This window comes from Cupressus sempervirens, chromosome 1 (assembly GCF_028749045.1).
Source record: "Cupressus sempervirens isolate cs-2001-9-10 chromosome 1, ASM2874904v1, whole genome shotgun sequence".
Taxonomy (NCBI): domain Eukaryota; kingdom Viridiplantae; phylum Streptophyta; class Pinopsida; order Cupressales; family Cupressaceae; genus Cupressus; species Cupressus sempervirens.
The window spans coordinates 71,960,140-72,104,318 of record NC_143118.1 but is presented as its reverse complement, the minus strand read 5'-3'; the positions used below and the strand labels follow the sequence as shown (position 1 = coordinate 72,104,318).

Here is a 144,179-nt window from a genome sequence, read left to right as displayed (position 1 = left end):
AGAATGATTAGTATGGACCATGCCTCTACTCTTACCAAGTGCATGACGATGCAGTGTATTGTAGTGGATGTTGAGTATCAGAAGGTCACCGAGTCAGTTTGTGGAACCCGAGTTTTTTACCACCTGGCCGACCCAGTAATGCTTGTTCACATGTGTTTGGCCGACCTTGCCAATGTAAATATTGGAATGGTATATATCATTTGAAATGATGAGATGTTGAATATTGTTGGTTGTGTTGTGTTGCAATAATTTGAGAAGAGGGAAAGAAAATCACTACCAGAATAGAGGAATACAACAAGGTCAACATTGATACAGAAAAGATATATCCATCACATCAAGTGATTAGAGCACAAAGGATCTTATTAGTAATCAGTTGTAACTAGATCCACTGCTTCATCCTAACAAGTGAATCAGTTTGCTAAAACCTTTAACAAGGTAGACTTGACAGTCTTTTGTAAATCTCCTAACAGAGTGCATACTTCATTGTATGTTTGTAAATCCTTTAACAAGGTGGATCTAGCAATCCTATTTGCTCCTAACAGGGCAGATCATTAGAAGTGATCATTGTAAGCCTTAACCGGCCAACTTTATACTACAGTATTGAAGTTTTGTGGGTATCATCCCCACCCCAGTTTTACTTTCTAATTGGAAGGTTTCTGGGTCACCAAATCTATGTGTTCATGTGTTACAAATGTTTATCTTTTCATGCATACAGTAGATTAGATGGATGAATGGTAAATATGTTATTATGCAGAATTGGATTAAAGTTTTAGGGTTACTAATTCACCCCTCCCCTCTTAGTAACCTTGTTAGTCTTGATTATTTCCAACACTAAGACACATCAAAGATGTAAGGTTTAACTAAGTCATTTGTAAAGCTTAACTAAGTTCATTGAAGAGAGTCGAGCAAGCTAGTTAGAGCCAAGTAGATTCTCAGTTGAAGCTAAGCAAGTTCAACTTTAGTGTGTGTTGAGCAATCCTTCAAGTGCCAAGCATCAAAAAAAGGTAATGGATGTCGAGTAAGTCTTCAAGTGTTGAGAAAATCAAAAATGCTATAGGTGTCGAGCATCAAGAAAAGGTAATGGATGACAAGTAAGTCTTCAAGTGCTAAGCAAAGAAAAAAGCTATAGGAGTCAAGCGCCAGTAAAATAACAATAGAAGTTGAGTAACACAAAAGGAGCCAAGCATCAGTAAACCAATGATGCCAAGTTGTTGCATTATTTGTTAAGTCAAAGATTCACCAAATCAATAATGATAAGTTTGTTACATCAAATTTTGTGAATTAGTTGGATGATAAGGATGATGAGTAGATGTCACAAAATTTTATGTAAACCATGCAAACCAATTCAAGGTGAATGCTAATGGATTTATCATGAAGTTTCTAGAAGAAGCAATTTGGAGGGAAAACAATATCATTTTCTCAGATCAAATTAAGATTTAAGTGGGAAGTGAAGAATAGGACTTCTATATAAGGAGTTACAGGTTAGATATCAATAGAGGAGAGATCAGTGTGTGTGTGAGAGGGAGTGTGCAAGAGAAGCCAAGAGAAGGCTAGTGTGAAGTGTCAAGAAGGAGGACACAGTGAGGAGTAAGGACAGAGCATCAAGACTCTGAGTTGATCAAGTGATCATAGAGTGCATTGTCATAATGAGTGGAAGAACTCAAGGAGATAGATCTTGAAGGGTGAACAAGCTATTAGCACTACAAGGGAGGAAAGCCAAGCAAATAAAAGGACTAAAGAGTGATCTAAAATCTGCAAGGTTGAATTTGCAATCTGTATCAGGTCAAAACCTTTCTAATACTCTCTTACCATTGTATTAGATATTGAAATCCTACATTGCTAGGTTAGCTTAATAGCTAGGTGGATAAGCCTTAGGAAAAGGATAAAGAGATCCCTAGGTGAAGGATAAAGAGATCCTCAGGAGAAGGATAAAGAGATCCTTAGGAGGAGGATATGAGATCCTTAGAGAGGGATGAAAGATTATTTTTAGAAGGTGACTATAAATCCCATGGATTTGGGTGAGCCTAATAGCTCTATGTAAATCCTTTAATAGGGTGGCATTCCAAGTTGAATGTTCTTAAGTCCTCTAACAAGGCACACTCCTAACAAGGTATAGAAATACTTTAACAAGGTCACATCTAACAGTGTGTAAAGCCTTTAACATGGCAGGTCTTTAATAGAGCAAACCATCTAAAGTGGTTGAAATAAATTGTGCAGTTATTTTGTGGGTATCATCACCACCCTAGTTTTACCTTCTTATTCTTGGAGGGTTTCTGGGTCACCAAAATCCTTAGTGTTATGGTGTGATGCATGTTTACTTTTCATGGTTGTTTAATGTTTAATTGCATGCATGATAATTTCAGTTATATGTCATCAAAGATTAGAAGAAAAAGTTGGATTGGACATTATTGGACCTTGAATAACTAATTCACCCCCCTCTCAGTTATTCTAAAGAATTCTAATAGAATCATAGTTTCAGTGATCTCCATGTGTAACTAGTTTTAAATGGTTGAGTCACCCAACTCATTTAACACTTTTATGAGTTTGACTTGCATTCTTTGGATATTTCTTTATCCATTGCTGCCTTATTTGACTTCTAATATTGTTAGCTTTTTCTTTCTTCTCATCTTCAACTATAGCTCTATTAATATAGTTCTTGGCTAGATGACCAAGTTCTTTGCATACAAAACATCTCGTTGTAGGGTCTCTCTTCCTCATGTGATTTTTTATGCAATTTTCCCCAATGTACCCATACTCACCATACAAGTAACATCTACACCATGTGTCATAATCCTAATGAAACATAGCCTTCACAATTTTTTTTGCTTGGGTTCCACTTCTTGGTCTTTCATTCTAAGGATGTGTGCCCTTGTTTGTTTCAATTGAAATACTTTCCTTAAAATTTAGTTTTCTCTATGCCTTCACTTTCTCTATGTCCATGCATGTTACAATTGTAACACTTTCTACTAAATTTTGATTTTCCATTACTACAAAACTTATTTGATATATGCCCTGTCATTCCATAATGATTAAATGTAGGCCTTTTATTCTTTTGAGTTCGTTGCTATGATAACTTACATTCATCTGTATAGCCTAATCTAGCTTTACCTTTGTGTCTGAATTGAGTTTTCTTGTCCAATTAATTCTTTCTTACTTGAGATTTCATCATCCTTTAATTGGTTTTCTTTTCTATGCTAAGATGATTCTACAATCTTTCATTCTATATCCTTAAGTTGTTAAGCTCTTGATTTGCACAACTAAGTTTATTTATCAAGTCTGCTTACTAAAGAGATAGGTATTGAATTGCATTATCTTTTTCTTCTACCCTTTTAGTTATCAATATTTTCTCTTCCTCTGTCATGTTCTTTTGTTCCATGGTTTCACACATTCTAACTAACTAAATTTCTCCTTTTTAGTTTTTTAACTTCTTCATGTAGAGTGAGATTCTTTCCAAGTAGATCTTTGATTATTACATCAACCTCATCTAAACTTTTGTCTTGATGGATGTCTTTAATTCTTTCTTCTATGTAGAGATTTTCATTTAGTTGTGTTGCTAGTTCCTTCCTTCTTTGTAAGTATTGAGAGAGTTTCTCCTTCATTTTCTTAAATTCTCCCATGGCTAATTGCAAATCCAACTTTTCATTTTCAATAGCTTTGTCTAGACTGTATACTTCCATTGTCTCTAATATTTTCTCAAGTTGCTAAACTTCTAATGTGAGAACTAATGCTTTGATACCAATTTTTGAAAATATATGGTGGCATAGGTGTTTGAAAGGGGGGGTGAATCAAGAACCAATAAAACATTAACTTTTAATCACCAATTAATCCTTTGTAAGCTAATATGATTTAATTATATGCATGAAAGACTAAAAGTAATAAAACATTCATAACACTTGACACAATATTTGGTAACCCAAAAACCTTCCAAATAGAAAGTAAAACTAGGGTGGGGATGATACCCACAAGCTTTGTTACTACATTATAATATTGACATGTTAAGACTTACAATTGATCACTTCTGATGATCTGCCCCGTTAGGAGCAATAAGGACTATCAGGTCCACCTTGTGAAAGGAATTATAAAATATATAATGAAGTATGCACTTGGTTAGGAGATTTTGCATAAGACTATTAAGTCCACCTTCTTAGAGGGTTTGACTAATGCACCTATTAGGATGAACTGGTAGTTGATCTTTTCTCTACAACTTGGTTTGTTGTATGAGATTCCTTTGATGTAGAAAGATCACCTTAAGTTGATGGATGAGACTCTAATTTTCCTTATATTTCTTGTAACCTTTTGTCTTCTAATTGAAATTCATTATGCTTATTTTTTGTTAAAAACTTCTACTTTGGATATGATGAGATATATTACATATATACCAATCCAAATAATTACCTTCTAGATTTAGTTACAATACCATATTCAACAATCTCAACCAAGTTGGCTCACTATTGACACTTGAGTTCTAAAGACAACTCAGGTGATTTCTAATACTAAAAAAGATAGTGAACTTAGAAAGCTCTAGCACTCAATTGACACTAGTGCTCAATCTACATTGATCACTTGGGAGTAGATGTGAAATTAGTTAGCATTAATTACTCAATGAATACTAAAGAACTTGGTTGACACTACAGCTCATTTAACACTACCTTCCTTCTACTTGGTTAACATTTCTAGCTCAATAGACTCTATAAAGCTTGGATTACACTACTTTCTACTTGGTTTACATTGTGAAGCCTATTAGACTCTTTGAAGCTTGGCTTACACTACTTTCTGCTTGGTTTACACTAGGAAGCTCAGTAGAAATGTAACCAACCAAATGATTAAGTGTTTAGTTACTAATTGATAAATGATTTGACCATAAGGTCAACACACTCCTGAATTTGATGTCCTTGTTTCTTGCAATAAAAATATTAACCAATAAACTTAGGTTTAGAATTTTGCATACCATGTTTGCTTCAATAGATATTTGCAGTATGAAAAAATTTTCCAAAGTGATAGCATGTTGGTTTGTCTTTTGGCTTAGCATTTCTCATTTCTCAATTCTTGGATGATTCTCCTTTCTCAGTACAAGAATGTCTTGGCCCATTATAACAAATTGATTATTTCATAAGTTCTTCAAAGTGTTCGAGATATATGTGATAGGCTAAGTTATTGAGAGGGGAGGGGTGAATCAGTAACCAATAAAACTTAATCCTTAATTATCAATTAATCCTTCATATGTATTCTAATCTAATTACATGCATGAAAAATTGAAAACATTAAAGCATTCATAACACTTTTGACATGCAATTTGGTGACCCAAAAACCTTCCAAATAGAAAGTAAAACTAGGGTGGGGATGATTCCCACAAGCTTTAGTATTGCAGTATAAAGTTGTCCTATTAAGGCTTACAATGATCATTTATGATGATCTACCCTATTAGGAGCAATAAGGACTATTGGGTCCACCTTGCAAAAGGATTTACAAGCACACAATGAAGTATGCACTAGGTAAAGAGTTTTACATTAGACTATTAAGTCTACCTTGTGAAAGGATTTGACTAATCCACCTATTAAGATGAAGTAGTAGCTAATCTCTAATCTACAACTTGGTTCATTGAATGAGATTCCTCTAAATGTAGTAATCACCTTGTTGTGATAGATAAATCTGTTTTGCTCCTTATACTAATGTAGCCTTTGAAATTCACTCTTCTATTCTTCTCAAGTTGTTACATTACTTCCCTATATTCTTTGGATGTGATACAATACATTACATGTATACCAATCCAATTTACAAATTACAAAGTTTTCTACAATATAAGTTTACACAAAATACACAAAGTTGGGCTAGCTATAGAAACTTAGGTTTTGAAGACTAGCTCGGTGAGGTTTTGATGCTATCAATGTTGGACATTGTCATGCACTCAGTAGATGTAGAAGTTCAATCCATAATGATCACTTCCAAGTAGTCTTGAACTTTGTCTACACTGGTGACTCAGCGAATACCTATGAAACTTGCCATATAAATAGAATCACTGGATTCACATTACATAGCTTGGTCAATGCTATCACTACGATCTTGGTATAAACTAAATCACTTGGTTAACACTAAGTGGATCAGTTAACACTAGATTCACATCATAGTAACTATGAACTCGATAAGCACTACACAACTTAGTTTGCACTAAGAAACTTAGCATATATAGAGATGCTCAGTTTATACTATTGATCAACAACTTTGTGGAAACTCCCTAGCACAAACTGAATATTGTCCCTTGGACTCAGTACAAACTGTAGAACTTGGTAAAGTTTAAAATGCTTCGATAACACTATTAAATGTACAATATTCTTGTTAGATACTTACAATCTAAATAAATATATGCCACTAATAACAAACATGAATGTAATGTCAACAATCTCCCACTTTGGCATTAGTGACAAAAACACTTATCAATCAAAACTGAATTCACAATGTTCAAGAAAACTTTTTATTTATCACCTTGTGTCTCCAACTTGATAGAGTATATTGGTTTTGAGATTTTCCAAAATTGGTTTGTAAGAGATGTATTTCTAAGCATCTATACAAGTATAATATTATAATGCTCCCCCATACATAATATACAATATACTTTACATCTTTTCACATTTGATATATACATTTTCTCCTCCTTTATGTATACTTCACCTTATATTATATATTCTCCCCTTTACACAATATACATCTACTCCCCCTTTTTGACATTAATGCCAAAGATCTATGCTATATATACTATACAAAAATGCCAAAATGTGTCATAAAATTTGAATGTACCTTTAAAATTAGTGTCGTTGTCATGTCTCAATTCTCTTACAACACCTTGCATGTGTGCAATGCAATATGCATTTCTGCTAATAGTTCTATCATGTGATCTGTAATTGAGAATTTGTTATCATGGATGAGCATTTTAGCATGTGCAATGTGTTTCTACAATACATCCATGTTTGGGAGAATCGTATCTTGTATATTTATCAATGTAGCTCTTGTTCTGGCTACTTCTCTTAGCAATTCTGCTTGCATATCAGTTAAAAATCTGATCTTTGTGTAGTGGCTAGAGTTGTAACTCAGGTCAAATTGCAACTGTTGTGCACTTGCCTTTAGATCTTCATCAATTTTTGACAATTTGACTCTTATTTCCTTGGTGAAAATTGAAATATCTCAAAGTTTACTGAATAGTGAAGACACATTGTTCCAAGAGGTCTCTAATGAGCCTAGAATAGTAGATGATTCTACTTGATGAATAAAAATCTATTGAGCAATAAGTTCCAAAACTTTATTCTTAAATTTTTTCTTAGCTCTCTACAACAATTTCTCTTGTCCATTCAAATATTCATTTAATTTCTAGACTACCTCTACTAACTGATTCAAAATTGGTTGAGAAGTATCAACATTTTTGTTTAGTACCTCTACTAGGATATTCTTTGCATCTTCAATTATTTGAAATTCCTTATTTCTTTCATCTCTAAGCCTCTATTGCTTAACTTTCTTCTAAAGAAGTTCTCCAAATATGTGCATCTGATTAGGATTAAGATTGGAGATATCCTAATTTGGAATAATAATCTCCTCATCAAGATCAATTTCTTCCTCCTTCCCTTTGCCTTTACCCAAAAAAATTTTACTCATTTGAGACTTGGTCTCAACTATCCTTGCACTTATTAATTACATGCTAGGAATGAAAACAATTGTAGAAATAGTAGGACTAGCTGAAACAGAAGATACTACACTCATTGGTGAAATAGCAATAGTAGAAATACCTAGTGCAACCAAAATTGATGTAGAGGGAAGTGTTGGTTACTTAGTAGATGAAGTGCTTGTCACTTCTATCAATGAAATATTGAGCTAGATAGGTACAAAAATTGATTGAGTGCTTGTGCTTGTAATGTTTGACACAATTAATCTTGTTGTAGCTTTCTTTGTGCTTGATGTTTTCAATATTTGGCTCAAAGAATGAGGAAGTGAGGCTATGACTGTTGTAGAAATTTTATTTCGGTCAGTCTCCTTAATGTTTTGAACATCTAGTAAATCTTCCTTTGTAGCTTCCTATCCCCATTCCTCTTCCTCATCATCTACATTGTCATAATGAGTTACTTCTTCATCATTAATTTCATCATCTTTTTCATACTCTTCATCATCCTTGTCACTGACATTGAAAACAAAATCACTCACCTTGTGAAGAAGATAAGTATTCTTCCATGTGTTTGTAGCATTCTTCACTACATGTTCAATGTCATTGAATAATATAAAACAAGTGTTGAATCTCAAGGTAAGTTTTTCTTCCTTCTTATTTAAAGATTCTGTCACTTCCTTATCACTTAAACTTGGCATGAGTTGCCTCAAGTTCTACTCATATGTCTTTTGTAGTTTTCATGGCATTCTCCCATATTTGCTTGACCTTTTCCATTGGTTCACTCAAAATTCATTGAGCAAGCAGGTCTTGGGAATACTTCCATTTACCCATTTTAGACATTATTACATCTTTTATCTACTTTTTCTCCTCTGTAGTCCTAGTTTTATACTTTAGTGCTTTGAATTTTGATTTGCTTGTTACTAATTCTATATCTTTTAGCCTTTCCTGGAAGGTGGGTGGAGGCTTTTTAAATATTACATCTCCTCCTTCTTTGTCCAGTTTCTTCTTAGATGATCTCCTTGTAATCATAGTAGTAGATGGTTTGGTAGGCTTGGTAATAATTATCTTACCTTTCTTCTTTAATGGTTCTTCTTCGTCTAATTTCTCTTCATCTTCTACTTCTTCTTCCTTGATATCATCTCTTTTTCCTTTAGTCAACAGAATAGTGAAACTAGTTTTCAGTTTAGCAATTCTCTTCTTCCCTTTGTTGATTTCCTGAGGGAGTTTGATTTCCAATTCAATTCTTGCCTCAGCTTCATCATAAGTAACAAAGTATGTAGTTTTAGGGTCAACAAGCTCATTAATTAGTGCCTCAACAATATCCTTTGTTTCATCTATGTTTACCTCATAACCAAGAGGTTTAACCCATACTATTCTCAGTCTAACTACTTGTATATATATACTTTGTCACTATCAACCATGAAACAAACATCCTCTTTGTAATCACAAATGAGTTTCTTTAGAATCCTAAATCTATTATTCATCTTATCCTTGAATGCATCAAAGTAATTTTTCATAATACTCACATAGTTTTTTCCCATTTCAGTTATATATTCATTAATTTGATAAAGAATAAGTACATCCTTCCTCCATACTACTATACCTTTAGATGGGAAAAACTTTTGCACATTGAAAAATAGACAAGTTAAAAGTGAACTAAACTTACAAGGATTGTTCTTGGAAGTTCTTATACTTTTCATATTCTTGTCAAACTAGTTCAACATCAACTTAGCAAGGTCAAGTGACATGTTATTCTTGACCACTTCGAATGTGAGATCCACTACTTTGCATGACATGTTGTTAAGTCTGCTCGAGCTATAAATTTTGTGAGAAATGGCATGTATCCCAAACTTAAGCTCTATGATCCTAGTGGATATTTTTAGTGAAAATTGAAGTGTCTTATTTTTCTCTAGAATTTGCACCATTAGAAAGATCTCGACATCCTGATTCCAATGCAACTTGAATGGACAAAAATAGAGTTCGTATGCAAAAGTTATGTTTGTTCAAAGTTTGGTCAAATAGGTGAAACAAAGGGATAGATAAGGGGAAAAATTAGACCATCTCAAAAGTGGTCAACAATGGATTTTAAAATGAAGAACTCGTCACAAGCTTTACAACAACATTCATTTCATCAAAAATGGAGCTCATATGAAGAAGTTATGGCCATTTGAATTTTTAAGGAAAAATGTAATAGTGATGATGTCATCATGATATCAGCAGCTCAAGTGATGACACATGTCAAAAATGTGTGTAAAAAAAATAATGCCACATGGCTTCTTCATGCGAATTTGGTTGTTTAAAAAATTGGTTGAGGAGGTTTAAACCTCAAACCACTCATTCCCTACTTTCCCTCCTTGCCACTAGACCACGTGGAACATTTAACAACTTTGTAACAGATTTCTTATTTAACCTATGGATGCCACCAAAGCACTTGATGAGGTTTGAACCCATGACCTTGCGAGTATGGAAAAATTATAATTACCACTGTGCCACGCATTGGACTTGAATAGCATGTGGCAGAGTTTTTATTTAACTTTTGAAACAAACAAACTGCCCACTTCTCAAATAGGATTTATTTGTTATTCTATTAATAACTAACCCCGAATATGAATGTAATGCCAAAATATAAAAATGGAAAAGGGGTTATTCGAAGGTGTCTTATGGATAAAATGCCTAATTATGGATTAATTGGTTTTGGGCCAAATTAGGAAAATTTTATGTATAAAAAGAGGGGGGTAGGTTCATTTTGAAAGGGAGGTAGACTTGGAGAGAAATTTCTCTTGGTGAAGTTTTGAAGGATTATGGAGATTTTTTTAGGAGATTTTTTGGGGCCATTTTCGTACTTCGGAGTATTGCTATGCTATCAAAATGCTAGAAGAAATGGTCTTCTTGGTGCATAATTGTAATTGATTTTTGGAGATTAATCAGATTGGTCGTACTGTATTGGAGCCGACCCGGAGACGTAGTCATGTTTGTGGTGAACTCCAAAATCAAACTTTGTTTGCACTTTATATCTATTTCTCTCTCTCAATTCTGTTTATTTCTCAAGTTTTTTTTTGAGTTTTGATGCTTAATTTCATTTATGTATAAATATATTAAGACTTCCAATGAGTTGTGTTTTTAATTAAGCATTCAATACTGCAATTAGTCTAGATCCATTTAAAGATCACTCTATATATGTGACACAACTAATCTCCATTCCCCTTCCATCTCACTCGGCAGGGGTTTTCTTTTCAAGGTTGACTTGACTTAGGGTTTTGGTTTTTCTTGCTTTTGCCAACATAGGAAGACCAGTGATCCTATGGATCATCTTCTTGGTTATCAAGATCGGTTGTTCCAAGAATAATTGACCATTATGCACATGACTAAGAATAAATTTTATCCATTTGATTTGAAAATCTTGTGGCATATGTAGAATGTGGGTTAAACCCTTAGCTTCAAGATGTTGATGCTTCAGTTTCAACACGCCATTCATACATAATGCTCTCAATGATTCTTCCATTTCCAAAGTTCCAATATCTTGAATAGCACACTTAAAATGTGAATGAATTTTATTGATTAATAATACCTTTATGGAATTTTTGATTAAGCTCTACTCAAATATAAGAGTCAACTTAAAATTTTGTGTCTTCGACTCCATGCCTCAAACTAACATATCTGAGCCTTTCTTAGATTTTCTATTGGTGGATGCCATCTTTTCTTAGTAGGGTTTGAGAGAGCATGAAAATCTTCAATAACTTGCTTAAATCACTTGAATGCTCTATAAATTTCTCTACATGAATAGCTCTTGAAAATTTGTAGTGAGAAATGACATCAATTTTTCCCTTTTCATCAAATTTTGCCTTTCGATCACCATGATTGTCTACTCAAATGAAAGACTGTCATCCACTTCACTTGTATTGAATTCTTAGTATATTCATCCATGACTTGGTAACCACACATAGCTTAGTTACTCCCGACCTTGCTCAGTAGGGTCTTGCAACCAAACCTCACTCGGTAAGTTCTACAACCTAACCTAATTTGGTAATGATTGGCATCATTTACTTAGTGATCCCTTTGCATCTTGAATGTTGATATGGATCTTTCATTTTGATAACTAGAACTGATGTGATATGTCTTCTTCAGAATCCTAGTTCCAGTTCTCTTTGAAAGAGATCAAGCAGAAATACTTGAGTCACCCAATTCCTGAGTGACATGTTCATTATTTCTTGGACTTGTATTTTTAGTAGATTTTGGAATCCATTCCTATCTCATCTTCTTTTTGATGTTATCATCCTTGGCTTTCTTTTCATCTTCAATTCTTCTAGTGTTCATACAGTTCTTGGCAAGATGACCAAGTTCTGTAAAAATGAAACATCTTCTGGTAGTGTCTCTTGTCCTCATGTGATGTTTTACACAATTTATTCCAATGTGTCCAAATTCTCCATAGTAATGACATCTACACCAAGTGTTATAGTCCCTATTAGCTCCTAATTAAATAGATTTAAAATAATAATAACTAAGAAGCCAGACCAATACATCTAAGGCTAGTGAATTCTTATCATGGATGAACTTGATTGCTAATCTTGGTCCAACTATAAGTCATAACTCCTTCTTCACTTCAAGCTCTACAAAACCTAGGTGGGTCAACCTTTTTTCTAATATATGGTACTAGTGCAATTAAAAATATAATTTGAACCTAATAATAGTAGATGAAACCCTTATATCTTCTGATACTCATGCAATAACATAGGAATGAAATAACTACAAGCAATAACCTATGAACCCCTAAGCTAAGTGAGGATTAATTCCTTTTAGGCCACTAAAAAACATGAAAAATTGAATTGGTTTGATTAAAATGATTTGTGCAAATAACCTTCATCTTAGTTTGCATCTGATTTAGTGATCGATGCCTTATCCATTGCAACATAGAGTCACTAATAGTAGGATGACCTAACTTGATTGCCTTACAATTAAGTTTATCAAATGAAATCACCAAACTCCATTCTTACTATAATCCCCTCCATACACACAAAAACCTTATCAAATCATTGAAGCATTTACTTAACTCCTTGAATTAAAAGCAACAACAGATATGATACACAACTCATCCAAGCTATCTTAAATTGAATTAAAAGCAACAACAGATATGATACACAATTCATTCAATCAAAAAGTTAATAGCATATAAAGAATTAGGAGATAGAATAAGAGAAAACTAATAATTCATTATAAATTCCCTTTTTTATTCATCCTTGGAAAGACTGAATACATCAACTAGTAGCACTGAATGAAATTCAAGATATGTCACATGATCTATCATCAATTTTCATTATCTCAGAGAAACAATACATGAAATGAAATGAAACTTCCGCAAGAGTGGATGTGTCACCTTCATAGCTAGAGCTCTACTCAAAAGATAAGAAGTAAAACCAACAACAACTTGGTCTCACAGTAAAAACTGGAACCCTACCGATTTCACAGAGAAAACTGCCAACCCTTACAATGTATGAGAAAGAATGATATAGAAGGAATGAATTCTTAAATCTACTATGCAATTGCCATGTTTCCACTTGAATTTCCATCCTTTGCTATTGTAGAACATCTCTCATCTTTCTACGTCCCATGAAATCTAATTTTGTTTTCATCGTTGTTTTGTAACAACATGAAATATCTCTTCCTTAATGATAAAAAAAACATTTTGTTACTAAAAAATCTGGACTACATCATGAAATGTTGATAGTGATTTGATTTAACTAACTAGGAGGTCACAAAACGCACCCATAACTACATTAATGTTGTCTTTTGTATTCATTTAGTTTATTATTTCCCTAGAAATTAGATCTGAACTACCCAAACTAAATGAAACTACAAATTAGGTACCTGAGACAAATCCCTACATAACTTGAACCTATGACCACCTGTGCAAAAAAAACTCCAAAATTAGAAAACTCATCTCCTCTCGGTTCCAATGGTATATTAGAGTTCATATTTTGGTTCAATCTTTCCCCTCTAACAACTATTTGAAAAATTGGCCCAAGACTATAAAATGGACAGTTTAAAATGAATGGAATTGAAAAAATTTAAACATTTCTATAGTCTAAACTATAGAAAATCATCATTTAAAACCAAATTTTCCAACTTGCTCAAAACTAGAAAAAAGATATTCATTATTTTAAAATATCCCCTTATACCTCTCTCAAGCACTCAAATAGTGCCATGTGTCAAAAAGTGAGTGGCCATCTTGATCACAACTGGGTCTCACAACCTTTGTCAGATTTTAAGGTTTTTCGGGAGGTTGCCATGTCTCCACCAGCAAAACCTCCTATTTTTCAATGGTGACATGGTGACCACCAAAATCTAGAACTTTTTGGGCAAGTCTTCTCCTTCAACACACTTGGTCAAAACTTTGGTTGTCATGCCCCTAGCTGGCCGTCTATGGTAGGGCCTCTTCACATAAGTTGCTACCTTCCAAAAGGCATTGTCTTACAGACAACTTACAATGGGAGTGTTGTTATATTTAAACACTATAAAATGCCCCAGGGATATCAATGTGGGATTAAAAGGTGAACCAATTTTTCTTTGTTCCTTCTCTATGCATGCTTCTCCATTAGCCTTCGTGTGCCTCTGCATCTCCTACACCTACCTCCAACCATGGAGATCCCCTACTATGAATGTTGCCTCTACATGGTCATTATTATGTGATCTATCCTCCTCCTATGATTGTGTACACCTTAAGAAAGGTTTATTTGTCTTTGACCTATGACAACTCCAAGTCTGCTACTTAAATTTTGAAACTTTTAGCTCCCTTCAACCATGGAGCTCCTTCCTAATGTGCTTGTTGATGGTCTTCCCCTTGGCATGGGGTGTACCTCCTTTTACATGTAGATACAAGAAGTAACTAATGCCTCCCCTTTCTAGATTGTGGCTCACAACTCTAGGAAGATACACACAAGTACACTCAAAAATTTAATTTGTTGCCTCTTTCAAATCTGAATCTCCTCACAAGTCACATATCATAATGAAAACACTGCAAATTTGATGAGGCTATGGTGATAAGGTGCTAAGGGAAACATAAAAACACATCTATGTGCAATACCTTCAAACAAAAGGAATCATCATAACAAAGCACATGTGTTGCTCCATGTGCAAACACATTTTAACTAATAGCTTGCAGATTCAAGTATCCTGAGAACCATTGTTCCTTTTTTCACTAGGTTATTTTTAGATTCTGGTTGCTTCATATTTAGCTTTTACATGCTTCTCAAACTTGAAATCACATTTCAGCTTAAGTTTTTTGTTTATATTGGTAACATATTGAATAGGCCAAGTAGATTGATACTAAATCAAGCTCTTTGTTCTTTCTCAACTTTGGTATTATGATTGGCCATGATAGGGTACATCAATGAATCCAAGGAATACTCCCACTACCTTTAAAATTTAGATGCAGTTATTTATCCATTTTATATAGTATTCCATCCTTCTAATGCCCATGCGTTCAAAGTTTATTTCTTCTGCAATTTTGAAACACCCCCTGCAACAATTCAATAAAAATATCATATTATATATTTGGGTAACACTTGAGAAGATAATCTAGTTAATCTATTGTAAGTTGGGCATGCCTTTCATGTGATTCAATGGGCAAACCAAACACATAAATTCTTGCATTGTAAGTGGACTCCTTTTCTCATAGCTATCATGTCCAACCAAGACAATTGAAATTTGCAAGTATTACTTCGTACTCTAATGAAATCAGTTGGGCCCCAGAGTAGGTCCAACTAAAAAAAAATTTGAATTCAAAAACCTAACAATTAAAACTAGCTTATTTAACCCATCACACTAATTGGAATCAAGTTTGACCACTGAACACTTTTAAACTTATTTTAACTCTTTTTTTGCCACTTGCCAACTTCATGCCAAGGGGTCTTTTGACTGGCCCTCAAAACTAACCAAAACATATAACCATGCTTTGAAATTAGACACACTAATTATCTATTTCACGTTATTGCACCCTACCAAATCTCATCTCATGATGAATTCTCAGTCAAAATATACTGACTATCAAAGTTGCCCTCTTAAAATTACCTATATGAGAACATGTCAGAAAATAACAAATTGCATTCTATTTTAGCTTCGAAAACTAGGTAAACTGATGCTTGGGGAAATGGAAAATGGGGCATTGGTTCACTATCATGAGGAAAATATAAATATGTGATTATGGTTCATGATGAATAATTGGGTACATTTGGCGAGCGGTCAATTTAGGCTATTCAAATTTGCAAGACAGGAAACACTGGCAAAAAAATAGTTTTTGCAAACGGAATGGACCTGGAAAAGTGTGCAGACAGATTTGTCAAGATTTGAAAATTGGCATACTTAAAGTATTTTTAGAGTAGAACAGAAAAATATAATCTATTTGATCTCACCTAGCATAGATTTAGAGATATGACATCATGAATAGGGGTACTAACAATTCTGCATTTCTTGACACTAGTAAAACATCATAAATTGCTTGGAATTGCATTCAAAAACTAATCAAGTGGATTCATTACAAGCTCAAATCATACATGTAGCAAGACTCTGACTTCTAGAATGAAATGTAAAAGGAATTTTATCATTTTGGTCAACTAGATCAAAATTATAACAAGTCAAATTGGGCCTCCCAGAATTCTGAACAATTTGCATCAGCATCACAATAATAAATGACCAACTTTGAGGGATTTAAAACCTAGTCAAAACATATCAAAATGACTCAAAATATGAAACATAGATTTTTTCATATGGAAACTAAGCACTCCCAAAGTGGGGAATCATGAAACATTACTAGGTGCAAGATATTTAATTGCAAACACGGCCTCCTATTGCTATTTGAAACAGGCAAAAATGTAGATTTGGACATTGGTCAAAATGGGACTTCACAAAATGGCTCAAAATGGAAATTTATCTATATTGAACACATAGACATACTGAATGCAAGGTGTTAGAAATATTAAACACCTATTAGGCCTCAAAAGGATAGTCAAGTAGACTTGCATTAAAAAGTGCTTATAGGACTTGTTTTTTCAATGGTACTCAAAATTAGGGCTTCAATTTTGAGTCCCAATAGTCCCAACCAAATATAGGTTTTACAATCTATTCTAGTGGGTTCAATATCTTAGTTTTGCATTCTAAATATTTTTGCCCATGCTTCTTACATTTGTGACATTTGCCTTCAAATTTTTGTTTCTCTTTGCATTCATTAGCTCTATGTCCATGTTGATTATAGTTGTAGCATTTTCCATTGAATTTTGCTTTCCCATTGCGGCAACAATTGTTTGATGTATGTCTAATCTTACCATAGTGGCTACAAGTAAGCTTTTGATTCTTTTGAGCTCCTTGCTTAGATGATTCACCTTCTTTTGTACATCCAATTCCTACTTTTCATTTTGTCTATAATGGCTTTGCTCATTCAATTGATTCATGTCTACTTGTGATTTTATCATCCTCTAATTGATTTTCCTTTTAGTGTTTAGATCATTCTGCAATCTTTCATTATCTGATCTTAGATTCATGATTTCTTCATTTGCATGGTCAGCTGGTCAATGAAGTCTATCTACTGAAGGGATAGATGTTGAATTTCATTGTTCTTTTCTTCTATCTCTTCTTTTATCTTATTTTTCTCTTCCATGACTTCACATAATCTAACTAACTAAATTTCTTTCTCTCTTCTTAGTTTTCTTACTTCTTCTTGAAGATTAATATTATTTTCCAATAGTTCTCTGATTGCCTCATTAGCTTCATCTAAATTACTTGAATGGATGTCTTTAATTCTTTCTTCAATGTAGAGTTGGTCATTCATCTAGATTGCAAGATCTTTTCTTCTTTTAAAAGATTGAGAGAGTTGCTCCTTTTCTTTCTTGAGTTTTCTAATGGCCAATTCCAAATCTAACCTCTCATTGTCAATAGCCTTATCAAGTCTAAATACCTCCATAGCCTTTGATCTTTGCTCAAGTTCTTAAATTTTTCTCTAAGAACCACAAAGCTCTAATACCAATTTTTGGAAATATATGTGATAGGCTAAGTTACTAAGAGGGGAGGGGTGAATTAGTAACCAATAAAACTTAATCCTTAATTAGCAATTAATCCTTCATGTGCATTCTGATCTAATTACATGCATGAGAAACTGAAAACATTAAAGCATTCATAACACTTTTGACACACAATTTGGTGACCCAAAAACCTTCCAAATAGAAAGTAAAACTAGGGTGGGGATGATACCCACAAGCTTTAGTACTATAGCATAAAGGTGGCCTGCTAAGGTTTACAATGATCACTTCTGATGATCTACCCTTTTAGGAGCAATAAGGACTGCTAGGTCCAAATTGTAAAAGGATTTACAAACATACAATGAAGTATTCACTCGGTAAAGAGATTTACATAAGACTGTTAAGTCTACCTTGTGAAAGGATTTGACTGATCCACCTGTTAGGATGAAGTAGTAGTTGATCTCTTATCTATAACTTGGTTTGATGAATGAGATTTCTCTAAATATTAATCACCTATCTGTGATAGATAAATATTTTCTACTCCTTATACTACTATAGCCTTTGCAATTCGCTCTTCTCTACTTGTTACATTACTTCCCTATATTCTTTGTATGTGATATAATACATTACATATATACTAATATAATTTACAAATTATAAAGTCATGTACAATACAAGTTTACAAAAAATTGGCCCAATTGTAGAAACTCAGGTTCTAAAGACTAGCTCGATGAAGTTCTAATACTCAACATCCACTGTTTATGCTTGGCATCATCATACACTCAATAGACATAGAAGCTTAGTCCATACTAATCACTTCCAAGTAGTCTTGAACTCGGTTTGCACTAGTGACTCAATGAATATTGTGAAACTTGGCATATAAATAGAATCATTGGATTCACACTTCATAGCTCAGTAAATGCTATCACTACGAGGTTGGTATAAACTGAATCACTTGGTTAACACTAAGTGGTTTAGTTAACACTAGATTCACATCATAGTAACTACAAACTTGGTAAGCACTGTACAACTTGGCATACACTGAGATGCTTGGTTTATTTTTGATCAACAACTTGGTTGAAATTGCTTGGCACAAACTAAATACTATCCCTTGGACTTGGTAGCAACTATAGAACTCAATAGAGTTTGAAATTCTTAGATAACACTATTAACTATACAATATGCTTAGTAGATACCTACAATTTGAATAAGTGTATGTCACTAATAACAAACGTGACTGTAATGGAAACGCAAAGTACCTCATTGCTTCCTTTTGTTTGTTGAATTTCTCCATATGTTCCTTCTCATTCTTTAGTTCATTCTTTATTATGTCATTTTGTGAATTGAGATTTTGTAATTTCCACATCTTTATGATCCAATTTTTTATTTGAAAGCATTAATTGATTAATCATATATATTTGGGTATCTATGAGTTTTTGCACATTTGATATCATTTCTTTAAGTATGGTAGCCATTACCTTTTTGTCTTCTTTTGCCATAGTCTTGTCTTCTTCATCTTTCTTTCTCTATTTAGTCACTTCACCTAGTCTCACTAATGAGATTTCATGTTCTCTTTTAGTGCCCTTATCTCTTCATTGAGTAGTTTGTTCCTTTCAATTAATTAAAAAGATTCTTTGTCATTAGGATTAAGTGGTTCAAATAGTCCTTTAGTCTCAACTTCTTCATTAGAGTATTCCTTTATCTGGATAGCAATTTCTTTTCTTCTTTTTATAGAATCCTTCAGATCTTGTTTAGCCTTTTCAATTTTCTACTATGTGAGTTGGATGTTGATCACCTGATTATCAATAGTCTTCTCCAATTTGAAAGTCTCCATCTTCCAAGATCTAATCTCCAATCCTTTAAGCTTCTTTCAAAGAACCAAATGTTCTTATACCAATTGTTGACTTATGGAGGTGTAGACTAGATACTAAGAGTTGGGGAGGCTGGGGTTGTTGTGAATCAAAATCTATAACACTTTTTACCTTTCTTAGATTCATCCACATATAATAATAACTTGTGCATGTAAAAATATTAATGTAAACTTGTTTTAACATGTAAATCAATTCAAGCACATGCATGAAAGTAACACAATATTTGTTACCCAGAAATGCTCCAAGGTGAAAGTAAACTCAGGTGGGGATAACACCCACAAATATTTACAACTATAGTAATAAATTTAAGTAGTTAAGGTTACAATGTTTGACCATATCATATGATCTACCCTATGAGGATTCTATCATGTTAAAGACTTAAGAAATATTAGGATTCACCTCGTTAAAGGATTTGACACTTACAACTAAGTAAGGACTCTATTAGGATTTTTACAAAGATTTGATAACAACACTTTGTTAAGAGAGTTACCCTGATTCAAGTCTATTAAAATTAAATTGGTACCTAACTCTCAGTTCTCTCTACAAGCTGACTTCAAGCCTCTTCCTTAGTAACTAATCCTCTCTTCTTATCTGATAACACTTGTCTTTCCCTTCCATTTTCACTACTTATGAATAGGTCACTTGCTCTATTAGATGATAATAGAACCCCTAAATGACTTCTTATCTCCTCAATCCTTCATAGTATAATGCTTCTTGATCACACATATACTTGTAAGAATTTGGTATAGCTCTGATACCATGTAAGAATTCAGGAAAAATCACCCAAGATCAAGGAGTTCAACAACTAGCACAAAATAGACCAATAGAGTATGATCAGAATAACAATATGAAATTCAATTGATGTCATGGATTTTATACATACACACTAGAAGTGCCTATATAGGAGTTGGTGAAATGATAAGCCTCACAACTAAGCACATGTCCACCAAGAGTGAATTATCCTCCATTGAGCACAGAAGTTAGTGTGATGATGAGAGGATAAGCTTACATAGGTGTGTCACATAAAATTATGTTGTGGACACCATGTGCTTAATTAGAGTGCAAATAGTTGTATTGTCTACATCACAACTCAATTGATTATGCAAACTCCAGTTTTGTGGACACCATGTGTAAAAATAGAGTTGCTAACTCTTGTGTTGTCAACATGACAACTCATATGAGTAAACATACTCCTATGTGTCTAACCTAATAAATAATAAAATAATGATTTATCCTAAGTAAACTTAAGTAAAGTGTAAATAATAATTATTTACACTAACACCCCCTCTTAAGTGCAACTTAGGGGAATGCACTTAAGCTCACCAAAGCTATGATAAAATGCATAATGGGTCTTGACTACTAAGCCATGTTAGGTACCCATGTACAAATGAAATGCTAGACATAAAATACTCTGTAATGCAATTCAATCTCTCTAAAAAAGGAGAAAGAGGGAAAACCTCATGGAAAAAACCCTCCCCCAAAAAGAGAGATAAGTACAATAAAGAAAAATGCATGTATGGATGGAGTAATTGAGACCCCCCCCCACCCCATTATGACATATAGCATGCATATACAAGAGAGAATCCCTCCATGAAATCCTTCCTTAGTGAAGGATCTCCTAATGATGAGCACTTGTAGGAAGAAATGGTGTCATATATGTAGTAGAGAATGCTCCCCAATTGGTAGGAAGAATCCTTAGAAGATATGATGTCTGAGGAAAGTGGAATACAATCTCCAAAGATTGATATGTCTCCTCTAAAGTGAAAGAGTCCTTTTCCAACTACTATAAAGAAATTCCCACAAGTATTTCAATCTCGAAAGAAGGCTCAAGTTGTTGAGGGTTAGAGTGTGCCCTCACAATAAGTGAAGAAGTCTCCTCAACAAAGAGGAAATGATGTCTCCCACATCTTCAATGTGAGACTCCACAAATAGCCCTACAATGACTAGAAGGAAGTCATCCCATGAAGTTGAAGTAGGAAGACATGGTAATTTGTGTTGTACTAAATCAGGAGCATCTATGGCTAAAACTAGATTAGTAGAAGCAACAGGAGCATCAGGAGGTAGGATCTCATCTAGAGTTGAAGGTACTATAACTAGAGTGACTGGAGGTAGAATGTCCTCTAGAAATAGAGGAACTATTGAATCTCCATATGCTTTTTAAAATTTCATCCAAGTTTCATAAGGTTTAATTATTATTTGAATGACATCAAGGAAATTAGAACAAACAATGAAAAAAATGACATCTAGAATTATTTTAATAAGTATCGGATCATCAAAGGGCATTTCTTTGGAACATAGATAAGGAAATACTTCTTTATGCTCTCTTTTTAGATGATCAATTATCAAGGCACTCCATTTCTAATAATTCCTCTTTGTCAACCTCGGTCTAACACCAAACTAACATGTGAAATAAAACTCCATGAGATCAATAAATGTATGCACCCCCAAAAGTGTAAAAATAATCGATCAACCCCCCTAATGTATGATTTGGCACTTTATAGGTCATGCATTTGCAATAGGCCACTTGCCAATTTAGGGCATAAGTAGACTTCTAATTTTGACAATTACAACAAAAAATATGAAGCTATATCAAACTCAACAAGATAAGACACAAGACCTCTCAAGGATCTAATTAATTACAAGTGCCAACAAGCCAAAATGAGACCAGATTTTGAAAGTACTATGTCTACTTAGAATTACTCCAAACTTATACTAGATCTGGATAGTAGACAAAAAAATCATTCACTCTCAAAAAAATAGCACCTGAATATGTGTCCAGATGAGCCCAAACTAAGCCTTTGAAGTTGCAAAAAAATTTAGGAACAAAAATCTCAAACAACCTACACCAATGTGTAGATCACAAAATTCTACCCCAAAATGTTAAAAATTGCTTGAAAAAAGGAGTTTGTATGAGGAAGAAATCACCTATGTAATTATTTTTCTTGAATCAGCATTGTTGTGCCTCCAAAAATCAATTAACTTTAGATTTCACCTCAAATGTCCGATTTTGATGAAACAAAAGTTAATTTCGGGGTATTTTGACCTTCTAGATATGATGTCAATATCTAATTGAAGATCTGAAAATCAATTGCATAGATCTGAAGAGATCATACCAATTTTGCCAATCAGGCCTTCGAGTTCCAGTTTGTTAAAAAAAATTCCTCAATTTTGACTATGGCCTAGGGTAGGCAAATTTATAGTCAAAATTCATCAAATCAATGCTCCAGATGCAATGGTGAGGTTTGTTTTGGCTCTAGATGATCCCAATAGCTACAGATACTCTAGATCTAAATCAAGGTCCTCGGAGAGGTGAAGTAAGAATGGTCTCCAATGGCTATGAAATGATACTCCTATGGCTCTAATACCATGTAAGAATTTGGTATAGATATAATACCATGTACGAATTTTCCTTAGGGCAAAATCACCCAAGACAAAGAAGCTCAACAACTAGCACAAAATAGACCAATAGAGTATGATCGGAATAACAATATGAAATTCAATTGATGTCACTGATGTTGTACATACACACTAGAAGTGCTTGTATATAAAGCACTTTAGAATGAGTAGGAGTTAGTGAAATGATAAGCCTCACAACTAAGCACATGTCCACCAAGAGTGGATTATCCTCCATTGAGCATAGAAGTTAGTGCAATGATGAGAGGATATGCTTACATAGGTGTGTCACATAAAATTATGTTGTAGACACCATGTGCTTAAATAGATTACAAACAACTATGTTGAAACTCAATTGATTATGCAAACTCTAGTGTTGTAGACACCATGTGCTAAAATAAAGTTGCTAACTCTTGTGTTGTCAACATGACAACTCATATGAGTATGCATACTCCTAGGTGTCTAACCTAATAAATAATAAAATAATACATTTATCCTAAGTAAACTTAAGTAAATTGTAAATAATAATTATTTACACTAACAATACTCTTCTCTTCTTTTTCCTCTCTAATCTAGGTTAAGATTATCACTATTTAATGATTTCCATAAACATATTTCTATATGGTTTCATATTTTTCCTCTTTATCCTTATTATTGAACATACACATAGGGATATGTGATCCATGTCATGTAAATATTCTGTAAAAACCTCTTCAAGTATTAAATATTATGTAACAAACTCTTCAAAACTTAAATAAACTTTCCAAGTCAACTAGATAATTGCTTTGCCTCAAACTCTGTTCCATTCTTGACTTTGATATAAACTCTACATTGCTAAACATTTACTATTTCTAATGCTTGGGATTGTTTTTGCTCGACCTTTGTTAAGCTTTTTATGCTAACCAAATATTTTTCTTGGCACATACTATATCACTCGATTCCTTCATACTTGGAATTCACTTAGTCGTTGATAATTTTCTCAGTAGTTGATGAGCTTAGTACACATATAAAATTACTCTATGAACATACACTTACTCGACTTCTATATAACTTCTTGGTACATACTATCTTGTATACATGACTTGGCCTATGTAGAGAAGCTTGGTCACAATGATGACTATTTGGCTCTGCCTTATAAATGACTAAGTGGTTAACACTAATAGACAACAACAACTAGAGATACCAACATAGACTTCTTCATTTCTTGAACATGGATTGATGTCTACATGTATGTTCTTAGTTTAAACTAGATATAGGGGTAAGACCCCTAACATATCTCTTAGATACTCAAGTGTATCCTTCTAAAGAGGCTTTGTAAAGATATCATCTAGTTTCTCCTTGGTTGGTACATATTCCAACCTAACCTCTTTCTCTTCCACTTTTTCTCTCAGAAAATGGTACTTAATGTACATATGCTTTGTATTTGAGTGCATCATTGGTTTTTTGGATATATATTAATTGCACAAGTACTATCGAAGTTGATAACTATGGTTCTTCTATTTTCTCTTGAAGTCCTTCAAGTATTTATTTTATCCAAACAACCTAATTGAAATTTATTTATGCAATGACATATTCCATTTTAGTTGTTGATGGCAATATGTAGTCTTGCTTCTTACTAGTCCATGTAGCTAGCCTTCCTCCAAGAAAGAATGCACCACTAGTTCTCTTTCTATCATCTACATTCCTTTCTCAAAAACCATCACTGAAAACACTAATCTCAAAGTTACCCTTGTTTCGATACCATACTCCTTAGATACATGAAAAACCATCTACACATCTACCAAGTGTGACTCTTTTGGGTTGGCATAAAATTTGGCTAATATTCCAACCACTTTTCTTATGTTAGTTCTATTATGCATGACGTATTGACATTTATTAATCATGGATCGATAAAGTACATCATTTACTTTAGGACTTTAACCCTCCTTTAAGATCTTGAGACTAGTCACCATTAGAATGCCTACTAGTTCTGCTTCCTCCATACCAAATGTCTTCAATATTTCCTTTACATGTTTTTCTATCCAATGAATATTCCTCCCTTTAATTTGGACACTTGAAGTCTAATGAAGAAATTTATTTCTATGATCATAGAAATTTTGAATTATCTCTTCATGGATTCAACAAAAACTCAACACTTAGCTTATCATCTCCTCCAAAGATCATATCATCTACAAAGATTTATGTAATCAATAAATTTATTGATATTTCCTACATCATGTATAGATAGAAATTATCACTAGTTCTTATGAACTTAATCTTTATCAAGTATGATTTTTGTCTTTGATACAATGATCTTGGTGCTTGTTTTAGTCCATACAAGGTTTTTCTTAGTCTACATACTTGGTTCTGGGCTTATTCATTCTCAAACCCCTCCATTTTCTTGATATACACATTTTCTTCTAGAACACCATTTTGGAATGAAGACTTCGCGTTCATGTGATAAACTTTGAATTTCTTGTAGACTATAAATTCTAGGAGTATTCTAACTCCTTCCAATCTAACCATTGGTGCAAAGGTTTCCTCTATAATCTATACCTTTCTCTTGTGCATGGCCTTTGAAGATAAGTATGGCCTTGTTGTTTATTACTTCTCCATCTTCATTCATCTTATTTCATAACACCCATTTTGTACCAATGATATTTTTATCATATAGTCTAATGACGAAGGTCTATGTGTCTTTCTTCACTATCTGATCAATTTCCTCCTCCTTAGTCTTTCTCTAATATTCATCTTTTAGACCTTCCCTTGTAATATTGGGCTCCATGCATGAGAGTAGGCATACTATCTCTCTTGCTTTTCTCTTTGTTACCACTCTAGCATCTTTTTCTCCAATGATCTATTCTTTTGAGTGGTGTCTCCTTACATATTTGTCTAGCACTAGTTCCCCTTTGGGCGCTTCTTCTCTTTTTTCTTCATGTTGAGTTTCTTCTTCTTGAGTTAATAAAACTTCTTGTATGGGTTATACCTCTATCGATACTCTCTCTAATGTATCACTTAGTAGGATGTACTCAAACTGCTTGTAATCTTCCAGTTCTTTCTTATTGTCTTCCTCATTCTTCTCTAATAATTCATCCACCCTTACATTGGCAGATCCCATAGTCTTGTTTGTTCAATGGTTTAGAGACTGATATGCTCTTCTCTTGGTAGAGTATCCCAAAAAGATACCTTCATGAATTTAGGCTTAAGCTTTCCTTGGTATTCATCCCTTTGATATAGCATTTTCTTTTGAATACTTTGAATTAAATGACAGATGACATGTGACCAAACCATAGTTTGCAAGGAGTCTTCTTTGTCCCTTTCTTCACGTGTACCCTATATAAGGTGTACATGGTTTTTCTTACAACCTTTGTCCAATAGATCTAAGTAACATTATATTGGATCATTAATGTTCTAGCACAATCTATGATGGTTTTGTTTCTTCTTTCTGCAACACTATTCTATTGGTCCAAGGAGCTAACATTTTTCTTTTGATTCTATGCTCCTCATATTAGCTTTCAAATTCTTATGAGGTGAACTCACCTCCCTAGTCTAATCTAAAGCACTTCAATGCCCTATCAGTGTCTCTTTCCACTTTTTCTTTGTAAACTTTGAGCATGTGTAAGGCTTTTGACTTTTCTTTCAAATAGACAGTCCACATCATTCTGCAAAAATTATCTCTAAAAAGCATAAAGTATATCTCACCAAATACACTCTTCATCTTAATAGGACCACACAAGTCAATATGAACTAGATCTAATACATGTTTAAAAGTAAGTGACATACTAGACAAACTTGAACTCCCTAGCTTTCCTAGTTGACAATCTTTACACATAACATTATCAGGTTTAGTAATAGGGGTAAACCCCTTACCCAATTCTTCCTTCCTACTTTGGAAATAATTTAAAAATTTATATGACATGGCTTTCTATTCTATAACCATATATTATCATTTTTATCTACCATTTAAGAATTACTACAAATATTGAGGTAGAAAATATTACCTCGACTTTGTTCTCCTATAGCTAGAAATTTACATGTCTTGTCAAATATTTTGAAAGACCCTTTGTTAAACTCAAACTTATGACCTTTGTCCATCAATTGGGCCACAACCAATAGGTTATATTTTAAGGGTTATATTTTAATTCTCTCACTAGATATACATATTCGTAAGTGTTGGATTCATTTAGGGCTATAGTACCCTTACTTATCATTATGCATGGTGAATTTTTGTTGAACTTGAGCATCCCTCCATCGTATTCCTAAACCTCATAAAACTTGCTACTATCTTTAGACATGTGGTGTGAGTAACTACAATCTATTATCTAGTTCTTGTGGATATTGGTAGTCATTATCAGGGATGTCTCCACCCTTTCTTTTGTGATAGCAACAAAAGACACTTCATCATCATTGGTTGACTCTTCATCAATCACACCTTCTTTACCAATGCAATATTGAATCTTCTCCTTTGCTTTGGAGTTGGACCATCTCTTTTTGGTTTCATTCCTATTATTTTTTTCCTTCCTCATAGGTTATGGATATCTAAAAACATAGTGTCTTACCTTTTTGCAGTTAAAAGGCTTGAAAGAAAGCTTACCTTTGTATTTCCTTTTCATTTGACCATTATTTTTGAAAACAAGGCCTCCAACTCTTCTTGTTAAACTTATTCAACATATAGTCTCTCCAATTCTCTTAGGGAAATGTATATTCTTGCCTCTCCTCTTTCAATTTGTGTTGAAGTTGGTACAACAAAGGCTTTGAATGCAGTTTTGACCTTGGGTGATTGATTGTGTTGAAGTTGCTAAGATCAAATGTAGTGAGCTTACCTATCAAGGCATCAAGTGATACTTCCATATTTCTTATTGTTCTCAAAACTTGAATGGATGACACCCTTATGGCATATTTGGATAGCAGGGTTTGCAATACCTTTCTCACTCATTTTCTATTACTCCTTCAAATTCTCTAATGGCTATCATGGCAGCATTCACTTGCTTTCCATAGGTTCAATCTCTTCACCTTCTTGCATCCTTGTGTCATAAAAATTTCATCTTAGGAGTTCATCTTTATCTCTAATGACATTCTTATCACCGCCATAGATGACTTTCATGTTCTCCCATGTCTCATATGTTATCTCTAGTTCCTCCACATCTTTGTACTCATTGTAGGATAGGGAGCTCACTAGAGCATCCATTTTGGTTGTGTTTATCTCCTCATTCAAATTTTTTAGGTTGAGTTAACTAGTTGGCTCAACATTTATGACCTTTGCATGGGTCCAATAAGAATCTCCAAGAGACTTCAAATGTAGATGCATACTCCTACACCATGAGATATAATTTTCCCTAGAAAATGTTTTTGCATTTCTCTTAAACATCTTGATCTTTTACTCAAGGTGTTAAACTCTTATCTATTGAGGACCTTGACTCTGATAATAATAGTTGGTCCTACCATAGGTCAATAAATTAAGAGAGGGGGGGAAATCAATACACTCACTAGTTTCAACTTGTTTCACACTTATTTATGATTTTTTGTTGGCTATAACTTAATTGATCAAGATTAAGAAAAAAAAAGAGAACATGAAAATAGTAGCACATAACACAATATTTATCTTATGGAGACTTGGATAGGATAAAAACCATAGTCTATGAGTCAATCCTCAAAAATCTTGCACTCTTCTAAAGTATGCCTAGTTAAGAGATTATCCCTATTACAATATTATAAAGATATTGTTAGCTTCCACATAGTTAATAGATTTTGATAAGATCTATTAAAGTATTTCCCCTTAAGGAGAATCTTGGTTAAAGGAATTTAGAACACAAGTTAATGTGTCAACCTATTAGGGGATTTATACAAAAATCTGTTAGGATCCACCCTTGATAGGATTTAGAGTTGTAAAGGTTAGTAAACAATAGGAAATGATGTAACAAATAGCTAATAGAATTAGCTTGAAATAGGTTCTTCTTTATCTCTCTTGATCCATCTAGAACTATGCTTTGCTTTCTCTTGGCTCTGCAACTTCATACCTCAATCATGTATGCACTTGGATCTCCTTTCTCTTGCACATAATAACCTTGTGTTTTTTGGGCTTACTCATTTCTCCTCAACACAATAACTCTTTGAAGATGACTTCTCTCTTGTCACTCTCCTTCACACCTTGAGATTCAACTTAGCTCATCTCTTCTAGATCTTTGGCTAATACTTGGAAATATAACCTTTTCTCTTTCAACCTTGTCTCCTTTTAAAGTTTTTGCAGCTTCTCTTGGAAGCCCTAATCTACAAATTAAAATTTTGAATTCTCACCACTATTACTAACTCAACTTCTCATTGCAATAGTGCATCACTCTTGTTAGATGTAGCATGTTCGTATAGGAGTCATAAGTTTCATGTATCCTCAATGACTTATTCAAGTTGGAAATAATTCAAATTTGAATTATTTCAATTATTCCTTAATGTATACCCCATCACCATTTAATGTAATATGGAGTGCATGCCTACCCTCTACATGACTAGGAAATCTTGGGTATCTTGCTCCATGCTCACCTTGTTGACTTGGCTAAACCACCTTACTATTCTATCTATATTCCCTCCTTCTTGACATCCTTCTACTCACATTAGCTTCACTGAGCATAATTTGTCTTAAGTAAATCACCTTTATCATCACCTCTATTGGGCCTACACTTATTCTCTTCTCTGATCACCTTTGTGAACTAGATTCATGCATCAATGTGTTTTTTTAATTTCTCCTTTATACTAGCCTTGTTTCCTTTGTGTGCCTCAAAATCAATGACAACATTTTTGATAACTGAGTCTACCAGTCTATCTATTAGCTAGTTATGCAAACACCATAGTAATAGCATGTTGGATTCCTAGGTTTTGAAATGGCATATGCATTTATTTCTTTTTCTTTCTTTGATGATTATCCTTTCTCAATTTTTAGAGTTCTTGATAAAGCCTAGTCACCTAGTATATCTTGGTTGTCTCTTATTTCTCAACTATTCATCCAATTTTCTTGTGATTTCCTCTTATCTCTTCATCCTTCATTTGTTTCATTCTCATTTTCTATATCATTCTTCACTTGTTCATTTATGATTTTAACACAAAAATATTTTTTACCTTGCTTGAAATCTCATGATTAACACTAAGTAAGAAATTTTCCATATCATAATGATTTTGTGTCAACCTATGTATTGTTAGCATAAATAATTATTATTTACACTTTACTTAAGTTTACTTAGGATAAATGCATTATTTTTTTATTTCTTAGGTTAGACACCTAGGAGTTTGTGTACTCATTTGAGTTGTCATGTTGACAACACATGAGTATGTAACTCTATTTTAGCACATGTTGTCTACAACACTAGAGTAAGCAACTCTAATTTAGCACATGGTGTCTACAACGTAATTGTACTTGACACACCTTTGTAGGCTTATCCTCTCATCATCACACTAACTCTTGTGCTTAATGGAGGATAATCCATTCCTAGTGGACATGTGCTTAGTTATGGAGCTTATCATATTGGTAACTCCTAGACATTCTAGATGCATTTTAGAGGCCTTTATATATAGGCACCTCTAATGTACTTGTACATAAATCAATTATAATGAATTGAATATCATATTGTTATTTTGATCATACTCTATTGGTCTTTTGTGCTAGTTATTGTGCTTCCTGGTCATGGGTGAATTTTTCCCTAAGGCAAATTCTTACATGGTATCAAAGCTATACCAAATTGTTACATGGTATCAAAGCCATAGAGGTGTTATTTCATAGTCATTGGAGACTGATCTTACTTCACCTCTAGAAGGACACCTCGACATAGATGTAGAGTATTTGTAGCTATTGGGAACATCTAGAGCCAAAGCGGACCTCACCATTATGTCCAGAGGATTGATTCAATCAAATTTTAGTATAAATTTGACTATATTGGGCCACAGTTAAATTGAGCCAAAAAAATTTTGGAAACTAACACCTAAAGGCCCAATCTATAGAATTGGTATGATCATTTTAGATCTTTGAATTTAATTTTCAAATCTCTATATTTTATTATTTTAGTCTCTAAAATTTCTCTACATTATTTTTCGGATCTGCATTATCTTCTAGGAAAAAATTGGCCATTAGGCCAGTAGGAGAGATTTTTTGCAGGTGAAGATTGGAGTTTTTTGGTGCTGATCAGATATTGGCATCATATTTAGAAGGCCAAAAAACTCCCAAATTAACTTTTGTTTCACCGAAATCAAACTTCTAAGGTGAAAATTAGATTCATTATATTTTTGGAGGTGTGACGGTGATGATTCAAGAAATATAATTACAAAAGTGATTTTCAAACATTGATATCTACCTCATATGGAATCCTTTTATTGAGCAATTTTTTTCTTTGGGGTAGAATTTTTTAATCTATACATTGATGTAGGATGTTTGAGCTCTCTATTCCTAAATTTTTCTACAAATCACAAATCCTAATTTTTGCGACTTCAAAGGCTTAGTTCGAGCTCATCTGTACATATAATTAGGTTCCATTTTTTTGAAAGTGAATAATTTTTTGTCTACTTTCCAGATCTACAATTAGATTATAGGCTTGTGTGATAGAAATACCACTTTTATAAATAGGCCCTTTCTTTGCATTGTATTGCTTCAAAAAAATTGTACATTGTAAAGTTCTAGATTTGAACTCTAAAAGGAGGTTGTAAATAGCAAAATCAAAAGTTCGCTAAGGTCAAAATTGACAAAGTGACCCATTGTAATCGCACTACCTATAAAGTGCCAAATCATATATTAGGGGGATTTGATTGATTATTTTTGGGGGGTGCATACATTCATTGATCTCATGGAGGAGTTTTGTTCACCATGTTGGGATGGTCTTAGACCAAGGTTGACAAAGAGGAACTATCAAAAATGGAGTCCCTTAATCATTGATCACCTAAGGAGAGAACATAAGGAAATATTTCCTTATTCATGTTCCAATGAATTGATCTCTTCCATAATGAGCCATCTGTTGCAAGACTTTTGGAACTCATCTATTTCAATGTCACTCATTCTTGGCATAAAGTCATTGACAAGTTCATGTATCCTTTTGACATTTGGATAGGTCTTTGGGAAGCATATGGAGATCCAAATATTTCTCCCTTTCCAAAGGACATTCTATCTTTAGTCACTTCAGTAATGGTTCCTCCAACTCCAAATGAGATCACACATCTTAATACTCCTATTGATACTACTAATCTAGTTCTAGCCTCAGATGCTCCTAATTTAGTGCAGCAGGTATTACCATGTCTTCCTACTTTGGCTTTGTGGGATGACTTCCTTCGTGACATTGCAAGGTTGTTTGTGGAGTCTCAAATTGAAGATGTGGGAGACATCATTGATGACATCAATCTTCTCTTTGTTGAGGAGACTTATTCACTTGTTGCAAGGGCACACTTTGAACCTCAACCACTTGATTTTTCTGACATGATTGAGGCTTCTTTATAGTAGATGGAGAAGGAATCTTTCACTTATGAGGAGACATATTAGTCTGTGGAGATTGTATACCAGTTTCCTTAGACATCATTTTTTTGAGGATTCTTCCTATCATTTGGGAAGCATTCTCTACAACACCTATGGCACCATTTCTTCCCAGAAGGAGGAACATTATTCAACATTCATGGTGTAGCTTCTTTAGTCATCAAGAAGCTTCTAGCATGGGTATGCCTACATCATTGAAGGGAGGTGAAATTTCTTCTCTTCCTCCATATTCCTGTAAGGATGCTTCATCATCTTTGAAGGTTGATTTAGCTTCGTACATGGACATGTTACCTTGCTTGCCACCTTATTTTGGGCATCCACTAGATTGGTTCATGGCATCTTCATTCATCAAGGACTTGTCAACATATGAGTAGACTTTGGAGGCAACATCCACCACATACTACATTTGGATCCCTCTTCCATCTTCCTATCCCTAGTGGGAAGCATATTTGCACCTATACTTGGTGTTTCTTCTTCCTAAAGGGAGAAATGTTGTTTGTCAGCATTGGATTTTATTTTGTCTTTAGACACTTATCATTATGAGATCCTTCACTAAGGGGGTGATTTCATCGATGGATTCTCTATTGTATATGCATGATGTATGTCATAATTGGGGGATCTTGATTACTCCATCCATACATGCATCTTTCTTTATTGTGCATATATCTCTTTTTGGGGGAGGGTTTTTTCCCATGAGGTTTTCCCTCTTTCTCCATTTGCAGAGAGATTTCATTGCATTATTTGTTTAGCATTGAATTTGTATATGGGCACCTAACATGGCCTCATAGCTAGGACCCATTATGCATTTCATCATAGCTTTTGTGAGCTTAAGTGCATTCCTCTAAGTTGCACTTAAGGGGGGTGTTAGTGTAAATAATTATTATTTACACTTTACTTAAGTTTACTTAGGATAAATGCATTATTTTATTATTTCTTAGGTTAGACACCTAGGAGTTTGTATACTCATTTTAGTTATCATGTTGATAATATAGGAGTATGCAACTCTATTTTAGCACATGGTGTCTACAACACTAGAGTAAGCAACTCTAATTTAGCACATGCAACACTAGAGTTAACTAGGTTGTCATGTAGATAACACATTTGTTTGCACTCCTAATTAAGCACATGGTGTCTACAACATAATTGTATGTGACACACCTTTGTAGCCTTATCCTCTCATCATTGTACTAAATCCTATGCTTAATGGAGGATAATCCATTCCTGGTGGACATGTGCTTAGTTGTGGAGCTTGTTGTATTACTAATTCCTTGACATTCTAGATGCATTTAAGAGGCCTTTATATAGGAACCTCTAGTGTACTTGTACATGAATCAATTACAATGAATTAAATATCATATTATTCTTCTGATCATACTCTATTAGTCATTTGTGCTAGTTATTGTGCTTCTTGGTCTTGGGTGAATTTCTCCCTAATGCAAATTCTTTCATGGTATCAAAGCTATACCAAATACTTACATGCATTTCCACATATTTATCACATATTCTTGCACTCATTTTCCTTTTATCATCTTCTATCATTCTCTTTTCATCTTCAACCTTTCCTTTTTGTTCTAGGACTTCACACATTCTTATAAATTGAGCTTCTTGTTCCTTATAAATAGCATTTTATATGCTTGGTTAGGGTTTGGTTATATTCTTGTAATGCCTTGCTTGGGAACCCAAAAGAAATAAATCTAATATGTTACAACATTTACTAAACTATTTTTTTAAGTTTAAACAACATAATATAACAATGTGGAAGAAATATACACATACATATCAACTACACATAAGCAACTACAAATATAGTTCACATTCCTCAAGGGTTCCTTCATGTTGAGTCACTTTAAGAAGTTTATATTAATTAGTTAAGGTCTCAAGTAAAATTTCATAATCATAAGGAAATAACATATACATCATCTCATAAGAAAAAACATAAATACATCTAATGGATAACATCCATTGCACATCATACATGGTATACGAGAATAGATACAAGTACATCCAAATACAAGATACATGTTAACATATATACATCAACTGAATAAAAGTCTCCAAGATATGAATAAGAATGATAAAGGGTACAACTGTACCAACAATAAAATCCAACATTTGCAAATCTAAGGGGGACCAAAATGGTAAGAAGACACTACCTCTCAACCATGTGGTCACCTAGTCAAGCTTCCACTCCCACCATGCAACGAAGATAATGAACGATCCAAAAATGAATAATCAATCATAAAACATTCCTAGGAAATGAATCCTAATAGCCAAAACTACCTCAAGGGTAACGCAAACTACTCAAGAAGAAGAGATCATCAAAATTGAAAGGACACTCATTCTAATACTAATATCACAGACCAAGTCAACATCAAAATACCAAATATAATAAAGTATCAAAATCAAGGTAAAGTCAATGAAATATATCCATCTTATGTCAAAGGCCACATGTCCAAGAACAATGATCAACAGATAACAACTATCATCAATAAAAGTAAAGCACCAATAATAAGAACATTCAAAAATAAGTACACCACCAATAAATAGCTGACACTCGTCAATAAAAATTAGTTGTCAATAATAAATGGAATCCAATCAATAAGGAACAACTCACAATAAATAAACCATCAAAATTAATATCCAAAAAGTACACCACTACAAAAAAATATTTAAAAACATGAAAGAGACTTGGGCTACATACTAGGGATTGTCATCACATGGTCAAACTACTTGAGTTATCCTAGATTGGTCTCTCATTAGACCCCGAACCCTCAAGCATTGAGTTGAGCTGGACTGGTCACTCTAGACTCCGGACCCTCAACATGACACATGTAAAACCATAATACCCTCTCATAAAGATGAAGAAAACTAGTCATGCCTCTCACTAGGTATCATCCCATTCCCTTCCTTGGCCTATACAAGAACTCAAGGCATGGGCGAGACAATATCTCTAACTTATCTTTTTAATGTGTGTCTAAATATTTTAAATTACTATGTTATCACTTGTTACACAACTTACAATGAGTTACCCTAGTAGCCTCTTTGGGCCCTGACCCCCATTGCAAGTCACTCTCATAGACATGCACATAGACTACCTTCCTAAAACTCACAAACCACAATTATGTCCCATAGCACAAAAGTAATACTAGTCAAATTTGGTTCCTTAATAGTCAGCCCGAAAATAACATTAGTTCTCAAAACCCAAGTTCCCATAAATGCCTATCAAAATAAATCTCTTAAAATAATTCTCAATTCAAATCATAAAATACATCATGACATCCAATCAAATAATCATAAAAGAAATCTCAAAAATGCCTCTAGTATACATCCTAACTTGGTCAACTAAACAACCCACCAAGAAAACCATCACAAAAATAAGCATCAGAAGATATAAATAGAACATAAGAAAACACATAGCTTTTAGCCACATTATTTAACTCCATCATTTTTTCTTGTTTTAGTTTGGGTCATAAGGATATTTTTAGAAATAAAGTAAGAATATACATGTTAATATTAATTATTATGCTAATATACTTATGTAAATCAATAAGTATTTAAATGTCAAATCTTTGTGCATATCAAATATCATGCAATATTATCATGTTATTAATTTAAATAATCTTAAATCATAAATTATTATATTAATAACATAAATGTATATCATAGTATCAATCCAAAATAATAGATCTCACACTCTTGCTCATTATGGGGACTAGGAGAGTTCTGAAAGGTGGGAACCTAGTTAGTAGAAACTTAGTGGTAGGAATTCACCCTGGTGGTACAGGGACTCTAGAAGTAGGGTGTTCAAAAGGGGGTTTAGGGAAGTTAGACTCAAGTTTTAGTGGGTCTCTAGAGAAGGAAGAAGACAATGTCTTGTTGGGCTTCTATTCTAGGAGATCTAGGGTTTCTATATATAATCATTCTGATCCTCTAACTGAGAGCTCAATTAAAATAAGGGATCCACTGAAGGAAGGGAATATTTTGGTGGATGAGAGAAAGAATGTTGAAGGATTACATACTAAGGAGAATAAGGAGGATTTTGAAATGGGTCAAAGAAATTGGTCTTCATTTTTTGGGAAAAGGCTAGGAGGAAAGTCATCTTTTCCACCAGTTACTTCAAAATCTTACTAGGAAAAAGGTGAGTTTCGGACTTTTATCCCAAATTCAATAGTTTATTATTCTATTTCAACTATGGATTTTAGCCTAGTTGGCAAATTTCTGGAGGCCCATCTAAATATTGAAGCCCTTAGAAAAATGATTAAAAGGAAATGGGCTATTCATGGCCAAGTAGATATTGTACTAATGATGAAAAGGTTTTTCTCCTTCATTTTTACATGCAAAGAAGACTTAAAATTGGTTTTATGTGGTGGTTCTTGGTCCTTTGGTAATAGCACCTTAACGATTAAAAAGTGGGAACCTAATATGGATCTCTCTGATGCTTTCTTCCTTACTATTCTAGTGTGGGTTAGACTCCTAGGGCTTTTGCTTGAGTTTCAACATAAGCACATTTGTAAAGGGGTAGTTGGTTCTTTTGGAGAACTTACAGTTATTGATAATATGACTACATCTAGATCTAAACTTCAATGTGCTAGAATCTATGTAAAACTTTCTCATCTAAAGGACCTTCCTTAGAAGGTGGAAATTAATTCAAAATTAGGAAAGTGGTCAAAAGAGATTGCATTTGAAGATCTTCCTAATGTTTTTTTTTCTATGCAAAAATAGGGGCACTGGGCAAAAAAATGTCCATTGAAAATTAAAAATAAACAAAAGGAGGTGAATGTGGAAAATAGAGTTCAAAAAAGGGTATGGAAACCTAAAGTTCTCCCTAATAAAATGATAGTGCATGAATTGAATGATAATCAAGCTAATCAAAAAAATAAGTTGAAGGAGGGAGAGGAGAAAATCTAGAAATTTATGGATATTAACATCAAGGAGAATAGGGATTTGGATATCCCAATGAACTAGATGGTCATATATCAAAATAAAGATAGCAAGATGGAAGAGATTGAAGATTTAGAGGAGGCTGGGGAAGGAAAAATTCTTGAGGAAAGGAGTGGTCAACTATATGAGATTAAAATTTTAGAGGAATTATAGGATGAAGATACCATCTCTCTATTGAATCCTCCTGATCAAGATTTTCCTCTTATTGAAAGTGTGTTAGATTCTAAGTGTTTGGATCTGATAACTAAGAAGAAAGAACCTAAATAGGAATAGGGCCAAAGGAAGAAAATAGATAAGAAAGCTAACCCTTTACCCATTGGATTTGAGACTAGAAAAAGAAAATTGGATATTGGCTCTCTAAAATTAAACTAAATGTTAGGACTCCAGAGAAACCTGGTAGAAAAACTACTAGGAAGACAAGAGAAAGTGAAAGTTTGCATAATATTGCAAATGAAAAGAAGAGGACTATTCTAGATTTTACCCCTAAAAATTTATAATGAAAGATATCAGCTGGAATATTAGGGGGATGAACAATATCCATAAAATTGATTTTGTTTGAAATTTTTTTAGAGAGCACAAACCCGATACATTAGTGCTTTAGGAAACTAAAATGGACAAAGGTAAAGCTGTAAATTTGAAATCTTTCAATAACTATAGTATCATGACTAATAGTTCTGAAGGAGCCTCCGGGGAAACTATGATAATGTGAAAGCATTCTTTGTTCTCTGGCACCCTGACGGATGCCAATAAACATTTTATTTCTATAAAAATTCAGATTTTATCCCAAGATAAATATTGGTATGTTGTCAATGTGTGTGCCCCAAATAATAAGAATACTAGAAAAAAGTAGTGGGATTCTTTTTCTAAGCTTAAAAGTGTTGATTATTATGGTAGCTTGTTATTTCTAAGGGATTTTAATGTCCCTTTTTATGAACATGTGAAAAAAGGAGGTAATGCTATTCAACTAGAAGGAAGGTTGGATCTTATGGACTTTATTAATTATGAAGGCTTAATGGATCTACATCTTCAATAGATTGATTTCACTTGGAGTAATAAAAGAGTTGGAAATGATTTTATCCAAGCTCATTTGGATAGACTCCTTATATCTTCAGATTGGACTAAATATTTTGTGTATAACCTTAATAATTTAGAAGATTTCCTCTGATCATTTTCATCTTTTGTTTGAGGTAAAACCGTTCAAGCTAGGAAGAATTGCCCATCTAGACTTGAGGAAATGTGGATGCAACACACACATTTTGAGGAGTTATTGAAACATTGGTGGAATATTAATATTGAAGGAACAACTATGTTTTGTATTGCCTCTAAACTTAAAAATGTCAAAAAAAGAGTTAAAGCATGGAATAAAAGACCATTCAGGAATATTTTTGAAAGAAAATTATCTTAAAGATGATCTAAATTCCATCCAAGATAGAATTCAATAGGAGGGATATTCAATGGAGCTAGTTAAAGTAGAGAATGGAAAATTAGTGGACCACCATGACATCATTTTGAAAGAAGAAATCTTTTGGAGGCAAAGGTCTAGATCTATTTGGCTAGAAGAAGGGGACAAAAATACTAGATTTTTTCATCTATCTACTATGAAACATAGAGCCAAGAATTGTATATCTAGCCTTACTAAGGGAAGAGAAAAAATTACTAATGAAAAGGATATTTCTATTGAATTGGTCTCCTTTTTTTCTTCCCTATTGTCTTTTGACCACAATATTGATAAAGCTAAATAGGTTGAGCTACTTCAAGCTATCCCCCATCTAATTTCTAAGGAGTAGAATAAAATGTTGAGTGTTATTCCTAATGGAGAGGAAATTTTCAAAGTTGTGTTTTCTTTTGAAGGAGATAAATCCCTTTTTCGAATGGGTTCCCTATGTTTTTCTTTCACAAAGGGTGGAAACTAGATGGCAAAGATGTGTGTGATGTCAAAGAATTCTTTGGAGCTAAAAGAATGTTGAAGGAAATTAATTCTACCTTTCTTTGTCTTATCCCAAAGAAGATTGGAGTTGATTCCCCTGATTAATTCAAACCCATAAGTCTCTGTAATTCCATTTATAAAAAATCTCTAAAGTCCTTTCTTTGATATTATTGAGCATCCTTCCTAATATGTTTCAGGGAAATAGAATGGTTTTAATCTTGGAAGATAAATTATTAAATCTATTATAAATGTCCATGAAAATATTCATTCTTTATCTGTATCTAATAAATAGGGGTTTATTATGAAAGTGGGCATTGCTAAAGCTTACGATAGTGTCAAATAGAATTTTCTTCAAAAGGTTTTACTTTCTTTTGGCTTTAATGATAATGTTATTAATTTAATGTTGCAGCTTGTGTCCACTACTTCACTTTTTGTGTTAGTCAATGGGAGTTCCACTAAATTTTTTAAACCCTCTAGGGGATTGAGGCAGGGTGATCCTATCTCCCCTATTCTCTATACTATTTTAGATGACAACTTGCATAGATATATTGGAAAGCTGGTTTTGAGAGGGGAAATTCAAGGTTTGAGACCTTCTCAACCTCTTATATTATCTTATGAACAATTTGTGGATGATATCATTTTTCTTGGTCAATCTAATGTTAGGGAGGCTAGAAGCCTTAAAAAAGCTCTCAATCTTTATTCCTTTGCTTCTAAATAGTTGATTAATTGGAATAAGAGCACCATTTTTTTAATTAATACTCCTAAAATTAGACAGAGAAAGATTGCTAATATTCTTGGTTGTTTTATAGGTTCTTTTCTATGTTCCTATCTTGGTCTCCCCTTGGGGCTTAGCCCTTCAGATACCTTTCGAGAGGACTTAATTAAGAAATTTAATAAGAAATTAGCTAGTTGGAAAGGTAATATGTTGAGTCAAGTAGGTAAATTTACTCTTCTCAAAGCTTGACTTCAAAGTATTCCAACTTATGCTATGAGACTCTTTAGGATTCCTACTAAATTTGTTGATGTTATTGACAAAATTCAAAGGAATTTCTTATGGTCTGGAACTAAGGAAAGGAAGAGAATAGCCTTGATTACTTGGGATAAGATCTAAAAACCTAAGATATATGGTGGCCTAGGTATTAGATCCATAAGAAGTATGAATAAAGCTTTATTGGCTAAAGAAGGGTGGAGAATGTATCATGATGATAAGGAATGGAGCTCTATTTGGAAACACGAGTATCTTTATGAAGCACCAAATTTTTTTGACTTCTTATCCTACCCTATTATTCTTAGTTCTTCCACTATTTGGAGTGTGATCCAAGGTGTTAAACATATCTTGAATAAAGGTTGTAGATTGAAAGTTGGTAATGGATGTAAGGTCAGATTTTGGGATGATGAGTAGCTTGAGGACCACCCTTTAGTTGAGGACTTTGAGGATATGAATTCTATTGAAATTTGTAAACAGGTTTATGGTGATTTTGTGGAGAATTACTGGACTAACCATGAGTGGGTTAATATTGCAAAGAGTGATCCATTTTTATCCAATATCTAGATTTCCATGAATGCCCATAGTCTTTATCCACATCATGAGGATCTCATGGTATGGGGAATTGATCTAGGAGGCTATTTCAAGGTTTCTCCTATGTTTAGATCTAAGGACAAGGGTAACTTTCCAATGTGATCTAAAGCTTGGATCAAAGGAATTATTCCTAAAATCATTATCTTTTTCTGGACTTTACTTCAAAAGTAAATTATAACCCTAGATAATTTACAAAAAAGAGGGGTTTATTTGGTTAACAGATGTCTATGCAAGATGGATTCAGAAGATAGGAATCACCTTTTTCTGAAGTGTAGATTTAGCCCAAATGTTTGGGGTTTTCTTCTTCATTATTGGAACATCTCTTAGGTTTAGCATAATAACATTGATATCTGCTTTCAGAGTTGGATATGCCCCATTAAGGATGTTGAAATTGGTTTTCTCTAAAAGATATATCTTCCCCATCTTTGGTGGGGTATCTAGAAAGAAAGGAATAATAGAATTTTCAAAAACAAGGAAACTCATGAATGGGTTTTGGGTAAAGATATTATTAGAGCTATTAAAGAGAATTTCAAGTCTCAAAACAATTATTTTTAAGGAAACTCAAATAAGAGATCCTATGAATGGTAAATGTACTAAAACTAAACAAAATGACTAAAGATAGTAAGTGAAATGGAGATCTCTTCCATTAGGATGGGTTAAAGGTAATTTTGATGGTTCATCTAAAGTGAATCTTGGAAAAGTGGGGTACGATGGAGTGTTGAGAGACCATTACAGCAACTAGTGGATGATATAGCTATACCTATAGGCCATTCTACTATTCATAAAGTTGAGGCTACAATAGCTCTGTTCACAGTAAAGATGGTTGTGGAATCTAGTTAATGGAAGTTATGACTAGAAGGGGACTCTCTCAATATTGTCAACATGTTGAATAATAAGAGTACGATAACTTGGATTATTGAGGGAAAAATCATGGAAATTAAGGATCTTATTAAAATTTTGATAATGTAATTATTAGTCATATTTTTCATGAGGGTAATAGAGTTTTTGACTGGATTGCAAATAAGGGAGTTTATAGGGAAGCTAAGATGACATGGCAAGATTACCTTAGCAAGGAATGTGAGCTAATGGAAATTGTTAATTATGATATGAGAAATGCTACTAAAGGAAAGATTACAAAAGATTGAGAAGTTAACAATGAGAGGTGATGGTTTTATTGCAGATTATTTGTGTATCCCAAGGAGGTATTATGGTGCCATTATGGAAAGTACTTGGCATGTTTTTAGGGTTAACAGTTTTTTGGAGATGAAATATATTTTATTCTCTATTTTTGCTACTATTTCTCATATTAATTGCAAGTGTAGATCCGACTGCGAGATGGGTGGTGAACGAAGGAAACAAGAGCCAACAACTTGCAAGGAATGGAAGGCGAATTTGGTTGTGTGGGACATTCTCCAAAAAGGGAAAGTTGTAGCTTATATTGAGAGGCTTCATGGCTTCAAACCCCACATAATGGAGTATTTCTTCAAGAACTAGATTGAATATAGGGTTACAATGCATGGGGTTACTATGAAATTGTTTGAGGAGTTTTTTGCCAAGATTGCGATACTCACTATGGATGGCCTAAAATTTAGTAAGGAGACTAGCATTTTGAATGTTTCTTTCAAAAAATTCTTGAAAAGTGATGAAGAGGAGAAATGGCTTGAAAAGAGTGGTGACTTCTATGACCCAAGCCAAATTAGGGTTATTTGGAGGGATGTTTTATCTTGCATTCATGAGTATTTCATCCTAGATGGAAGATCTAAGAGGGTACACAAATTTTATTTTGTGTTTTTAAATCACTTTTTCTATAAAGATAGGCTTTATTTCCCACTTTATTTAAATTTTTCTTTTCTTTTGAGTGTCCAAGCCCATAGGAAAAAGGAGTCTATACCAATACTCCCTGAGTAGTTAATATTATTGAATGAAAATTACTATTAAAAAAAGTTGTTAAACCCTGTCCTATTTTGGAAAAGAAGCATAATAATTGCTAGGAAATGACCCTCATGTAAAGAAAATTAAGGTTTAAAAAGAGGAGAGATTTAGTGATAGTAAGGATGCCAAGAAGAGTAACAAAAGGGAGAAAAAGAAAAAAAAAATGTAGAGGAAGTTATAGAGTTTGATAATACTATTAAAGATGATGATAAAATGGAAATGGAGGACATTAGTTCTAAATTTGATGGCTACTCTGGTAGCAAAGGTATTTTAGCTAGTAAGGATAACTTAGATGGTGGTAAAGAAAGGAAAATCGAGTCAAATAATGGTTCTGAATCCTCAGGGCATAATGAGGGGAACCTAAGTACTAACCCTACACCCATAACAAGGGATTCTACTAAGGATAAAATGGACATGGAAAATGAAAAAAATGATAATGTTCAAGCCCTTACCATGAAAGAGCTTAGCCTAAGTAAGGAGAATAAAGAGGAGCCTTTGGAGCAGCAGGGCTTAAACATTGGGAACTAAGTCAACATCAAGGAAAATCAGGAAACAAACAACAATTTTGGGAATAAATCTATTGATGGGCTTAAGGATGACTCTCATTAGGTGAACTTGTCTTTCCTTCATAAAGCCAAGCTTAAAGCTGATGCATCTCTTCAAGGTGACTCCTGGCTCTATAATGAGATTATGGTGCTGAAGAAAAAAGTTAGTGACATGCAGAAAGATTTGGATCATGAAAGAACTTTGAGATTTGATCTAGAAAGCCAAGTTGTTAATATTCCTAAGAAACTAAAGGAGTATGAACTGGAACTCCAATAATTGATCAAGGATAGTGGGTAGAAGATGGAGCTTGTTACTTCCAATTTATGTGTTGCAGCATCCAGTTTAGGTAAGAAAAATAATGAGGATATTATATCTCCAAGTATAGTTAGGGCTAAGAGCCTAGGCAGACTAAGTAAGAGAACAAGGCAAGATATGAAGAAAAAAGTTGTTGAGTTCCCAAGGCCCCTAGGGTTGCTATGAAAGAAATCATCCAAATCACTACGGAGGCAAGAAAGGAGGTAGCGAAGATCATCAAAGAGCTTCTTTAGCTGTTGGTCGAGTTTGTTGGAGAGTGGGTTTCTAGTCTATGTTGATTTGTTGGTTCTAATTTTTATTTTATTTTTTTCCAACTTTTTTTTTTAAACTCTAGGTTCCAGGTCCTTATAAAACCTAGGTGTGTTTCTAATTGTTTACTTTAGTGGTTTCAAGTCCCTATAAAACTTGGTTCTTTTGATGTTTTGTGGTGATCTTTAGATTTCAGGTCCTTGTAAAACCTAGTGATGCTTCATGTTTATCTTTAGCTTTTGTAAAGGTTTGGGTCCTTTCAAAACTTATTTTTGCCTTAATCTAAAACATAAATGCATATTATTAGATTAAATATTAATATCAATTCATTTCTAAAATATTAATTTGACTTCTATTTAAGTCCAAATTTTAAGATTTTCTTTTCCTTTAATTCATAATGCAACTACAAATAACTCAAATTTGAAATTATAATTTTAATTTAGTTATTTATAATTTCTCTCATAATATTAAATATTCACAACTAGATGATTATATAATGAACATCATTACCACTTCTCTTAAAATATAACTAAATCACAATCATATATTTATTAATTTGTAACACCACTTGTATTAATAAATATATAACAAGTTATATCCCATTGAGAGTTTTAAAAGTAATTGATATTAAAAATCCACTTATAAGAAAATAAATTTTATTTATTTATTTATTTTTAAAAATTTTTAAATTAATAATTAATCATAAAAAAATTGTTTATTTATTTTTTAATAAAATAAATTAGGAAATTAAATTATATCTATAAAATTAAAATAAAAATACAATTAGCATACTTAGTTTTCTATCTTTAGTATATTTGTTTTCACATGCATGTATAAGTTTAGTTACAACATTCTTTCCTCTCAATTAATCATTTGTTTTTCCAATAAATTTTGCAACCAAATTATTTTAGATATAAGGAAAATATTTATCTTTATTTACAAAATTCATGATAATCACATGGGTCTAATGACAGATTTAAAGTTGAAACTCTAGTTGTTCAATTTATTTTTTCCTTTCAATTTTCTATAATCAAATTTTTTCTATATCAGAAAGGGTTTTAAAATAATACAATCATAATAATTTTCTATTTTTTCTACAATTTTCCTTAGTCAAGTTTTCTTGGTCAATACATTTTCCTTTTCAAAATCTACAACATAATTCTTCATCCAGAATCAATACAATAAATTAATAAGCATTATGCAAGCACCCAATAAGACACGAAGCAAATAGATCTTTCAATAAAATTATATAATGGGTTTTCAAACCCTACCTTAAAACAACAGCTAAAACTTGAGACAATTTGTAAATGCATGGAAATCCAAACCCTCCAAAACTTTCAGCAATTCTTGTGCTCCAATTCTAAATTTTGCTCCTCAAAACCTGTGTGTCTCTCAAATGAACTACAAAACCTCTAATAATGAACCATAAGCCTAACTAGGGTTTTTATTCCCTCATATTTCAAAAAGCACTAACTTTATTAAAAATATTAATATTTTAAGTGTTTCATTCTTTCATGCACACTTAAAGAACTTTTTAATTAGAATATTCTTTTATTTTCTTTTCCTCCACTTAATTAGTTAGTGTAGGCACTATTTAAAGCGTAGTTTATTATTTAGATTAATAATAATAAATAAAGCTCATTATTTAAATTGAACTCTAATTTAATTATTATTGATCAAATAATTATAATAAAATAATATTTAATATTTAATCTTTTAATATTTTAATTCTTTTTTATCCAACTTTTTCAATTAGATTTTTTAATTAATTTTGTAAAGCTAAAACACATATTTAATTAGTTTTTAATTAATTAAATATTCTCATATTTTGATATTTTATTTTTAATTAAATAATATTTAATAATTCTCAATATTATATGATTAACCTAGATATTATAATTAAATCACATAACCAAATCTACATAAAAGCAACATTACCAAAACTAACCAAAACTCAAAATTAAACAACATGGGTAAAGATAAATTCATGGGTTTAAAAAGGGTGGAAAGTCAAATACATGTCCTACTTAGGATAAGTAATTAGGCTATGGCTGGGATTGGACCTAAACATTATCTTCTCATTCTTACCATTGAGTTATTGTGATAGGGCACACTCATCCTAGAAATTCAGGGAAGTCGATGACTAGTACCTACAAATTTGTATAAAAGATGAGCACATACATGTACATATATATCTAAGATAAAAAAAAATAATGGTGGTGAGTGGTACATTGTGTAGATTCCAACTAGCACATGACTATGACTCCCTTCCTCAACCATATCAGGCACGTCAAATATAAATGTAAAACAAACACACACACTATACACATGCAAGTATGGGGTATGTATAATAATAAAACCTAAATATAAATAATATCACATTCTAACATGAATATCTCATCATCGTGAGGAAATAATAAACATCTTTCTAAGACACACCCTATGGCATCATCATAAAAGTAATTTCATTAACTAACTAAAAGAAATTAAAGCATAGTCACTACATCACTACTAGTCGAAAATTGTTACAACCTAACATAATAAAATACTCAACTTATCAAAGTATCACATTTCAAATATCAAATAAGGGCTAACACATCTATAGAAGAGTCGTATAGAACTTTAACAACTAAGCCTACAATGGTATCAAAGGAGGGGTATTACAATTCCATTAGATCTAATATATCAACTTTAAGTTTAACAAACAAGCTTCACTCAAATTTTTCTTCTAGTTATTTAACCTAGTTGTATGTGTCCTTTAGTTGATGTACTAACTCCTTTCTCTTTCTCAATGATAAATCACACTTCTTAACTCATATCTAGTTTTTCATGCGTGAATATAACCAACTTAAAAATTATTGTAAGTAAACAAAACTAAAAAAATTCAACACACAAGCATGTAACACATATTAATACATTTGACATGGGACTTGGTCACAGAGAAACCCTGGATTAGAGTGAAAAACTATGGTGGGGATGACACCTACAATCCTTCACTATTGTAGCATAAAGGTTTCTCGGTTAGAGCATGTCACTTATGATGACTTACCCTGTTAGGAATAATAAAAAAAGACCTACTAAAGTCTACCTTAAAAGGATTTTGAAATACTTTTTAAGTGTTCATCATGTTAAGAGATTTACAATAAAAGGCTTGTCAAGGCCTACCCAATCTTTAGAATTTAAAAATACAATGCAATAACAACAATGTACTCAATTATTAATGTGGAATAATGCATCTACCTAAATACAAAGTGTTGGTGTAATTAGACATTCACTAATTGCACTTACTTAAGCTTACTTAGGATAATGCATTTCATAGTAGTTTGTGATTGAGACACTTAGGAGTTTGCACCTCAATTAAATACATGGTATAGGAGAATTCCACTCTAGGTGGTCATAATTGTTATCTCATTCCACCTTTAGTGCACTTATCACATTATCATCCTCATCATTGTACATACTTCATTGCACAATGGAGGATGGTCCACCTTTTGATTCCATCTTGTGTAGATGATAGCTTATCTTCTCCTTATCATTGTCTCTTATCACCTCTCCTATATAAGGAGGCCTATTATGTACATTTCAAATCAATCCATTTGATATTGATCAAGTCCATTATCAATAATAGCATTCTTGCATCTTCATGCAATTGTCTTGTCATTCTCTTGTGGAAGTTATCTTGGTCTTTCATCTAATCCTAGGGGTGTTGTAGAGTCACCTAAAACTCTAACATGGTATCAGGGTTCTCAAGGTGTGAAGACCTCTTCTCAAGAATTTCAATCTTGGCTTGACTCATTGTTGGTGTAGCATTTGGCAATTTGGACATCACAATTTAGAGGAGATTTCGAGAGTCCTATTTTGTGACCTTATATTGCAAGCAAAAATTGGAGCTTGCTAGTACAAATCAGAGGTTGATATCATATAGAGGATGTCCAAAAACCCCTAAATAAAATTTTGTTTCATCCAAATCAAACATCTAAGACCAAATCTAGAGCCATTTGATTTTTGAAGGTGCAGCGGCAGCAATTCAGAAAAAATAATTTCAGAAGCAATTTTCAACCAGTGATATCTCCCTCATATGGACTCCTTTTTTCGAATAGTTTTTTTTTTTTGTTTTGGGGTAGAATTTCACAATCTACATAGTGGTGCAAGTTCTTTTGGATTTTTGTCTCTAAATTTTTTTGAAAATCGTATATCCCATTTTTTGCAACTTTCAAGGCTTTGTTTGGGCACATTCAGTAACATTTTCAAGTGCAATTTTTTTTTAAAGTGCATGATTTTTCCTCTAATTTCTAGATCTATAATCAAATTTTAGTGATTTGGAGTGGTCATATCACTTTTAGAAATAGGTCTTTTTGGCTATATTTACACTTGGTGAATACTTGGAATTCAATTTTCTTAATTGAGTCAGTAATGTGAAGGAGTTATCAATTGATTTCAGTCATCATTTGATTTCATTATGGATTTTTCAAAAGTTCCATTACTCACTCCATATAACTATCATGAATGGAAACAAGTAGTTTATAATTAGTTGATGAGTATTGGATTGCTTAGAATGATTCTTGGACAAGATCTAGAACCAGCTACAAGTGTTGCAAAAAGAAGGAAATGGTTTGATAGAAGGGATAAAGCACTTTTCTCTCTTAGATCTACCATCTCCAATGATTTGTTATATCATATTGCATCTTGCACACATCCTCATGGTGTCTGGACAACATTGGAAGGAATCTTTGGTAAACCTAATAGAATAAGAAAATTCAAATTGGAGAATGAGCTTATAGGTCTAAGTCCATGTGATTTTGACAATATTCAACACTTTTTCTCTAAGTTCAATTCCATTATATTGGAGCTTTCTAATTGTGGCATACCTAAAGATGATGAACAATTCATATTATCTAATCCTTCCAAGCTAGGTCCAGAATATTCAATCTTTATTTCCACATTCTATGCTACTATGGATGCTCTTGGTAATGCATACAAGATGCCTTCTTTTGATGAATTTGTAGCTCAACTCACAAGGGAAAAATCAAAGTTAGCACACATGGGTCAATTGAAGCCTTCCAAGTATCAAGCGTTGGTTGCAAATGACTCCTCTCCAAATGCTCAAAAAGGAAAGGGAAAAAAACAACACAAGGATTTTAAGCAAAATGAAAAAGGTGATGACCCTCCTTCACAACATAATATTGAATCCAAGTCCTCTTCAAGAAAGAAATAATCTAGAAGAAAGAGAGATAAGTGTGCTTATTGTAAAAAGCTAGGACATTATGAGCATAAATGTTTTCATAAGAAGATTGATGAGCTCGCTTATATTCTTCAAAAGAACAATATATAGTTGCCCTCATCAATGTCTTCTCCTTCTTCTCAATATCAAGTAGTTGCTACATCTACATCATCATCCAGTGGTAAAGGATAAGCACTCATTGCTTCCATGCATCTTGAGCAAGGTAAATCGCTTCTTGATTTAGGTGCATCACATCATATGGCATCTTCTATGGATATGTTTTCTTCTTTTGAGCCTTGTAATTCTCCACGTATATTGATGGGTAATAATACATACATGAAGGTTTGTGAGAAAGGTTCTATTCCTATGGGAGAGGGTGCATTTAATGATGTTCTTTATGTACCATCCTTACCACTAATATCCTTTCCATTTACCAAATTACTCATGGGGAACAAAGTAAAATTGTTGAGTTCACTCATGATTATGTCTATATTAGGGACATGTGGACTAGAGATGTCATAGCTATGGGATTTTTTGATCATACATCACACTTGTATTCTTTTGCACATTTTTTTGATAATGATAATGATATTCATGATGTACGTAACCCTTTATCAAGGGTGAATAATTCATGAGAGAACATTGGACACTTGAATCATTTTGTTCTTCAGACAAGTGTTGAACTTCCTACTCCTTTGCCTCCTACTTCTTTAGACATGAGCTCTACTACTTAGCAGGATGATCTTTATGCTTCAAATCTTGTAGTGTGGGATGAATTCATAGATGCTCTTTCAAACGAGTCTCATAATGAAAATTTGGTTAATAAATCTAAGGAGGTTTCTCTTCAAGATAATTTTTCACCTTCTTTGGAGATTGTATTTCCCAACTCTTCATGTTCTCTTTTTTTTTCACATCTCATAGGTTAGCTTGATGGTGTGGTAGAATCTTTGAGCATGGAGACACCTATTCAGTCTTCAAAGATGCATATATGGAGAACTTCTTCCTCCTTTCTCACTTTTTACATGGAGTGGCTTCTTCATCTTTTGATGTATTTATCTCTTCCTAAGGAGAGACATGTTTCTTGTAGGCATTGGATTATATTTTTCTTGCAGGTACTCTTCATCTATATTGGAGCTTCTTCATTATCGGGGGGATATCATGTCTCCTTATTTCCTTCCTATGGGGGGATCATTCTTTGTATATACATGATGTATGCAATTTTATGCAATTTTTGGAGAGTCTTGAGTACTCCATCCATCCATGCATCTTATTTTCATCTCTCTTTTTGGAGTAGGGTTTTTCCCATGAGGTTTTCTCTCTTTCTCCACTTTATGTGAGATTACATTTTATGTATTGCATTGCATATTGTACATGGGTACCTAAAATGGGCTTGTAGTCTGGACCCATCTTGCATTGTGAGTTGAAGTGCATTCCCCTAACTTGCACTTAAGGGGGATTGTTGGTGTAATTAAATATTCACTAATTACACTTACTTAAACTTACTTAGGATAATGCATTTCATAGTAGTTTGTGATTGAGACACTTAGAAGTTTGCAGCTCAATTAAACACATGGTATAGGATAATTTCACTCTAGGTGGTCATAGTTGTTATCTCATTCCACCTTTGGTGCACTTATCACATTATCATCCTCATCATTGCACAATGGAGGATGATCCACTTTTTGTGGACATGTGATTCCACCTTGTGTGAGTGATAGCTTATCTTCTCCTTATCATTGTCTCTTATCGCCTCTCCCATATAAGATAGCCTATTATGTACATTTAATCAATCCATTGGATTTCAATCAATTCTATTATGAATAATGGCATTCTTGCATCTTCATGCAATTATCTTGCCATTCTTTTGTGGAAGTTATTTTGGTCTTTTATCTGATCTTGGGGGTGTTGTAGAGTCACCTAAAACTCTAACACTAAGTCATATCCTTTATGCTATGTGTAGTCACATCATCTTTCTCTCACTAAATTCAAACAAAACAACTTCTTATCACTGCTTAGTAGCACTATTTGTTGTATCACTACTCTGCACTCATCTCTTCATCTCTTATGTGCATTATTATCTCATCTTGGTCCATCCTTATATATAAATCTAATAGATTCCCCTATACTTGACCTAATTAGGGTTTAAATGCTTTTAGAATGCTCATATAATCAAATCTATGACCTATATTCATTCTCAATTACCAATAAATATTACATTTATTTTCATTGGTTCAAACTTTGCCTTGGGATCCTTAATATCATGTTTCACTCCAAATAAATCTCACCTAACCTTCTCCTTGATCTTTGTAAAACAATTTCGTACTCGATAGAATTCAATCACATATAAGTATTATTTGAATTCAAAAATGTTTATGTTGACTCTATGTCACTTAGTAAAGTATGTTGATCTGCTCAGTTATAATGTTGTCCTTATTTGGTAATAATTTTGTCTTAGTTAACATACTTGCTTAGTACTCTTCATGTGATAGGTAAAAAAATTTCTTGGTATACACATTGTTAGGTAAATTCTTTTCTCTATGCTCAACAATTGTTCTACCTTTTCTTCAATAATCCAACTCTTCACTTCAACATAAATCAATAATGACAACACTTAATGCATTTAGGAGTAATATAGCAAGTTATGGTGCTTCATCTATATGATAATCACCTAGATCCAATGAGTGCCAAGTATTCCATTTATTCTCATGAGAGATAGATTCATGTGTAAATCACTTCTCATGAAACATGGGTCAATGATTTTAACTATCACATCCCCTCTCTAGTTTGACTAGCAAAGTCATGAGAGTTGGCCTATTATTGGAGTCTCATAGGCTAGTAATGGTGGATAGAGACTCATACTAGATACTCAGTGACCAAAGTTGGTTCTATAGTTAGTTTGAGAGCTAGTTGGCATAGTTCCTTAATTTTAGGGATTTTCCTAAAATTTAGGAGGTTGTGGCCGTGATTACATTTGAGGCTCCTCGAGACCAGTATATGGTTCCATTTTAGGGTGATAGGGTATATTCCCTAGTTTATAAGAGCATCCCTAGTTTTTAGGGATGGGACTACCAGTTGGCCCACATTGCTCGACATTAGTCATAGGCAAGTGACAGGACCCACTCATTGATTATTTGGTTGGTTTGGTTTTCCAGTTGAATAAAAGGAAATATTTTTAATATTTCCTAAGTTTTCATTTAAATAAATTAAAATAAAGCTATTTATATAGCTAATTGGAGTAATAAGGGGATTTTGGCTTCATTTGGTTAGGCAGACCTATGTGTTATAGCTTGTTGGAAAGGTCTTGAATTATTATAACTTATTTTCATCATCTGGAGACCTTTAAGCACCTAGAGTTATACTATTTGAGGAAAGGGGTGTTTTTTCTTATACATAAAGACCTTTTAATTAAGAAGATGCCATTTAATAATAAAGGGAAAGCATATTCTCCCTTTAGAGTTCAATTGGCTTTGAGAGGGAGATAAAAGAAGATGTTGACTCATTCTTTCATTATCTTTTACATCTTCATTCTCATTATTTGCAATTTTTCTCAGAGGAATTATTCTAGAGGTCTAGGACACAAACTCTAGAACATGACTATTGGGATGCAAACCCCAATAGGTAGTTTCGGCAACATTCTATAGTATGGTTTCAACAGTTGACAAAGATTGTTAAGTTCAGCATTGAGGGTGCTTGTGCATTACATGTTGAGGTCATGTTTGGCACATTGGGATCTTCTTGCTACCTTGGCATGACTATAGCAATCATACAACTATCTTTTAGTTGGCATGTGGTTTGTTGGTTGTATTACATCAACCATCTCTACCCTTTTGGCCTATGGTTGGTCCATTCTTATAGCTAGCATCATCATTCTTTGTTTGTAAACACCTTTGTTAGCATATTGATTACATATCTTGCCTGGTACAATTTGTAGCTATTCTAGTTGACTGAATATTATATTATTTATTGTTATTTATAATTATTATTTTACTTATCTAGAAATTACAAAAAAGAAGAAACAATCTTTTTGCAAGTTCTATTTAATTCTCTAAGACCACAAGGAAGGCATAGGAAAATCTATTATTTTAATTAAAATTTATAGAAGTTTAGCAAAAGGATCCTTTTGGGATCTTTCAGTGGTATCAGAGCTTGAATCCTTCCAACCTATAGGGTTTCAATGAAATTATCACAATATGTTATAGAACAGGGTTTGAAAATTCATTTTAGCATTGGGTATCTATTTTTATATATCTTCTATGCATCCTAGTGGAAAAATACACAAGTTTTATAAGCACGAGAGAAACTAGTGGCAAGCAAAGGCTACCAAAGATGTAGAGACACCAGTTATGGGTGAGGCATAGGGTGCTTCTAGCAACGACATGCCTACAAAGGTAGAGGAGAGAGAGTTCATGAGAACTCTAATTATTTCACATCCTAGGATAGTCCAGACATTGGATAGATTACAAGAGACCCTAGAGTGGATGGAATTGGATAGTTATGGAGGTAGATAGGAAAGAGAGGGAAGGAGTAGGTCATTTTCCATTTTAAGAAGCTAGTGTATTCATCGATCTCATGTCTCAAAAAACAACTCCCTTCATTCCTAGAGGTAGGAATTTCCACATATTCTTGCTCTAGATAGACCATTATTGCCTTAGTTTAAGCAAGTTGAGCAGTCGACATAGGTGGAGCCACTTGAGGTTGATTCCAGGATTCAATCATGGTAGCTATAGTTGAATGGAGAGCCCTTGTCCCAGAGGTTAGGGATGTTTTCCCTTTTCCATATTATTGTGCATAGCATAGGGATAACACCAGGTTCAAAGGAGACAAGGGCTATAGACCATAGTAGAACAATGACCCTAGTAGAGCCACTAGGAAGATCACACTAGCTGCCTGTGATGACATAGGTGATATGAGTGCACAAGCTTGGGTGCACAAGTTAGATATATATTTATCATTGATGCCTATGCCTAGGAGATAAACTATACAATTTGTGGTTTTTCATTTAGACAAGGTTGCCTATGATTGGTGGCACCATGGATTGGTCACCCAAGATCATGCCATGAGTCACTCCTATGTTGAATTCACTGAGTGAATCATTGCTAGGTTTAATTATAAAGACACAGAACTTTCCTACCAAGAGTTTGAATTTTTAGGAAGACAGGGAACATGGAGACTTTTGTGAATGAGTTCCAATGTATTACAGCCATGGTTTCAGACATGTCACATAGTCTTTGTGCAATGCTATCCATAGAGGGTTCGTAGGATAGGTTGAAGGGATTGGTATGAGCATTTAGGCCAACCACCCTCAAGGAGGCCAATAGATGTTACATTTAGACTAGACACGCCTCTTACCCTTTATCAAGTAGATAAGAAACCTTTTAGGGATTCTTGGCCTCCCTAGAAGGCCAACACTTCCTAGGATGGAAGGGGGGCATCTTCTAGACCACCCATGATGGACCAAGAGTCAAGGAATGATATAAGGAGGAAGAAAATATGATTCTCATGTAAGGAACCATGGGAACGTGGACATCATTACATTGGTAAAGGAAAGGTTCATTTGATAGAGGTGACTTTTGAGATAGTCAATGAGGAGATACCTGATACTGATACTAAGGATAGTTTGGAGGAGGTTGAGCAAGAATACCCATAGTTAGAGCAAGAAAATTTGGAGCCTTTGGAACTAGCTAAAGTGACTATGGCTACTCTCTTTAGTTATCCAAGATTTCATGCCTTTTGTTTGAAAGGTATATTAAGAGGCTAGTGGGTTATGAGCTTAGTAGACATAGGTGTCACGCACAACTTTATTGACCAAAAACTAGTTGACAGGTGTGGTTTCTAGTCTAAGGACTTTGTTGGTTTTGGAGTGAAGGTTGTAGAAGGTATCATTTTGAGTTTTACTCAGAGGATTCCTCTACTTAGCATCTAGATGGGGAACTATACTCTGGTAGATGATTTTTATATGCTACCGCTAGAGGATTATGATGTAGTTTTGGGCATTCAATGGTTACAAGGTATTATGTGATACATCATTGACCACCACCACATGTAGCTAGAGTTTCTTTCTAAAAGGAAGAAGACTATCTTGAGGGTGGCTTTAGATGGTGTCCTAAGGAGGTAACTTCCCACAATTAGGAGATTATCATTCATCATGATGACATACTTTGGGCTACACATTGTTTGGTGAAGTCCAAAATACCTACACCTCAAGACGATGGGACCTTTCATGTAGACATAGAGATCATCAAGGGGAAGAATAATATTGTTGCTGATGTACATTCCAAGAAGCCATCATTTTTTGCCCTATGTTCATTGAGCAAGATTTCAACAAATTGGAAGGCTCAACTTTTAGTTGAGTATTCCAAAATTTAGCATGCTTGTGAGATCATGGATGGGTTGACACACAATGATGGATATAGTGTAGTGGATGATGTCATCTACTATAATGGTAGGGTCTACCTTGTTCCTAAATCATAGTTGAAGCAGCACATTTTGCATGCTTACCATGATACTCCTATAATAGAACATCTAGGTTATGGTAAGACCTATAGGGAAATACATGAGAGATTCTCTTAGAAGGGTTTCAAGGATGATGTCTTATGCCATGTTTGTGAATGCATGGTTTGTCAATAGAACAAGTCAGAGCATAATTTTTTGGTTGGATTATTGCAACCTCTGTTTCTACTAGAGCATAACTAGATATGGATATCTATGGACTTCATTACAAGACTTCCTTAAGTTTAGGGGAAGGACTGTATTTATGTTGTGGTGGATAGGTTGACCAAACCCACTTCTTTCCTATTGCAGTGGACTTCACAACTTCATAGGTAGCCAAGTTGTTTTTTCAAAGAGATATTTAGACTCCATGGTCTCCCCAAGACCATAGTGAGTGACAGGGACAACAGGTTCATGAATTCCTTCTAGCAAGAACTTTTTAGGCTAGCACACAAATAGTTGACCCCTAGCACTAGCTACCATCCTTAGATAGATGGACAGACTAAGATAGTTAATAAGTGGGTGGAGAGGTATATGTGTAACTATGTGCCCATTTTGTGGCATCCATTGTTGTAGCTACTTATGGGCAAGCATCTCTGAGAGGGGAGGACTTTCATGTTCCCTCTCTAGTTTAACTAGAAGAGTCATGAGATTTGGCCTATTATTGGGGTCTCATAGGCTAGTGGTGGTGGATAGAGACTCGTACTAGATACTTAGTGACTAGAGTTGGTTATATAGTCAGTTTGAGAGCCAATCAGGTTAATTCCTTAATTTTAGGGATTGTCCTAAAATTTAGGAGGTTGTGGTAGTGATTAGATTTGAGGCTCCTTGGGACCAATATAAAATTTCAATTTAAGGGTGATAGGGTATATTCTCTAGTTTCTAGGAGCATCCCTATTTTTTAGTGATGAGACTACCAATTGGCCCACATTGCCCGACATCAGCCATAGGCAAGTGATAGAACCTATTCACTAATTATTTGGTTGGTTTGGCTTTCCAGTTAAATAATATGAAATATTTTTTAATATTTCCTAAGTTTTCATTTAAATAACTTAAAATAAAGCTATTTATATAACTAATTGGAGTAATAAGGGGATTTTGGCTTCATTTGATCAGGCAGACCTATATGTTATAACTCATTGGAATGGTCTTGAATGATTATAAATTATTTTCATCATTCGGAGACCTTCATGCATCTAGAGTTATGTTATTTGAGGATAGGGGTATTTTTTCCTATACATAAAAGACCTTTTAATTGAGAAGATATCATTTTATAATAAAGGCAAAGGCATATTCTCCCTTTAGGGTTTGATTGGCTTTGAGAGTGAGATAAAATGAGATATTGGCTCATTCTTTCATTATCTTTTACATCTTCATTCTTGGTATTTGTGATTTTTCTTTGAGGAGCACTTTTAGAGGTCTAGGATGTGAACCCTAGAGCCTAATTATTGGGATGCAAACCCTACTAGGTGGTTTCAACAACATTCTACAATATTGTTTCAATAGTTGACAAACATTGTTAAGCTCAGTGTTAAGGGTTCTTGTGCATTACACGTTGGGGTCTTTTTGGCATGTTGGGATCCGCTTGTTGCCTTTGCATGATTACAACTGGCACCTAGTTTTTTGGTTGGATTACATCAGCCATCTCTTTCCTTATGGCATGTGGCTAGTCCATTCTTGCAATTGGCATCATCATTCTTTATTTTTAAACACCTTTGTTGGCATACTAATTACATATCTTACCTAGTATGATTTGTAGCTATTCTGGTTGACTAAATATTATATTATTTGTTGATGCTTTTAATTATTTTTTTACGTATTTGGAAAATACAAAAAAGAAGAAACAATATTTCTACAACTTCTATCTAATTCTCTAAGACCACAAGCAAAGCATAGAAAAATCTATTATTTCAATTAAAATTTACAAAAAGTTTAGTAAAAGAATCCTTTTGGGATCTTTCATTAACTCAAAAAATACACAATTAAATCTTGACATCAATATCAAAAGTCCTCTTTTAACAAGAAGACTAAGTCATCCACAAAAATAATTGTGTTTGGTGAAGAGGAAAACCATGTGAAGGATAGTGACAAGACTTCTCCACCTCAAGAGAATTTACCCCCTAAGAAAGTCCACATAAATTTTGGTGAGGAAGGTGAGTTTATTAAGGATAGTGAAAAAGTTGAGGAGATCAACAAATCAATGGGTCACATATGGTTGGCCCTTCTTAGGAAAGAGTTTTGGCTAATCCCAAGAAGGATGTTGTAGGGAAAAATCTTGACACTTTTAACAAGTCCAAAAATTTATGTGTTTCCCCGAGTGAAATTTGTATTGGTTCTCTATTATTGGCCAAGATTCCTTATAGCCCTATAGACAAGCTTCCCTTTAACAACTCTGGGGGAAGCTGCCAAAGTGAAGAAAAGATGAATACATAGACTCCTCTAGTCAAATATTACACCATAAATATGTTTTGTGACTTTCCTATATACCTTGTCTTCCTGCATGGTGAAGATGAGAAAAGGGATTATACAAGGGTAGTGTTAGGGGACCTTTCGTCACTAGAGTTTCAAAGTAAACAAGATCCTCCTTTTGATAATCTCTAAACTACAAAAGCTCTATGCTTGAATCTCTTCTAGGTGAACAAGTGGGCCTTTTATGAGATAAAAAGTTTAAAACTTAAGTAACAAGCCATTTATTTTAATCTTGAAGAGCTACAAAAAGCTTCTTCTAAGCTAGGAGGGGAAAATAAGGTTTTGTGGATGGATAAGGTGAAGAAGTTAGTGATTGACTTAGACTAAGGGCTTTACTATGTGGTTGACACCCTTTCCATGAGGCTCAACAAAACATAATCTATGTTGAAGAATACTATTAATAATAGCTTCAAGATTATGTAGTCATCTATGGAGAACATGGATGTGTTGAGAAACAAACTCAAGAATGGTTACACAAGGATTCATACTCTCTCTAATTAGACCCTTCTTCAAACATTCTTGCACTGTCTTATTTAATTATTTATTCTCTGTAGGTGTTACATGATGTGTTGATTTATTTGGTAAATTTTTCTTCAAGAATGATATCCATATAATGACTAATACTCCTTATAGGTGGTAATCCACTAGGAATATTATGATATATTGTGTCTCCATACTCTATCAATAATTCCCTTACTTAGGTTGTTATTCTTCTAAGCCTAAATTGGGTTTTCTAGGAATCAAAGAATAACACATAATTTCACTTTTCAAACAATTCAAGAATTTCCTACCCTCAACCAAGCATACTCTAATAGTACAGTATGATTATTAAATTATTGTGATTTTTTTCCAAAGGTAAAAATTATTGTCTCATCCCATTTTCCTATATTATATACTTAGTCCTTCTACCATGATGTAATGCTTTCCTATCATATTTCCATGGTCTATCCAACTAGATATGGCATACATCCATTAGCATAATATCAAAAAGAACATCACTATGATAAGATTTAATCTTTAATTTCACAATATATTATTCACTTACCATAACCTTATGATCATCATTGATCCATGCAATCTAATAAGGATTTGGATTATTCAACCTTGGTAACTATTAGTGCAATAAAACTAGCAAGATTTTTTATTCTTATTCCTACCTTCAAGGATAGTTATTTTTTATTTTTATTTTTATCCTTGCTTTATGGATAAACTTGCACTTGCTTAGTTTGTAAGCTAACTAAGGAATATTTCTATTTTTTTAAGTTTTATTTTGATTTTCCTTCTCTTTTGTCTTTGAGGAAGTATATGTATTGTAATTATATTCACATGTAAATCAATAAGCAAGAGTTTATTGTTCTTATTCTTGTCCTAGTTTTCCCTCTTTTACTATATGCTTGCTCTTTCTTTTCTAGCTAGATCTAATGTTTGAAAGCTAGGTAAAATTCCACGTGCTAAAAGAGAAAAAAAATTTCCATGGTATTAGAGCTCATAGTTTCTAGAAAGAAGAATAAATTTATTTTTCCTAAGTACTGAAGAAATTTAGAGCTTTTAAAAAATAGAATTTTTAGCCTTTTCTAGTTTGATGCTATATTGCTATTTTTAATGGAAGCCAAAGATTATGCTTCATCTCAGAAGTAGAGATTTGAATGGAAAAGTATGTTGGCATGAATTTTGATGGTATTCCTTTGTGGGGTATCCTAAGCATTGCTAAAGATTGACATGTTGTATTCATGACTATGTTTGTCATTGATGTCAACATAGTATTGTTTTGTAAAGACTAACAGAGAAGCAAACATGGAACAAGGTTGTACATACTAATTATTGATGATGAGGTCAAGTTCAATTGAGGATATATTATATAGTGTGACTTGCTAAAGTGGACAAGTGTGTGTACAAAAATTCAAAGACAAGTGAAAGTTATTTATGATTTATAGAAGATAGTGTGCAGACAGAGTACCTAAGAAGTGGTTTTTGGTGATTAGATTGTTTCTCATAATAGGGATAGAATTGTGATGAGAAAAGTTAGAAAATGATAATAGATAACCTAATGATGATGTCAGCAAGTGTATAAGGTCCATGGTCACACGTGTGAAAAAATTGTGAAGATTGTGAGCCTACAGTATTTTTTAATTATGAATAGATGTAATAAATTCTATTATCTTAATTAGGTCTTATTATAATAAATTGGGAAAGCCTCAAGGTCAACTCAAAGAATTATTTTGAGGATATGGTATAAAGGAAGGTTATTTTCCTTGTGATGAAAGATGAAATTGTGTGAGAGCACAAGTGATATGAAAAGTTGATAAATGCAAGTAAGAAATCAAAGAGATTAGTGTAATGTGAATTTGAAGATTTGGTATTGAGATTTGAGAAGTATTTGGTGTGGTATTGGCATGGTAAGAGGACAAAGCAAGAATTTAAGTTGTGGAGATCAATTATACTTCTATTATTCTGAAAGGAATAATACAAAGACCAATTGGAAAATGAGTTTGGTGGTCTTTCCCTTGAAGCTATTTGGACATTGGGTCTGTATAACTTCTACAACTCCTAATAGGGTTGGCACAACTCCTAACATGGTTGGAATCTCCTACCAGGGATTCTAAGTCTCCTAACATGTACTGATATGTACTGAATGAATTTCAATGGCTCCTAAAAAATTCCATCCTCTTACAAGGAACATTTATATTAGTACATCATTTTGTGGGTAGTATCCCCATTGAAGTTTTCCCTCTGATCAAGGGTTTCCCTACATAACATATCTAGTGTTATTGTGTATGTGTATCTTCTTATGGTTTTTGATTATATTTCTCACATGTTTAAGGTTTAATAAGGTTGATAAAAGTTATATTGATCTGACAATTGATTCACCCCCCTCTTAGTTATCTTGGTGGACTTTACTTTCTAACATAGTAAAGGAAACATAGGTTAAACTAAATTATGTAGGTCCATCATAGATAGGCCAAGCTTATACTCTTTTTGCATGGGTCTTTTCTTCATCCTCTTCTTAGTGACACACCATTTCAATAGACATGGCATGTCTTTAATTTCAATATTTGGAGGGGTTTCCTACTATTCATGTTGATGCTTCCTTGGTTCCATACTTGATCAATTTTTTAGACAATTGGCATGTGTATTTTTAACTAGCAATTTTTTGTTATTGGTTGAGTACTGTCATTAGGGTCACTCATAGATATTTGTGTGTCATCTACATCCTTAACTAATAGATGTTTTGTCTTTGTCTGTCATTTATTAACTTTTGAGGACTTCTATTTAGTTATCTTCAATTTCTAGATGTTTTATCTAGTTTTCCATATGCTCATTTTTTAAGTAGTGTTGTTAGGGATACTCATATAGATTGAGCCTAATTTTCATCCTAGTTTTAGAGGTTCTTCATTTAACACTATGGTAGTTATCATTCAACAACCATCCACACATTTCTTGTGTCTCAGAAGATGCTTTTCTAATGCATATTTTGAGGGGTGGGGGGGTGTGGGGTTCCTAGTAGGTTTTATCTCTTTCCTCTTTTCCTTCTTTATGTTTTTGTCTCCTTAGTTATACTTAAGAGGTGTGAAACTAAAATAAAACTAGTGATATTTGTTTTCTTATTCCTACCTTCAAGGATAGTTATTTTTTGTGACTTGTTTTATTCTTGATTATGGATAAATTTGCACTTCCTTAGTTTGTAAGCTAACTAAGGAATATTTATATTTTTTAGTTTTATTATGTTTTTCCTTTAATTTTCTTTTTGAGGAAGTCTATATATTGTAATTATATTCACATGTAAATCAATAAGAAAGAGTTTATTGTTCTTATTCTTGTCCTTATTTTCCCCATTTACTCCATGTTTATTCTTTCTTTTCTAGCTAGATCTAATGTTTGAAGTTAGCTAAAATTCTACATGATAATAGAGCACAAAATTTTATAGTAACTAAAACTTGGTTACCAACTCCTTGAAGGCTAGATTGTTTGAACTAACATTGTCAATGATTATTGTGCAACATTTATCTTCAACTTCACATATTTTTTTTGACCAAACTCTTCATCATCATTGATTTCTAATTTGGATCTTCATGAAATATGGTTCTACTTACCATTCAGGATTCTCCATCCTCTTGTTGATTTGTAGATTTAATTTGATCTCCTTGTAAATAGTCATTTTTTCTACTATTAATAGTCTTCTTTGCTCAAATACATTCAAATTATTGGTATCCTTCATCCCTATAATTGAAATAAGTTACTTTGAATAATATTCTATCATCCATTCTATAGATACTTGATCCACTACCTTAGGGTAACTTCTTTCATTCCTTCGGTATAAAATATCTTCTTTATATTTTGTCTCTCCTTTATTTAGATTTATATAAGATCTTCCACCTCTTCTTCTTCTTCTTTTTGTGTGTGTGTGTGTGTGTGTTCTTATCTTTTCTTCTATTTTTAGGGCATAGTATTAAGATTCCTCAATAGTTTGCATTTTAAACAAACTAATCCCATCTTGAATTGAGATCCTCAAACCTTCTAGGTATCTTGAAATTATTTCAAATTCGTCACTAATATGACCTAATATAATATCTAAATTATATAAATTATCAATGTAAGTTCCTTCATGCTTGATTCCTTTTTCTTAGGTTTGACAACTTCCTCAATAAGTTCAGTTGATAATATTATAGCAAGTACTTAACCTTCAATTTTCTCACCATTTGATCCCATGTCTTAATTTTCTCATTTCCTCTCTTTTGTATATCCATCTGTAAATATTCTCACCATAAAAAGGTATGACCTTTCAACTTGGTATTGGAATACTTTACTTTCTTTTCTAAATTGGTGCTTTCATGGTCAAAATACTTCTTCATCTTAGTAATCTAATCAATCAATTCATCTGAATATAAATTCCCATCATAATCAAATGGATTAAAATGATGCTTTTTAATTCACTGTAGTAAAGGTTTAGAGAAATATTTCATTTTATTGTTCAAGTATAGGTTACCCTTCAGTATCAATTTCCTCATCTTTATCTTCACTTGTAGATTCAATATTTCTACCTCTCCTTTGATTAGTTTCCATAAGCTCAATTATAATTACAATATATCATGGATATATCTACATCTCTTCTACTAAAAACCATCTTTACACAACTCCTTTATAATTATGAGTCGAATCTCAACTCTGCTACCCCACAAAAAATTAACTAGAGCTTCACAACCTCTAAAACAATGATTCAATCTTTAAAAGGAATGCAACTCTAATACTGCTTTCTATAATGATGATTAGAGAGACCTCAAGAAAATTAGTTGAATCATGCAATAAGAGTTGCAATGAAAATGACAATTAATAATTAATAAATATGTAAGCTCAACCTTCTTATTATAAAAAATTCAATTGCAATAGGCTTGAAGCACGAACCCATAAATTCTAGGAAAATAATCTTGATTACAAATAGATATTTTGATACTATCCTTTGGTATCTGACCTACTTGATGCTCTAGAATCATTGTTTCCTAGAGTGATTGATTGAAGTTTTTATAAAGACTTCACGACACACATGTTAGCTAGGAACATATTACATTCTCCAAGAAGTACGAAAATATATTACAATATAGGACTTGATCTAAATCAAATAGGTCTCATCACATAAGTTGTGAATTTTTTGTAGTCTAAGATATAAGTCCATAGACAATCTAAGAGTATTAATATCCATGGCAACTCATTTTACCAATCAGATAATAGCTTCACAAGATTGAAAAATACACATTAGTTAAGGCATTGTAAATAACAGAAATGAGCTAATAAGAATTCATTATAAATCAAATGTGATACATTCATTGTTAGAAGTGGTCCAAGATCCCTTTTTGGATTCATGACACAATTCAACAACCTTATATGTCTTCTATAATTCTAGTGGTTGTATAAGACATTAACTTGCTGATCTTTGGTGTAATAAAAACCTTAATAGTTACAAGTTGTATTAGATTTTGGTCACAAGTTTGAATACTTGTAGGCCATAATGAGTAACACTAGGAGGGGTTATTAATAGTGAGCTAACATCCCTTACTAGATCTAATATATGGTTTAACAAACTCCTCTATCTCCTATAATTCCCGTGGTTGTAAAGGGCATTAATAAATTAATATTTTGGTTTAATGACAACCCTAATGGTTAAAAAGTTGTATTAGAGCTTGATCAAATGTTTAAACCCTTGTAGGCCACAATGAGGAACATTGGGAGGGGGGTTGTTATTAGTGGGTCAGTATCCCCTACTGGATTTGTGACATGATTTAATAGCCTCATATGTCTTCTATAAGTCTAGTAGTTGTATTAGGCATTAGCAAGTTAATCTTTTGGTGCAGTTTGACAACCCTAGCAAGTAACATCAAAATGTGGTGTGAACCAAGGAGATGATTCAAACCCATATCCAAAACATGTGCCTAGAATTATAATAGATAACTCAAAGAATTGAAGGATTAGTGCAAGAGATATTGTAGCTATATAGACAAAAAACTAAAGAACGAACATATTTTTGGTTGATGTAAGATTGCCAAGAGCCCAAAATGCTCTTGCATCATATTTCTCACCTTATTTCCAATTTCCTCTTTTAAAATCTAGGAAAATATTCTAAATTATCATTTTCCATAGTTTTAAATTTGCACGGGGACAATCTTTCTTATATAAGCACTTAGGTAGTTCATGATGGAGACAAAGGGTAAGGTGTCAAAAAATTGATGAGCTAAAGAGGCTCTGTAATTAATGGTTCATAAGGTAGAACACTTGTTGAAGATTTTAAAAATAGGGTATCAAGCTAAGTGAGCTTAACCTTGAAGGAAACTTTATGCAAGAGAAAAGAGCTATTAGAAACACTAGTCCACCAAGATAATTGAGAGGCGGGGGGGGGGAGTGTGAATTAGTTATACAATAATTAAAATATTTATCTTCTTTAAAAAAACTTAACCATTTAACCAAAGTAAACAACAACCATAATAAGATGCACATAGACAATTACACTAGATATGTTGACTAGGGAAACCCTTGATTAGAGGGAAAACCCTGATGGGAATGATGCCCACAAGATGATGTGCTAATATAAATATTCCTTCTTAAAGGATGGACCTTGTTAGGAGTCTATTATAATATTTAGTATATAGAGTCCATGTTAGGAGACTTTGAATCATTGTTAGGAGATTTAAACCTTTTTAAGATTTGTGCTAACCCTGTTAGGAGTTGTGGTATAATGTATGCAAGAAAAGCCCACTGCCCAAACATGCAATTTCAACTAGAAGAAGAGCTCACTACTCAAACATGCAGTTTATTTTTATGTTCTTTCCTTTATTCTATCAACTGAACCAATCGTTGTCAAACCTTTTAGGTCACAAACCTTAGATCCAAATATCAAACCTCGGATCACTTAGCAAAACTTCAGCAATGAAGTTTCCTTCACTTTCGCACTGCTCTGCTCAACTCCACATTTTGCTCTTAATGTTGCCTATCATCAATCAAAACCATGCCATATGATAAAGGAAAATGTATTTCCTTTATACTAAGTCCATAATACAATTCCCTAAGTTAGTTGTTACACCTTCTCAATTAATCATTATAGGACCACATTAAGAACATGTTACACTTAGTGATAACATTAATCTTTTTCCTTGCAACTTGAATATCTTTTTGTACACGTAATATTATGATGAGAAATCTTAGCCACATCATCACCAACATGTCTTTTTCAAATCCTCAACCTCAATTCTCAAAGCAACAACTCTACTAAGAGATATAACAATTTTACTAGAACATGCCTCTGTAAACTTTATCTCAAAATTAACATCACAAAAACTTACATAACTTCTTCCAAACTTATCATTTCTTCTTCTAACATTAACTGCATATACTAGATACTCAGAAGTATCTCCCATAACCTCAGATAGTTATAATACTCAACTAGTCATCTGTACCAACTTGATCTTTTCGTTGTTCTTCTATCAGATACCACAAAAAACTACTATGTTGACATCAATGACAAACTCAGTCATGAATGTAACATATCATCATAGTAACATATGTACAATACTCCCCCATAGGAATATCATCAGCATTCATGCTTCCAACAATCTTACAACAAGAGCATCCAAGGAGAATTTTCAAAATTTGTAATGAACATTAACCAAAAAGTTTTACATTTTATATTTTGTTGCATTTATGAATTTCAGTGAATTTCTAGTATTTAATAAGCTAGATATCTTCTTAAAATATTTTAACATCTATTTGAATTAAAATTCTTATGGATAACCACATTTTACAAATTTGAATAATCTCTTAAAATTAGTGGACATACAAAAGACTATTTATATGTTTCTAAGTTTTAGTGTTTAGAGGGAGTGGAAGTGATTTTTCATAGCCACCTATTTTTAGCATGTTGTAAGAGGTGTTGTGAGAACTCTTCATGTAGCTTCTAAAATGAAATTCAAATAAAACTAAGTGGGAATTTAATTTGGCTATATCATTTATGGGTCCCTAAATGGAACAAAATGGAAGCATTGATATGTACTTGTAGAATTTCAAATTCACAAGAAGAGAATAGCAAAATAAAGATGACCATTTTGAGGACATTGCTTCTCTAACCCAATATTTTTTGTAGGTATATATATCATATTGTAATATAAAGATGAGAAGCCAATAGATGTAATTCATTGTTTTCTAACTTTGTTTCAAATTTTTAATAATAATCCCTCTAGCTTTTGGTACCAATCGATGTCCAAATAATATTTATTTGTTCATTTCAAATTTAAAAATGTAATGGAATTTGAAGTGTCTCTTAGGTGTTGCTGAGAGGTAGGACTCCCCTCCTTGCATCAATAATCCATGGTTAAGTGCACTAGTTAGAGAAATAATAGGATAGGTGACCTCCTAAAAAGATTTGATGCTTCATCCATGTGAGCATTACCTATCTTCAATGAGTGCTAATTGTTCCATTCATTCTTATAAGAAATGGGTTCTTATGAACCATTACTCATGAGTTATAAGTCAATGAGCTTGACTATCATCTACATATTATCCAATGCACCATGCCACTTCATAAATTTATTTCCATCTTTTTAAATATTTTAATTTTAACTCTTACTATCAAACTTTAAATAAATTGGTTATTATAAATTTTTAGCAAAAAAAGGTCCAAATAAATTTGTTGGAAAGATTTATAAAACTTTCAAGAAATTACCACTGGACTAGGAATGCGATAGTTTGAGGATAGGAAGAAAGTTTTGAAGCTTGGTTAGAGAAACATAATTTTTGCTAAAATTCTTTATGCATTTACTGATAAGCAAAATTCATTTTTCAAAAGAGTATGGATGTTCATCAATTCATTATAAAGGAAGATTTTAGGTGATTTCTATAATTGCAAATGCTAAGTTAGATACATATTTAAAATTTGAAAACTATTAAATAATTCATGTGTATTAAATAATTCACGTGGATTGTTTGGCAATCACTCAAGGAAATGCAATTTTATGGTGGACACTTTATATGATACACATAAATTGATTTATTTGAAAGACTTTAGAAAATTTTAAGTAAATTCTAACAACCTATATAAAATAAAATTTTGAACTCCATGGCCTCTCTCAACTACTTCCCTACTAGGCCAAAATGGAGGTTTGAAATAGGCTATCGACTCTAATCAAAACATTATAAAACCATATGTACTATTTTGATTATATGGCTTTACTAAAACAAAAGTAATTAGGTTTCTATGATAATTTAATATATAGATGTATAGGGGTAATCTATAATTCAGCAAACTAAATAACAAGGTTAGATCAAAGCATTATTGGACACATCTAAAATGAAATTGTAAAAACCAAGATCATTACCCCTAACTAGATTAAGTAGAAAAATAATAATTTTAGAATTTTATTTAAAAAATAAATAAATTTGATAGAAAACATTTTGAATTATGCTTTGATATCTTGGATTAATGTGAAAATAATATATTTAGGTCTATTAACTATTCTAAAAATAATTGTTCAACTTCATATTTAAAAAGAAATTGATTCTAATTATAGATTTTGAAATGATTTTCATGTAGAAATGGAAAAATATAATATAAATGTCCCTTAAGAAAGTATAGAAAGGTTCCATTAATATTTTGATTTTAGTTTCATATTTGATATAACATTAAAAATTAGTTTAATTTTAGAATATAAATGATTTGCGTGAAAAGAGAAAATAAAAATGTTGTTTATATATCTAAAACAATTTTTTTTTTAAAAAGATTCTATTAAAATCTAGATTTAGCTTTAAATTTATTCTAAAATTCATTATTAATTAAGTTTTTTTTTTTTTTTTTATAAGTCTTAAATTTTGAAATTTGAATTAATTTATATTAAAAAATGAAGATTATAAATGTTTTTTTTTTATCAAAGGAAAACTCAAGTGAATAATAGAAATGATGCTTATAGATTGTATTAAAATCTAGATTTCAATCTTGAATTTATTTTAAGATTAATTGTTAAAATTTGAATTAATTTGTATATAAAACAAGAAAAATAGAATAGAAGTGCTTTTTAAAAAAAGGAAAATTGAATATAGTGTAAATGCTTAGATGTCTAGATTAATTTTTTATTTAATTTTTTTCAGTTTCATGATGAAAAATTTGCTTCTATTTCTTCTTCTGATGCATGCACAATATAAGTATAAATTTAATTGAAAAATACATTGATAATATATTTTATATAAATAAGTATAATTAAAAATAGAAAATTTAAATTAGCATTAGGATATACTCAAATTAAGGTTCAAATCATGGTTAGGATCTAACTAATGTTCGGTTTTGATTAAATTAATACATGAGTGAGGTGTTCTATGTTAACTAGGTTTGAGTAGATTCATTGATATGGTTAATCTTAAGAATGAAAATATCTATTTGCTAACTCTAATCCTAACCCGCTCTATAACCATAATGCAAACCCTGATCTTAATACTAAAGCCTAATTACAACTATAATCCTAAACTAGACACTAACACTAATCCTAACCAAACCCTAATTTATGGGACACATCTAAATATATTTCTAACCCTATGTCTCATAGTACTTCTAAACCTAACCTTAACCTAACTTCAACTATAATCCTAAACAAAATACTAACACTAACCCTAACCAAACCCTAATTCAAGGCACATACCTAAATATATTTTAAACTATAATCCTAATTATACTTCTAACTCTAACTTAACAAAAACAAAAACCATGTAATTATAATTTGAAACCTCACCTTGACTAACCTAGTCCCAACTATGAATGCTAAACCCTAATTTCTCAACTTAAATCCTAAATGCTAAATCCCAAACCCAAATATTAACAATAATTTACACATCCTAACCTTAACCATAATATGAAACATAGTGTAAGGCCATATTATAATCCTACCCATAACCCTAAATCGTAAATAAAAAACCCCATTTTAAAATGATAAACTCTAATCCTAAATGCTAAATTATAATCTTAAGGATATCCTTAAACCCTAACCCTAGTACAAGCTTTCACCCTAACTGTAATACTAAAAATAATGTGAACTTATATCATAACCCTAATCTTAACAATAACCCTGAATTCTAAATACTAAACCCTGATCCCAACCTTAATTGCTCAACCTTATTATGAATCTTGATCTTATATGGTAAATTCCTAATCCTAATTGTAATCTTATATCCTAATCTCAAATATTTAATGCTAAATCATAATTTTATTTATGCCAAGCCCTAATCCTAAATGTTAAACCCTAATCCTAACCCTAATTTCTCTACCCTAATCTTAAATGCTTAAGCCCTAATCTTAACCCTCACCCTATATTCTAACCCTAATTTAAACTATAACCCCAACATAACACTAACCATGATGTAAACTCACAAGTTCTAAACCCTAATCATAATATAACCATAAGTATTAAATACTAAACCCTAATCATAAATGTAGATCATATATGCTAAACCCTAATCCTAATCATACACCTTGATCTTAAATCTTAAATATATCCTTGACCTTTACCCTGATCTTAAATGCTAAACTCTAATCCTAAATGCTAAAACCTAATTATAAGTATTAATCTTTAATCCTAAATGGTAAACCCTAATTCTAATCTCAATTGCTTAACTTAATCTTAAATGATTAAACCAATATTAACCCTTATCTTGAGTCCTAAGCCTAATTTAAACTATAACCCTAACTATAATACTAACCATGATGTAAACTCATACCCTCACCCTGATCCTAACCATAACCATAAACCTTAAATAAGTAGACTCTAATGCTAAATGATGAACATTATTCCTAACCATAATCATCTTAGATATTAAACCCTAAATCCTAATCAAAACCATAATCTTAAATAGTAAGCCCTAATTATGAATGCCAAAGCATAATCCTAACCTTAGTTGTAAATGTTAAATGCAAATCCAAACCCTTTCTTTAATTCTAAACCCAAACCCAAGCCCTTACCCCAAATTCTATCCCCAATACAAATTGTAACCTCAACCATAATTATGCTAGTGCAAATAATTATTTATTACACTTTACTTAAGTTTACTTAGGATAAATGCATTATTTCATTATTTATTAGGTTAGACACCTAGGAGTATGCTTACTCATATGATTTGTCATGTTGACAACACAAGAGTTAGCAACTCTATTTTAACACATGGTTTCTACAACATAATTTTACATGACACACCTTTGTAGGCTTATCCTCTCATAATCGCACTAACTCCTATGCTCAATGGAGGATAATCCACTCTTGGTGGAGATTGTGAGGCTTATCATATTGCTAGCTGCTAAACATTCTAGAAGCATTCTAGAGGCCTTTAAATTTAGGAACTCCTAGTATACTTATACATCAATCGAATATCATATTGTTATTCTAATCATACTTTATTGGTCTATTTTGTGCTAGTGAGCTTCTTGGTCTTGGGTGATTTTTCTCTAAGGTAAATTCTTACATGGTATCAGAGTAATAGGAGCATCATTTCATAGCCATTAGAGACCATTCTTGCTTCGCCTCTCAAAGGGCCATTGATTCAAATTCGATGAATGTGCAGTCATTGGGAGCATCTAGAACCAAACTAGACCTCACCATTACATCCAAACCATTGATTTGGTAAATTTTGACTATAAATTCACCTACCTTAGGCCATAGTCAAAATTGAGGCAATTTTTTTTACAAACCGAAACTCGAAGGCCCAATTTGCAAATTTGGTATGATCTATTAGATCTACAAATTTATTGTTTTAGATCTGTATTTATTTTCTTTGCAATATTTTTAAATTTTCAGATCTACAATTTTCTTATTATTTAAAATTTTTTTTTGTAGGAACGGGGTGGTCAAATACCAGTCCCCACAGGTGGAATATTCCTTATTAATTTGACATCTTCCATTCTAAATTTGGTGGATAACCACACACCAGAAACCAACAATCATCAAACAACCAGAATATTCGAATACTAGAGAACTGAAAACTAGCACTGCACCACATTTCTCAAATGTCCAATGACCTCTCTACATTTCAAGTTCTGTAGGTTTTGGTTTTTAAACACAAAGGAAGCCTGTTTTGTAGTGCATGTGGGACTAAAGTACCACACTACACTCGCTAACCAGCATGACTTCATTCTGATCGGTGACTATTTCTCCAACATCTCTACTTCTGCTGGCTCCAACAAAACCTGGCATCGTAGACAACCACCTTCAATGCTAAGTTGGATTTTCGGCAACACCTATTAACTCCACCTCCATAGTTGCATAGCCTCATTAGTAGGACAACTCTATGATCTGTGGTGACTCAGCACCCCACCACGTGGCGCACAACAACTGCCAGGTCCACGTTTGTAGTAGTATGACCACACAGTCAGCAACCCATGTCAAATCCCAATCACCAATCCACATGGCCCCTTCCATACATAGACACATGTAATCAATATGATAGTGTAAAAGTGACATGTGGCACTGCCACATTACTATAGTTCATACATTGACATCACTGCCACGTCACCTAGGGAGAATTTTTTGCTGACGACATTCAATCACTATCTTAAATTTGATACTCATTTGACTGTCATTTGTAGGCCAAGGTGCACTACTATGAAGGTTGTTTGGATGTCAAATTTAACTTCGTGGTTTGTTGATAAGACCCCTCTTTGGATTTAGTTTTGATTTGACAATCTGACTTCGGGAGGCCATATCTCAATCATCTAGACTCCAAATTAGGTGCAATTTTTTTTTTTTGGCTATAATTTCCTAATTTTTTTAGTGGTGCTATTATTTTCTTGTTTTGGTGCATGGATTTGTCAAAAATTGCATTTTTTTGTGACTATACCTATCAAATCTACATTGTGCAACTTCAAACGCTCCATACGAGCTCATCTAGACTCTAAATTAGGTTTCATTTTTTTTTGAAAGTGAATATTTTTTTGTCTACTTTCTAGATCGACAATTAGATTATAGGCTTGTGTGGACAAAAAAACCACTTTCAGAAATAGGTCCTTTTTTGCATTGTTATGCTTTGATTAAACTTCAAAATTGTTGTATTTTTGAGCTACATTGTAAAATTCCATATTTAAACTCCAAAAGGAGGTTGTAAACAACAAATCAGAAGACCACTAGGGCCAAAATTATCAAGTGGCTATTGTAATCGCACTAAGTATAAAGTGCCAAAATCTTTCATTTTGGGGGGCAGGGGGGTGTTTCTTGATTGAGTGAATGGGGGGGTTGTCTCTTGGTGTTGTGTTCCTCTTTTCCTCTTGTTATCTTTCATTTCTTTGCATCATGGGAAATCTTAAGATTCCAAAATTAACACCACATAACTATGCCACATGGTCTGTTAAAAAATGGTGTGAATTCATGCATGAAGAAGTTTCTCAATATGTAGATGGTTCTTTTCGTAAACCAATAGGTAATCAAGTATATAAAAGTGATATTGATGCTTGGATTCAGGTAGATAGGAAAGCCCTAAGTGCTCTTAGGTGTTAGAGTAATTATTTGTTCTAACTTATTAATTAAATCACTTTGATTTAATTAATTAAGTTGCCTATTACTCTAGTTTTCTTAAGCTATCTTGTAGGTGCATATAATTAATATTTTATTAATTATATTGTGCAACCCTAGCTTTTTTAGGCTTTAGTTTCCCTTTTTGGGTTTCGTGATTCCTTTATAAGGATTCACCTCTTTGTATTTTATTCACTTATTGTATTATATGAGATATTGCTCTTTGCATGTCCATAAGATGGATCTGGCTTTTTGGCCTCCTTGATTTTTCCTTGCCTTTGTTCTTTGCTTCATCCATGTGACAGGGTTATGCATGCAGGTGTTCTTGGGAGATTAGTTTTTCACCTAAATCTAAAATGGTATCAGAGCAAACTTGCTGCTTGCTGTTCATTGTTTGTTGAAGTGTTTCAGAAGCTACATTTTTCAGAGCAGTGGGAGGCCGTACGGACAACTTTTTTAAATTTTTTTGGGGCACTTTGGGCTCAAAAAAATGCTTCCATCGGATCCGGAAGGTTGTTTGCAGTCAGAATCCATATAAAATTTGTCCATTTTGGACACCATTGGTCTGGGAGGCCAAAAAAAATTGTTCGACAGGGCCGTACGGCCCCCTGCACGTAGTACGAGGAGAAAATCAAAAAAATTGATTTTGCGACTGTTTTAAGCCGCTGCGATTAAGAAACCGCAGCGGAGCCGCTAGAGGTCACCACTGGCGGCAATCGTTAGCGGTCCGCCGGCGACCCGCAGCGGCTCTGCCGGCAGTTCCCACTGCGGCCCTGCCGCAGCCCCGCCCGTGGCGGCCTCCGCTCCGCCCTCCCACCACCCGGCCTCTGCTCCGCCGGCGGTGCGGTGGTGGTGGAGGTTCTTTGTTTTATTATTAAAAAAAAATAATTTTTTGCATTTTCAGAGGCCTTGGAGGTTTTTTCTCCGTAACTTGAGCATACAAACGTATTTTTTCAATCCAAAAAATGCGCAGTAAAGCTAGTTTCGAGATAGAGATGCTGGTACATGTTTTTTTGAGTTTTGATGTAGTTTGGTTACCTGTTTTGGTAGTCAAAGTCGGATGTTCTATTTTGCACTCCGGGAGGCGTATCTTGAGCTTCCGATCTCTGATTTTGGACTTCATTATATCGCTGGAAAGCTCTTTCTGTGCTCTTTCTAGTGATGCTTGTTGTTGTTCCAAATTCTATTCCAAGAAAATCCTATTCAGTCTTTTGCATTTTAGCATTCTGGTGGATATTCTGTTTGTTTCAGGTCTGGAGATCGATTTTGTTGCTTCAGTTGCTTCGTTTTGGGCTTTACCTTCTGTTTTTTCAGCCTTATGTTTTTTTTGATCATTGTTGATATTCATTGTAAGCATCTTTATGCAACGCACTGAGATAAAGTGCCACTCTTGCGTTTCGGGATCCTTTTCATCATTGTGATTCGTTGTACTCGCACTATTGTATAAAGTGCCATGGGTGGGATAGTTATTTGCCGCTTATAGGCCCTCTTTCTCTAATTCCTCATGCAGTGTCGATGACACGTGCCTTTATTGGTGTTTTGTACCTCACTCTGGATGTGTTTGGCTCCTATGTTGTAGGAGATTCTTGGCCCATCTTTTCAGCTGCCTGTCACCTCACCTGCCTTAAGGGGAGGTTATATTGCTGTTCTATGCTTCTTTGGTTGATGGTTCATGCCTTCTATTTCCATGGAGGTTCCTTTGGTTGATGGTTCGTGCCTTCTATTTCCATGGAGGTTCTACAGATCAGCATTTTGACAGAGTTTTAAGGTTCTTCATGCTTCAATGATTCTCTTCTGATCTCTTTGTTCCTTCTTCTGGAACATTCTTTTCTATCTCTTTTTGGAGTAGGGTTTTTCCCATGTAGTTTTCTCTATTTCTCCTCTTTATAGAGATTTTGTTGTGATTGGGTACCTGATCTGGCCTTGTTGCCGGGACCCAATTCTCTTTCATAGCTGTGCTAGGTTAGCTTCCTCCCAAGCTTCACTTAAGGGGGGGTGTTAGAGTAATTATTTGTTCTAACTTATTAATTAAATCACTTTGATTTAATTAATTAAGTTTCCTATTACTCTAGTTTTCTTAAGCGATCTTGTAGGTGCATATAATTAATATTTTATTAATTATATTGTGCAACCCTAGCTTTTTTAGGCTTTAGTTTCCCTTTTCAAGTTTTGTGATTCCTTTATAAGGATTCACCTCTTTGTATTTTATTCACCTATTGGATTATATGAGATATTGCTCTTTGCATGTCCATAAGATGGATCTGGCTTTTTGGCCTCCTTGATTTTTCCTTGCCTCTGTTCTTTGCTTCATCCATGTGACAGGGTTATGCATGCAGGTGTTCTTGGGAGATTAGTTTTTCACCTAATTCTAACATTAGGTTAGGAGTTGAAGACAAGATCCTTAAAAACTTATATGGTAAAGCGATTAAAGAGGATGTCTACAAAATTGAAGATGAGCTTATCTTCCTAGATCCTAAGAACTTTGATTCTATACAAGAATTTATCATTAAGGTGAATGAGTTGAGAACAGAACTTGATGATTATGGTAGTCCTATTAAAGATGATAGTTTAATGTATTTCATTCATAATAAGTTGTCATCCGAGTACTCAACACTTGTCTCTTCTTTCAACACCACAAAGACTACCTTAGGGGCTACTTATAAGAAAATCACTTTTCATGATTATGCTCAGTTGTTAGAGGATGAACAAACTAAGTTGACAACAACGGGGATTCTCAAGTCTTCAAAGTCTAAGGAATTGGTGGTTAATAATGAGGGTTCTCAAAATTCAGCTGGTCAAAGTTCAAACAATGGAAAGGGAAAAAAGAAGAAGTGGAAGAATAAAAAACAAGAGGATATAGAAAGGTCAACACCACAATCAAATCAACAACAAGGCAAGTCTTCCCATAATACCAACAAAAAGGGGAACACTAATTAGGAAAAGAAGAAGTGTGCCTATTGTAAGAAGATGGGTCATGATGAACATCAGTGTTATAACAAGCAGATTGATGAGTTTGAGAACATAATGAAGAAACACAATGTTCCACTGCCTAATGCTTATAAAGAGAAAGGATCTTCATCTTTAGATTCTAAGGGAAAAGGGCATGCTTTACTCACAAACATTGTTAGTCAGGGAGAATGGAATATTGACTCAGATGCCACACATCATATGGGTGTGTCAAAGAGAGATTTTTCTTCCATGATACATTCAGAGGTACCACACATCTTTGTAGGAGATGATACTAAAGTAAAAGTTGAAGGTAAAGGTGAAGTTGAGATGGACAATGGAGTGTTCAAGGATGTTCTATATGTTCCTAATCCTACCTCCAACCTTCTTTCAGTCTACCAAATGACTCACTGTGGAGGTGGAAATAAGGTTGAATTTCTTCCAAATTTAGTGGTAGTGAAATGCATTAAGGATGACTCTATGATTGCAATAGGAGAAACCAATCACGATTCAAGGCTTTACACTTTCTCCTTCTTTGTACCTAAATCAAATGCACAAGCCTTGTTACTACATTCAAATGCAAAAAGCAAACTGTGGCATGAGAGGTTTGGATATCTTAACTACATATATCTTCAACAGCTTAGCAACAAGAACATGGTTAATGGTCTACCTCAAGTCTAGTTTTCAGAAGGTGTCTATTCAGGTTGCTCACTTAGGAAACATCTTGGAAAAATGTATGACAAGGGGAAGTCTTGGAAAGCACAATGTGTTCTTGAATTGGTTCATAGTGATGTGGCGGGCCCATTTCCAGTGCCATCATTTGGCAAGTCTCGCTATCCAATCACCTTCATAGATGACTACTCTTGCTTTACTTGGGTTTTCTTCATGGCTCATAAGAGTGAAGTGTTTGACAAATTTCTTAGCTTCAAGGTTCATGTGGAAAAGCAATCAGAAAAAGCCATTAAATTTCTTCGAACAGATAATGGGGGGAGTATGTGAATTCAAGACTAATAGACTTTTGTACTCAAGAGGGAATTGACCTTTAGCATTCAGTACCATACATGCCACAATAGAATGGTGTTGTTAAAAGGAAGAACAAAACTCTCAAGGAGATGACCATTTGCATGCTACTAAACAAGTCTCTTGATCAAGTCTTTTGGGCTGAACCAATGAATTGTGCTAACTATATCCAAAATAGGAGTCCTCATAAAGCTTTGGATGGTGTAACTCCTTTTGAAGCTTAGAATGGTAAGAAACCTTCAATTAAGCACTTTAGAGTTTTTGGTTGTCCAACATGGGCACGAATACCTCCACAGAAATGCAAGGCATTGAAAGCACAAAGAAAACCTTGCATTTTTGTTGGATATGCAGACTCACATAAAGCCTACAAGTTGATGGATTTAGAGACACATGACATATTCTATGAGAGGAGTTTTCACTTTGAAGAAAGTTGTCCAAGCTTTACTTCTTCAACTCCTCCTTCTTCCTCCTTCATTAAATAGAGTGATAGTGATGATAGTGACTTGGAAGATGTTTGTCCACAACCCAAATGGAGGTATCAGCCAGCAGAGGTTGAGGATACTCCTACTACATCTTCTTCCACTATACCTAGATGGGCTAAGTAGACATTAGATGCAACAAATGGGGAATCCTTCAGATACTAGGAGGATAAGATCATAGCACAACTCACTCCCACATGCTTATATTGTAGTTGCTTTAGATCCACAATAATTCAAAGAAGCATTAGGTATTCCAGAATGGGATAGAGCAATGGAGGAAGAATACAATTCTCTTATGAGAAATGATACATGGGGATTAATATCTCTTCCTAAGGGAAGAAAATTGGTTTGGTGTAAGTGGATCTATCTGACCAAGTTTGCAATAGATGGAAGTGTTGATAAACATAGGGCTAGACTTATTGCTAAAGGTTTCTCTTAGGTACCAGGCATTGATTACATGGAGACCTTTGCACCAGTTGCAAAAATGAATTCCATTCATTTGACACTAGCTATAGCAGCAACTCAGAGATGGGTTGTTCATCAGATGGATGTGAAAAGCACATTCTTGAATGGTGATCTACATGAAGAGATTTATATGGAGCAACCATAGGGGTTCATACCAGATGCTACCTTGGTTTGCAAGTTGAAGAAATCTATCTATGGACTTAAACAAGCTCTAAGAGCTTGGTATGCCAAGATGGATTCTTTTCTTCTCTCAGTAGGGTTCACCAAAGGTCATTCTAATCCGAATGTCTACATTCTTCAGAAGGATGATTCACATTTTCTTATTGTGCTTTATGTCGATGACTTGATTATTATAGGGAGCACATCATCCATTATTAATAGTGTCAAGGCTACTTTGCAGGACATGTTTTCGATGAAAGACTTGGGTCTACTACACTATTTCCTTGGTATTGAGATACATCGATCTTTATTAGGGATCACATTCTCACAACCCAAGTATGCTCTTGATCTACTTGCTTAGTTTTGCATGAGTGATTGCAAGGCTGCACCTACCCCCTTTCTTTTAGGTGTTAAGTTAGAAGGAAAGTGTTCCACTCCACTTGTTGATGCAACTTTGTATAGACAGTTGGTTGCAAGCCTCATCTACTTGACACATACATGCCTTGACATCTCATTTGTAGTTGGCATGGTTTCTCACTTCATGCAAGAGCCACATGAACTTCACTGGAAGGTAGCCAAACAAATCTTGCACTGTATCTAGGGTACACATACACATGGGATACACTATGTAGCTAGTGCTAAACTATAGTTAGTGGGATATACAGACTTAGACTATGCAGGGGATCTTGATTCTCACAAGTCTACTTCAGGATATATGTTTCATCTTGGTTCTGACCCCATTTGTTGGCAGAGTAAAAAATAGAACACAATTGCTCTTTCATTGATTGAGGTTGAGTATTAAGGAGTTGTGACTGTAGTGACGTAAGCTATTTGGTTGCAACAAATTCTAAAGGAGTTTGGTTTTGATCTACCTAGCCCCACATTCATCCATTGTGATAATTAGAGTGCTATTGAAATCTCAAAACATCTAGTGCAACATCAGCGCACCAAACACATTGAGGTTCATATGCATTATTCTAGAGAGTTGATTCATGAGCAGGTCATTGCATTGCAGTATTGACCTACAGAGTAGCAAGTAGTCGACATCTTCACCAAGCCCTTCACGGAGGTCAAGTATCTTCACTTGCAAGATCTCTTGGGGGTGAGGGATTTTTTACCAGGGGGGTCACATGACTCTTTTCTATATTGTACATATCTCTCTTTTTGGGGGAGGGTTTTTCCCATGAGGTTTTCCCTCTTTCTCTATTTGCAGAGAGGTTTAATTGCATTTCATTGTATTGCATTTGTACTTGGGTACCTAACATGCCCTAGTAGCTGGCACCCATTATGCATTTCATCATAGCTTTTGTGAGCTTAAGTGCATTCCCCTAAGTTGCACTTAAGAGGGGGTGTTAGTGTAAACAATTATTTATTACACTTTACTTAAATTTACTTAGGATAAATACATTATTTTATTATTTATTAGGTTAGACACCTAGGAGTATGCATACTCATATGAGTTGTCATGTTGATGACATAAGAGTTAGCAACTCTATTTTAGCACATGGTGTCTACAACATTGGAGTTTGCATAATTAACTGAGTTGTCATGTAGACAACACAATTGTTTGCACTCTAATTAAGCACATGGTGTCTACAACATAATTTTATGTGACACACCTTTGTAGGCTTATCTTCTCATCATTGCACTAACTTATTTGCTCAATGGAGGATAATCAACTCTTGGTGGACACGTGCTTAGTTGTGAGGCTTCTCATATTTTTAACTCCTAGACATTGTAGAAGCATTCTAGAGGCTTTATATTCAGGCACTCCTAGTGTACTTGTACATCAATTGAATATCATATTGTTATATAGATCATACTCTATTGGTCTATTTTGTGCTAGTTGTTGAGCTTCTTGGTCTTGGGTGATTTTGCCCTAAGGAAAATTCTTACAATCTAACCATTATGTAAAGTAATTTTCTAATTGTAATTCTAACTGTAACGTTAAATTCTAAATGGCAAACCCTAACCTTAAAGCTAATTGTTAACCACAACATTACCCTTACCATAACTCTAACAATGATGTAAACCATAACCACAATAGTAAGGCTAATCCTAACCCTAATCACAAGTATAAATCCTAATCTAAACCATAATTATAAACTAAAACCAATTCCTAATCATAATACTAATCTTAACTTTAATCCTAACTCTAACCCAAAAACTAGCCTTGACCAAATCTAAATCTTTACACTCAAATATAATTATAATTCCAATCCCAACCCTAATAGTAATTCTAATATTGCCCTTAACACTGACCAAAAATATATTCCTAACCCAAAACCTATTATAATTCTAGTCCAAAATCTAACCCTAACTCTAATCCTAATTATACTCCTAACCATGACCATAAACCCAACCTTTAACACTAAACCCTAACCCTAATCATAATAATAAATCTAAACCAAACTCCAACCTTAATGCTAACCCTAACTATTATATAAATTGTAACGCTAAATGCTAACCCCAATCGAATTACTTTATTTAATGTGTCATGTGCACTAGATTGCTATAAGATAATATGTACTCTATATTACAATACATCAAAATGTATAAATGTATTTAATTTTTCATCATTTAACTTTAGTAAAAATAAAAATTTAAAAATTAACACCATGAAACATCTCAACATATTTTAAATTAAAAAAAAAAAATATTAACTACTAAATATTGAAAATAATTATTTTAAAATCTAAGAGCAGACGTAGAATAACCAGTTCCATTTAGCTAGTGGCCACCGAACCATAAAATCTAAATCGCACCATAAATAAACGCCTATCTCCATTTAGGGCTGAGTCCGTGTTTAACTATCCAATCGGAATCGATGTTTTGAATCACAGTTGGAATAATATCGAATGACAAAAGCGTCGAATAGGTAGGCTCGTTTAAACATAAGGGTCACAAAACAAAGAATTCTTTGCCGTTCGAACGTTCACCAATCCTGATAAACATATAAGAAATCAAGCTTAGAGCATCATATTACGAGACAATGGTCCACTAGTTATCAGGGGAAGAAATAAGTTGGATTTCAATTAAGCCTCAGTTTAAAAGGACAAAATGGCTCTTAAAATTCCAGCTGAGTGTAAGCTAATCACTTTGTATCATTTCTTAAAGGCTATTCGATGCAAACCCACTGGACACCCCGTAGACTCAATGGGGTTTTCAGGGCTAAAAACATTGGTACCATCAGTAGCATCTATGCATTATTATTTACCTGGTACCCACAATCGTTCCCCCAATATTCATTTATCTGCATTTTCAACTAATGCTGCAATCCAGCCGTTCGGAGCGGGTAACCTCGGTAAAACTCAGGAGGGAGAAAGCAACGTGGCAGTCTTGTCTGATTTGGATGAGGTGTGCAGGATAATATCTGAAAATTCGGATCCAAGTAAGGACATGGAGGCTGCCCTAGAAAAATGCGGTGTTCAGATGTCAACAGAACTAGTTGACAAAATTCTGGAGAGGTTTCGGTTTCAGGAAAAAATTGCCTTCAGGTTTTTCACATGGGCTAGTCACCAAAATGGCTACAGGCATGAATCCCATACATTTAATGAGATGATTGATATACTTTCTAGTACTAAATACAAGTCGAAGCAGTTTGCAATTATTTGTGACTTGTTAAAACTAATGAAGAGAAGCAGTAGTCCTAGGTTACCCCTTGAGGCATTTGCCAAGGTTCTGAGGGATTATACAGAAAAACATATTATAACTCTCAGAAAATTTGCACATAAGAAGAAGGGAAAGATCATGGCCAATCCAGATGTCAATGCATTGAACATGCTTCTGGATGCGCTTTGCAAGTGCTATTTAGTTTCTGAAGCTCAAGCCTTGTTTGATAAGTTGAGGGTCAAATTTAAACCAGATGACAAGACTTTTTCTGTTCTTTTCTATGGATGGTGCACTGTTCGGAAACCGTATAAGGCTATGGAGATTTTGAACGAAATGATTGATGTGGGTTGTAATCCTGATAATTTCACTTACAATACTTTGCTTGATGCATTATGTAAGGATGGGCATGTGGGAGAGGCCTTGAAATTTTTAAGTTTTATGAAAACAAAAGGTTGCGCCCAGTCTGTACCTACTGCAAAGACTTACAGCATCCTGATTGTTGCATATAGCCAGTTAGGAAGAATAGAGGAAGCCTCGGGACTTCTTGGTGAGATGAGAGATAGTGGATGCCTTCTCGATGTCCCGACTTACACTGATATAATTGAAGGATTTTGCAGTGCAGGCAAACTTGAGGAAGCTTTTAAGCTTTTAGATGAAATGAGAGACAAAGGATATCCTCCCGACATTGTCACTTATAATTGCTTTATGAAAGTTCTGTGCAACCTTAAAAATGTAAATGAGGCCCTCAGACTTTTTGATAGAATAACAGATGTAGGTTGCCTGCCAAGTATTCATACATACAATATGTTGATAAAAATGTTCTGTGAGATGGGTCAACTGCATATGGCCTTCGACATATTCCATGATATGAATAAACCAGGGGTTTCTTCGCCTGATGCATTCACGTACTGTACTATGATCAAAGGGCTCCTTGAAAATGGCAGGATAGAAGAGGCCTGCTCATGTTTGAAGGAAGCTGCACAGAAGAATTTGAGACTTCCATACCATGCCTATGATAACTTCATGATGGAGCTTTCAAAAACCGGCGACCTAGGAAGGATCCAGTGGCTTTCAGGTTATATGAGACAATTTTATCATCATAGACAGTCGAGGCGTTTTCATATGGTTCAAAGATGGAGGAAAAAAGAGGGCAAAAGATGACCTTTCACGTCCACTTTAAAAAGTACGTTGAAAGAATATCAATGTACATCCATCTATTTTTCCTTTTCCTGCCTGTCTGCCAGCAATTCCATGTGAAAATACAACTCTATCTTGAGAACTTAGATATCTTGTTATGTAAACTACATTTGTGTTTGTGATTTTCTTTTGTCTTTTCAATGCTTCAAGTAACATGTCCCCCAAGGGGCAGTACCACACAACATGGTTATCCTTTTGGCTTAAATGCCAGGTCTAAGGGTGCTCTATTACTAGAGTTGGGAGGGTGGACAGGTGCAAGCACGCAGACCTTTACTGACTATAATACTTGTGAGGGAGTGTGAAATATGGGGAGCCACTATGCCTGTGATAAGTAGTGATTGGATTAACTACACACATAATTATGCAGCATGCTAATATACTATGGTCTCTTATGGGTGGTGGACCATTTTTCACTGTTTTTGATAAAAGAATTCTCTTACTTATTCATTGATTATAATTTTTATAAAGCCCTCCTTTTTTATGGATTCTTTGTACCAAAGGGGTACTTAAGTGCTATGCAATCCTATAGTTGTCTTCAAAATGGCAGCCATTCGTAGACAACAAGCTTGTAGGATTTACTGATTCCAAAGAAATGAAAACTTAAGGTTGAAATCTCTCTGTGACTTCCTAGCACTTGAATTATACAAGATATATCAACTCTTTAATTTGATGTTTCCACTTACTTGTTGGAACACATTAGTAATATGCATCATATTCATTTCCACAAGATATTGTCAATATTGCCCTTAATCATAGCCAGTTTTACCTCATGTTCTAGAATAAAGTTTATATATCTTGTATGACTGATGTGTAGACTATAGAAGTAGGAGATCCTGTGTTCATCGGCCAGTTTGCCTTGTGTCCTAGAATCAAGTTAAAATTTATTGTATCACTGATATGTAAACCAGAGAAGCAGGAGATCCTGTGGTAATGGGCTCTCATGACATTGTAACGCGTGCATCCTTTTCATAAAAAACAATCTAGCATTAAATGCACATGTGATCAAGGTGTTACAGGCCTTGAACAGTTAGAAACAGTTAGCAAAGAGAAGAAGGAGTTGTACATTTCAAATTAGTAGTTCAAACAGATTTATTCTTGATAGGAGAGCCAATTGTTTTATGGAGGATATAAAGATGAAGCTGAAGTAATAATCCAATCAACGAAAATTGACTTATTTATCAGACTTCATGATTTTCCATATACAACTTTATAAAAAACATTCTACTGTTGACCATGGCATCACCCTGAGGCACATTATTTTAAAAACATGGGAGAGAAGGGATGAGGTTTTTTGCTGCTTTGTTGACTTTAAAAAGGCTTTTGACACTGTCCCTAGGGACAAGGTTTGGAGCAAGATGGAAGAATTGGGTATCCCTACAAATCTCAGAGTGGCTGTTCATAGGATGTATGAAGAAGTAAGAGTTAAAATCAGAACTTCAGAAGGCATTTCAGAGTGTTTTAGGAGTGATATTGGAGTCAAGCAGGGCTGCCCGCTTTCACCAACTCAGTTCGGTATATACATTGACAAACTTGAAGAATGGTTAGACATGCAAAATGGTGAGGGTATCCAATTAGGTGAGTTTGTGATAAGGCTGCTCCTATATGCCGATGATCTCATTTTGGTTGCCAAATCTGCCTGTGGTTTGCAAGAACATTTACTTTCGCTCGACCACTTTTCCAAAATGGTTGGGATGCAGGTTAATATCAGTAAGACTAAAGTTGCGATCTTTTCTAAAAGCTAAAGTTGCGATCTTTTCTAAAAGCAAAAAACAACATCAGCATAAATTCTATTTTGAGAGCAACGTTGTCGAGGAGGTAGCGGAGTATAAATACCTTGGGATTGACTTGAACAAAAATCTAGGTTGGGAAGGTTGTAGAAAGAAACAGGTTTTGGGAGGATGGAAGGTACTTTATGCTCTGCAAAATAGGTGTCATGATGGAAAACCAATCAAACTTTGTTTGGGCTTCTTGTGCTACTGCTTGTTCTATATGCCTGTGAAATATGGGCCAGCAGCATTTCAGTCTTACAATGGAGACAAATCAAGATGATCCAAAAACTCTGGATTACAAACAAGTTTAAAATCAAAAGCACGGTTCCATATGATTTCATGCTTTGTGAAGTGGGAGCTATACCTATTGAGGCTCATGCTATGGACCACCTCAGTAGCTATCTGAAAAAAATTGAAAAGATGGATGCAAGTAGATGGCCTAAAGTGGTCTTTGATGATATTTTGTATAAACCTAAAAAGACTTGGATGCAGCAAAACATCAAGTGGATGAGAAAATGGGATATCCATTTCAACACGTCTCGCCAACAGTAAAGAAATAAAAGTACTTGTTATGGAGAAATTCCATAAGAGAAATTGGGGAAAGGGGCTAGGTAGGAAAAAAGAGTTACTACATTAGCGAGTTCAACACCACATGTGATCGACGCCAAAAGGAGTATATAGAGGCCAACATATATTGGAGAGCTAAGACTCTTATTGCACAACTAAGGACCAACTCTCATCAACTTCGATGTGAGACCATGTTAATGTTTGGTAGCTTTAGTTGAATAAACTAGTGATATATATATATATATCAGTGTGAGATATAATATGTATATTAAATATATGAGATATTTATTTGTCATTATATTAATTAAATTCTAATGAATAGACATGTATGTTTATCCATACTTCATCCTATATTAAAGAGATGGCTGCCATTTGGAAAGCATAAACAAAATGCCAATGCAACTACATTTGCAGTGATCTCCAGAAAATTAACATGGTATCAGAGCCAACTGCCAATATAACAAAGAACATAACATTTGTCCTTTGCTAATGGGAAACTCTATGAATATTGAATGTTTCACTAACAAGGATATATGAACTTAGATATAATTTCTATTGTGTTGTGTTGAAGACAATCAAAATATTTCACCAATGATGGCTTGGAAAGAAGCTCGTTGATTGAGGATTGAGGTCCAATGTTTGCTATAACAAGGTCGCTTTGCCCATCTGTGGCACTTTTCTCCTCACAGGACCAATCTAGTGATGTCGAGTTGGACAGTTCCTTGATTTGGCTTAGGTTCTGACTTGGCCAAACTCATGTTGGATCATCGAGAACAGTCATGGGACTCAATCGAATCTGTAATAATTGTGAATGAGCAATGCTAGGCTGCGTGGGAAGATTAAAGTATCACAATGGATGGGCGAGTTGGGCCTGATCAAATGCTAAGAAGGGTGAATTGGGGTGAGAGAAGATCAACTTGACTTCAAAATTGGGAGTAGCCAAGTTGGACTCAACTTTTTCTTGAAGCTTCTTGTTTCCCACGAAGGATTTGATAATGTGGGGTCCTTGTGTGCAGGCTGGGGAGAAGTGTATGAACTATGACTTGTCCCAGAAGTGCTTGGAGGATTGGCATCAGGTTGTCTTCTTGGAACAATGAAAATCCAATTTGGAGGAGACTGGGCATTGTCTTTGGATCGATAGTGTTGACTCAGGGTTGGAACATGAATGAAATAATAAATGTATAGCAGAATGGAGACCAATCAAATAATATAGAATGAGATATTTAAGCGGTTGCAAACTATATTATAAATAATGTGGAGATCGATGGAAAGATGACATCAACATTGATGTGGCACATAAATATGCATCAACGTGGCACATAAATAGTACATCATGGAAGATGGATCATGCTAATTACATTTGATGAATTAGAGCCCCACTTATTAGCTTAACCCAATTACTAAGGGAATAGAGGAGAGTGCAGATCCAGATTCAACTATATACATGGAGGGTAGTGCATGAAGCTATATCACTAGGTAAGCAAGCCTAATCATGCACGAAAAGGGTCATGTCTTGGGTTATATAATATTGGCTGGCCATACATAATGAGGTAAGTTAGGGTAAGGTATATCTAATCTCCCTTACATTATTACATTATTGAAGTATATGTATAAATACACACACACATAGAATAATAAATCAAAGGTACTAGTAAGGTATGAACTAATATAAAGACTTGGGAATCAAGGTAAGATTCTATTAGTCTATTGTAATTATGAAATAATATTAATAGCATATTTTTTGTTGTATAACTGAATAGTTATATAATTAAATGAGTTTCCAAAATCCTAACATTGAGTTAAAAATGGAATTAGTCCCATTCATTATCATAAATAATTATTGAAGGTGATTTTCTATTAGAGTTATTTTCCTTGACTTTTCCTTTGAGAAGGTTCTTGTAGGAAAAGTGAGATTGATTGAGATTTAAAGGGAGCTTGACATTTTATTAGATGCAACCTTGAAAGAGAGGGAGTAGATAGAGGATATGGTTCTATCACTAAATGTCAAAGTTCAGTGATCTTAGATGTATTGACTCAGAGGGAGTAGAGCACGTTGAGAAGGATTCTCCATTGATCAATAAATTGTAACAGCTAAGAGGACTGTGATTTATGAATATTGTTCATAATTATATGGGGCTATCCCTGTGTACATCATGAGGAAGTGATGACTTCCAAATAATTATCACTTGTATTTGTAGAAGTTATTGTTAGGTGACAATCTCACAATAACTTCATTCAAATGTCAAATGAGTTTTGACGATCTTACAATAACTTCATTCAAATGTCAAATGAGTTGACATTTGCCAAATAAGTTGGCATTCAATAAACTGGGAAGTCAAATGAGTTGACATTCCAGAAACCAGTTTTTACCTTGAGGTAATATGTTATTCATATTGTGTATGAATCTTGTTTATCCTCCTTAGATAAGAGGGAGTGTTAATGTTTGCTAGCTTTAGTTGAATAAACTATAGTGCATACATACATACATACATACTTACATATATAATTGTGAGATATAATATATATTAATATATTAAATATATGAGATATTTATTTGGCATTAAATTAATTAAATTCTAATGAATAGACATGTCCACAATGCAACTACATTTGTAGTGATCTTTGGAAAAATAATAGACTAGATGATGGAAGAGACCAAAAAAGCTCTAGGAAGAGAGAATCAACTCGTTTTCCAATTTTGGGAAGGTGGAAACTGAACAACACTTCATTTTGGAATGTGAGGCATACAAGGACAGCAAGGTCAAATTCGCAGATATCCTATTCGATAACTCCTGGCACAACTTATTCAACAAGGAGAACATTGAGAAGTTTGGTGGACTCATCGTCATCCTACACAAAAAGCAAACTGAATTAACAAAGTTGGTGTAGTGGGAAAGGTGTCCCATAGGCTATGTTCAGCCTTGTGAATGTTAAAATCTCATCTACCTATCTAACGCATCAATTAAAGGATTGATGGTGATAAGAAGGGTATATTGGAGAAACAAAATGATCCACAATGTTTAGAAGTGTTACTCATTCATTTACAAGTTCAGTACAAACAATTAGCAAAGAGAAGTAGGAGTTGTACATTTCAAATTAGTACTTCAAATAATTAGATTTACTCTTGATGGAAGGGCCAGTTGCTTTGTGGAGGATATAAAGATGAAGCTGAAGTAATAATCGAATCAAGGAAAATTGACTTATTTACGAGACTTCATGATTTTCCATGTAGCAACTTCATAAAGCATCAATTAAAGGATTGATCGTGATAAGCAGCGTATAGTGGAGAAACAAAGTGATCCACTATGTTTACAAGTATTACTCATTCATTTACAAGTTCAGGGTTTTACTTGGAGAAGACAATCTTGATATTAATAACATCAATATAACGATCTCCAACAACAGATGGCAATATCAAACAATAAGACTATAAGCATACATTAAACAATCCCATGTAGATCAAATGCTCTTTTGATTACATCAAAGCCAGTGTGAAGCATCCTTATATATGTATATCGAAGCTCCATACCACAATGTATCATATTAAGTATCACTATAAATAATCCAAGGATCACTGACTGCATTGCATAAGTATGGTATGCTTAACAAACAACACTTTTATATATCGAATGTGACCATTATAGGTTGCATTTAACATCAAGTGATTCATATCAAGATCATCCATAACTACTTAACAAGAGGGTTTTGAGATCGGAATGATGTTTCCATCAAAGATATATTAAACAACAATCCTTATTGGTTTGAATTGGCAAATCATGTATGATATTCATATCATCAATACAGCTTACAGATTCGGTTATCACATTAAGTAATGTTTGCATCAATTAAGTAAAGATATACATAGCAATCAATCATCAAGTAGACAAACATAGTATCATTATCCCTGCCAAGAAGTATACGTCAAACGATATTTACTATTCATTGAGGTTATATCAAACATAATGACAAGTAGGAGATATTTTCCACAGTAAGTCAAATTGTGATATTGCTACCAAGATTCAACCGTGTAGTTTTTGAGTCAAACTCATTGATCCATGTTTCATGAGTAGTGGTTCACAAGAACCCATCTTTAATGGGAATGAATGGAACATTTAGCACTCATTGCATCTAGGTGATGTTCACTAAGGTGAAGCAAAGGAGGCTTGCTGATGGTTTTGCAAATGGGGCTGCAAGCAAGGTGGGCTAAAACTTGGAGGAAACTTGATGGTTAAGTGTGCTTGAGTTGGAGTAGTACTCGGATGGGTGATCTCCTAGGAAGTTCTGGTGCTTTACCTTTGTGAGCATCACCTAGATGCAATGAGTGTCAGACTTGCAAGTCTCATTGGCATGAAGTTTGTAAATTGGTGTTGTCATTGATTGGCAATCGGTCAAGGAAGATGAAGATGTTACAAGGTAACACTGCCATTTGTAGAAGAATGAACTGGTATACAGGCGTATGGTAATACAACCTTAGCCACCACTGGCAAGCAAGCATGAAGGTTAGTTGATCATCCATCATCTGTGAGGTGAGTCATCATGGATGTGACAAGATGCAAGGTCAGTCAGAGTTGACATGATAAGAGCAAAGGTCAAACTACATATAGGATCATAGATGGATTGACAGGGCTACTAGTCTAGACCCTATGAGTAGGGGTCATGGATTTTGTGTGAACAGCTTAGGCATGAATTTCAAATTTGAAAATGAGCAGGATTTTGTTTGGATAATTGTGCCCTAACAATACAGAGTGCATAAAGGCTCTCAGACATCATTTGAGAAGCAAAGTGGTGTTGCAGCCAAGAGAGTATTGGCATTGTTGTTCGAAGTGCAAGCTAGTGAAGAACACAATTGTAGAGGATAGTGTAACACAGAGGTGAGACTGTATGGGTGACGAGGTAAGCTGAGGAAAGAGGAGGATCAAAGCATCTTCAAGGATATGGAATAGAGATCTATAGGGCAAGACAGTGCCATTTAAAGATCACAAACTTAGATTGCTTTCTCATCATTGCATCTATTTGTAGCTCTTAACATGGCAAGCTTTAGCATTAAGCTTTTGTGAATTCTCTAACAAGGTGTCTCTTGGAAAGAGATTTGTAAATCCTCTAACTAGGTAGCTTTCACAGGCTTTTGCAACCCTAACAAGTTATATACATTCCTAACAAGATGTGCTTCTGGAAGAAACAATTGTAGCTCTTATCTGAGCAACCCTTTACATGCATTATAAGGGCTAGTGGGTATATTACTCCCACCATGGCTTTTATCCTCTCATCAAGGGTTTCCATGTACAAAATAACTGTTTCATTTGATGTATGCATTGGCATGTGAGTGTGTATGCTTTTATTTATCTGCTTTTGTTACTGCATTGCTGATAAGACAGCTGTTGTTAGAAATATATTTAGTGTTAACACCGATAACCAGTAGAATGATTCACCCCCCCTTCTCAGTATTGGTTGGGACCAACAATGAGTGCAAAGTGTTCCATTCCATGAGTTTGACTCAAAAATCTACACAGTTGAATCCTGATAGCAATATCAGAATTTAACTTACTGTGGAAAATATCTCCTACTTATCAATTGATGAGCTTGAGGGGCTTTCTAATGAATGATTTGTAAGGCACAACACTTGCTGAAGGTTTATAAATGTGGTTGCAAGCAACTTGGGCCTAAACTTGGAGGAAACTTTGTGGTTAAGTTTTGGGATGGGTGACCTCCTGGGATGTTTTGGTGCTTCACCTCTAGGAGCATAACCTAGATGCAATGAGTGATAAGTGTTCATACATTCTTACAATAGATGGGAACTTGTGAACCACTGCTCATGAGACATGGGTCAATGAGTTTGACTCAAAAACTACACAGTTGAATCCTGATAGGCAATAGCAATATGACAAACATAATGAGTCAATGTAGGGCCCATTTGCCGTTGCACCAAAAGCCATGACTGTTAGTGAACATGGAACACCACATAATTAACCACCTGTGGGCAGGGGAGCGCGTCGCATCACCCAACAATCTCCCCCTCGACGCGCATACCAGGTGCTTACGTGGGTCGGGAAGGCACCGAGGAGATTTGAACCTATGACCAAGCCAAAACCAGGCTCTGATACCAATTGTAGGGCCCATTTGCCGTTGCACCGTTGCACCAAAAGTCATGACTGTTAGTGAACATGGAACACCACATAATTAACCACCTGTGGGCAGGGGAGCGCGTCGCATCACCCAACAGTCAAGAGATACAATTAAGAGAGGCAACTGTTCATCCTTATGGCATATTAAAGGGACATTGATGCCAATTCAAAATCATTCATTCAGTTTATTATTCAAGGATCGTTCATTCAGCTCGGCAGATTCATGTGGAGCTAATCTACTAGCAGGTAGAAGCTCAGATCGAATATTCATAAAGAAGTCAATCAGAGACAGTGATCCAATATTGCATAAGCATTAAGATATATATATGAAATAGGGATAGCCTAAAATCAGATCATCACCATTACAAATACCATATCAGACAAGCAATCAGAGTGAGTTGATCAGCAGGAGTATAATTAGCATATATTACAAAGATGATATTGGGAACAGCATATACTCTCTGATCTCTAACAAATACCATCGCATATGTGCCAAGTAATATCAGGAACAGCTATTGGTATATATTTCTGATCAGAATCGATAAGATTGCACTCATATTAAGAAGATCAGAAATAGGTAATACCAATTTCGTTTACTCTTGAATCCTCAATCAATATATCATATTGATAATATTCATTATTATTCAACGCTTGATAAGAGAGGATATTATATACTTCAAAGTCTCATTCATTATTATTCAACACTTGACAAGAGCGGATACTATATAGTTCAAAGTCTCATATGCATTCTTGATCAATATATTCCTTGTTATTGCATATTGAAAGATACCTAGATCGATATAATTTTCACAACTAGACCGATCTTCTTGTTTAAGGCAATTGCATAAGGGTAATTATTGCCAATCAAGATAACTTCCATCTTTTGTTATTCTTAGCACTTGCAATAAGTGTGTTGTTACTATCCAAATAATTTGGATATCAAGTTTTAATAGAAACAGGTCTCCTGCAACTGAAAATAAAAGAAATTAGTCCTAAATCCTAAGGGATGTTATGAGGAGACGTTATACACATCTAATGGTTTTTCAGTGAAGCACATGTTCAAAAGATGATTATGTTATAATATATTTTGATGTGAAATATTAGATGGTTTACAAGAGTTAATTGCAGATACAATTAAAGTTACCATGTAAAACATTAGCTTGTGCATCTTGTTTAATTTGTCCATTGGAAAACAGAGGAAAGGAAGACTGATTTTATATTTTTAATTTTTATGTAGTTACACAATCTATATATTGTCTTAATCTGTATGATATTGCCCTTCTGAGCTATATTGAAGCTCTTTATTATCTGCATAGAGGTTTTTTTCACAGCTAAACTGGACTTTTGGTGGCTGTAGCATTCCATTCGAAGTTGCATGGTCACGGATATAGATACTGTTGGAGATACAGCTTTGGGAGATATCTTTCTCCCATATCTGAGATTGTTGTTGTCATGGCATGTTGCTGTTCCTCCTATTCTGCTGATGTTGCTGCAATTCAGACTTCCAGTCATCTCATGCATTCCACAGACGTTTGAAGACACTGAAGAGTCAACATTATAATGTGTCATCTTCTTGATATTGGCAGGCTTTCCAAGTGTCCGACAAACTTCATTATCTGGGAAAATGAAGTCTTGACTCTTCCTTGCCTAGTCTAATATATATGTAAAATAGGAAACAATATGGTGGTTGGATGTTCTGGGCTGGTTAAAGTTTCTTTGTTGGTTGGATATTCTGTGCTGATAGCATCTGAGTATAATCTTTGTTTGCAGATACATTTTTCAGAGGAACATTTTATCATTGGTTCAGTTTGATATACTTCTAAACATTTATTTAGCAAACTTCAGACAATTATTTATTAATAAAATGATATTTTGTGGCTCACCCTCGGGTTGGAGGGTATTCCCAGGGTATTTCTGTGTCTTTGTGTTCATTATTTATTTAGTTTTCTGTATATATTAATTCTGGTGTAAAAAATTAACATGGTATTAGAAGCTAAGTCACAGCTTCCTGGTTGTCCACCGATATTTTCCCTCCAGCTACTGCTGGATCTGGGTAAGAGTGGAGTGATTCTAGCAGGTTGAACATGAAAGGTGCAGTTATTTGGCTAGTGTTGTTTGGATGGGTTCTGGTCATGGGACGGGCTGTGAAAGTAAGATGATAGGGATCGGTGTGGGGATGGATTTATTTGTGTCAAATGTATACTTATTCGTCTACAGAAGAAGAGGTTCAATAACTACACTATGTGGTTCTAGATTTGGTGATAAAATATCTCTCTTGATAACAAAATCCTCCAATGGTACCCTTCATGGCTGTAGGGCAAGTCAGACAATGATGTTGGGTATTGTGAGGCAAGAAGAGGATGGGTTTGTGTTATTGGATTTTGAAGAGCATCAAAATTGGAAAATTGGGAAATGTGAGATTTTTTGGAAAATAATACTTTCAGGTTTGAATGGATAATGTGAGTGGAGACTGTCCTGGAGTTGACTCACATCCTTTGCTTTTTCTGTTGGTATCTCATCATAGATGTGGATCTGCATGGCAGACTGTGAGAGTCATTGCATGTGTTGGATCTCTTTGTTGGGTGTGATGAACATTATATTACACCTACTTCTGTTCTGAATGTTGTGCTCCCTTGTTCGGGGGCTCCACAGTGGTAGGGCTGGATTGAACATTTGTGTACTGTGGTCAAGAAGACATTGTTCATTGCAGCCCCTTATAGAGAGAGAATGACAAAGAGATGAATTATTCTACCACCATGAAGTGGAGTGGTCGACGGTGGCACCTGGGCGGGAAATTTGCTTCTCTACGACACTTTAAGATTGAAGTTGGTCTCTAATTAAAAGAGTTTCAAGTGTAATAATGCAATGATAAGTGAAGTGAAAGGAATTGATGCACTAGAAGCTGGACAAATTTGTAGATAAGTCCCATTATCAATCTAATTTTGTGATTGTTTGTAGAGTTTATATTTTAAATTGAAATATTTTTATATGTCTGTGGATAGATCTGTAATGAGATTATGTGAATTATTATAACCCAAAGAAGTATAAAAGATTACAGCTGTCATAGATCAATAATTATCACTGTGAAGGAATGAGATGATTTGCAATTGTTATTGTTCATATAATTTGATGTTTTGCTCAAATATTCTAATGGAAGATACTTTCTATGATTATGTTTGATGTTTTAATATTTATTGCCCAGACTTTGTAATGTTTACATCTGGAAATTTTATGCGTGCAGAGACACAACAGTGGTATAATTCCAAGCTTATTGAGCTGACATTATTTAAGGAAACCTTGGCAGAGTCAAGAGTCTCACCACATTGAGCAGATGAATGATTGTACATTTTTGAAAAAAGGCTATGAAACAAGAAAATAGTGGCTTTTTCAACATTTGATACTGAACAAAGATTTTGTGGAAGATTGGTGGCTATGTTCCTACTACTCACAGAATTGATTGAACTCTGTAATATCTTTTTTTTTTCCAGACGAGAAGGACCTCCATGCTAATGTAGGTTGTTTGTTTAAGTTTCATATATCCCGGAGGTCTACCAATCTAACCCTGTTTGAGAAGATTTTGCATTTGAGTCATTGTATGGCTGTGTAGGGTTTCTGGACTTCACAAGATGTAATGTTCACTGCTGGCTGGCTTAAGGATCTATTGGCAGTGGGTTATCTTCAGACAAGATTGTTGTCATTAGAACTGTATAGGCAAGGTGCTATAGTGTTCCATGGAAATCACAAGGGGTCTGTGCCTCTGAAGCTTTCATCAGTGCATCTCAGTGTTGAGGAAGCATGTGCAGTGAATTTTGAGATCAAAAATCTGATCACTTTGAGGAAGTTGTATGGCACGATAGTGCTTATCATCTATTGCAGTGGACTTGTGAATCGTACTGTTCTCGGGTGGAAGAATGGTGGGGGCATGTGCAGTGGTGGGTAATAGTGGTATCCCACTGTAGGAGTCCCATTGGAAGCACCCTGAGGGTCAAGAGGCTCCTCAGGATATGGACATATTTCCTGATGATACCTCTAACATTCAGAGGGAGGCTGATGTATCATTCAAGTCTACTAATTCAGTTGATGTATCTAGAGATTTTGCTTGATGTTGTGGAGAATGATGCCCTTGCTAAGAGGGAGTCTTAGTACCAGTTGCTCCTTTTATGTGCTAAAACACAATTTCTTTTTATGATGGAGAAATATGAGGTGAAAGCCCTTGAAGCAATGTTCTTTAATACATATTTTTTTAAGATGGAGAATATGAGGTGAAAGCCCTTGAGAGATGTTGTTTTTCCACATGGCAGTAGCCATGGTGGATGCCATGTTGAGAGATTCCATGATATAACCTTGAGTAATTCCATGATATGCATTTGTGTATATGCTTTCTTTCCACACTTGGGAGTAGCCATGTTCGACATCATGCTGAAAGGTTCCATGACGACATCACATTGAGTGACTCTGTGATGTGATCTTTTAAATATGTTTCTTTCTACACATGGGTTAGCCACAGTGGATGCCATGTTGAGCGATTTCACAACATTTTCATGTTGAGAGATTCTATGATAAAAATCTTTTCCACAAATGGGTGTAGCCATTGTGGGTGTCATGTTGAGAGATTCCATAACATGGATTTCTGGAAAGATACCTCCCTAGCTAAGAGGGAGTGTTGGAAATATAGTATCGGGAGATATCTTTCTACCATAGCTAAGATTGTTGTCTTCATGTTATGTTGTTGTTCCTCCTATTCTGTTGATGTCGCTTCAATTCAAATTGCCAACCATCTCATTTTAGCGGTAGTGGTTATTTTTAATATTTAAAGGCATTCAAAGTGTTATGATAGATGTTTGAAGATATGAAGAGTCAACATTATTATGTTTCAACTCTTCATTGTCTGGGACAGTAAAGAGTTACTGGATATTTTTAATATTTAAAGGCATTCAAAGTGTTATGATAGATGTTTGAAGATATGAAGAGTCAACATTATTATGTTTCAACTCTTCATTGTCTGGGACAGTAAAGAGTCAGAAATTGAACAGTCTGACACTCCCTTGCCTAGTCTAATATTTGAGTAAAAGAGGAAATGATATGGTAGTTGGAGGTTCTGTGCTGGTTAAATTTTCTTTGTTGGTTGGATATTCTATGCTGATAGCCTAGGAGTATAATCTTTGTCTGCAGATACATTTTTTATTGGAACACTTTGTCTCAGTTTGATATAGTTTTAGACATTTGTTTAGTAGACTTTAGGCAAATTAATTGTTAAAAATTTCCACAATCCATGATATTCTGTTTATGCTTCTGGGTGAGATTGTGTGTGAGTTTATCAGCATCAACGTTTCGGATCATACTCAATGATCCATCATCAACATTTAGGCAATTCATTATTAATAAAGTGATATTTCATGGCTAGGTTTTTCACCCGCGAGTTGGAGGGTTTTCCCAAGGGATTTTTGTATCTTTATGTTCATTATTTATTAATTTTCCTGTATATCTTATTTCTTGTGTAAAAATTAATAGATGTGATATTAGATAGAGATACTGTCATTTTTGAAGCCACTTCAATATGGATATGGCTGGATACAACATTTATCTAAACTCATGTACACATTAACACAATTTTCTAAGTTAGAGGAAATTTCCATTACTTAAAAGAAACATAGACACAAACAATTATAAGTTTATTTAACAATAAACAATAAGCAAAAATAGTAAAGTTGCATTGGAAGATGACCCAAAAATGGGTCGCTGAAATATAAAAATATTTCACACGTCTTCGTCTTTTGGTGTAGGTTTTGTTATACCAAAATATAAGAAAAATTGCATGATTGAATTTTTTATAATTGAGGAGTGTTCATGTCAAGTTTTTAAAAAATAAAATCACACAGTATCCAACTTAGTTGGAAAATCAAGGTTATTTAGGCATGTGTGGGTATGGTATTCAGTGTGTATCCACATGGTATCAGATATGGGGATTATTGTGACCTTTTCGAATGTCACCCCATTTGAAATAGGAACCCCCTCTTTTTTCTCTTGGCTTTGTCTTTTTGGCTTTTGTTCTTGGCTAACAAAGAGACAAAAGGGTATTGTTGTATTACTTTGCCAAGTTTTATCTATTCCTTACAATTTCTTACATGGAGAGATTTTCCAACAGGGCCATTTTTTCATCATGGGTAAATTTTTCAACACTTTAGATCTTTAAAGGAGAAAGTTTTTCCAGCACAATCTTTTTTTCCATGGAAGAGAAATTTTCTTAGACTAAATGATTTTTGCATACTTAAAGGAGAAATTTTCCAGCACAACAATTTTTTCTTCATGGAAAAGAATTTTCCAACATTTCACCATTTCTGCATCTTTGAAGGAAAAAACTTTCAGCACGACCATTTTTAATTCCATGGCCAAGAGTTTTTTTAACACTATGTTCAAAATGCACTCAAGTGCATAAGGGAAGTCTAGGTGGACTTTCTTGTTTTGAAGGATTTTCCTGCACTTTCTTCAATTTGCACCTGATCGTAGTTTTGGGTTTTAGGTGGACTTTTCTCGTTTTGGAAGATTTTCTTTCATTCCATGGAATATGTGATTGAGTGCAGTTTTGGGCTTTAGGTGGACTTCTGTTGTTTTGAAGAATTTTCCTTCGTTTCATGGAATCTTTAGTGTATTTGTTTCAACAATCTTCAAACTTAGCCATTTTTTTGTGTTTTGTATGCCTTTCTACTTTTGGTTATTTCAAGGGTGTCTCCAAACTTGACAATTTTTTGATTGATTGTCTCAGTTGTCACTTGCTCATTCTTCTAGATATAGAATTGGATTCCTATTGGTTTGAGTTTTATTCCACTACATGCAGAATCAAATACTTAATGTTTCAAGGAGAAACACCTCAATTTTCTCTTGATATAAGGTCATCTCTCATGCTAAGCTTGCAAAGTAAGATCATGAAATGACTTCAAGGTTCCTTCTTAACTGTGGACTTCACTCAGTTTTATGATGTGATATGTTGGTTATCACAAAGGGACTTATGCTATTCATCCAATGGAGATCAACTTTTGCACTTTTAAAGATTTTGCTTCAAAATGTGCAATGAAAATATAGCTTCTGACTTATCCAATTTTTCCACTTCAACTCCAACTTAAACTTATAACTTCTAAGCCTACTTCTAATTGCGAATCCAAGGAATCATGGATGACTTGGACTGTATTGGATGCAATCTCACCAATAGCTTTACCCACTTAGTGCAAGCTTCTAGGAAGCACTCAAATGGTTTTCAAATCAATATCTCCTCTTCAATCCCATCAAATGGATGCAAACTAAAGACTAAATATCAATTGAAGTTAGGTGCATTTAATCATCGGCTCACCATACAAGGCACCTTTACCATCAGCAAGATGCTAGTGGCTCAGATATGTTCAAGTCAAACAAGTAAACATCCATGACAACTTTCATTTGACTAAACTAATTCAACATGAAAACAAATCTACTCCAAGTGAAAGATTGAGGAAACCATGCAACACTCCAAAGCAATAACAAGTAATTCACCATGAAGAACCAATAATGAACTATCCATTATTATGAAAGCATTGTAGCAACAATTTCATCAAGTCTCTCCCTTAGCCATCCTACTCTGCTCTAGTTCTCTAATCTCGCCTCCTAAACTAATCCATTACAAATGAGAAGGCCTTGGCGTTTTATAGTAGTTCCATATCAACGAAGGGCCAACATCAATTCAAGGTAAAAGCATGAGATTTCTTCCAGCTAACCCTAATTAGGGCTGCCAAATTTACAACCAATTACATGAAGGCAACAGTTCATGGACCACTAAGAAAATTACAATGATTCTTCCAACCAATGAGAAAATACGACACTTGGCATGTTGTGATTAACTATGCTTGAAATTGAAATTTTCTAATTGAAGGAGACAAACAATTGCCACATCATGATCCTTCTATTAGAAAGTGAAGTCCACCAAGATAACTAAGAGGGGGTGGGGGGGTGAATCAGTTATGCAATTAAAAAAACTCTCAATGTCCTTATTAATTCTGAAACATGTAAACAATGGATGCAACAACAATAGAAAGATAACCATGCACAGTAACACCAAATTTGTTAACTAGGGAAAACCTTGGTGGGAATGATGCCCACAAGATATGTACTAATATAAAAGTTTACTATTAGAGGATAGACCTTGTTAGGAGTCAATGAAATACAATCTATACATATGAGTCTCTATTAGGAGACTTTGAATCCTTGTTAGGAGATTCTAACCCTGCTAGGAGTTATACTAACTCTATTAGGAGTTGAAAGAAAGTCAATTGAACCCACTGTCCAAACAACTTTTGTACTATCCTCATTGTGCAACTGTCCAACCAGTAACTTGTCTTGCAAAATATAGTTCCTTTTCAGCTCATTGTGCCTCAACTACACCAAACTCTTCTCTAATCTTCACAACATCGCATACCAAGCTCACACAATAGATATTGCAAAGATATGACTGCATACCATACTTTACCACAAGGAAATGACCTTTCCTTTATACCAAGTTCTAAAACAAATTATCGAGTCGACCTTGAGGCTTTCCCAATTTACAATAATAATATAGGACCAACTTAAAGTATTGCAGTACAAGTTTCATTACAATATTACATCTTTTCACAATTACAAGTAATCTGTTGGCTTACAGTCTTCATAACGTTCCATGTGATGAACATCTGATTATGCATGTTTAACCAAGCCATCTTCATCATGTCTTCAACCTCTGTCTCAGCTTGCTCGTCTATATTTTATCTCTATTAGGAGATAAAATCTAAACAACAATACCAGCTTTTTAGAAATGCTATTTGAAAGTTGCCTTCACTAAAATCTACATAACTTTGTTTAGTCTTCATGTTTCTATACGTGCTCTTAACTGTAGTACGTAGACATACTCTAGAACGTAATCCCAAGTGTGCATAAGCTGATCTTCAATCCTCGAACCATTACAAACCAATCTCTCTTTGTTGTTCTGCCAATCCTCACAGAATAACCAGTATAGTGACATCAATGACAAACACTATCATGAATGCATCACATGAGCTCTAAATAATGTCTCCAACAATACTAATATACTCTCCCATAGGAATACCATCAACATTCATGCTAACACTTTATCCTCTACCTGATGTCTTGGCTTGAGAAGATGTTTGTTAAAATTGCAAACATTTCTCAGCATTTGAGATTTTTTTCATCCTTTGCAATTTCCTCATGGAATTTACTTGGATCACTTGCATCTTTGTGGACCTATGATCAAAATATAGTTTAGGAAGATGCAAAGGATGTTGGCACAAGTAGAAATGGGAAAATATCGAAATCTATTTTTTCGGTATTTTCTATGTTTTAGTACTTTGCATTTTTGGAGGCCTTTGGGGCATTTCTGGGCTTTGGCGATGCCAATAAGGTGTAGCGCTTCGCTTAAACTTTGGAGCACCAAATTTAGAACTTTTGAAGAGCTTTCCAGAAAATTCGACGGTTCGTGATCTCGAGCTACAAGTAAAAAGTTATGACTTCTACAAGTAGACATAATTTTAATATAGATTTTCATAGTTTTAGTAGTTTTTAGAGTTTTTTTTGTAATTAAAGAACTTGTGGACTTTTCATTTTCATTTCCAAGGGGTAGTGGTGACCCTTGGGATCCATTAAACTTTGTATAATCTCTATTTCCAAATTCAATGGATTACTTTTAGGCTTGCAGAAATCTATTGTATTTTAACTGTTTTCAACTAATCACAATACCTCAGGTTCTACACCAGGTATTGTAGTCCAAATTCTTAATTCGGATCAACTTGTAAACTTGATCTTTCTTGATTCTCCTTGAATATGTCCTCATGTTGTTGGATCTTCTGTGCTTTCCTCAATTTGCTCTTGATTTCAATCTGACTTTGCGGGTTAATAGCTTGAACATGAATCTTTCCTTCTCACTTGAGTCCTCGGGCTTGAACCATCTTCCTATAGTATCCACTTGAAGTTTTGAGGCCTTGATCATCACCTTGCCCTCTAGCTTCTCCTTCTTGAATTCTCCTTGCAAAACAAAGGAGAAAAGCATTAAGTTTGTGAAAATAGAATCAAATCAATAATAAACAAAACTCATCTGACTTAACGTTAAAATTCATTTCTCTCATAACTCTCTAATTTGCTCATTTGATTTGTCTTTCATTTTACAAGGAAAAAAGGCTAAAAGGAAAGAGGGAAATTCCAAGTTGGGAGGATCGATGTGGTGGAAATCCTTAGTTCAGAGGATTTCCACCAAACATGATTTTGCCTTTCTCCATAATTATTTTAAAGTTTTCTCTCGTTATTATTCTCTCCCTAAGTGGCATCCCCCATCTTCAACCCTTGCTTAGAATTTGAAAAAAAGGAGTGGTGGAATTCTTGAGATTGGAGGATTCCCTTGGTGGAAATCCTTAGCTCAAAGGATTTCCACCGTTGGGAATCCTTAGCTTTAAGGATCTACACCTATTTTACTGAGCACTTCACTTCCTTCCATCCTTCTAAAACTTCATCATTTTACACCTATTTCGCTCCAACACACATCCTTTTACCCTAAACATTTGCTTGGAATCCATTTTGATGCAAGGTGAAAAATGGGGAAATTTTAGGTTTGAGAGGATTAAGGGTGGTGAGAATCCTAAGCTTGGAGGATTTCCACAAGTGAAAATCCTAAACTTTTAAGGATTTCCACCAAATACAGTTTTCTCAAAACTTACCCCATTTCAACATTCCTTGGTGATTTCTAGTTCTATTTTTTACTCATAATGTTTCCTTTATGCCATAAATTAAATTTTGAATGCCTTAGAGGGTAGTGAAAATGCTTAGCTCAGAGCATTTCCACTAGTGGAAATCCTAATCTTTTATGATTTCCACTAAATTCAATTTTTCCACATAGACTCTCAAAACTTGTCATTTCGCAACCTTATGCTAATTCATTCACTAATTTTTTGTTTTCTATGCCTTAGCATGATTTTGCATCAATTTTGAGTTGATGAGGAGAAGGGTGGAAATCCTTAGTTAAAAGGATTTCCACCGAACATGAATGTAACAGTTATCCTTAAGAAAATCATTATTTTCTTTCTCTTCGTCGTTTTTACATTGCATTGATCAGTTTGCTATCATAATGAGGATTCCTCATAGTACTTGCACATCACCTTATCCTAAGGGGAAATCTTGAGATTTTCGGGAGAAATGATGGTGGGAATCCTAAGCTCAAAGGATTTCCACCAAACTTTTGACTTTTCTCAAAATCCTTCTCCCTTCTCCCAAGCATGTAAACTCTTATCACTTGACTAGAAGTCTATCCTTCCACTAGGACTTAGGCTACAAAAATCCCTCAAAAGGTCATCAAAACCCTCACACAATCCCGAGACAAATATTACTTTCCACCAAGCCAAAATTGCTCAAACTCGCCCTTAGACTTGGAGATTCGAAAATGTTGCCAACTAAAACCACCCATGATGAAGACTCATACTCATAGTTGGAAAACTCAAACTCAACAACAACTTGCCAAGCCTCTTAAAAGTTTAATTGGGAAGAAGTCAACCATTTAAAAAAAAAACCTCAAGAACCTTAAAAAATTGCTAAAATTTAATTCAAAATACATTTTTTTGCAAATTTCAATGAGAAGATGCATCTAATGAGTTAATTAAAGAGAACACAAAAGAAACAAGCAGAGTTTAGATATATATAAATGCATAGTGGGTACAAAATCACATTCTCATGAGGCATGTTGATGGCGAGAAGCAAAATTGTTGAAAAAAAAACTATTGTTGAAACAAAGAATGTTTTTGCCTATATCGCTGGAACTCACGTACGAACGAGTTTTTAGTGAAAAATTGTGATTTTTTAGGAAAAAACTCGCCAATTACTCTGCAATTCAATTTGACAAGTTTTTGAGGCTGACAAATTTATGGAATCTATGATTTTTTCTGAGAAAAACTCGCCCAGCAAAGAAACTCGGCGATTTGTATCTAATCACAGATTGAACTGTGATTTTTCCAACTATGCTCATACTTGCTAAAGAAAAAAGAGGGGTCCCCATTTGCAATGGAGAGACAATATGCTATGTGGAGAGTGGCGACCCTTTTGTGGACCTTGCATGAGTGCACTACCAGATTCTCCATCATAAACAACATCATTATTTTGGGGGATTTTAATGCACGGACCCAAAGACTTTTAGACCCCCCTCCACGACTGTGGGTTGGATTCCATCTGTTCGGTTGAATCAAGTTTGGGCACCATGGGTCTACAACATTTTTTAGAGGGAAAATTCTCTCCAGATATTATCCTCTTCAAATGTGTGCCCATGAGTTGAGAGATGTTGATGAAGATAAACAACAAAAGGGGAAATCTTGGAAAATAAAAGGAAAAGCGCGACAAGTGAATTTAAAGCATTGAGGAGGAAGCTGTAGAGTTTTGAAGAAAGAAAAAGAGAGTTGTTGGAGAGAAAAAATATCTTCATAGAGAGATGAATTTGTGAAGAGTTGAAGAATCAAAGAAAGAGGCATGAGAATGTTAGAGAGGATTTTTTTGAAGAGGGAGAAGTTCTAGGGAGAGAAAATATGAAAGAATTTTTTTGTGATACTTATGCTGATTATTTCATTTTGCAGGAGGAAGAACTCCAATCTCGCATGATCAAGGGCAACATTCAAGTTCCATACTCCAGTTGCAGTGTTGAAGAGGCCCAAGTTTCAAGTGACCTAGTTCAAGGCATTCAAGGTTTAGGACTTCAAAAGATCAAAGTTCAATCCAAAAATCCAAGAGCACGGCCAAGGGAAGTTCTATGTGAAAAAATTTCAGAATGACGTAATCATCAACGAAGGATTCCAAATTATAAATTGCCAAGCAAGTACATGGAAGTTGAAAAGGAGCATTCAAAGTTGGATGTGGCTTACAAAATGATGTAGTTGGAAGAGACCCAAGCCTACATGACACCCAACATGTTGACATGGTACCTAGTTATCTCCACTAGCTAGTCAAAGATCCCCAAGTCAAAAATATTGCATTGAAGGAAGGGAATCAAGAATAATCTATTTAAGGAAGACAATGCATTTAATGCATGGTGTGCATTCATGTCGCCTCACTTTCTTGCTGAATGAACATGTGTTGTGAACATTTATTACCCCACTAAGGAAGTGGTTTTCTCTTTACTAGGTCATGTGGATTAATTGTAGATTCTTTCTTCTTGCCCTAACCCTAACTAGGGCCAAGGTGGCAAAATCTAGGCCATTGGTTATTGGTTTGATTTGGGCCACTGTTTGTAACTGTGGACCTATATAAAGGTCTCATTTCTCATTTCTCATTTGTAAGACAATGCATTTAATTGGTAGTGGGCATTCATGTCGCCTCACTTTCTTGCTGAATGGATATTTGTTGTGAACACTTATTACCCCACTAAGGAAGTGGTTTTCTCTTTATTAGGCTATGTGGACATGTGCATTAATTGAAATTGTAGATTCTTTCTTCTTGCCCTATCCCTAATTAGGGTTGAGGTGGCAAAATCTAGGCCATTGGTTAGTATTTTGATCCGGGCCACTCTTTGTAATTGTGGACCTATATAAAGGTCTCATTTCTCATTTGTAAGTAGTGGAATCTTGGGATCGTTGCCAAGAGCTACCAAGAGAATAGAGTTTTCATTGTTGGTTTCATGGTGATTGCTTTATATATTTTTGTTGGTTGCTTGGTTTCATTATTCCCTCATTTAGATTAGATTGTTAAATAAAGTGTTGTGATTTCAATGGAGAATGCTATGGTGTTTTGATGAATTCCTTAGTTCATACTTTTGATGGTTTACTGATTGTAAGTCGCGCAAAGTTAGCTTGAACCCATTTCTATGTATTCTTAACTTCTATCACTCAAACATGCATTGTTCATTTCAATGGTGTATGTTGTGGTATGGAAATCAATTGCATAACCCCTTGAAGATTGCACTGGTTCTTGCATAGTTGTAGTTTAACTTGGCGAAGCAAAACTTGGTTATTTGAGTTTTTCCATCAAAGCAGAATCTATTGTTGTCATTACCCTTAGGAGTAGATTAGAATTCCTAAGCGCTATTCCATTTGCTTTCTGCAGATTTTTTGAAAATCCAAAAAGTACTTTGTTGCAAATTTTTTTGACTGCTCCCACATCCAACATGATTTGAAATCAACTTCAATATGCAAATGTAAGGCCACTTGTGATAATCAGAAAATCACATCAACCATTAAGCTTATCCACAGTCAAGACCTGACATGAAAGAAATCTTGGAGTAACCAGTATGATCTTTCTGCAATCTTAGCATGCACGGTACTCAGATCAAGAGAGGATAAAATACCTTGGTATTTTGTTCTACTATATGGCAATTTGCAAAACACACATCAACAGGGATACACATGCATGGGGAGGGGCAGAGGTGTATCTGGCTACTCTGATTACATTTCCTTGTAAAAATTGGTGACAATTTTTTTTCAATTGTAGTTTTGTGGATAGCCATGCCGTTGCAGTCATGAAAGTTTGTGTTTACATTTTGCAGCATTTATTGGTGACTGTATCATTATATTATGTTGGTCCTAATTTATCGGAAGGGTTGACCATGTTGGTAATGTAGACAAGTATCTGATCAGCTTTAACAAATTAAACTTTTTTTAACATAGAGTAAATGTGGATTACACTATAATGTAATTATAATTGACAGCTCAAGCACATGCATCTTCAATCCAAGCCTTTCTTGAACTCCAAAATTCTTCATTTTTCTATTTTTCCCTGAAGTGTTAATGCAGGATTTAGATGCAGATCTACAAAAGTGTTTATGTTGTATATTGTTTGGATATTTACTAGAAGCAGGGAATCAGGAGTGTGCATTTTTCATTTGTAGATGAGTAGCTTCATGGATACTGTGATGTCCCTGGTTTTTATCCTTGATATTTCCTTGAAATTCTGGTTTTTTGGTACTAAGTCCTCTTGTCGATGTTAGTGATTGCAGACTGAAATGAATTGTACAACTGCCACCGATTTACATCAAACGTAATTGACACAATGATGTAGCTGCTGGTTTTAGGGTGATTATAGAAGACGTCTGTAGTATCCACAATAGGGATAATGGAAAAAGCAGCACATTTCCAAAAATAAGTAGGAAATTTGAAACTTGATATGCAAATGGCTAGCCCTTCAACTATCTCAAATATATATTCAGAATTTTTTTTCCTGATTTTATACAATTTAATAGGATTTTCTCAACCTTTTTTAATATAAAAAGGTGCAGAATAACACGTTAAAATTGCCCAGAAATTGCAGAGACAGATTAGATGAATATAATTAGCAAGTATGCATGTTAATGCCCAAATACCTCAAACATGCCTCCAAAACCCTAGCAAACCCTCAGAAAATCAGTGCCAGATCTCACAATAATGAACCCTTGTCCTTTCTGATGTTAGCCTCGTGGATGCTCAGGAAACACAGGAATATTTATGTAGGTTACCCAAATCTGATCCTGATACCTCTGACTCATGCCTCCAAAATGTTCTCCAGAACCTGATAAATATTGGCAGCTCTAATAGTGATTTGCTAGGGAATCAAAGACCAAAATGCTACACTTCTGCCAAAACACACCCCACTGATAATTGGGAGCTCATATATCTCTCCAAAACTAGGGCTACATAAGGGCTTCAAGCCTCAAGGTAAGAAATTGCAGCAGCAATAGAGAAAAGTTTAATCGAACAATGAGCTCCAAGAGAAACCTGATATGTTATATAATGATCCCCAAAAGAATGATCTAATCTCCCTCAGATTTATTGCAAGACCAATCCAATGCTCAAGATAACCCTAAAAAATGGAACGAGAGGCCCCTCATTTTCCAATGCCCCTTTCGCCCCTTTTTGCACTCGTATAATAAAAATCACTTTAAGTACATGTCTCTTAATTAATTACACTCAAAAGGGTAAATAACAAGTCTTTAGGCTAAGAGTCACTTAACTTGCTTAAAAAGATGTATCCACAGCTTAAGAATAGGATAGAGAGCAAGCCAAAGACTCTAATACTTACCCAATGATGCTCTAAGTCCTATACCTCTTGGGTAATCCACAGAAAGGACAAACAATGCATAGTTAAGCCTCATGGCTTGAGTTGGCAACATTACAATGTCTATTAGTTGTTATCAGCTCCCCTAAGTGTTGGATACAATTGTTTTCTAACCTTTAACTGGGTTGGCTCCTAACAGGGCTCACTTTAGAAGAGTGAAAAACAGTAACTAGTTACATTGGCGGTTTTTCCCATAGTTTAAACTATCGCCAAAAAAACGTAAATATCACGGTATCTTGCGAAACCCTCCTGTAGCCGAATAAAACGTAGTTAATTTCAATGCCGAAATAATGCAAAAACCTGTGGCAACAAAAACAGAAAAAACATGCGTTGAAATGGAAAAAATCACCCAAAACTTGTTGAAAAGTTGTCCATCCGCATCGTTTAGGGCTTTTTCTAACTTTATTAAAACATGTTGAAAGGGCCTTCTTTCTACTTGCCGCTGACGACTTCCATTTCAACGTGTTTTTTATGACCCTTCTATTCCGTAGGCGCAATCTTCAGATTCACAAATTTCATGTGGTTTCAGTCAGGGGCCAGAAAATTATATGTGGTTTGTGACAAAGGATTCTTCCATTCAGGGGCCAGAAAATCGATCTGAGTGGGGATGATTTGCAGAGACAAAAAGCCGGTAGTGGAGAGTGGAGAGCCAATCGACATTGACAACCAGGTAAGGGGTAATTTCCATTTTCATATATAGAATTTTTGTATGTTTTTTCAAATGTTGACAATAATAAATATAAGACTTCTTGGTTAAAATATAATTAATATTTTATTATTATTAATTAATAAATTATAAATATTAAATATTAATAAGTTAATAACTGTAGTGTAATTGTAAATTGTTAAATTTTAAAAAATTTAGCAAATGTAAGATAAATATTAAATCTAAATTTAAATAAGGATATTTATAATAATTATCAGTAATAAGTCAAATTATCAGTAATAATTTAATATCATCTTTTTCATTTTTAATAACTATAAAATTATAAATAATAAATATATAACACCATTTGCCATTTTACCATTTTAATTTTTTTGAGTTATTAAGAGCTTTATAAAATAATACAATTATATAAATTAATCCTTAATATATTTTAATAGATCTATGATTTATCCCTATTAAATAGACCTTGTTCCAATTTATTTGGTTAACTTGTGCATTTTGGGAATCACACTTGATTTCTGTTTTCTAGTTTCATTATTTAATTGTGATTTGTGCTTTCTAGATTCATACTATTTTAGAAATTATTACAAATTATGTTTCATCTCAAACTTATCTAATATTTGATTTTTCATTTTTGTTTAGTGGACTTGTGTGTGTCACTGAAATAGGATGACTGGTGGTGGCAGATCAAAGGACCCTTTATGGAAACATGGTATCCCAGGAGAAAAGAAAGGAGATGTCCAATGTATCCATTGCTTTAAATGCATGACTTCAGGCATAAGCCGATTGAAATATCATCTTGCAAAGATTCCATGCAATGATATTACACTGTGTGAGAAGTGTCCAGAAGAGGCTACAAGAGAGGCTATGACAAGCCTTCAAAAATATGCACAAGTAAGGCAGCAAAAAAGAGGATATTCGAGGCCATGGCAGCCCCAATGGAGACTTTTAGTTCTACAGGATCACAAATAGGTGGAGAAAGTTCTTCTATTGGGCCTCGAATTTTTACTTATCCCCACAGGTTCTAAATTAATAAAACGACCCTCCCTACCCTGAGGTCGGGCTTGGGATGTTCATTGATCCAGTCATCGGAGTATTCAGGTGGGTTGAGGTCTCAACAGCTATTCGGATGAATAATTGAAGCATTAGGACAACAATGCGAACAATTTGTTGTGGCAAGTCTGCTTAATATCGCCTTGGCCAAGGATTTCAGATGTGGTTTATAACCTGATCTCCACCACTTAGCTTGAAAACTAATTTCAAAAGTGGATTTGCATGAGCTAAAATGCATTAGATTTAATTGTGTAGTTTCAATTACTGATATTATTCTTGTTTTTCTTTTATCAAGTTCATCTACACCTCTACACCATCAACAGGTCATCAGACCGGTGTCTCATCAATGTCTGAACCATTATATTATGTACCAAATCATAAGATTTTGGCTCTATAGCCTATGAAATTCCTTGGTACTCAAAATTGAACATTGTTCTTATATTGTTAAGACATATTTATATGAAAAATCTGCAGACATTAACATATTCAGTTTGATGATTGATTAATCTTATTTCCAAATGAATTTTCAAAATGATATCATACAGTGTTTCTTGAGAAAAGAAAAGAAGTATTTAAAACATTAATACTTTCACAGCCGGCTTTCTCTATTAAACACTAAACTATTCAAGAAGCGATCATGAATACAGACCTAAGGCATTTACGAGAGTTCAGAACATAAGGTAAACAACAAGATTATTACATAAGATTTGGATCAAAAACCGACTCAGAAAAGACAAGGAACTATGAATGAAATATGGAAGAAAAGAAAAACTTATAAACATTTCCTTACTTGACTCACGGCTTACAGTCGGGTTACTATATCTCAGCTTAGTTGGCATCTTAGAATTTCAAAGGAATAGTTGGCGATTGAAATGCAAAGTCGTGAGAGTTTGAGTGTAAGGCGTTGTGATTGAGTAGGGTGATAGATGTTTTTTTCATAATGAATGGAAGACGGATATCCATGTTCGATAGACGACAAGGCCAGCATATTTATAAAATTAAACCTGACCTTACGGCTTCCTACCGTTACAAGATCTTAAACTCGATTGGCATTCCATCGGTTGGAAAAGAAATATGAAGAGGAAGAAATACTAAATTGAAGGGAAAGATGAAAGGTTTTATTTATTAATATTATTTAATGTTTTATTATCATCTTGGTTTAAATTATAAATAAGTATATGCAAGGTGGCATTATTGGATTAATAATGCTTAATGTAATAATGCCACTTTGTATGTATTTATGTATGATTTTAATTAAGAGAGTAATATAATGTTAAGTGATATTATTACTTAATAAAATCAATAAACTTAAGAAGTTTGTTTTATTTTAATAATTATATGGTTTTTTTTAATTTTTAATTTTTAGCTCATGTGATTTTCCACTAATAAATTTATTGTCAAGCCCTAATAATCTTGCCATGGCGACTTTTAGATCAAACTTGTCATTCCTGATAACTGAATCATATAATCATCCCATTCCGAATGACATCGTTTCGTAACGCTTCCCCTCTCTCTCCGATCTTCATCTTGCAACCTTAAAATCAACATTCTCGCCAAAACATCAATTCATGATTCATAATTTGTTAGATAAAATTGTTAAGAAATTTCATTATAAATACTAACTCATTCATCGTAAATGTACAACGGCTAAATTTAATTGACTTCATTTCACATGAACACAACGGCTAGATTTAACTAACTTCATTTCACATGAACACAACGGCTAGATTTAACTAACTCATTTCACATGAACACAATGGTTAGATTTAACTGACTTCATTTCACATGAACACAATGACTAGATTTAACTAACTCATTTCACATGAACACAACGGTTAGATTTAACTAACTCAGTTTCATATGATAGATCAATGTAATGGCTAAAATATAACTGCTTCAATTTCACATGAACATGAATAAATAAACAACGGCTATAACTACCATGAAATAACAACGACTATTATGAATTGATTTCACTTGAACAAGAAAAATTATTTTTGGTTCAACGGCTATATTAGCTTAAAATTTTTAAGGCAAAAATTGGGATGTAACAAGTACTCAAAGTACATTGATACTAATTTGGTATGTGTTGTCTTTGGCATTTGTTGTCAAAGAAGGAGAAGATTATTGTCATATCTTTCTGAAATTTGTTTATATCTTTCTGAAGGAGAAGTATACTATCATAGAAGTTATGTAATTCCTCCATAGAGGGAGATTACTACATGGAAGAAGAAGCTCTTGGTGAAAATCTAAGCGGGAGAAACTTTCTATTAGAAAAAGTCTAGTTCTCAAATTTCATTGTGCTATGACATGTTGTGTTTCTATCAATGCCAAAGAGGGAGATTGTTGGATACAATTGTCTAATTGTGTGTTGTCTTTGATGTCACACAAATGTCATATCAGTTATCAGCTAGTGCTTACTGAGCTCACTTGGTCAACAAGACAATTTTCCTTGTCTACCGAACGTTCCTGAAGTTTACTCTGCGAAGACAGTGTGTACCAAGCTTACTCGGGCGTCGAAAGGAATTATGGCAAAAAGTAGCGTTAACCGATTTCACATGGTTAACAAAGGAAAGTTGGTCAGAGTTAGTGCTAACTGAGTTCACTCGGTCACCAAACGATTTTTGCAAGTTTGTAGTGTTAACTGAGCTTCTATTGGTTAATATAAGAAATTGTCTCAGAACTAATATTTACCGAGCAGGGTCGGCTAATGAAGGATTTTTTTGTTTCGGCATAAGAAGCTTAATTATTTCAAGTATTGGTTCTAGCCGACTATGGTGATGATTACTGGTTATTGTAATTTGAATTTGGGCCGACTTGACAATCTGGATGGTATAAATGAAAGGTCAAGTTGAGATTTCTAGTGTGTGTGCAAGTGTGTTGATTGAATTAAGAAGGAAAGAGTGAGAGCAAACTTGAAGGATAAGTAGGTATCCTTGTGAAGCAGAAAAGTAATATTCGATAAAAAAGGATCAAGTATGAAGTAGAAAAGAGATCTGTAATCAGCAATTCAGTTGCATCACAATCAGCTCATTTCATTGTTACTCTCTAACCATTGTAGTAGTGATCTAAAATCTCTTAATAGAGTTGGTTTAACAGCCAGTTGTAAATTGTCTAACAAGGTGACAGTTCTATTGAATTGTTTTAAGACCTTTTGCAAGGCCACTCTTAATAGGGTGATTAAATCCTCTAACAAGGTCACACTTAACAGTGTGTTTTGTAACCTTTAATCGGGTTGGCTCCTAATAGGGCTCACTTCAGAAGACTGAAAAATAGTAATTAGTTACATTGGTGGTTTTTCCCATATTGGGTTTCCACGTTAAATCCTAGTGTCTCATGTGTTCATGTTATCTCTCTAATGCTTGCAAATTAATTACAATTAATGTTTAAGATCTGTTAAAAGTAATTCACACTTTGCATTTACCGAGTTACAACATTTTCTGTGTGTTTACGGAGTAACAGCAGCAATCAGCTTTCTTAGTTTAAATTTCATTATTGACATCTAAGGGATCTGAGATTTATTTTAGTGGTAATTGATTCACCGCCCCCCTTAGTTACTCCTATATTTCCAACACTAAGACCCTTTTTGGATAAAATCTGGGCATGAACAGTCCTTGACTGACAGTGAATGACGGTGTAGACAAGTGACTGTATAAATTATCTACAAACCCTAACCTTGATGTATGGCTGATTAAGATTCTCTTCAAGATAAGCAAAACTGTTCTCTAGTTTCCATACTCTATTTCTTATGATTAAGATTCTCTTCAAGATAAGAAATACTGTTCTGTTGTTTCCATTCTCTATTTCCATAATAAAATTACCTCATGCTAACCAATTGAGACCTTAATATGTGGAGCTGATTTTTCCTCCAAATTTGCACAAATCAGTCCTCAGACTACGACAAATAATCATTAAAGTATAATTTCTTGATTCATAAAATGCCATAACAAATGTTTCTGTCAAATTCGCCTAAACTACCTTGAATTGCCACAAAACCTCAGAAATTGATCTGCATCCTTACCAAACTTGTTCCACAGTCAACCTTTAATGGATGCTGAAATTAGCTCCAAAATCAATCATTTTGCTGGCAAACACTGAAACACCAAATTACTTGACCAAAAAATAATAATTTTCCAATTTAGTCCACATGTAATCCTTGTCATGAAATTGCCAATGCAAGAGGTAAGGGTTTCCATCTTATTAATAGTTAACTCCAGAAATTTGCACCCTATCTCTGCATCAAAATACTAGAGATTTCTGAATAACATTGGATCAATCCAAAGGTGTGAGTGACCTAAAAACAGGACTGAACCTCCAAATTCTAGGCCAGTTCCTATCAAAAATTTTCAATGGTATATCACTTGCGAACAGACTAGAAAAGAAGCTTTTGAGGGAAAGGGATAAGAAGAAACTAATTTAAAATAAAATCTTACGTAAAATGGTGATACATCAAAAGATTATGATTAAAACTGCATTTTCTTGAATACTGGATGAAAACTTTTAACAATGGATAAACAGATACAATTTTTGACACATTGATCTGCACATAAGTATTTCAAAAGAAGACCAAATACTTGAAAGTATTAAAAGGAAATTAATCACATTCAACACCTATAATGACTGGTACAATTTTTGACCTGCATGGAACAATAATGGCCACTCAAAGACGCATAATGGGACAAATCTTAAAGGTTTCAGGATAACACTTATAAGAAATATCAACCATTAATTATGTAATAACTCCAACAGGTTATAACTGCTTCAAACACCAAAAATCTTTATACTTCAGTTGTTTGACATTTCGTCAAACACTTTGCAAGCAAGCTCTGATACCACTGTAATAACCCCAATAGGTTATAACTTCTTCAAACACCAAAAATCTTTATACTTCAGTTGTTTGACATTTCGTCAAACACTTTGCAAGTAAGCTCTGATACCACTGTAATAACCCTCCTCAAATTTGCCCTCAAGAATGCTGATGAATGCTCAAGGAATTTCATCAAACAATTCGCATGCAAGGGACGTATGACTGATATAGTATTTCAGCTGGCTTTAAATGACTCTTTTTCAATTTGCATCAATGAAAAACTTGTGCTAGAAGACTCCAAATGGACTACACAATGGCCTATATGATCTAAGCATGAGAAATGTACACCTGCAGCCAATTGGCATTTTTACAAACAGTTGGTGTGCAAACTAACTAGCTAATAAATAATGATATTAAATTGCTTAAATGACACCAACAACTATTATCTTCTTAATTTGCAATGAAATTTCTAATACAATGCTCATGAAATATGGCCAAGACTTTTGGCATTTACATGGATTACAAAATGATAATGCTGGTATAATGCATACTTACAGCTAAAACTTATAATACTCTAAAAAAAACAATACTAATAAGGGAACCTGGTTGTAGATGGCTGTAATAATTTTCCTTCAATGCTGCCCCTTCTGCTTTACTTTTTCGAACTGCTTTTTCGGCTTGCTTTTTCGGTTCCGCTTTTTCCGCTTGCTTTTTCGATTCCGCTTTTACGCCTGCTTTTTTAGTTCTGCTTTTTCCGCTTGCTTTTTCGATTCCGCTTTTTCCGCCTGCTTTTTCGGTTCCGCTTTTTCGTTTTTGCTTTTTCGGATTGCTACCCTGTTGAATCTCAAGACCATATCTTTCAATGGCGTCAAGATTTCCAGCTTGAAGGGATTTCGTCCTCCAAATTATTGGGACATAATCTCCAGCAAATTCTTCAATTTCTTTGATATTTCCAAGCATGCTTAAAAGAAGCTCTTCCATTTCTTTTATAGTGTTCTCACAAGAGCTCCATCCTTCGTTTTCTCAATGTGGGATAAAACATAACTCCCTTTATGTAACTTATGTCTCCAATGTGTTATAAAATAAAAAGGACTTTTTTAATTTAAATATTTCCCACAAACTATAGTCTATATATTAATAAAGTTAAATATTTAAATTTAACTTTATAAAATAGCTTTATCAATGCAAAAAAAATCTTATCAATGATAAACAAGTCTTCTTGCCGATTTTAAACAATTACCATCGACATACCGCTGCCACTGGATGTCCACCCATGCCCAAGATGACTTACTATAAATAGTAAGTATGCCCAAAGTTGCCTCAAAACCCCTCAGAAAGATCTACAACTGAAACTATCTAGGCCAAATGGCCTCTAAGCCCTTTTGATGTCCTGGTTAGCCTACGAGACCGTGGGAAAATAAGCTAACGACAACATCATGCTATGAATGCTAAAAAGGGGACATTACAGTCCACCCTTCCCAAAATTGCTTGTCCCCAAGCAATGGTCGAACAACAACCCAATCAATCCACCTGGATCCCAAATGTAGTCATGAACTATAGTGCTGTTAATCAATATAGGCTCCTGCAACAACCTGTGAAAATTAACCAAGAGGAATCCATAAATGAATCGTGAATCACGGTGCAACTGAACTCCAAATCCACTACTGCCACAGTCAGGAACCCATGAGGGACAAACTCTCAAAATATTAGACCCCAAGTAGAGTAGATCACCCAAACTGTCAACATAATAAACACCATCCACACAACCCACCGTGTTATGTGGAATGCACACTCCAACTCTGCTACAATAGTGACCACTCCCACATGAAACTGCACCAAATACAGAGAATCCACACACTGCACATCTGCTGCAATTAACACAACTCTGCAGATTACCGGCCACTGTCTCATAACCATAACACCCATGTACTGCTGATGGTGAATAGTCATTACACGGTAGATAGCAAAAATGAGAGCCCAGTCCAAACTTGCCTGCCATCAACTCCTCAACACATGGATCAAAAGCAAACCGATGAACATATCCTTTAGTATAATGCCGGTAAAAAGAACCAATCTCAGTCAAAGACTCATCTTGCAGACGTGATATGACCAACTGTGACTGATCATCAGCGAAGTTAGAGGATGATATAGCCAAGAGTGTAGAATCAACAACAACATCACTAGTCTCTGTGCCCTCCAAGTCAAACATATCACAATGCTCAGTTGCAGCGCCCAACTCAGTTGAACCTGCCTCCAGTGGGAACGGACCAAATATGCCAATACTAGTGTCATGGATAGATATATCCTCATCTCCACTGCCTCTATCAACCTCGACCATGGACATCCTCGGATCACTAGACACCACGGTCAGTGACTGTACAAAATCTGGTAAAGACTGAAGTCGTTCCAACCCCACGGTCACCTCAGCTAAATGAAACTGTGACTCCTCGAAAGCCAACTGTGTACTTTCAAGAAACTCAGAAGTCACCTCAAGCTGCTGACTAAGCTTACTCACCTCATCTTCCTTGACCAATAATGCGTCATATGCTGTACTGCCCCACTCCATAAGATAATCTCTATTGGCTACCAACTGCATATAATTCTGTCTCAAAATCCGGATAGCCTCCCATAAAGAGTGGATCTCTGTCAAGGAAAGATAACTGCCTCCCTGCTCATCACTAGCAGGAGAACCCCATCCATAAACTGCTAACAACTGACGAGCAGTATCGAAATGCTCGCACGCGATAGAAATCTCTCGCTCGCAAACTCTCAGCTGACTAGACACATGATTGTGCTGACTGGTCAAACTCCTATACTCTACCCCTGGTACACTGTCCAAAGGAGTAACCTCAGAAGGGCTATCATCTGTAATAGTGCCATCCAAATTTTGCAGTCCAACTGCTGAACTTGTATAATCAAACGGAGTGACTGAGGCATCAACATAAACCTCCGTATCAAAGGAAACTGTCGAGGAGACTAAGTCCTCAAAACTGTCCACAACATCCCCTTGGGTGTCATTTGTAATAATCAGATCCTGAGACTCTTCTGTAAACTTTGTCATATCTGAGAGATCATCAACCCATTCTAACAAGAATGGTCGACTGGATACATGAACAATGCCCAACAAAAGTGTGTAAAAACTAATTCCAGCATCAAACAAGCTGCTGGCATGGATGAGAACTACACCTGGCAAGCTACTAATCAAGTCCATGATGGTGCAACAGATACTACTACCAAAGAATGATAAATATCTCCGGTCAAAACGATCCCAAGTACTAAGATAAGGATCCCAACATCTAATCCATGAACGAAAACCAACTGGCAATTCAAGTAAACTTCTCACTTGAGTAATGTGAACAATACCAACTGACTTCACGCACCTGTCTACAGTCTTTGAATCCGGAGTGTGAATGCTAGACGTACTCATATCATCATCAATATGTGACCCGACTGTAAAAGGAAACTGAGTCCCTGCTATATGCGCTAACTCCCGAACTGAACTCACCTCAAGACAACGCTCGTCCACATGTCTCTCAGAATCCTGGAGAGCCAACTTCATTGCCTCCATGCTTTCCTTGATCTGCTGTAAGTCGTCACAAGAAGAACCTGTTGTGACTCCTTTCTGATTCTCCTGCAATTGAATCATCCAAATGTGATTCTCAATCAATCCATGTATCCTATCATGATGAGATAAAGCTGTGACAATATTCTTGTCCCTTGTCTTCAGCTGGCATGCCAAACCAAGTAAAGAGCTACTAGCCTCTATCTCATGTGAAGAAGCATCCAACTATGCTTGATACTCACTTTCTGCAAAGTCTTGAATGCTCACTTTCTAATCAACTGTACTATCCTCAAACATGACAGTATCCTCAATTGCTGTAACTTCATCCAGCCCAACTGTACTAGAATCACTATCTGTGTCAATCGCACAATCCGGTGTGCCTGTGATATCACCTTCTGGCTCAACCTGCACAACGTCTGTAACCCCTTCTACCTGTGAAGATGATGTAGATAAACCATTACTTGAAGATGTGCTAATGTCTCCCTGTATTGAATCAGCATGTCTGTTAAACTCCTCATACAAGTTTATGCCTGTCATAGGGAAGGTACAATCCTTAGGCCTATCAAAATGTTCAATCAGTCTCTCCGTAAACTCCACATATGAGGTAATGTGTGCATGACCCATAGTGACCATACCATGATGCCACCACTCGTGTGCTAACCCATCCAGGTGAATTGTTGCATACTTAATAGCTTCTTCCTTAGGCATAGGGTTCATTTGAAAGTATGTGTCAAGCTTTTGAACCCAAGCTCTTGCTGTAGACTTCCCCGAGCCATCATAATATGGTAACTGAAGTTTCCCTACTTTCTTCTGTAGCTCATAGCTCTGGTTCTTGTCATGTCCACGTGGCATATGCTTCATCCGCACATCTATATACTCCCTAAAGGTGATTGCAGCAATAAAATCTGGACCTCCGGCTTCCCAATCTCTCCTCAGTTGGTCCTGTATATCAGTGATTTGGGGCTCTGGTACGGGCTGCTCTGGAGCTCTAAGAGGAAATATGGGAATCATGGGCCGCGAACTCACTGTCCTAGTTTGCTGGGGTGCATGACCGAAATTGTTCCCAACTTGTTCGCCTCCATTATGTGCCCCATCCTGATTATTACCATTCTGATTATTTCCTCCACCCACATTAGCATTCAACCCCATTTGACAAGCCATCATCTGCATCATAAGCTCAAATCTCTGACTCTGTTCCTGTGCTCTTTGCTCTGCTGATCGCTGTCCCTGTGCTAAGGTGTCTAATAATTGTAAGAATCTTTCCTTTCCCTGATCTGGACCGGCATTCATTTTGTCAAACATTTTTTCTCTCTATCTGGCTATTCCAAATTCCCTATAAGACCTCCACAGGATGGCAGGACTTATAGCTCTGATACCACTGTAATAACCCCAACAGGTTATAACTCCTTCAAACACCAAAAATCTTTATACTTCAGTTGTTTGACATTTCGTCAAACACTTTGCAAGCAAGCTCTGATACCACTGTAATAACCCCAATAGGTTATAACTTTTTCAAACACCAAAAATCTTTATACTTCAGTTGTTTGACATTTCGTCAAACACTTTGCAAGCAAGCTCTGATACCACTGTAATAACCCTCCTCAAATCTGCCCTCAAGAATGCTAATGAATGCTCAAGGAATTTCATCAAACAATTCACATGCAAGGGACGTATGACTGATATAGTATTTCAGTTGGCTTTAAATGACTCTTTTTCAATTTGCATCAATGAAAAACTTGTGCTAGAAGACTCCAAACGGACTACACAATGGCCTAACATGAGTGTGCTACTAATTTTGACAATATTTAGTGCATATATATGATCTAAGCATGAGAAATGTACACTTACAACCAACTGGCATTTTTACAAACAGTTGGTGTGCAAACTAACTAGCTAATAAATAATGATATTAAATTGCTTAAATGACACCAGCAACTATTATCTTCTTAATTTGCAATGAAATTTCTAATACAATGCTCATGAAATATGGCCAAGACTTTTGGCATTTACATGGATTACAAAATGATAATGCTGGTATAATGCACACTTACAGCTGAAACTTATAATACCCTAAAAAAAACAATACTAACAAGGGAACCTAGTTGTAGATGGCTGTAATAATTTTCCTTCAATGCTGCCCCTTCTGCTTTACTTTTTCGAACTGCTTTTTCAGTCTGCTTTTTCGGTTCCGCTTTTTCGGCTTGCTTTTTCGATTCCGCTTTTTTCGCCTGCTTTTTTAGTTCTGCTTTTTCCGCTTGCTTTTTCGATTCCGCTTTTTCCGCCTGCTTTTCCGGTTCTGCTTTTTCGGACTGCTTTTTCGTTTCTGCTTTTTCGGATTGCTACCCTATTGAATCTCAAGACCATATCTTTCAATGCCGTCAAGATTTCTAGCTTGAAGGGATTTCGTCCTCCAAACTATTGGGACATAATCTCCAGTAAATTCTCCAATTTCTTTGATATTTCCAACCATGCTTAAAAGAAGCTCTTCCATTTCTTTTATAGTGTTCTCACAAGAGCTCCATCCTTCGTTTTCTCAATGTGGGATAAAACATAACTCCCTTTATGTAACTTATGTCTCCAATGTGTTATAAAATAAAAGGGACTCTTTTAATTTAAATATTTCCCACAAACTATAGTCTATGTATTAATAAAGTTAAATATTTAAATTTAACTTTATAAAATAGCTTTATCAATGCAAAACAAATCTTATCAATGATAAACAAGTCTTCTTGCCGATTTTAAACAATTACCATCGACATACCGCTGCCACTGGATGTCCACCCATGCCCAAGATGACTTACTATAAATAGTAAGTATGCCCAAAGTTGCCTCAAAACCCCTCAGAAAGACCTACAACTAAAACTATCTAGGCCAAATGGCCTCTAAGCCCTTTTGATGTCCTGGTTAGCCTACGAGACCGTGGGGAAATAGGCTAACGACAACATCATGCTATGAATGCTAAAAAGGGGACATTACAAATTATGCATACAAGAAATTACACCAAAAATAGATCTCCAATGCTCAGTATATTCCTTTAAGGTTCTAAAAAATACAATTTCAATGTGAGACAAATACTGAAGACACTGAAAAACAACCAAAGGCCTTTGCTCAATACTGAATCCCCTTTTACAAGTCATAGAATATATCAAAAACCTGCTTTCAACTGCCAATAAATGACCCCTCAAAATGAGGAACCACCTTGGGTCAAAATCATGGAAAAAGGCTCCAAAAAAAAGAGTCAATCCTCATTAAAAGTGATGATTCGCTGCCTGATAACTGCACTAAGTCATAATAGCACCCATGACTCATTCATAACCACCCTCAAAGTTTTCCAACTGAAGGACACTCAAAATGCCTAGTCAAAGTCCAGATTCGACTTACAACTGATTCCTATAATCATTCCTCGTGACTTTAAATGACAATGCTAAGTCTTTGAAACTCTCAAGACTAAGTATTCCGCACATGTTATATTGACCCATTAATCATAAGGAAATTCAAATTTCCCTTTTTCCCTCTTATTTGCATTTTTTAAACAAACATATTAAATGGTTCATAAAATACCATTAAATATATTGTTTTAAATTATAGCCCTAATGCAAATCACTAATGCCCCTTTTTGTTTTAACACTTGACATGTTTTTAAAAAGATTTCCCACCCCTCGGCACATATAATTACATTATTTTTTTTGGAAATAAAATTAAAAGCTTCAAAAGCTTCTCTTTACATTCTCGGATTTCAAAAGTTATGAAAAAATAATAGGGCATTATATCTTATTGTAACCCTAAGCTTATTCATTTCATATGTTTCATTTTTTGGAGAGCTTTGAGAAGAGATGTGGCTAGGGTTTGAACAGCTGCCATAGTTTTTTGGAGGATATCTTCTTCTGTTGAAGCCATTTTCTATGATTGGAGCAGTGGTTTCTTTGCAGCTGTTGTTTGATTTGTTGGGCACATCTTCAAAACCGTCACACATCTTCAATGCATGATTTCAAGCTTGAGCTGGTCTTATTCGGACAGTATTTTGATTTTTTCCCTCCTCACTACTATTGCCATGATTTTTGGAGTTGTTTGCTATGATTGAAGGTATTTGGAAGCAGAGAATCTTCTGTTGTTTGTAGCCATGAATTGAAGAAAATCTCTGTTGTTTAATGTTGGCTTTTGGCTTGTGGCCATTGATCTGAAATCTTATTTCATTTAGCCACCATTTGAATGCTCTGTTTTCTGCCTTTCTCAAGAATGTTTTTACCTTATTTGTAGTCAGTTCTGTAGTTTGTGGAAACAAAAAATAATGCCATAACCACCATTTTGCACCTTTGTGCTGAAGTGTCACTTATCTAGAGCTGTTGCGTTTTTTCCTTAACACCAAATCTGGTATTTACTGTTGATAAGGTTCTGGTATCAGCCCAACAAGATTTTGAAAAGCTTTCTGTGATTTTAAGTCAGAGGAATGAATTTTACTGTTATTTGCTTAGCCTTTAATACAAATCACTTGTCTTCCCTGCCGTTAAAGTATGACTGCATACTTGTGTTCTTTATTGCCAGGTATGAAGATCTTATGCAAAGGCAATGCTTATTATGCTGTCAGCATTAACTGGTTAGCTTTCCATCTTCTTGCATTCTCTTGCTTATGCTGTGGTAACCATGAATAATGAAGAACACTTTGTGTTGGAAGAAAAAATCTGGACTGGAAGTCTGTGAGCCCCATTCCTCTCCATTAGATGGTGTTACTGGTTTTTGTTGCTATTTCCATATCGGAGGAATGTTTATATACCTTCCAATGCATGCTGTGGCTAGGGCTTTATCTCTTTTACCCATTCATGACACCACTGAAAAACTAGACCCTTTGTGAATGATGGTCCTCTGCATTTCTTGATACCATTAATTGTTGCATTTGCTTACTACGTTGCATTTGGAAGAACCTTACAGAAAATTTGATTTTATTTCTCTGTCATGAAACTTGTATATTTGCTGTAGGGGTTATTTTCTGCTATGGCAGTGATCTTCTCCTTGGTTATCAACTTTTCATTTTATTTGCTAGAAGCTAATATTGTAGTTGGAAGCTTGTTTCCATTAACATTACAGAAGAAACATGCAAAATCCTCTTGCCATGATTGTTTAGTCACAATGTGAAGCTGCAAATTATCTCTGAGTGTTGTTTCTGTTCTGCCTTTATGATATTTGTTATAAAAAATAATGCTGAGTACTTGTATATTTTCCCCCTCTAGTCATAGCTATTCTTAGCTATTCTGTTACTTTATTTGCTCATTTGCTACATTAGTTGATACTGTACTTGCTGAAACAAATTTATTAACAGAAGTAAAAGGTTTCATATGTTAATATGTCCCTTATATTCTATTGTTATTCTGCTCTAGATCAGCTTCATAGGTTTGGTTTCTAGTGGGCACGCCTATTGATGTGTGTTTTATGACCCACCAAATAGTAGAACAAAATACCAAAATATCTTATCCTCTCTTGAATAAAGTCTCGTGTATGCTATGCTAGAAGATCATATGATGACTTCAAGGTTCCTCTAGTGCCAAGTCTTGACTGTGGATAAGATCGGTGGTTGATGTGATTTGCTGATGATCACAAGGGGCCTTACATGTTTATACAGATTCATTTCAAGCCATACTGGATGTGGGAGCTATCTTAAGGTTTTGCAATGAAGTACTTTTTTGGAATTTTCATAAAATATGCAGAAATTAAATAGGATGGGTTTCAGGAATTCTATTCTAATCCAAAGGGTAGTGATAACAACAAATAGCACTCTAGTGGACAAATTCCCCAATTTACCGAATTTCGCTTCGCCAAGTTATACTACAACTACGTGTGAACCGGTGCAATCTTCAAGGGTTATGCCAAAGATTTTCATATCACCACATACACCATCATAAAGAACAATGTATACAAATGATAGAAGTTGAGCATATGCATGAAAGGGGTTCAGGCTAACTTTACACGAGTTAGAATCACTAAAACGTCAAAAGTATGAACCAAAGGAACTCATCAGTACACCATCATATTCTTCATTGTAATCACCACACATTTACTATGCTAAACTTAATCTAATTGAAGAAATTTAAGAGAACAAGCAAGCACTAAGACACATCAAGTATTCACCAAACTCCAATGAAAACTTTATTATCTCAGCAGCTCATAGCAACAATCTCATAAAAATCTCCCTTTACAAATGAGAAATGAGGCGATTATATAGGTCCTCGATTACAACAGGTGGCCCGGATGATCACAATAACTAATGGCCAAGATCATGCCACATCAACCCTAATTAGGGTTAGGGAAAAAAAAAGGAATCTGCATTAATGCAACAAGGAATCCACTGCTGTAGTGGGTAGTAAATGCCCACTATGCATGCTCGTTTAGGAAGGAGTGGGGTGCAATAAATATCCACCATGCATGTCCATTACTTGATAAATGCTCAGTCTTCCTTGAATAAATTATTCTTGATTCCATTCTCTGAATGCATAGAAGTTTGACTTGGAGACCTCAGTTCTTCATCAAAGATAATTGGATGCCATGAAATGATGATGGAGGCCATGTGAGCTCGAGTCTTTTCCAATTGCATCATTTTAACTAAGATCCAACTTTGACTGACTTTTCTGAAAATATCTCCTCGAACATTCTCGTCTTCTATGTACTTGCTTGGAAATTTATCTTCCTAAAATGGATTGGAATCCCTTGTTGATGACTATGTTACTCTAGAATTTCTTCATATTGAACTTCCTTCACCATGTTCTTGGATTTTTGGATTTGAACTTTGATCTTTGAACCTTGAATGTCTGGGACCGGATCACTTAATACTTTGATCTTGGTACTAGAATTTTGGATTTGAGCGTCTTTCTTGAATTTCTAGAACTAGAGCTTTCTCCTCCTTTCTCTTCAAATGCCTTCAATTCACTGTTATGCCTATTCTTAGATTTTGAAGAATTCCCCCTTTTTTATCATCATCAATCATTTTTCCAGTCTTGGGTACACACTTGAAGAGGGTGAAATTTAAGATCTGGAGGAGAAATTTTCAGCACTTAATCCTTTTTCATTTTTCCATGAAGGAGGAATTTCTAACACTTCGCCATTTTTGCTTCTATGAAGGACAAAGCTCCAACATAGCCATTTTTGCTTCCATGAAGGAGAAATCTCCAACACTTAGCCATTTTTGTTTCCATGAAGGAGAAATCTCCAACACTTGGCCATTTTCGCTTCCATGAAGGAGAAATTTCCAACACTTAGCCATTTTTGCTTCCATGAAGGATAAATTTCCAACACGTAGCCATATTTTCTTCCATGATTTCTAATTCTCTTGCTCGTGGAAATTTTGAGTGGTCATGGATTTTGTCCATGATGGAAGAATTCCGCAGCAACCATTTTTCTCCATGGCAGGATTTTTTGAGTGATCATGGATTTTGTCCATGAAGGAAGAATTCCGCAACAACCATTTTTCTCCAAGGTAGGATTTTTGAGTGATCATAGATTTTGTCCATGACGGAAGAATTCCGCAACTGTTTTTCTCCAAGGCAGGATTTTTTGAGTGATCATGGATTTTGTCCATGATGGAAGAATTCTGCAACAACCATTTTTCTCCAAGGTAGGATTTTTGAGTGATCTTGGATTTTGTCCACGATGGAAGAATTCCGCAACAACCATAGCTCACTTCTTGTTGAAATAGACCTGCCAAAAATAGACATTCTAAAAATCGTAAGTTATCCCAAAGTCAAAATGAGGTCAATCCGAGAGGCAGTGAAATTTAGTAAAAATAGACTTACTAAAAATAGACATTTTAAAAATAGTAAGTTGTCCCAAAGGCAAAATAAGGTCAATTCGAGAGGTAGTGAAATTTACTAAAAATAGACTTACTAAAAATAGACATTCTAAAAATAATAAGTTAAGACAATCAATTCTCAAACAAGCAAACAATTTCCATTCTCAGAGCCACATGGACAAAACTTTCCACATCTGGCCAATTTTACCAATTCTCATTTGAAAGAGGGGACTTTAGAGGACCGAGCCCAATACTACCAAGAACTAAAGCCAAAAGGACAAGACCAAGAGACAAAAGGGGGCCCCCATTTGCAATGGGGCGATGGTGTGAAAACCCCACAACATCTATCACCCACCCAAAGAAATGTTTTTGAATATTTAAAGAAATAAGTAACTTAGAACAAAAATCTTAGGATGGCCTATCCGAAAATCTACTTAAGGACAAGCACTCAACAAGGGAAAGAACTCTCAAGTTGATCATAAGTACCCTGACCATAAGTTACTCACGTGTGTGCAAATGATTTATTCCTCGCTCGACAAGAACTTGATAATCTCTCAAATTCATTAAACTTAGCTATTATAATATCCTTACTTCAAAAGCAACCTGGATAGAGCCCTGCTGCCAGTTAGGCGTCTATAGCCCTGACGGAGTTATCGCTATGGCACCACAATCATGGTTCTACCTTTAGTGATTATTTTTATAGCACCGGTAGAGATGATTGCACACCCTTGAACCAAATTTCATCATTATTTTCACTTTGGTACTGCCTTTCCTTTGCATAAATTCTCTTTTCTTTTCTCATGATATTTCTTTTTCTCAATCTTTTGTTTGGCTTGCAGGCAATGAAGCTTGCGGAGGGTTTGGAAGACCACAGTGGTGCTAAAGAAGGTGTAAGATCTTTGCTAAGTCCAATTTCACTTCAAAACACCAAGAGCTCAAAGCAATTAAGTGTGAGTAGAATGTTGTAACCATGTCAAAGATAACTTAAGAACCTCCATCGAGTTTGACCCAAATTTAGTACAAGTCCTACCATAGACTAATGACTAAGCACATCCTTTAATCTCTGAACCTTGTCAAATGTATTCAAGAAATGAACAAGACAGACTTCATTTTGTCACCAAAAATGTGAAATCTACACACCTCGCCCACGAGTGATAACATGGACCCCTTTTGCACTTGCAAAGACCCCAAACCAAAATGCTCTCCGACAGAGGGAAGCTAAAAGATTTCAAGTCAAATGACTGGATACAAATCAAACTCGAGCTCCCTCACAACATCTAAACTAAGCAACTGAAAGAAAACTATTCTAACCAACTCTAAACTAAACAACTAAAAGAAAACTATTCTAACCAACTGAAAGGGAAACTAAACTACTCAACTGAAAGGAAACTAAACTACTCTCTTGAACCAAATGGTCCAAGAGAAACCTACCCTAACTATGTACAAGAATCTTAAAGGTATGACACAAACCAAACTAATATATACACTTGATTTAGCATGGCTTCTCAAGATGTTCAAGAGTATCAAGGATTGGGTAAGGGTTCTTAGTTTAACATTTTTATCCTTGTACTTTGAGAAAATATTTATCACCCAATTTTCAAAATCAGGAAAACTATCATGCAAGACCAACAGTTGAGGCAATTCATGTGGTCCGTGGTCAATCCAAATGCAAGTTTTATTTCCTAAACCTCCATAATCAAAATAATAATTATCAAAATTTTCAACATTAGAAGCAAGGAAAGAAACAACTTGGCATGTCTCAAGCAGTAGTTCATGTTGAAATCCTTGTTGATTATTCACATGTTCAGGAGGACGCAGTTGGTGTTGGATTCCCCTTCTGGCGGTAACATCAAACTCACAAGTGTTCAAGATAGGATAACTCTTGTGATCAAGCCCTTGGAATATTGCTTTAGGTGGCTTTTCCTTATATAGTGTGAACCATGCATCCTTGTGTTTATTACTAAGTGCATCCTCAAAAATCAAGGATTCCTTAATGAGGTCTCCTTCATATATATTCCCAACTTGTTCAAATACAATATCCAATTGTGACATCAACACAAATTGCTCTTCATCATCCTCACCCATGGTGTTGCTTGTAGATTCCTCTTTAGGAACATCTTGCAATTCTCTATGTAGAATCTTATCAAGCATACAATTCTCATGATTGAAAGGAAGATCATCAAATGACTTCATAAATTGATCATCAAATTCAATAATAGGTGTTAATGTTTCAGGAGGTCGAAGTTGATGGTGAACCATGCCACTTGTAGTAACTTTATCATCTTGAAATACATTTGGAAATGAATCAACTTCCTTCATGATATCATTTAGCACCCTCCCAAAGGTTGTAGTATCTCTGATGGTTTTGTCAACTTGTTCCCTATACCTTGATTCATCTATGATAACTTTTAATTCCTCATTTGTCCTGTCCACCTGATTGCCTTCTATTTCATGGGTATGTGAAATTTCTTACAAGTCATCCTCAAGAATTTGACTTTGTAGCATGTGGGAAAGTTCACCAAGGACCACATCCTCAAACTTGGGGTGATTATTTTCTAGTTCTTCATTATGTTGATCTTTTTCTTCTATGTCTCCCCTTTCTTTGACGAAATTAATTGTGTCCTTGATTTTATTTTCAACACCTTCTTGTGAAGTGACGTATGAAAGTTCTTCCTCTCGATTGTCATCATCATTATACTCAGCCATGATTCCTTGATGCAATTGACTTCTTTCTTCAACATTTAGTTCCCAACACGAGTGACAACTACCACCTTCCTTCGACATCCAACTTGGAATTTGGAAGAAATACTTGTCACCCCCCAAAGATATCTCCTTGTACCAACCTATTTGGAACTTGATCAAGTCAATGATATCTTGGCAAGATGGCCATCTAAATTCTGAATGTGAAAGACTATGCACACTACACCAAGTATCTCCTCCATATTCACTTCTTGGTTTCTTATTGATATCTTCTTTGAACTCAATGAAGTCTTCTTCTGAATTGACAAGCACCACAGGATCATACACTTGTGCAAAAGAAATCCTTCCTTGTAATGCCAAGTCTACCCTCAAAAGGAAGACCAAACAATGCATCTCCTCATGCTCTGTGGTACCATGTATCCTACATTGACTTGATGCTGCAAGTTGAGATAAATTACAAGGATGCAATTGTTTTTTCAACTCAAACCAAATTGGGAGAAGATCAATCTGCCTATCCATTGAGAAATCTTTTCTTCTTTTCTCAAGTTTTCCAATTTTTCACTATTCTAGTTTTTTCAATTTTTTTTTTTTTTTGGATTTTTTCCATTAAAGAGATCTCATATCTCGGATATACTTGAAAGCTCACTATTGTTGAAAATTCCATGGATACACTTTGTTTAGCCCTCCTTCTAGCGCCAGTTTTTGTTTATGTGTGTTTTATGACCCACCAAACAGTAGAACAAAATACCAAAATATCTTATCCTCTCTTGAATAAAGTCTCATGTATGCTAAGATTGCTAGAAGATCATACGATGACTTAAAGGTTCCTCTAGCACTAGGTCTTAACTGTGGATAAGATCGGTGGTTGATGTGATTTGCTGATGATACAAGGGGCCTTACATGTTTATACAGATTCATTTCAAGCCATACTAGATGTGGGAGCTATCTTAAGGTTTTGCAATGAAGTACTTTTTTGGAATTTTCACAAAATATGCAGAAATTAAATAGGATGGGTTTTGGGAATTCTATTCTAATCCTAAGGGTAGTGATAACAACAAATAGCACTCTAGTGGACAAATTCCCCAATTTACCGAATTCCGCTTCGCCAAGTTATACTACAACTACGCGTGAACCGGTGCAATCTTCAAGGGTTATACCAAAGATTTTCATATTATCGCATACATCATCATAAAGAACAATGTATACGAATGATAGAAGTTGAGCATATGCATGAAAGGGGTTCAGGCTAACTTTACACGAGTTAGAATCACTAAAACGTCAAAAGTATGAACCAAAGGAACTCATTAGTACACCATCATATTCTTCATTGTAATCACCACACATTTACTATGCTAAACTTAATCTAATTGAAGAAATTTAAGAGAACAAGCAAGCACTAAGACACGTCAAGTATTCACCAAACTCCAATGAAAACTTTATTATCTCAGCAGCTCATAGCAACAATCTCATAAAAATCTCTCTTTACAAATGAGAAATGAGGCGATTATATAGGTCCTCGATTACAACAGGTGGCCCAGATGATCACAATAACTGATGGCCAAGATTGTGCCACATCAACCCTAATTAGGGTTAGGGAAAAGAAAAGGAATCTGCATTAATGCAACAAGGAATCCACTACTGTAGTGGGTAATAAATGCCTACTATGCATGCTCATTTAGGAAGGAGTGGGGTGCAATAAATATCCACCATGCATGTCCATTACTTGATAAATGCTCAGTCTTCCTTGAATAAATTATTCTTGATTCCATTCTCTGAATGCATAGAAGTTTGACTTGGAGACCTCAGTTCTTCATCAAAGATAATTGGATGCCATGAAATGATGATGGAGGCCATGTAAGCTCGAGTCTTTTCCAACTGTATCAGTTTAACTAAGATCCAACTTTGACTGACTTTTCTGAAAATGTCTCCTCGAACATTCTCGTCTTCTATGTACTTGCTTGGAAATTTATCTCCCTAAAATGGATTGGAATCCCTTGTTGATGATTATGTTACTCTAGAATTTCTTCATATTGAACTTCCTTCACCATGTTCTTGGATTTTGGATTTGAACTTTGATCTTTGAACATTGAATGTCTGGGACCGAATCACTTAATACTTTGATATTGGTACTAGAATTTTGGATTTGAGCGTCTTTCTTGAATTTCTAGAACTAGAGCTTTCTCCTCCTTTCTCTTCAAATGCCTTAAATTCACTGTTATGCCTTTTCTTAGATTTTGAAGAATTCCCCCTTTTTTAATCATCATCAATCATTTTTCCAGTCTTGGGTACACACTTGAAGAGGCTGAAACTCAAGATTTGGAGGAGAAATTTTCAGCACTTAATCCTTTTTCATTTTTCCATGAAGGAGGAATTTCTAACACTTCGCCATTTTTGCTTCTATGAAGGACAAATCTCCAACACTTAGCCATTTTGGCTTCCATGAAGGAGAAATCTCCAACACTTGGGCATTTTCGCTTCTATGAAGGAGAAATTTCCAACACTTCGCCATTTTTGCTTCCATGAAGGATAAATTTCCAACACTTAGCCATATTTTCTTCCATGATTTCTAATTCTCTTGCTCGTGGAAATTTTGAGTGGTCATGGATTTTGTCCATGATAGAAGAATTCCACAACAACCATTTTTCTCCAAGGAGGGATTTTTTGAATGATCATGGATTTTTGTCCATGAAGGAAGAATTCCACAACAACCATTTTTCTCCAAGGTAAGATTTTTGAGTGATCATGGATTTTGTCCATGACGGGAGAATTCCGAAACTGTTTTTCTCCATGGCAGGATTTTTTGAGTGATCATGGATTTTGTCCATGACAGAAGAATTCCGCAACAACCATTTTTCTCCAAGGTAGGATTTTTGAGCGAGCTTGGATTTTGTCCATGATGGAAGAATTCTGCAACAACCATAGCTCACTTGTTGTCGAAATAGACTTGTCAAAAATAGACATTCTAAAAATCGTAAGTTATCCCAAAGTCAAAATAAGGTCAATCCGAGAGGCAGTGAAATTTAGTAAAAATAGACTTACTAAAAATAGACATTCTAAAAATAGTAAGTTGTCCCAAAGGCAAAATAAGGTCAATCCGAGAGGCAGTGAAATTTACTAAAAATAAACTTACTAAAAATAGACATTCTAAAAATAGTAAGTTAAGACAATCAATTCTCAAACAAGCAAACAATTTCCATTTTTAGAGCCACATGGACAACACTTTTCACATCTGGCCAATTTTACCAATTCTCATTTGAAAGAGGGGACTTTAGAGGATGGAGCCCAATACTACTAAGAACTAAAGCCAAAAGGACAAGACCAAGAGACAAAAGGGGGCCCCCATTTGCAATGGGTCGATGGTGTGAAAACCCACAACAACGCCATGCTCAATAACCCTTGTGGGAGCCTGTTGTTATATCGGCGTACCCATTAGAAACAGAACGCTGCATAGGAAACAAACGTGTTAACAGTAAAGCATTTTGTCTTATGTGTCTTTCCTTCCTTGCTGATATATGTTTTATCTTATGAAAATGAATGGCACTTAGGAAGCTGAATGAGATGCTTGCATTGCTTCGATCCATTGGATCTAACAGATTGCCTTATGAATGTAGGACTTGGATGCATGGATGGAGCGCGGCTCGAGGAAGTAGATGGATGGAAGATGACTAGTCATTACAGGCAATGATTGGTGCCCATGACTTTTACTCTTTAGCTTTTTTTTTTTGTCTTTTGTTTTTGTAGAGTAGAATATATATCAGCAAGTAGGAGACTACTCTCACAGTCACTTTGTGTGAGAGAATTTTATTCAGCATATTCATTGATCATTTCATTCTTTTGTAAATATCAATTATATGTTCAAAAATGAATAATACAAGGATATTTCTTATTCTTTCAATACAAATGAAAAGTATTTTCTTTGCAACTTTGAATTTGAATTTGATCTTTTCAGAACTGAATTTTAACTCATTAAAATTAACATTAATCTCAGACAGTTCTGCTCAATTTTTTTTATCTAATAGGACCCAGAGGACATGTTTTGGGTGCCCAAAGTGAAATTGTTTTAATTTATATTTATTTCATTAAATATTAGTGTCAAAAATAAAATATTAGCATTGAAAACACTACAATTAAAATCAAATTTCATTGGCGGGAGAAAGGGGACATGACAGGTACACATTATTTCTATTGAATTGATTTGCACATATTCAGTTTTGTTTCTCAGATGACTTCCTTTTTGCTCTTATACAAATTCCTATTGAAAACAAGGAAATAGAAAAGAGACTATCCTTTTATAGTCAATTTTTGGAAAAACTTGTAAGTAGTTTAGGAGTATTTTACTATTTCATGATATTTACCAAGGTGGAGAAATATGAAACCTAATATTGGATTTTGAGCATCTGTTAGTATACACTTTTTTTCTTTTGAAGAATAAATTTACAATTTATATTTAATCACACTTAGGTTTCTAGTCAAGGCTAGTTATTGGTATGATAATCCATGGCTATGTGGAATTTTTGTCTTTAAAGGAGTTTAATCATTCTGAAATTATCTCCTTGCTGCAAGGTACCTGGAAATAGCCTGGAAATGTTTTGAAGTCATTTTCTGCTATTGAAACAGTTCAGAAGCATCTTGAAATGTTGGAAGTGAAGTTTTACAGACTTCCAGTGCTAAAAATATGTAGTGCCAACAGCGGCCACTGGGCGTTTCCAGTAGCCAGACCAGGAGATATGGGATAAGTGTACAGAAACAATTTATAGAAATTGAATTTTGAAATAACATATGGGATTAATAAACAAGGACACAGATATACTACATATAATTATTGTAAGTTGGAGGTATAACTGTACCAGGATTGGGCCATTGTTCCTATATCTGAGTTTCCTATTGAGTTTTCTGGGAATACAATTTAAGAAGACCTAGGTTGATCCTAAAGTGCAGTTGTTTAGCTTTCAGCTGTGGAATACAAAAGACAGATTCCAGTTAAGTAGTTGTCAATTTTGGTACAAACTGATATATGTACTGATGTAGCATTAATGAAATTAGCTGATAGGCTTTTCCCTGTGGGCTTTCAAACCCCAAAAATGCTGGAAATGTTTTTGTGTTGGACAAGCTGTGTCACTTCAGGAAACTTGCCAGAAACGTTGTCTCACAGAGGTAACAAATACATGTAGGAGTTGCAGTATTTGCTTGGTAGGTGGCAGTTTTGAACTCCTTTGCTGTTCTTGCCACCAAAGCCTTAGAAATCCCTTTTAGATGTTAAATCTTTTGTAGGAGTTTGTTACTGACCTGAAAACTAAATAAAACTGCAGGTAGCATTCATTGTGTTTTTCTTCAGGTGAATAGTAATGCCAGCATCATTTTAACATTTTGGCATTTCAAGTGAAATTATAGTCAGTGTAAAAAAGAGAGTTAACAATAACAAAGAGCAGCAACACTTCAGAACAGTTGGAGCTTTATATCGTGGAATAAGATAGTAAATGCTGTTAAACAAAATCCTTTAAACAAACATGACTATAAAGCATAAGCAGCAAGTCAGTCTAAATGTGGTAGTCATCATGAAGAATCTGTGCTTTTCTTATTAGATTTTACATACTATAGTTCAGTGAATGGATCATGGTATGATTCTTAGGTTTTAGATATTGCGATTAGACTATTTTGAAGACTTTCAGGAAGAACTTTGTTTTCCTGCCTAATTGGCAGGCAAAACAACTCCCAAGCCTGTTTGAAGATGAATAATTCAGCTCAGATGCGAGGACTTCCGTATTTGGTACTTAACAATGAACTATATCTTCCTCGATTTTGATGCAACTTGTTACCTTTAGTGCTAATTTGTAGTTCTCAATTGGAAAACCCTACAAAACGCACAATTTTATTTGTATTTTCTGATTTTTCTTGATAAGAAATAAAAGCAAACAGAAAGTGCCCAACTGGATTACAAATTTCAAACCCTTATTAGTTGATGTCAATTTTCAACAAACCAATCCTCCAAGAGATATTCAATTTATTTGCAACTTTTGAAAATTATAATGTTGATTCAACTTTATTGATGTTTTATTTTAATTTTTAATTTTTTAAAGTCTGAAATTCTTAATCAAGTAAAGCTTAGTTTCTTTATTGTTCTTCACATAGAAAACAATAATTTTACTATAGAATGGATTCTCTATCCTTCCACATTACCCAAATAACGACCAAAGAATAGGGTAGTCATGAAAACATGTTGACAAACTGATCCATAGGCATCATGGGCCCTTCCAAAAACACAATGAAACTCTTCATTTCCTCCCCATTTGCATTCAAAAAACAATGTCATTTGAGAAAATTCTCCGTTCTCATGTTGTAGATACAACTTCTCACATATTGTCTCATATCACAACACACTATTCCAATTTCTTCCTCGACAGTGAACTCAATCCTCAAACACTCTCAATCTGATCACTACTTATCTCCACTCAACTATCAACATTCCACTCATCTTATCAAACTCTGATTGAACTTAGTTTACGTCTGATTTCATACGCTTCTTTGACTGATTGCATTTCACAACTTGATTGATTACAAATCCCCTTTCCATTCCCTATGACAGCATCAAACCCTTGACTCAATAGCCTTCCTCACCATAGAAACTAGACTCCACTCCCTCTAATTATACTCAAGACCTGAAAGGTACTTCCCATGGCCTCATAAGATTTGATAACATCTTCAAACTCCTTCAATACAATGGAACATCAAATGGACTGTAACTGTCCTATTTCCACTACAACACACCCCTCAATCAGACCCTTTGCTTGGTCTATCCTTGCACTTTGGACTCTGTGCTTCTCCTACATGTAGGACACTCCTATCACATTGCCCTAAACAATTTATACACCAATCAGTCATCAATCGTTGATTCTATCTTAAGATCATAATACCAATTCACTGTTAACTTGAGACAGTCACAAATTCAAATACTCCAATTTGTTCTTTTTCCTTCTAAACACTAGAATACATCTGGGACTTTCCCTTTCATGCTACTAAATCTTCATCTTCCTTTACAAGCACTCCTTTGATCAGATTTATTTGTTAGATAAAATTTCTATCAGATTTAGAGTAATGGATATCTTTTGTATTTCAGAATTGAATTGTTATTCTCTGTTTCAATAAAGCAGAACATGAGGATTTCAAACTTATGCCAATATATAGGAGCAATGTAATTTATTATTCACAAATACTGAATATTATAAGTCTGATATGATTTTGATTATTCTCAATCTGCTCTAGATAACATGAATGAATCTCGATGTTTCTTAGGCATAGTGATTCTTGATTATATTTATTATTTCCAATGGATATATGTCCTTGAATGGACTTGTCTCCACAAGTTGGAGACACCCATTCAAGACATGTCTCTTAACATTCAACGGTTCTTACAAGGATGAAACCTGATCATAATCGGGATTAGGTAAGACAACATCCTTAACTAAAATAATCTATAAACTTGTGATCACCGATCATGGGATATTTGAATATTATCTGCAAAGAATGAAACATTCATAGATAATGTGTGTGCGCGCGCATGTGTGCGCACGCATGTGTGTGCTAGTATATACAATATATGCTGACATATGTGTATGTATGCATAAATGTCATTCATGTATCCAACCATAGCTATCATACTTTAACACTCCCTCGTAGCTAGGGAAGATAAAGATCTAACCAAATATAAATCACAGTAGGCTCATCTATTTTAAAAAGAGATATAATATGCTCAAAAAGTATCAAGTCACATGACATTCTTCTTATATATATCCATGTTGTGGTATGTGTACTAACAAATCATGACATATCCATGGATGTTATGTCCACAATATCCACTATGATTATCTCGTAAATAACATAATCATTTGTACCCGATATCAAGTCTCATGATATCTACCAAAATGTCCTTGTGATACTATAATTACATGTCCACGAATATCAAGTCACATGATATAGAAATAATCTTTGTAAACTTGCTACCTTACAATGTTAGATACACATGTTTATTATCTTGAAGATTGTCACCTTTCAATAATTTACACAGGGGGCCCCATAAAGTCATAAAGTCACACATATGACAAAAGAGTTTACGTTAGAGTCACCATAGATTCTATCATGGTGTGTTGTCATTGCGTCACACACATGACATCCACCATGAACCATATCAGAGGGTGGATCCATCACAATTTCTTCCAGAGGGTGGAACAAGGGCTCCACTTTAAGCTTCTTTCTCATAGAGAAGAATTCAATACGAGTACATTTCAAGAAATCATTGATGCTGAGATTCTGCTCATCAAGGGCTTCATTTTGCACAACTCCAAGCTAGTCTCTTCTTTGGTATGAGACTTATTAGTGAGAATATCAACTATCCATACTTTAGTGATAATGTACCCTATCTAGAACTCATCTCCATGGTCTACTCCCTTTGAATCACTATGATCAAAGGTTCAGTTGGCAGATCTTCTAGCAACTCTCTGTGTTTCGATCAGAACAATATTCGTAGTAGTAGTTTCTTGTATAAATGCACTTGTCCGATTTCATAGTAACATAAGTGAATGTAATAGACTATGGATTTACCCCTAGGCTTGGCGACACCAACATTTATGATAATGTGGCTTCTATCTAAAGCCCCAAGTACATGCATCAACCTTTTGACCTTCTCGTCAGTATTTCCATTTTTGACTGTGATATCAACCTTCTAACCTCCTCATCCATGGTTTCCTCTGGTACAGTGTTAAATTCTCTTTGAATAGATATGATCAAAAATCAAATTAAACATATCCTTTATTTGCTCCCTCTCTTGGTCCAAGGTTGCCTCTAATGGAATCTTAGACTCCCTCTTGATATAGAAGGATACTCATAATCTCAATTATCAAAGATATTCACTTCAAGAGCCTCACTTTATCCAACATTTATCCAACATGACCATTAGATGACTAATGAATCCTTGATCAAAACATTTTTGGAGCAATTGTCACGAGTCTTGCAATATTTGGTAGCATTCCTAATGTATCAATCTTCTTTTCCTCTTTTGAATCATCCTAAGGATGGTTCAAATTGGAACTCTAATAGTATCTCTTCTCTGACATCTCCCCTCTAAAGATGGTTCAAATGGGAATGAATCATTGATTGTTATTCCTTGCACAATGTGAAATGCCCACTCTTATATCATTCAAACAATTTTGCATCAAATGTGCCAAGCTTCTTTTCTAAGGCATCTTTCAAATATTGTAGAAGCATCTAAAAATTTCTTCCACTTTAAATTTTGGATCTAATCAATATCCTTCTTGATTTAATCTACTTCTTTCTTCCTTCTCAGTTTTGGTCTTGATTTAATCTACTCTTTCTTTCTTCTTTCTTCCAATATCCAATGTGATCCTTCGACCAAGGTAACTATGCATCACTCCATTTAACAATGGGGATGATCTCTCTGATAAACTTATATTCTCGCGACATTAGATTCTCTTAGAAACCCATCAATCACTAAACAATCTATCTACAAAAATGTCATATAAAGAACTTTACACATCCTTAAAAAAATGGTAGTACTCAACTACCCTAGGAGTATTAAAAGAAATAATTAGGTAATCATAGTTCAAGAGTAAATCTTGAAGATGTCTATGTATCCAGTCTATAGAAAGAAGAAGAGCATTGACACCTGGTACTCTAGGATTCAACGATGTTGATTTATCACTGTATAAGCATCATTGGATATAAGAATTAAGCTACTTCCTAGCTTTGTCCAAGTTATAACAAGGCACTCCATAACAATGCTTCTATTCAACCTTTGATCACATAAATAAATCACACCTCAATCTTATAATGCACAACGTAATAATCTAAAGTGAATTCAACAACTACAGACTGTATCTGTTATTATCTTCAATTTCCAATCAATCTGTGAATTCTATATGTCTATCTACAACACTTTGAAGGATATGAATTTTTGGTTGATCAATAAAATCATTCTCCAAGCACAACATGAGAGAATGTAGCAATGGCACTTCCATACACGAATCTACTCTTCCAAATGCAATGAGAGTTCAAGTTAATTACCAACAATCTTGAACACTAAGTTGAGAAGAATGAATACTCTTTTAATTCTTAGAAGGTTATGGACAGTGAATAGTAAAGATGAGGTTGTCCATCCTCAATGAATAACTTTCAAATTCACAAGTTTCTTCAACAATTATGAACAAAGGACATGTTTGATTTTCTGTGCTAAAATGGTCAATGTTTGCAACAACAATTTATTTTTCCCTATATCTAATCCAATAGTGATATCTAGGAGCAATGACTTGGTTCTAAGGCTTCTTCTTAGGGACTATTATCACCAAACAATGGTGGACTCCAACATCTCAATAAACATAGGAATGAAGACAAAGTAATGACACTAATTCTCATGTAACCCTACTAGCTATGTAAAAATTGAGAATGATAGTAAACTTAGAGTATCATTCCAATTTTTTTAGAGAAATATGGCAATCATTATTTCCTCCTCACGAATCCAAATAGTTATAACACTAACCTTTAACACGTTCTTTTTTACTCATTCATTAGAAACCAATGTCTCTTCATACGATAAGGGCAAGTATATTTCACTCAGCAAACACAATAAGAACTATCAAAGGTCATGATTCAATTTGACCTGCATATCACTTTGAATAATTCGCTCTTGGCCAAAATTAGGGTCTACCAAGTTATATTATTCAATATAATATGCTCTAAAAAGATAAGCTTTATTAGACTGACTCCCCTTTTCAAATGAAACACACTATTGTATTAATTGCACCACTTCCCTAATATAGTTTTAATTGTATTTGTATAGATGCAACTCATGTGTGCAGAGTTGCGGGGAGGCTTATTGAGGCCACATATTGGCATATTTCACTATTTTATTAATTGCACCACTTTCCTAATATAGTTTTAATTGTATTTGTATAGATGCAACTCATGTGTGCAGAGCTGTGGGGAGGCTTATTGAGGCCACATATTGGCATATTTGGTGGACTCCTTGTTGTGTGCATGCTATGAACAATGCTCTAAAGTACATGGGAAAGATTAGCTAGATAAAGGGAGTGGTGAGTGATGCTAGAGATGTGCAACTGTATATCTGCAACTACCACACCTCACATGCACTATTTAGGAGCTTCACCAGGAAGGAGTTCCTAAAGCCAGTTGAGACACGTTATGCATCCTATTTCATTCTCTTGGGGAGAATTCGTGAGTTGTAAGAGCTATTGCAACTAATGGTTATGACGAATGAATGGAATAGGTGGGATGGTTCCAAGTCAAAGCATGGGATGAGGGTGAAGGATATAGTTAAGAGTGATGTATTTTGGAGCGATGTAAAATACGTTCTCTCTATCATTAGGTTAGTCTTCGAGGTGATTAGGTATGGAGATGGGGATGCACCTACACTTGGAGAGGTGTACATGTGCATTGATTCTATGCTTGGGCAGATGAGGGAAGTTGTGCGAGAGAAGGAAGCCACATTAGCCTTCTACAATGATCACATTCGACCTATTATTTAGCATAGATAGGACAAACTTAACACACCCTTACACATGGTTGCATATGCATTGAATCTGAAGTGGTACATGACTAGGCATGGTAGAGTTACACCACTTCACGATGATGAGGTGATTTATATTATATAATACATTAAGACTTTATCTTAAGACTTAGATTCTTATCATTTTATAAATTAAAATCATTTGCATTACTAGCATCTTGATTCTTCTATTTTCCAATAATTTTTACTTTTTAATTTTTTTAGGTGAAGGAAGGGTTCTTCAAGTACATAGATAGGATGTATGGCCTTGAGACAATAGCTAAGGTTCACATTGAGTGGACCGAATTTGCTACTCTTAGGGGTTACAATCAAGCAACAAAGGCGGATATCAAGACTATGGCACAAGAGGATCCCATTTTGTGGTGGTTAGCTTATGGAGTGAAATCTACAACCAACACACTAGCTATTCGTTTGTTGTCCCAGGTACTTAGTTCCTCAAGTTGAACCTATTTAAGTTTTCATTGTTCATTGTTCAACTTCTAATTCTTGAATCTCACATTGGCCAATTATTTTCATCTCAAGTTTTTAGTTCCTCAGCTTCTAAGAGGAATTGGTCTACATATAGCTTCATGCACTCTCTTAAGAGGAATAGACTTACCCCTTAGAGAGTAGAGAAGCTAGTGGCTATACTCAATGTGTTGCATATCAATGACCGCATGAAACGTGTGTACAAGGAGAGCCCAACATTATGATGGGATGTAGAGCTTGACGATCCATCACATATTGATAAGGAGGATGATTTAGATCCAACCGCATGGCTAGTTGGTGTTCCCTTTTCAACTCTTGATCTTGGAGATATTGATAGTTCTAGTGGCGATGAGTTTCAACTTCCAGCCTCTAGGGGATGATCATTGATCATTGATTTTGCATTTTGATTTGGACTCTTGGAGACTTGTAGTTTTTGTTTGCATTATATACTTATTTTGATATCATGATTCATGGCACATGATACTTATTGTAATCATCTTTATGTCATGACTCATGAGTCACAACTCATATGATTATTGATTACTATTAGATACTAATATATAGACTAATATTTATTATTTTTTGATGTTCAATGTTACATGTTCATTGTTTGTTTGTCATTTGATCATGAATCATGATGTTCTAGTTGAAACTTGAAAATTTCAATGCAATGTTCAATGTTTAAGTTTTTTACATCTTTGTATCTTATATTGTATAATTGTAGTACTTCTTTTCATAACTAGCATTTTAAGTATCATATGTATAGTATATACACCCCTTCTCCCCTTGCCACCCCTGTCCCCCCGTTGTCCCCCTACCATCTCCAAATCAAGGCCCCTCTATCTGCCCACCTCAAAAACTTGTTCCACCATCCCCTTGTCTCGTAGGGTGGTGTAACTATGGTTTTAAATTATGATTCAGTGGTCAAATTTGAATTTAACTAGTTCAAGGTGATTAATTGATTAGATCAAAGGGTCAGGTGTTTCAATTTGAATTTTTTTTAGGCGGACCACTTTGGGGCCCGAATAAATTCAATAGCCTGATAAGACATTATGAGATTTGAAGAGTATTTTAAAACATACATTATAATGAGTGATCATTTTAGTCAGTTCACATATCATATTTTTCCTTCAAATTGGAGTGTGGGGTTATATAGTAAACATAAAATATGTGGAGGTCATTCTTAATTGTATTTCTTGTGGTAAGCATATAAAGTTGAGATTAATACATGGGATATAAGAGGTAAAGTGCTTCTTCTCTTCAAGAGGATTCTTGAGTCTCTCATTCAAAGGATTGGCGTACCTAAAAGTGAGACTACAAGATGGATACAAAGTCTCCACAAAAGAATTATCTCCCCAAATTAGTAGTCAACACTACATGACAAGAAAACGATTATTCTACCATCCTTAGAGTTATTCCATTCCCAATTTGCCAAACACCTAATAGGCCTTTTCTGATAGTTTGTAGTGAAGAGGTGTGCATTTAATGATTGATGGAACACTAGTGTTTAAACTGAATGCATTCAATATGGAAATCAAGAATATGCCCAAGTTAAATGGGAATGACTCAAAATGTAGAGATATGACTTGGGAGGTTGTTATTTGGATTGTGGTGTTCAATGTTTCCTATCTCTCTAATAGAAGATGAACCTTATATGACAACCACCATGATTAAAGTTCTCTCGTTTGCTCATTCTAAACCATATGAAATTTTCTTAGCAATTTGAGGTTGGTGTGCTTTGTTGTTACATATTCCCCATTTGCATGCAAGGATTGAGAAATTGAAAAGATTTGTTTTTAAAATCTTCTAGTGGATTGCCTCCAAATCGTGATGTACATATTGTTGGTAGGTGGTTGACATACCCAATGAATGTTAGTGAAATGATTTGAGTGTGAGGGAACATAATTTTTTGCTTGGTCTCTTCAATCAGATCGACCCAACCCTTTGATTAAGTAGACAACAAATCACTCACTAAGATATATGGATTAACAACTAGACCAAACACTATTCCCACCCAAAGCATTTAACAATCATTTGAAGATTGCATGGAACCATTAAGGATCTGTGCCATTTTTTTAAGAATGCAGATCTTGTGTCTGGAAATGTATAAAGCCAAGGGTAGTGGATAGTTCAGATGGGAAATTTAGAGCCATCCCTTTTCCTTATAGATTTAACACAAATTTCCCATACATATCAAGGTTAGGATGGATACATCACAAATTTCAAAGAACAAATGTGGATGTGAAGATGCTAGAGCATGCGTGAACCAACAAGGGATTAATAAGTGGATATCTTAGCCTCTATTGTAGGCAACATTCTATCTTTCCCAATCTATACCAATTGTACACAAGTGAGCAAGTGAATTGATTTTAATGCATCTTTCATTTGTTTCAATTCAAGCTCTAAACAGGGGTGCGATGAGTAGAAAAAGGCAAAGAGTTGTGCTCATTTTGGCCACCGCAGGAGAAGACTCCATGTAGATTTGTCAGTCCCACATTGAGTGGGTTGTCGTTTCTTAAGGCCTTTTTATACATCATCACATTTTATGTGTCCTAAGACACACTCTATGGACAATGTGAAGGTCGCATGAGGGGCTTGCCCGACCAATTGGCAACGATGCAAGACAAATTTTGGATGAATACATTCAAAGTAAGGTGGAGACATGGAGACATGGCACACACCGTGGAGGCTAATCATAAGTTCAAGAACCTAAAAATATCGAGTTACGAAGATGCAATCACTTCTAAGAACATAAATGTCATAAGTTAGAGTTGTGAAGTTACGATAAGCGTATGATCGAGTGACGCTTTGAGGCAAGCGCATGTTTGGAGGTTGATTTGCATGAGAGTTGCAAAGTTATGATGAGCATATGATCAGGAGCCTTAAGTTGATGTGGGTCTCATAGCGAATGAGTTGGCAAATGAGGATTTGACACATGGCACCTAAGAAGTTGGAGGAATAAGGTAAAATATGTGTTTTTTGAAGTGTTAAATCAATTAAAATATTCTCTCAAAACTAAGTGTACATTTTGAGTTATTGAGAGTTGAAAATTTTAAAAGGATATATGAGTATTTCATAAAGTTAAGACTATATGAAATTTTAAAAAATTCAACATTTAAAATACTCTATTCATGGCCAAGGGCCAAAATTTTCAAATGCACACCAGGGGGGTCATTTTTTGCCGAAATATTGTCATATATCAATGGAAAGGGGAGAAGACAAACTTTTTGATTTTACAATCAGAATGTATGCAGGTTCAAATGGGCAGAAGTTATGGGCATATTTGTAGAAATTGGGGCATTCTTAGCAGAACAGGTGTTTGTCATCATGGAGCATGTTGGTTTGATTTTTCATAGTATAGAAAAAGGTCAAAGAACAAGAGATTAAAATAGTATAGGATGCAATATGGGACATGATTAAATGTTTTGATGCATTTGGGATAATTTGGAAAGATTAGAAAAATAATAAGATGACAGATTTACTGGCAAACATAGCGATAAAACCTGATGATATCACATTTGCTGGTGTGTCTAAGATTGAGATTCAAACTAGACCTTTTGTCCCTGATAATGTTCAAAATTGGTAGGTATTTGAAGATGATAAAGATATTATGAGATTTTTGAATTGTGAGCATATGTTGTCAGGACAAGAAATTGATTGTGCAACTTATGTAGAGAATATAGATGGAAAAGATACTATTCTTGGACAGGAAGTTGTGCAATTGAAGACAAACAAAATCCCAAAGGGTTTAGTTGTTTTAGAAACTATTTTTGACAACTAGGATAGATCACAGATGAATACTAATGAACACAGTGCCAAGGATCTGGAAGAGGTGAACTTGGGAACTCAAGAAACACCTAAAAGGGTGTATATTGGTAAGAAATTGCCTCCCAAAATCAGGAAAGATTTGATAGAGCTACTGAGGAAGTATAGACATGTGTTTGCATGGGCATATGATGACCTAAAGGCATATAGGGAAGATCTCTTTCAGCATGAGATCCCTTTGAAACCAGATGCCAAACCTTTTAGGTAGAAACAAAGACTAATAAATCCAGCTTTGGCTCCCAAAATGCAAGAGGATCTA

At 34.6% G+C, this 144,179-nt stretch overlaps 1 protein-coding gene across 4 annotated transcripts; it reads left to right on the top strand.

Moving 5' to 3' along the window:
• Positions 1 to 80,978: 80,978 nt before the first annotated feature.
• LOC149576204 (uncharacterized) lies at positions 80,979 to 131,956 on the top strand. Of its 4 annotated transcripts, XR_016361412.1 has the most exons (3): positions 81,078 to 82,934; positions 122,103 to 122,154; positions 131,646 to 131,956. XR_016361412.1 is itself a non-coding variant. In XM_089816640.1 (2 exons), exon 1 carries the CDS (start codon positions 81,200 to 81,202, stop codon positions 82,910 to 82,912), a length of 1,713 nt encoding a protein of 570 aa, XP_089672766.1. In that variant the 5' UTR covers positions 80,979 to 81,199; the 3' UTR covers positions 82,913 to 82,934; positions 131,646 to 131,956. The 4 variants fall into 4 exon arrangements, 3 of the variants coding, with proteins under 3 accessions (XP_089672766.1, XP_089672773.1, XP_089672769.1); XM_089816640.1 differs by lacking the exon at positions 122,103 to 122,154 and having other exon boundaries at positions 80,979 to 82,934; XM_089816647.1 differs by lacking the exons at positions 122,103 to 122,154; positions 131,646 to 131,956 and adding an exon at positions 126,174 to 126,285.
• Positions 131,957 to 144,179: the final 12,223 nt, after the last annotated feature.

Coding starts and splice junctions, on each gene's coding strand:
- LOC149576204 (XM_089816640.1), top strand. CDS start 81,200: ATGGCTCTTAAAATTCCAGCTGAGTGTAAGCTAATCACTTTGTATCAT.